This window comes from Micromesistius poutassou (genome assembly GCF_964030765.1).
Source record: "Micromesistius poutassou genome assembly, chromosome: 10".
NCBI lineage: Eukaryota > Metazoa > Chordata > Actinopteri > Gadiformes > Gadidae > Micromesistius > Micromesistius poutassou.
Window position 1 is genome coordinate 6783810 of NC_140280.1, and position 144179 is coordinate 6927988.

At 46.1% G+C, this 144179-nt stretch overlaps 8 protein-coding genes across 11 annotated transcripts in view; 5 read left to right on the forward strand and 3 right to left on the reverse strand.

Moving 5' to 3' along the window:
• Positions 1–461: 461 nt before the first annotated feature.
• On the forward strand, positions 462–9391 carry dnajc18 (DnaJ (Hsp40) homolog, subfamily C, member 18). Its single transcript, XM_084473896.1, has 8 exons — positions 462–996; positions 1470–1665; positions 1991–2136; positions 2539–2748; positions 3275–3387; positions 3829–3938; positions 4331–4503; positions 5021–9391. The coding sequence occupies exons 1-8, from the start codon at positions 864–866 to the stop codon at positions 5143–5145; spliced, it is 1206 nt and encodes a 401-aa protein (XP_084330022.1). The 5' UTR covers positions 462–863; the 3' UTR covers positions 5146–9391.
• Positions 9392–10854: 1463 nt separating this feature from the next.
• LOC311353905 (bromodomain-containing protein 8-like) lies at positions 10855–20649 on the reverse strand (the record flags this gene model as incomplete). Its single annotated transcript, XM_084473703.1, has 20 exons — positions 10855–10914; positions 11349–11393; positions 12004–12244; positions 12826–12894; positions 12998–13090; positions 13839–14008; positions 14586–14773; positions 14916–15093; positions 15731–15817; positions 16146–16326; positions 16742–16842; positions 16941–17138; positions 17559–17713; positions 18236–18300; positions 18419–18499; positions 19226–19348; positions 19585–19634; positions 19765–19834; positions 20037–20133; positions 20631–20649. The coding sequence occupies 20 exons, from the start codon at positions 20647–20649 to the stop codon at positions 10855–10857; spliced, it is 2271 nt and encodes a 756-aa protein (XP_084329829.1).
• A 4275-nt stretch (positions 20650–24924) lies between these two features.
• gng8 (guanine nucleotide binding protein (G protein), gamma 8) lies at positions 24925–25628 on the forward strand (the record flags this gene model as incomplete). The annotated part of the gene is made up of 2 exons (XM_084474038.1): positions 24925–25008; positions 25500–25628. The coding sequence occupies 2 exons, from the start codon at positions 24925–24927 to the stop codon at positions 25626–25628; spliced, it is 213 nt and encodes a 70-aa protein (XP_084330164.1).
• Positions 25629–28218: 2590 nt separating this feature from the next.
• tmem45b (transmembrane protein 45B) lies at positions 28219–31524 on the forward strand (the record flags this gene model as incomplete). Its single annotated transcript, XM_084474154.1, has 5 exons — positions 28219–28408; positions 29391–29603; positions 29978–30162; positions 30858–31000; positions 31419–31524. 5 exons carry the CDS (start codon positions 28219–28221, stop codon positions 31522–31524), a joined length of 837 nt encoding a protein of 278 aa, XP_084330280.1.
• A 465-nt stretch (positions 31525–31989) lies between these two features.
• Positions 31990–46292, reverse strand: nfrkb (nuclear factor related to kappaB binding protein). Its single transcript, XM_084473729.1, has 27 exons — positions 46078–46292; positions 45721–45858; positions 45430–45631; positions 45162–45289; positions 44690–44864; positions 44362–44460; positions 44189–44262; positions 43998–44082; positions 43548–43746; positions 42877–42988; positions 42654–42780; positions 42386–42463; positions 41365–41441; positions 41203–41249; positions 41042–41105; positions 40401–40575; positions 39906–40012; positions 39440–39563; positions 39032–39111; positions 38558–38742; positions 37874–38177; positions 37424–37603; positions 35311–35659; positions 34450–34859; positions 33824–33930; positions 33042–33177; positions 31990–32374 (listed from the first exon to the last, which is right to left on the reverse strand). The coding sequence occupies exons 2-27, from the start codon at positions 45844–45846 to the stop codon at positions 32234–32236; spliced, it is 3891 nt and encodes a 1296-aa protein (XP_084329855.1). The 5' UTR covers positions 45847–45858; positions 46078–46292; the 3' UTR covers positions 31990–32233.
• A 1451-nt stretch (positions 46293–47743) lies between these two features.
• Positions 47744–111635, forward strand: LOC311354803 (ryanodine receptor 1-like; the record flags this gene model as incomplete). 4 transcript variants are annotated; one of them, XM_084474660.1, is made up of 106 exons in its annotated part: positions 47744–47788; positions 51489–51608; positions 51699–51797; positions 52376–52396; positions 53219–53293; positions 53759–53837; positions 54451–54563; positions 54770–54869; positions 55774–55870; positions 55965–56039; positions 56305–56461; positions 56842–57006; positions 57982–58103; positions 58514–58700; positions 59417–59552; positions 59778–59873; positions 60020–60138; positions 60232–60365; positions 60612–60853; positions 61393–61585; positions 61948–62164; positions 62427–62531; positions 62635–62738; positions 63032–63115; positions 63216–63375; positions 63757–63904; positions 64263–64468; positions 64572–64746; positions 65471–65679; positions 66019–66377; positions 66863–66992; positions 68111–68271; positions 68740–68902; positions 68993–69079; positions 69372–69598; positions 70322–70766; positions 71256–71849; positions 72080–72280; positions 72725–72836; positions 73078–73221; positions 73652–73925; positions 74228–74342; positions 74557–74689; positions 74798–74892; positions 75204–75339; positions 75742–75928; positions 76144–76255; positions 76760–76880; positions 77173–77342; positions 77811–78031; positions 78143–78233; positions 78397–78537; positions 78637–78800; positions 78935–79013; positions 79270–79359; positions 79472–79612; positions 79705–79782; positions 79887–79962; positions 80248–80371; positions 80458–80573; positions 80951–81018; positions 81128–81249; positions 81648–81697; positions 81808–81868; positions 81991–82117; positions 82357–82468; positions 82558–82639; positions 82908–83038; positions 83191–83511; positions 84211–84451; positions 84957–85044; positions 85540–85632; positions 86574–86588; positions 89823–89993; positions 90169–90228; positions 91069–91203; positions 91532–91644; positions 92642–92738; positions 92819–92928; positions 93308–93359; positions 93742–93831; positions 96081–96180; positions 96821–96900; positions 97014–97090; positions 97265–97342; positions 98874–98968; positions 99060–99148; positions 99301–99429; positions 99800–99910; positions 103059–103140; positions 103229–104574; positions 104900–104979; positions 105104–105257; positions 105362–105448; positions 105951–106229; positions 106485–106615; positions 107269–107311; positions 107454–107587; positions 107790–107850; positions 108024–108170; positions 108886–109020; positions 109523–109679; positions 110082–110146; positions 110290–110390; positions 110502–110553; positions 110708–111635. In XM_084474660.1, 106 exons carry the CDS (start codon positions 47744–47746, stop codon positions 110801–110803), a joined length of 15318 nt encoding a protein of 5105 aa, XP_084330786.1. In that variant the 3' UTR covers positions 110804–111635. The 4 variants fall into 4 exon arrangements, with proteins under 4 accessions (XP_084330786.1, XP_084330788.1, XP_084330787.1 ...); XM_084474662.1 differs by having other exon boundaries at positions 97265–97338; positions 98888–98968; positions 99800–99904; XM_084474661.1 differs by lacking the exon at positions 86574–86588 and having other exon boundaries at positions 99800–99904.
• Positions 111636–117116: 5481 nt separating this feature from the next.
• On the reverse strand, positions 117117–124015 carry tmem47 (transmembrane protein 47). Its single transcript, XM_084474679.1, has 3 exons — positions 123747–124015; positions 121415–121555; positions 117117–117973 (listed from the first exon to the last, which is right to left on the reverse strand). Exons 1-3 carry the CDS (start codon positions 123964–123966, stop codon positions 117792–117794), a joined length of 543 nt encoding a protein of 180 aa, XP_084330805.1. The 5' UTR covers positions 123967–124015; the 3' UTR covers positions 117117–117791.
• Positions 124016–133522: 9507 nt separating this feature from the next.
• Positions 133523–144179, forward strand: part of LOC311354812 (neuronal migration protein doublecortin-like) — a gene marked incomplete at both ends in the record, with an annotated part of 17800 nt that continues 7143 nt past the window's right edge. Inside the window, 2 exons of the mRNA XM_084474673.1 lie at positions 133523–133898; positions 135723–136057. Coding sequence (XP_084330799.1) covers positions 133523–133898; positions 135723–136057 — 711 coding nt within the window. The remainder of the gene's footprint in view (positions 133899–135722; positions 136058–144179) is intronic.

The following is a 144179-nucleotide window of genomic DNA, read 5'->3' on the forward strand; positions in this document are numbered from 1 at the left end:
CACATAAAGAGCTTAGTTCTGATTGGATCGCTTCCCAAATCGTCCCGCTTACATTTTCGTCTCGTTTTTATTCGTTAACGAAAGTGTCAAAATATGTCGTCGTAGTTTTTATTTATTTATTTAGTTTCGTCTCGTTTTCGTCAGACTGTAGACCCCCCCCCAACCCCAATGTTTTCTCAATGGATCTCCACGAATCACACAAGTGGCCAATTTCGATTACATAATCATTTACAATATAAATAAATAACAATAATCCCAATCATAATAATAATAGAGGGATAGCAACTATGTAATAACTTACTATTCAATTTTAAGTGGGTAACAAATGCTGTAATTCACATGAAACCTCCAAGTCTTTAATAGTGGAGGAAAACATGTACATGATGGAGGATGATGGAGAAAATGCAAATATAGTTGTCCTCCGGATGTGACGTCGGCAGCGTCTGGCCGCTCTTCCAGCTTCTAGCTCGGGTGCTCACCATGGTAGCCCACCTCAAGATACCATAACACAGTGGAAAAACCCATAGCGAATATCGCATTCATAGCTTACCTTTATTTGTTTTTGTGTGTTGCGGCTGAACATGACACGTCTCTCCCCGAGTAAAGCGGACGTCACTACAGGCTGACCCGATACAGCGAGACGTTTTTGGTGAGGAACTGCTGGGCTATATAACATATTGGCAGGCTCTATAGCAAAGCCATTGCTGTCTTTCTGCCGTTCACTTACCTTCAGATGAAGCTAACTGGCTAGCCTGCTACGGAGCGCCGTCTTGACATATGATACGGACGCCCTTTGCGGAGGCCCCCCCGTTACTCGCACGGCGAGACATTGGTATCAGCAGAAATAACCCTCCGATAAAACAATGATCATCGACAAAGAAGAGGCCGACCGGCTGATCGAGAAGGCGAAGCTGTGCCTGCGGTCCGGACGCAAAGAGAAGGCTCTCCAGCTACTCTACGAAGCCCAGAAGGTCTACCCCAGTACCAGGGCCAGAGGTAAAATTAGCTTTCGGCCATACACACTCTCAGATTTACACCTGTTTATTTCCCCCCCAACTCAGCAATTAATGTCGAGGCAGTCATGCTCTATGTTGGAGAATAACATGTGATTATTTAACGTTATTACAAAATAATTATTGTGCATTTTCTGTACTATTTCATGTAGATTGTTGCACATCCTTTCTGTATTGAAAGGAAATTACGTAACGTTATCGTCTATTTAAAGGAGTTGCTTTGACGCAGATCACCGTTAGATGTTCAGTTTTCAGTTGACATATTAACAGCAGGTTTGTTTCCCTCCATGTCAAGCAGTTTCCATCCCTAAATAGATGTTAATAACTCACACATTCTCTTAATAAGTAGCTTGCCCTGCCCCGTGTCTCTAACTAAGGTATGCAATACTTTAGTACAAGGCCAGTTGGAAACAAAGGACAATAACCCTGGTCCCTGTGCTCTGTGTGTTCCTCCAGTGCTAATTGATGCCATCTTGAGGAACGGATTCACTGGATCTCCTCAAGAAGACCAGGTTCCTCCTCCCTCTGGCTGGCGGGACGAGGACTTTGGGAGTAGGGGTGGAGGGGGAGGAGGAGGAGGAGGAGGTGGAGGAGGAGTAAGCGGGGATGAGAAGAAGAGTTACACTGAGGAGCAGCGCCAAGGAGTTCACAGGTTGGCACGTCAACCACACATGCACACAAATACAATCACGCACACACACACACACACACACACACACACACACACACACACACACACACACACACACACACACACACACACACACACACACACACACATACATACAATCACACACAGGATTTACATTACTCTCAGTCAGACCAGAAGCTCTACACTGGAGAGACCTGTCAATCTAGGCAACCACTCCCCCCGAAACTGCCAAACAAAAATGATCCTACAAACAATCATCTGAAATAGTGTTTGCATTAAAGCAAGTGAATGTATTTATTTAGAACCTATGAACGTGAACTTGCAGGATAAAGAATTGTAGGGACTTCTATGAGATCCTGGGCATCGCCAAGACTGCCAGCGATGAAGATCTGAAGAAGGCCTATAGGAAGCTGGCACTGAAGTTTCACCCGGACAAGAACTGTGCCCCTGGAGCCACAGATGCATTCAAAGGTACCACATCATGCTCACTCACAGAAAGTGTTTCCCCTGGTAAATATACATGCCTGTCATTTTTATCTGTGGGACATTTTTCTAATATATAATAAAAATCAAGGTGATCAAGAAAGTGATCAAGAAAGTGTATACGGTTCACAAAACGTTACAGATCAGATCTTTTTTCATGATTGGTATTTAGTTACAGCCAAGCATGTTGACTGTGACTTATATCTGTAATACATATCTGTAATATATCTGTAATAAAAAAAAAATCCTAAAATCCCTACAAGTTCACCTCTAGTATTTCAATAACTTTGCTTTTCTATCTTCAAACTATGTTTACAAAGCACCCATCCAACATGACCCAAACATCTCTCTGTCTCTCTCTTACTTTCTCTCTCCTCCCCCCCCCCCCAGCGATCGGGAACGCGTACGCCGTGCTGAGTAACCCGGAGAAGCGGCAGCAGTACAACCAGTATGGCGAGCAGCCGCACCCGGGTGCCAGCCCCGCGCCGCAGGCGGCCCACGCCCGCAACGCCCGCTACCGCAGCTTCAACCGGGACTTCGAGGCCGACATCAGCCCCGAGGAGCTCTTCAACATCTTCTTCGGCGGGAGGTTCCCTACTGGTAGGTGGGGTTTGGGACGGGAGTGTGGTGTGGTACGGTCGTGATTGTTGTATAATATGTATGGAGGGAGGATAGTGTAGTGGCTCTTACCTCTGGACTGACGGTGGGAGGTTCCCTACAGGTAGGTGGGGCTGGGGGTGGAGGTGGGGGGGTGTGTGGTGTGGTACACTTGTGATTGTTGCATAATATGTATGGAGGAGGGATAGTGTAGTGGCTCTTATCTCTGGACTGTCTGTCTCCACTGAAAGGGCTGGTCTGGACTGTGCCTGAGTGTGCCGGTCATCCTTGAGTAAGACGCCCTTCTTGCTCCTAAAAAAATAAAATCACTGTCACTTTGGATGAAGGTGTCTATGACGACTGCCGACGTCTGTTACATTTCAAGAAATGTGAGATCTGTATTATGTAAAAAAAAATTAGGTTTTCTCTGTTTATGTTGCCTGAATATTTCTGTTGGTACACGCACATGTGTTTTTATACATGCATTTTGTGTGTGTGTGTGTGTGTGTGTGTGTGTGTGTGCTCTCAGGAAACATCCATGTCTACACCAATCAGGGTGCTTCCTACTCCCAGTTCTACCAGCCGCGCCGCCGGCGGGCCTTCGAAAGACGGGAAGAGGAGCCAGAGGCGAACGCCAGCCAGGTGAGGCGGTCGTGACGACCATCAACCCGGGTGCAAGGCTTTCTCAATCACTGAAGCTTTTATTTATATGGAGCTTTTCATGCAGAATTGTGGTAAAAAGTGACTTAAAAGGGAAACGACACAATAACGGGGTTCTCATAGAGATACACCTCAGAGGTTGGTTCATACAAAATAAAGTGACACACCACTGGGTTAGAAGAAAGCTGAACTTGAAAGGGTATGTTTTAAGATTTAGTTGTAAACATTTTAACTGATTGTGATGAATTACTGATTAAATCCTGCCTCTCTCTCTCTCTCTCTCTCTCTCTCTCTCTCTCTCTCTCTCTCTCTCTCTCTGTCTCTTTCTTGTGCTACATCTTCTGTATCTCTCTCTCTCTCTCTCTCTCTTTTGTTCACACTCTTAACCTCTATCTCTCGTTCTCTCCCTCTGTCTCCGGTCAGAACACATTCACAGCGTTCCTGCAGCTGCTCCCAGTGTTGGTGTTGATCCTCATCTCCGTGTTCACCCAGATGATGGCCACCAACCCGCCCTACAGCCTCTTCTACAAGCCGTCAGTCCCACACGCTGCTCTCCCACCACATGCCAGCCCTAACACACACCCTGGCCTCCTGGCCTCCAGTCTAGTCTACAGAAAACCAAACCAAATCTGATCAAATTTAGATGGATCAATTTGTGTGTCATTTGTGTGTGTGTGTGTGTGTGTGAGTGTGATTATTATATTTTTGGTTTGTGTTCATTTTATTGTGTGTGTGTGTGTGTTTATTTGTTTCTGTGTGTGTTTATTTGATTGTGTATGTGTGTTTATTTCATTTGTCTGGATGTGTTTATTTGATTATGTGTGTTTTGTATGTGGTGTCTCTGTGTTTATTAAATTGTGTCCATGTTGATTGGATTGTGTGTGTGTGTGTGGGTGTGTGTGTGTGTGTGTGTGTGTGTTCCCAGGGCGATGGGCCTGGTGGTGTCCAGGGAGACTCAGCACATGGGCGTGCCGTACTACGTGGACAAGAGCTTTGAGAAGGAGTACCGGGGAGAGTCCCTGGACGAGCTGGAGAAGACCATCGAAAACGACTACATAGACCACCTGCAGACCAGCTGCTGGAAGGAGAAGCAGCAGAGTACGTCTGGAGCCACGTGGGCACTGTTCATGCACCATTCTAAAGCCCACGCACTCACTACTCATGCATCATCTCTCCGCTCTAGCATACTCATATACTGGTCATGCAAGAGTATGCATTCATCGTGCAAAGCACATGCAAAGCTCAAGCAAAGCTCCAGCAATACTTGTGCACTAGTGCAAAAGTGGTGCACTACAACAGGGTTTCCAGTTGTTCTTCTAAAACAGGAAACAGAACATCTGATTGAGCGGGTGAGGGTGGACTCGGTGGATGACAGATAACAGTAACAAGCTCCTAAATGTATCTGTGTGGATGTATGTGAATTCGCTGTCAGTCGCTTTGTATAGAATATAGAATATAACTGATTTACTATCCATTTATAAAAATAAATCTAACTCTTCAGCGGTCAGAGACCCCTCTGGTCTCCTCATTGAATTAATTAACTCTAATTGACACCATCTTCTTTCTCTCTCTCTCTCTCTCTCTCTCTCTCTCTCTCTCTCTCTCTCTCTCTCAGAGTCGGACCTGGCCAACCTGGGCCAGCTGTACCGAGACGACCGGCTCAAGCAGAAAGCCGAGTCCATGCGCCTGGACAACTGTGAGAAGCTGAACCGCTTTATCGGACGGCAGCGAGGCGATTAAAGTTGGTTCAAAAAAGGAGAAAAACAGGCAGGCTTCACTTCATGTCAGGTTCGTCTTGGAAGTAGGAAAGTCTTTTTTTAGTTTTATTTAAAGAATCAAATCGGACTGGAGAAGGAAGTTGGATCTATGAGAAATGATACGGAACGAATGATGGATTTTTGGTTAGGCCGACAGCTGGTGTTTTCCTTTTTCCAGTTTGGGGGAAGGAAAGTGTCTGGCAGCCTTGGGGGGGATTTGGAGGGGAGGGGGGGAGGAAAAAGGGGGGAAAAACTCGCTGGTGGCGACAGCGGTACACTGTAGGCTTTGTACTTTCTTATATTAAGGATCTCTTAGGGGCTGAAATGTCCGGAATGTTCTGGGCCTTTTTTTCCACACGTTCATGTTCGTGTCCCTAACGGTAGTTCTTCTAACCAACTGACATAATTTATCCAGATTTTATTTATTTATTTATCTTATTTTATTGTAGTCCTGTGATTCAGTTAATTTAAAAGAGAGAGGTTCATATACAGTCAGGTCCATAACTATTGGGACATCGACACAATTCTAATCTTTTTGGCTCTATACACCACCACAATGGATTTGAAATGAAATGAACAAGATGTGCTTTAACTGCAGACTTTCAGCTTTGATTTGAGGGTATTTACATCCAAATCAGGTGAACGGTGTAGGAATTACAACAGTTTGTATATGTGCCTCCCACTTTTTAAGGGAACAAAAGTAATGGGACAATTGGTTACTCAGATGTTCCATGGCCAGGTGTGTGTTATTCCCTCATTATCCCATTAACAAAGAGCAGAGAAAAGGTCTAGTTAATTTAAAGAGTTAATTTCAGGTGTGCTATTTGCATTTGGAATCTGTTGCTGTTAACTCTCAATATGAGATCCAAAGAGCTGTCACTATCAGTGAAGCAAGCCATCATTAAGCTGAAAAATCAAAACAAACCCATCAGAGAGATAGCAAAAACATTAGGTGTGGCCAAATCAACTGTTTGGAACATTCTTAAAAAGAAAGAACGCACCGGTGAGCTCAGCAACACCAAAAGACCCGGAAGACCACGGAAAACAACTGTGGTGGATGACCGAAGAATTCTTTCCCTGGTGAAGAAAACACCCTTCACAACAGTTGGCCAGATCAAGAACACTCTCCAGGAGGTCGGTGTATATGTGTCAAAGTCAACAATCAAGAGAAGACTTCACCAGAGTGACTACAGAGGGTTCACCACAAGATGTAAACCATTGGTGAGCCTCAAAAACAGGAAGGCCAGATTAGAGTTTGCCAAACAACATCTAAAAAAGCCTTCACAGTTCTGGAACAAGATCCTATGGACAGATGAGACAAAGATCAACTTGTACCAGAATGATGGGAAGAGAAGAGTATGGAGAAGGAAAGGAACTGCTCATGATCCAAAGCATACCACCTCATCAGTGAAGCATGGTGGTGGTAGTGTCATGGCGTGGGCATGTATGGCTGCCAATGGAACAGGTTCCCTTGTATTTATTGATGATGTGACTGCTGACAAAAGCAGCAGGATGAATTCTGAAGTGTTTCGGGCAATATTATCTGCTCATATTCAGCCAAATGCTTCAGAACTCATTGGACGGCACTTCACAGTGCAGATGGACAATGACCCGAAGCATACTGCGAAAGCAACCAAAGAGTTTTTTAAGGCAAAGAAGTGGAATGTTATGCAATGGCCAAGTCAATCACCTGACCTGAATCCGATTGAGCATGCATTTCACTTGCTGAAGACAAAACTGAAGGGAAAATGCCCCAAGAACAAGCAGGAACTGAAGACAGTTGCAGTAGAGGCCTGGCAGAGCATCACTAGGGATGAAACCCAGTGTCTGGTGATGTCTATGCGTTCCAGACTTCAGGCTGTAATTGACTGCAAAGGATTTGCAACCAAGTATTAAAAAGTGAAAGTTTGATTTATGATTGTTAATTTGTCCCATTACTTTTGGTCCCTTAAAAAGTGGGAGGCACATATACAAACTGTTGTAATTCCTACACCGTTCACCTGATTTGGATGTAAATACCCTCAAATCAAAGCTGAAAGTCTGCAGTTAAAGCACATCTTGTTCATTTCATTTCAAATCCATTGTGGTGGTGTATAGAGCCAAAAAGATTAGAATTGTGTCGATGTCCCAATAGTTATGGACCTGACTGTATATTGTGTATGAAGTAACATAAAATTGCCACTACTGTGACTGTTCATTCTGTACTATAACAAAACAGAACTGTTAACTTGTTAACATGAAATTAGCTTGACAAGTAGAAATACCTTCCCCTGGTTTATTTCATGTATTAGGACTGTGTAGTTGGAAAAGTAGCGAACATAGCGTAATTTAAACAAACATTATATCATATGTTTGTTTATGTTTACGCTATAATATTAATATATTGTGCTTGGTTAAAAGGCTTGCACCTTCCAAAAAAAAAGACAAATGTATAAGCTGTTGTTTTGTCATCCCTATTATACATTATATGTCATCTTTAATATGTTCACTTTTTGTTAAGATGTAACCATTCAACGTTCTACTATAAAGGGTTAGCCAAATTATACGTTTTCTAATGTTTTGCTAATGGTAAAATCGTAAAGATTCTTAAAAGATGTCTACTGTAGCTTGGTTGTCACAAGCAAGAAGGATCACATTTTTGTCCAAACTCTTCACGGTTACATTTGGGACTTCTGACTTCTGGAAACTCCTGACGGTCATGCATGTTCACAGTTCTACAAGGATACAAAAATTCTTTCTCTGAAAAAATTACTGGAATGCGACACCAAGTTCAACAACAACACAGGAGCATTCCACGTTCAATTTGCGTTTCGACATGCAAGAAAGATCATTTCCTTTGCGTAGGACTCCTCAAAGACAGTGGTTTTTTTTAAACCCTCTCCACTAGCCTCTTCACCTGGACAATCTGAACAGCGGCGTGAACTCCACGTGACCTCCACGTGACCCGGACTGTTCCCTGCGCTTCCACCCCATCCTGACCTTCAGCATACATGTCTTAATTTAAAAACTTGAACTCATATTCAACTCGACTCTCTGACCTTCTGTTGCACATCTGCTGCTCTGTCTTTATGATGCAGTCAGTCAGGATGTTTGTGGGTCAGGTTTAGCCCAATGCATCCGAATCTCCTTTCACCCTACATTTGCTCTACCCTAGTGAACTCCCCCGTCACACACACACACACACACACACACACACACACACAGACACACACACACACTCACACTCACACGCGCACACACACACACACACACACACACACATCCTGTAACTCAGTGAGTGGCTGACTGACCTTTCACGCCCTCTCCTTCCTTAGGGTTTCACCCCCTCTGCTGCATGCCCCCCCGTAGGAAGGCCTTAGCGATGTCATTCATTAATATACTATTTATCTGAACAACCTGTTCCCTTCGTCTCCTCGCTGTGTCACACATTCAAATAACCTGGACAGTATTTTGTGTGAAATATACACATTGCTTTAAGGCAGAATGATCAGCAACCAAAACTAAACATTTCATTTTTTACATGCAAAAGTAAATTATTATTATTAGTGCACTTTTTAGAAAGATAACTACTGAAGAATTCATTTTTTTAAACCAAGTAAATCAAACAATATTTCAAATGAAAATGATATTTCAATTGATTTCGGCCTGTCTATCAAATAGATTTAATGAATGGAATTTTAGATTTTTGGCTGCTTATTATTGATCCAGCCAGTGGTTTGAAAGGAAACAGCTGTATACAGGTATGTATACAGCTACAGGTGTGTGTACAGGTGTATACAGGTACAGGTGTGTATACAGGGATGTATACTGGTGTGTATAGGTACAGGTGTATATTCAGGTACAGGTGTGTATCAGTGGCGGTTCTAGGGGGGGGCCAGTGCCCCCGTAACTCTGAGTCCGGCCCCCCCTGTGGCCCCCCCGAACGAGCCAACCCCACCCCCCGTCAACAATCACGCTCGTCCGCGATCCAACCCCCCCCCCCCCCCCCCAACAATTTGGTTTGTGCCCCTCTAACAGAAAAGCCGGCCCCCCCATTAAAACCGGTCTAGAATCGCCACTGGTGTGTATACAGGTGTATATACAGGTATAGGTGTGTATACAGGTAAAGGTGTGTATACAGGTGTATACAGGTATAGATCTATGTACAGATGTATACAGGTAAAGGTGTGTGTACAGTTGGATCGTGCTGACACCTGTTGGTATGTGTTCTGTTTGTATGAAGCACAATTTCAGGCTGGTTTATTAAATTCTTCTTTGACAGTTATTCTTCCAATTTATTTTTCTTCAAGAAAACAAAACAACTGCTTGGGTCCAATGAGAATGAGTTTATTACATTATAAAACATTACACAACAGTCACACATGTAGCAAAACTATTCACAGTCAAAAATACACGCAAACACAGGGGATCTAGATGTTATTGTCGATGTTGCTGTATTTGTATCTTATTTGTAATTGCACACACACTTTATGGACATGGTTTAACCTTGATTAAAGTTGGCACATTGTTTGTGCATGTGAGGAATCGAACACAATTTTAGTCACACTGGGAAGGTAACACAATAATACCATGTTACAGCTGGCAATCACACAGTTGCTCAAGGAAAATTTTAATTGACCTGCAATGGAAATAGTTATTTTCAATATATTATGTACGGTCACAGTAACTATACGATCAAATGAAGACCATAAATGCAATAGTCAAAGTGAAACGTACAAGTTAATAAACGGAAATGGAATAAGCATAGAACAAAGTATGGTTAGAAACTGGCGATATCTCATCTTTTTCTCTGCTTCTAAGAGTGAATGTGGCGTCTGGGTTGTCTGATGGAAACAACACGGCAGCACTGCCACTAGGGCGCTAATGTAAAGAATCCAGTTATCTGTTGATACTATTGGTCTACTGGCTGCACACACACACACACACACACACACACACACACACACACAAAAGCAGAGTTTCAGCCTGTAAATCTATCAAGGTAGAACATGAAAACATGGTCTTGTATAACACTAGTATTAGTCAGTTGTAGTAGTAGTAGTAGTAGTAGTAGTAGAAGTAGTAGTAGTAGATGTAGTGTAAGTGGTATCACAGATGCAAGGGAGTTAGGCAGTCTTGGGTAAGAATTGATGTTCTTAATCATCTTTTCACATCCCATAATACTCGCTCAGTCTACATCTCAGACCTCAGTGCTTTGATACGCCTTTCTTATGAAATGTATCCGGGCCGACTTGTCAATCAGGAAAATATTGTGTGCATTAGTGATTAAATCAAACAATCTCAGACCTGCATACGCACAACACACATCGATAAAAACATTGACTTATTCTTTCCCAAACTAGAAGTGTAAAAGTGTTCTCAGACAATTAACTGAAATGACACTCTTTGGCATTCGAGCATTAGTAATTCATTTTTTTTTCTTTGTTAGTCAGGTCAGCGCAGCAGAATATTACTGTAAGACTACGTAAAGGTGAAGGTGAGCTGTGGTTAGTGTTTTCTTAAGTAGGTTGGGACCTTTTGTATGAACAAACTGTTCAAATAGAAATGCTCTTCATGAGCTCAATTAGCTTTTCAAAACTCACATGTCATTTTCATCAAACCCTGTTTTGTGCTGATATGGAAAACCGATGCATCTAAATGGATAAAATGAACATGTAATTCAGTCCAGGGACTAACGAATGCTTAGTCGTAGTCATTTCTTCATCTTGAGGTCAGCTTCAATGGCACAGCGGCGCCCCCTAGTGCCCCCATCCTGTACATTCACACACACACACACACACACACACACACACACACACACACACATACACATACACATACACATACACATACACACACACACACACACACACAGACTGGCTTACATCAAGCTAAAACTAACATTTGTATAGTGAGTTACTTGACAAATGTTTAATTAAGTAATAACTTAAATAACTAGCAAATTTTAAGGGAAAATAAAATCACCCAGTTTTTCACTGGTACTCGTCACTAACTACTTACATCAACTGTGTAGGAATAAAATATTACTCTTTGACCTTTCACTAAGCCTAGTTTACAATACAATAGCTGATGAACAAGCATGTGCAAAGAGTAGGCATGTGTTTGTGCCTACATGTGCAGGCTGCATTAGTGAGTAGAAGATAGATGTATGACGCAGGTGTAAGGATGTACTGAGGGGGCACTCACAAAGAGAGATAGCAGGAAGGCAGGGGAGGCCATAGTCACACAATCCTGGAGAGAAAGAGAGAGAGAGAGAGCAAGGGATTGAGAGAGAGAAAGATGGAGAGAGGGGGAAAGAAAGAAAGAGAGACAATGGCAGGCAAATACATACTGTCTGGTCTAGGCCTGGGCGATATGGCTGAAAGACATATCACTATATAACTTGATCATATTGATCGATATCGATAACTATTGATCATTTTAATGACCTAAAAAGACTAGGAATTACCATGCTGGATTTAAACACTTCTGTTTAACACTTAATATGACCTTCCACTTTTCTTCATTGGTAAATACTCCAATGTCGATACAACAATGAAAATGTTTGTGTAACAAACTCAGCTGCTAGATTCGGTGGTCCAGTCTCTTATCGATATAAATTGAACATTGAACAGTTTTATATTGATATTGATCAAAAGTCTATCACGATACAATCATTTATTGTTTTATTGCCCAGGCCTAGTCTGGTCTACAATATCAACCACCCCTTAAGTAGGAGCAGCACGCCTACTCTCTCCCGCTCTCTCCCCCCCCTCACCTTATCCGCGGCGTGGTCCTGCCTCCTCGCCTGCGTTCCCTCTTGGCTCCTCCCCCCGCCGGCCCCGCCCCCTCCCCTCTTGGCCCCTCCCCCAGCAGCGGCGGCCTCCGCGGCGGTCTGCATGATGAGCTGCGTGGCGAGGAACTGCTGGACGTGCTCCAGCACGTCGCGCTGCATGTCCAGCGCCATGAGGAACACGTCGTGGTCCAGGCTGTTGTACATGACGGCGTTGTGGAACATCAGCATCATGTCCCGCTGGAACTCGGCCGTGCTGCGCACCGCGCCCGCCTCGATGTTCCTCTTGATGGTGGACAGGTCCATCGGCCTGGCCCCGGGGGAGGTCCCGCACACACACACACACACACACACACACACACACACGATCAACATATCTAATGCATCACTTGAGTTTGCATATAAGGTAGTCATGAGGAAAACTCACGCGTAATATAACTACGGTACAATAGACACTGTTGCCACTTACACACTGACAGATTTTCCGATTAGTACAGCAAGTCAATGGATTTCAGTTTTTTAAGGGACTTAATGTACACATTCGCACACCAACGGTGGAGTCAACCACGCAAGGCTTCAGCCAGCTCGTCAGAAGCAGTTAGGTTTAGGTGTCTTGCTCAGGGACACCTCGACACTCGGCTAGGAGGAGCCGGGGATCGAACTAGCAACCTTCCAGTCACAAGTAAACCCGCTCTACTTCCTGAGCTAAGCCAACCCTATAGAAGACTTTTTTTCTTTTTGATAAACATTTGGTCGGGATGTTTATGAGATTAACCATAGAATGAGATATCAGTCCATTAGAGTCCATACAGATCAGAGTGAGTGGTTCTTAAGCAATCGCTAACACTGACTCTATAGCTAGGGCTAATCCCACTGAAGGAGAATGCGTACCTGTGCACAATACCATGGTATCCAGGTGCAATGTCATCCGTGACTGGCTGTAGGAACACATTGGCAAACCTACAACAGGGGAAAGAATAATGTAAACGACTGGAAAGGAAACTGATGAGCTGGATGGGACCGTTGCCGTTACCGAATGCCCGTAAGATGGAGGAACACTGACCTGTGATTGGCTGCTGCGCGCCACACTAACATGATGGCTTTCTTCCAGATCTTCTGAGCTTGTATTGCTTCCTGGTCCTCGCTGCACATAGAGCTGTAGAAGGGTTTGCGAAGATATACACAGTGAGTCAGAGGATGTGTGTGTTTCTATGAGAAGGAGTGTGTTTCCATGAGAAAGAGTGTGTTTCTATGATAAAGACTGGGTGTTTCTATGAGACAGAGTGGGTGTTTCTATGAGAAAGCGTGTTTGATGGAGAACCCAACCCAAAAAGTGAGAATACGATTCGGGGGGGGGACCCTAGCTTAAGGGTGACACAAAGCCATACTAGTGGTTAAAACATATTAAAGTCACAGAAAATGTAGATAACCTGAATTCAACTTTGTCTATCTACCTAGGGAATGCGTGTATTAGAATGTGTGAGTGCATGTATTTGAGCCTACAGAGAATTTAGTTGAATAGTCAAGGTCCTCACAAGTCCATGTGTGTGTGTGTATGTGTGTGTGTGTATGCCTGCCTGAGTGTGTGTGTATCTGAGCCTACGGAGATGTCAGTGTAAGAGTCAAGGCCCTCACAAGTATAGTCCTCACACAGTTTCTCTGACTCACATTACATCACACGGTTTCTCCTATCAATACTACACTGACGACACTCAACTATTCCACTCATCATTGCCCATCATCACCTGAAGCTTAACCTCGATAAGACTGAGCTCCTCCTTGTATCAGGGAAAGACTGACCTCACATGGACCTCACAGTGATCCATGTGAACTTGTGTGCGTGCGTGCGCGCGCGTGTGTGTGTGTGTGTGTGTGCGTGCGTGCGTGTGTGTGATCAGACTCACAACTGGGACGAGGCGGGGCTGCTGGGCGTGGAGGAGGCAGTGGCGTGGAGCTGCAGGGAGGAGGAGGCGGTGTGCATGCTGGAGCCGTCCTCGCTGCCACTGGCCGGGGGCTCCATCTCCTCCTCCCCCTCCCCCTCTGACAGGAAGCCGCCGCCCCCCTCCCCCTCCCCCTCCCCCTCCTCCTCCCGCCCCTCCCCCCTGCACGCCTCGTACCCCTGCTGGGTGGCGGTGATGATGCGCTCCGACGCACCCTGCTCTTCACCGCCCTTCGTCGTCCCTTCTTCCTCCCTCCTCTCCTCCTCCTCCTCCTCCTTCCTCTTCTCCTGGGGGGGGGGGGGGGGAGGGGGAGAGAGAGAGAGAGACAATCCCTATTGGAGTTAAGATCGCATTGCTGCAGATAGTTTGGTAATAAACTCACCACTATCATCATCATCATCTCCTCCACCATCATCTCCACCATCATCATCTCCACCATCATCATCATCATCCTCATCACCATCATCCTCATCCTCATCCTCATCCTCATCCTCATCACCATCATCCTCATCATCACCACAGCTCTGGCCTCAGGGGGAGGTGGGTGTACCTTGCGGTGTCTTTCTGTCAGTGGGCTATCTTCTAATAGTAGTGAGTCTGCCGGGACAGTAGATGAATCATAAGAAGGGAGATGGTTATGCATAGCGCCCAGGAGGCATGCCACACTAGACACCACATGTTATGCAAAGCAGAGACAATTCATCAGACTACTGGAGACGCCAGCAGCGCCAACGCCGGCAGCCGGCAGCCGCCGGCAGCCGCCCGCGGCCCTCGTACCTCCGTGTGGATCGTCGCAGCCTCCCCGCTCGGCGACGACAGAGAAGTACGACGCCGCTGAGGTGGGCTCCGGTCGCCGCGGCGTTCGGGTCGTCGGGAGGGGTTCGGGACAGGAGGAGGAGCTGGAGGGAGGAGGAGGAGGAGGAGGAGGAGGAGGAGGAGGAGGAGCAGGAGGAGCGAGACCTCCTCCTTGGTACATGGGGAGGAATTGGTGGTGGTGTTGTGCCCCCAGCGCGTCTGTCCTCCCCCCTGCCCCCGTCGGACCTCCGTGGCGGGACGAGGGGGCGTCGGTGGCTCCGCTCCCGGAGCCGGGCGGGGCGTCCTGGGGTTTGAAAGGCCCGGCCCCCCAGCAGCCCCCCGCCAGGGGGTGGCCCCCCTCCTCGCACAGCGACAGGGCGGCCTCCACCGCCGCCGCGTCCAGCCCCTCCGGGTTCTCCACCGTCTGGGGGGAGGAGCCACCGTCAGGGGCTATAGGATGCTTCCTATAACCTCGCTCCCTAGCTAGGGGCCTTGGTAACATTCCGAAGGTTGTTGGCTATATCTAGGACTCTATAAGTCCTGTATAGGAACCTTGGTTATATCTAGGACTCTATAAGTCCTGTCTAGCAACCTTGGTTATATCTAGGACTCTATAAGTCCTGTTTAGGAACCATGGCTATATCTAGGACTCCCTCTATCTAGCAGCCTTGGCATAAGGTATATACTTTCTTTATTTCTTATCTAGGTCAAATAAAGTCTGTTTTATTTGACCTCAATCACAGTTGCAGTCTTAAAGGGCTTCCCGGGCTCACATTTGACCACCCTGAGCCCTGAGCCAACTCTAAAGGGCAGGACCGTTCCTAAGTCCTGCTCTCTGAAAGGTTGGCATGAATAAATGCTTAAGCCGGTTACCAGGAAGTACGCAGGGTCTGTTGAAAATTGACGACACCAGCTTTGGCACGACAGGTTGCCCTGGTTACGGTAAACATAAGCATCATCGTTGCTAGCGAGGCTGTCCTGACGTGACAAATGAACCAAATGAGTCTCCGTGGTGCTCCTCTATACACTGGTCCCTCCTCTAGTGCCGGCGAAGGCATCACCTTTTCCTCGATGATGGCGATGATGTCGCCCACCGTCTTCAGGTCCAGCTCGTCCCCCATGTAGGACCCGCCCACCTCCTCCTCCTCCTCCTCCTCCTGCAGCTCCAGCTCCTGACACACCACCGGGCCCCCGAACACATGCTGGTACCCGTAGGACCCCGCCAAAGCACCTGCCGGACGCATGGCAGGTTAAACGGTTAAACACTGTTTCGTTTATGAACCCCGTTCAGCCCCTGTAGGCGTTATTGTCAGCGTTCCCGATATAGTTGTTTTTAATCTAAGGCAGTGGGGCGCAGTGGCTTGGGTGACTGACCACTAGCCCTACACCGATGGCCACAGACCTGACCTGTAGTCATCTAACAGCAAGAGGCCCTCGCCCGTCACCTGCTCCTTAATGACGAGCAACATGACTCACTGTCGGATGAAAGCATCGGCTTAAGTGACTCATCACACGGTAGGAGGTCGTTAGGTGGACGGGAAGCAGACCTGCGTTGGTCAGAACAGCGGGGTCCACGGGAAGTGGGTTGCCGGCATGGTGGGTTGCCATGGAGACAGAGTCAGGAGCAGGCATGAAGCTCGGCGGAGCAGAGGCTTGGCTGGGAGCACATTCCAGGAGACGAGAGAGGGTGGGAGCGCCTGGGCGGAAGGCACGCACGCACACACGCACACGCACGCACACAGGCACGCGGACACATATTTAGCCACATCACACACATGACACATAACACAGTGTGGGCCAAGTACTTATTCAGGAATCCCTTTCTCCTACCACTTACCTCCTTATGTAATACTACCTTAACACAGCCTGTATAGACCAGAACTACTAGCTAGTTATTATATATGTATTTATCATTATATTGCCTCATTATTATATATATTATCTTATTTGCATTACTATAAACTCAACAGAATGAACATTACTATTTGAAACAGACATGGAGCTCGTAGTGCCTGGTGCCTCGTGTCGTGAGTGGATATGTCTGTGCAAGCACGGCCCTGCGTCACGCATACTGCAGACATCTACCTGTTGCCTGGGAGCCAGGTGCAGGGGCCGGAGCCAGCTGCAGGTCATGTGACCCCATGACATGACCAGGCGCCTCTCCCTCCCCAATCTTAGACAGGAACACATCACATTCAAATGTTGTTGTTTTTTTCCAAATAGGGTCTCTTTTGCTCCGTTTGTCTTCCAACTATGCAAACGTGGGCCTACCGGTCTGGGGTTTCCGGGCAGAGCACTGCCCTTCTTCAGCAGCTCAGAGAGCAGAGGGGAGGGTGGCGGGGTCGTCCTCTGGCCCAGGGGTTTCCTCAGTAGGGAATCTTCCAGGAGCACCGCCTGGCAGACATCTCCGTTGCTGGGCAGAGAAGACTCATAGGTCATGGTGGGTGTGAACCCGGTGGACACTAGGACCTACGGGAGGACAGGCAGGGGGCGGGTTGGTACGCGGGTCAGGTAGTACACAGTGAATATTATTTTATCTGATGATACTCCAATCATTAACATAGCCATTATATTTCACTGACCACAGTTAAGCCTAACCCTTATATTACTTTATATTTAGTAATTTGGCAGACACTCTTAAACAAGGCTGACTATTAATTGACAGGCAATTCAGATACAAGTCAGTAAGTACCTACGCCTTTTTAGCAGAGTTGTCAAAATAGGGAGGCTAGGGTGACTTCCCCAACTCCCGCATTCTATCTGTAGCCGTCCTTCAACAACAACACTAAAGCCATATAACTGCTCCTGAATGACATGTACCTGACTTCACAAGATCCCTTTGGATGAAAGTGTCAAAAGATAATATCCTCTTTGAACTGACAGACTCACACTCCTGATGGGGTTTGGCTGGCCCTCAATGGTCAGGGGCCCATGGGAGGGCCCGTCGCTGGCGGGGGGCTCCTGGCTAGGGGAGGGGCCCTCTTGAGGACAGAGGCCCGCAGTGCTGGCCGCTCTCCTCACTGCAGTCTTGGCCGTCTGGCGAGCTGTCCACAGGGAGACGTTACTTCAAGTATCAGCAGTAGTGTGTGTGTGTGTGTGTGTCAAATAAGACTGCATAATGGTCACACAGACAGAGTTTACGTTGGGGTTTGGTATAAGGCCACATGTCTTCAATACTAAATGTTGGTGTTCCACACACTGACAGCTCACATGGAGCAGTCACAAGTTAGGTGTCCCTGTGCTGAGTTGTCCCTGAGCAAGATGCCTCACCCCGACAGCTCCTGAGGAGCTGGCTGTCGCCCTGCGTGGTTGACGGTGTGTGAATGAATTGTTGTAAGTCGCTTTGGATAAAAGCGTCAGCAAAATCCCCTAAATGTAAATGTCAAGGTTTAGTTTGCATTCTGTATTGTACTGCTCACCCATTCTAGTCCGTTGGCTGTAGATTGTCTTATCTAAAGCAACAGTCAAATGTTTCATGGTTGCACCATGACCACGTCTCATGCCTACGTCTGTATGTCTTCTCGTATGCACGCTAGTGGTGAAACCAGTGAAGAACGGCCACGTACCCTGATAGGCAGCATCGGTGCTCTTCCTCTTCTCCTCTGCTTCCTCCTCCGTCTGTTTCCTCTTCCTGTAATGAGACACCATCTTTCTATTTGTAATGCCTGACTGTGATGTGCGCTGAGCTAAAAGAAACACGGAGGACTGTGTTTCTCTGTGTATGAGATGGACAACGCGTTGTTTCTTACTCAACGATCTCTCCCCACACCTCATCCATTCTGCAGTCAAGGTGTCCGGCCTGGATTAGCTGTGCCTCTTGTTTAAGCTTTCTGCAGATCGGAAAAAAACACATCTCCTGTTACTGTGGCTCCACTGACCTTGATTGTGTGGTTGAAAGGCTGGTCATGGAGTCCTGACCTCCTCCACAAAACATTGCCCTGTTTACTAGTAGGATTTTGTGAAGCAAACTGTGTGGTGTATGTACCTGAGACTCTACTGTACCTGAGACTCTACTGTACCTGAGACTCTACTGTACCTGAGCCTCTACTGTACCTAAGACTCTACTGTACCAGAGACTCTACTGTACCTGAGACTCTACTGTACCTGAGCCTCTACTGACCTGATACTCTACTGTGCATGAAACTCTACTGTACCTGAGAATCTACTGTAACTGAGACTCTACTGTACCTGATACTCTGCTGTGTGTGCATGAAACTCTACTGTACCTGATACTCTACTGTACCTGACCCTTCTGTACCTGAGACTACTGTACCTGAGACTCTACTGTACCAGAGACTCTACTGACCTGAGACTCTACTGTACCAGAGACTCTACTGTACCAGAGACTCTACTGACCTGAGACTCTACTGTACCTGAGACTCTACTGTACCTGAGACTCTACTGTACCAGAGACTCTACTGACCTGAGACTCTACTGTACCTGAGACTCTACTGACCTGAGACTCTACTGTACCAGAGACTCTACTGTACCTGAGACTCTACTGACCTGAGACTCTACTGTACCTGAGACTCTACTGACCTGAGACTCTACTGTACCTGTGCTTCTCCTGTGTCTCCCTGATCAGCTTCTTCAGCTCGTCGATGCGCTCTGCGGTGAGTCGGCGCACGATGACGTCCTCCACCGTCTCCACCACTTCTCCTCGCTCCCCGCGTTTCCGTCTGAGAAAGCAACAGACCAATTATGGAAACTATCAGAACCTCCCTCGCTGTACCTCTTTACCTCTTTGGACTAGTTCAAGATCAGATGAACGTTGTCGAGAAAACAGACATCGTTATAGTTGGATAGTTTGATGTTGCATGGCAACCAAGTACAGTGGGGTTGTTTTAGCCCAGCCAGGGTCTGCTTGCTTTTTTCTTTAATTGAAAACTTCAAAATAAAAGTGGGCTATACTTACTTTGGGGCTTCTGTTGATTCTAAGAGCTCTGAGTACTGGGAGGCACAGTGCTGTGGAAATAAAGGAGATATAGTCTATTGCTATTTATTATTACATATAATATCAAGGATAAGGTACAGGTTGACATGCTGTTTAAGAACAGTGTTGTTGGTTCTGACAAATCCAATCCAGTAGGCCTACCTTTTGAGAGAACCAGTCAGGAGGTCTCCCCGGTTCTGCAAACGGTTTTATGGCCCGGCTCACAGACACCCTATGCAGGTATGAATCCATTGAACAAAATGTCAGGTGAATTCAAACCTATTTATGATAATATATGCCTCAGTTACTGCAACTCAGCGTTTGCTGATCGGTGTATGACATTGAATGTACTTCTAATATTGTGGTATATTTGTTCTTGCATTGATACTGGAGTATCACTAGGATGCATAGCAATGTTTCAGTGGGACATGTACCAGTTTTGGTCTCCGCTTTTCATGACAGAGGTGGCCAGACACAGCTTCTCCCTGAGGGACCAGGGCTCCGTGGGCGCCGCGGTCAGCATCTTGTGTTCTGCTCATCAGAAACAAAACATGCACACAAATCAATGAGCGGTTTATTTCTGCGATCTGCGGTTTTCGGCTTATGACATGAATCAAAATGTGCCATGTTATAAGGTTGACTTACTGTGATCTAGTGTTGCTAAACTGTTAGCTAAGTCTCAACTATTGGGTAATAACGAAGATGATCGAATAAAGCCCGTTTTAGTAGCATTAGCTTTAGCACCAAGTACAAAGCGTTTGATTCATGTCGCTAAGTAAAGGGCGATTACTACTCTGCTATTTACGTCGTATGATAGACACACACACACACACACACACACACACACACACACACACACACACACACCACACATAGCCTGTCGTTCAGAACACGGCTCATGATGACAGCAACACAGATGCATGGTCTCTTTTTGGCGAGAACTTGGCAAAGCTTGACACACCGGGTATTCAACCATCAACCATCCGGATTGTAATCGTTGAGTATGTCTGTATGTTAATCTTACTTACTTCCAAGCCCGCTCGCCATCTTCGTATCATCATCATCACTCCGACCTCCCACCACTCATCCTCTCAGAGAGATATATATTCACCCCCAAAAGTAGATTCACGCTTGCATATTTATTAGTAAGCGATGCATCACATTGAATAAGGTAACATGCAACAGTGGCTACATGATGTCAGATGGGAGTCGGAACACCGTTGCAAGTGATACGTCCTTGTTGTTTTTTGTCTTCCCACATGGAAATCCCGGCTCATCTGCACACACACACACACACACACACACACACACACACACACACACACACACACACACACACACACACACACACACACACACACACACACACAGACACACACACACACACACACACACACACACACACACACACACACACACACACACACACACACACACACACACACACAAACACACACACACACACACACACACACACACACACGCACAGCTTGTTGGGGTGTGGAAGTGTGAATTTGCTCAAACGGTAGAATATTCTCAAAAAAATGAAGGTGAATTAATTCGAAACAGTAAAAAAAAAAAAAAATAGTTAATATATATAAAAATCCAATATTTTCTTATATTGACCTGACTAGGGGTGTATTTTGACTAGCATATAAATTAAAAAAAAAAAAAAATAAATTAACGATTTACTTTTGTTTTTTACTTTGAGCCAAGCCCCCAGAGGACACGCCCACGTCTGGTCACTGTCCATGGAGGTCTGTTATGGTCTGACACGATGTCAATGTAGTCCTACACAACTAGGGCCTATACTAATATGATGATAACAAAACTAAATAAATAACAGGTTAACACTTAACACTTACAATAAGGGTACATCCCTAACCCTTAACATAACCCTTATGAATGCACTCTTACCATTACTAAACATGAACTCCATTAGTAAATGATCATTCGACCATTATTTAACTGTTTCATTGACTGTTAGTCAATGCTTATAACTGAAAGAACTAGTGATAATATATGGTTATGCACCCTTAATTAAACACTGCAATAACAATAATTGCAATAACAATTACCCTCACCATCATCATCCACATTATCATCACCATCATAACTTAATCCTCGACTTCAATAAATAAATACATATAATTACATGTGAGTCATTTTGTTGTGAAAGACAATCTATTCTAGTGCATAAACCTGTTGGTTTAACTCTGAGTGTTGGAAGTATAAAAACGGTGTCAAACTGAAGTCAAAAAGCTCTTCAACATAGAGTTACGTTCAACTTGAGTAAATAAAGCTTATTCAAGTAGTATATTCCACCAAAATAATGTGAATCCAATATTTTTTACGTTACTTCAAAAATTACTTTTGCTCAAATAATAGTGCCCACATTCTTGCAAGCGCTTCTACTAACTGGTAACGTCATTAAGCAAGCAATGTTAGCTCCCCTTTTATCTTCCCCCTTATAAATAAGCCAGGGCTACGGGGGAGGAATGCTAATGAGGAAACTGACATTAAGCTTCACAACGCGGCCACTTGCCTCCCTGCTGGCATCTGGAAACACACCCGCCGCACTGAAGTAACCACCTGCACCGCGAGGCACGCTCACTTCATCGCACACAATAAAAACACAAAGACACACACAATATGATGGATGGACAGACGGACAGAGAGGTGGGTAAGTTGGTAGGTAGAGGATGGATGGACGGACAGACAGACGGACAGATGGAAGGATCGACAGAGAGATATGCTTGTAGGCAGGTATGTAGGTCAGTGGGTAGATAGACAGACAGACAGACAGACAGACAGATAAATAGATAGATGAAAGATAGACAGACAGATAGATAGACAGACAGACAGACAGATAGATCGATAGAGATAGAGAGACAGACATTAATGTACTTAAGACAATAGAGATACAATCAACTGAAAAGCAGATAAGCATTCAAATCCCTTGGTAAGACTCCACACGATACGACACTTAACTCTATATATTGCGTTAACTGTTGTATCACTCTGTGTGCGTTTGAAACAACACAAAAAGGAGAAGTGATAAACAGTTTGTGGTTCAGTCCCATGAGAGAGGATGGTGCCACCGCTGGTTGAAACAGTATCACAGTGCAGTCAGGTGCTTGTGGAGACAAACACCTAAACCACAAGCTTACACTGCAGCATGCTATACACGCTTTAATACCTCGTACAACCCATGTTGATTTATCTTTCATCAGTCATTAGGCCTTATTGCCCACTGTCCCACTGTGATTCTCATTTAGAAAATGGAATAAATGGAAGGGATGGTTAAACATTTTAAGAAATAGCCACATAGACACCTAATAATCAATAATAAAAAATAAGCAGCTTTTCTTCCAATAAATGAATGAGTTATAAGTCGCTGAATGGTATATAAAACGCCATCCATGTTCGAAAAATGACAACACAAACAGATAGAGGGATGGAGCCCGAAACTCACACATACACACACACGCACGAACACACACACACACACACACTCGCACACACACACACACACACACGCACACACACACACGTACGTTGACATCACACACACAGCCTGTCGCCCCGGTGTTCATCCTGTGGTGCAGGAGGTCACACACACGTACACACACGCACACACACACACACACACACACACACACGCACACACACCGAGCCCTCCTCCTCTCCATTGGTGGCTCATCTGGCTTCACCTGGAGCTGGGGATGGGTCGAGGGACCCAGCCACACGACGGACGCATGTGTGTGTGAGGAGCCGTGTGCGTTTGCTGTCAGTCTAGTGGTAAGTGATGACAATGATGATTTCACTCATCCTTTTTAGATTTGTTATTTCGATTGGTAGACAATGTTCCCGTCGTTTGGGTGTTTCATATGAAGTCGTATGGATGCTTGTTGTTATCCCTCGGGTGTAAGATTGGCAGCTTAATTGAAAACTGAATGTGTTAAATATAGTTTTTATGGACAAAATGCATGAATAAAATAATCAATTCAAAAATTTATATTTGAATTGAGATGTATTATCAATTCTGGTTGATTGACAGGCTTTGTACAGGTTTGTAAAGTATCTATCACAGAAGCATAGCTATCTGTGTGTTCATATCTCACGGACAGCTATGCACAGTTATTATGTTCACAGTTCATATTTTATTTAAATATAGTTTAGTTTAAAGTTTTAAATTATAGTCCAGCTTATGCAAAACTGCCCAGGGACATCCCAGCCCTCTCTGTTTCTCATCCTCGGTCATGGTGGAGTCATTCAACAAACTATGAACGCACATACTGAGGCAGTGGTTATCAGGTTTATCAGAGAAAAGTGTGACAGAGCAAAATGTAACAGAGGATAATTGCTACGTTTATTTACCTTCTAGTGATCTCCCCCACCCCCCTCCCCCGGGGAAATCTGCTGCAGCCAGCCCCTCCCTCCCCCCCCCCTCCCTCCCTCCCTTCCCTCTCCTCAGAGACACCGTGCACCACTTCCAGCTGAGACCTAAAGAGCAGAAATAACAAGCAAACTGAAACATGCTCCCAGCGCTGCGACATCACCCCCGTAAACACTTGTTGGCACTCTCTGTGCTCTGTATAGTATGGCACAGTATAGTTTAGTAGAGGAGAGTATGGAAGTGTTTAGTATAGTATAGTATAGTATGGCACAGTATAGTTTAGTAGAGGAGAGTATGGAAGTGTTTAGTATAGTATAGTATAGTATGGCACAGTATAGTTTAGTAGAGGAGAGTATGGAAGTGTTTAGTATAATATAGTATGGCACAGTATAGCTTAGTAGAGGAGGATATCGTTTGGTATAGTATAGTATGGTACAGTATATTTTAGTAGAGGAGAGTATTGTATAGTATAGTATGGTACAGTATATTTTAGTAGAGGAGAGTATTGTATAGTAGGTCTAAGTATGTGCACAGGGAGATTCAAACCACTCATCTAATGAGTGCAGCCAACGTTTGGTTGTTCAGCCTGTGGTCATGACGTGTGGTGCTCATTTTCCTCTGTTTAAGGTCACCTCAACTCTGTGAGTGCAACTAAAGACGTGTGTGGGATATCTCCACATGTTGTGTAAAGTATACTGTAGTGTACTGGAGTATAGTGTAGTGTAGTATAGTAGACTAGATTGAAGTGTGGTGTATAGTAGAGTACAATACTATAGTATAGTACAGATGTGCTTTAAAAAGGTATATACAAATATATAGTGTATGTATATATCTAAAGGTATATAGATCTGAACCTAGATATTGCATGTGTACATCAATCCCCATTCATCCTTTGTGTGTGCTGTAGGTGGAGCCCTCTCAGCATGTCCAATAACATGGCTAAGATCGCAGACGCCCGGAAGACAGTTGAACAACTGAAACTGGAGGTCAATATTGAGAGAATGATGGTTAGTATCAGCGTCATGCCATTCAAAATGCTCTCAAAAACCAAAGTCAATATTTATGTATGAATCATATTACGGGACAATCCTTAGGTAAAAGGAGGGAATGACTAACACCCACTCATACCCACACTCACACACACACACCCCCGTGCCACACGTCCACACACCCCACACACACATACTCACCCCTCCACACACACTCACCACCTCTCACACACACACACACACACACACACACACACACACACACACACACACACACACACACACATTCTCACCCCTCCACACACAATCACCACCTCACACACACACACACACACACACTCCCACTCACCCCTCCACACACACATACTCACCCCTCCACACTCACCCCTCTACACACACTCACCACCTCACACACACACACACACACATACACACGCACACACACACACACACACACAAACACACACACACACTCACCACCTCATACACACTCACCCCCTCCCCACCAGATATCCAAAGCGGCGGCGGAGCTGATGGCGTACTGCGAGGGCAACGCTAAGGACGACCCCCTCGTCAACCCCATGGCCTCGGCCGAGAACCCCTTCAGAGAGAAGAAGCTCTTCTGTGCCATCCTCTAGCCTTCCTCCCCCCCCCCCCCCCCCCCCAGTCTTCATCGCCCTAGGCTCCACGCGCACCTTCGTCTTCATCATCATCATCATCATCATCACCTATCTGGGTCCCCACGCCCACCGACAGTTCTAGTATCTAGATCTAGCAATAAAACCTTTGTGGGTGAATTTTTTTTTTTTTTTGTTGATACATGTACAAGGTTTTTGTCAGGTTGTATTCCTCTCCAGTAGATCCATGATTATTGTTTGCATATGGGGTTTGTCCGCCGAGGAAAGGCATGGTGTTCATAGTTGTTGAAAATTGCTGCAATAAAAAAGGTCTGTTAAATGGGTGTAAAGTTCATTGAAAACCCGGTCTCTCTCTCTCTCTCTCTCTCTCTGTCTCTCTCTCTCTCTCTGTCTCTGTCTCTCTCTCTCTCTCTCTCTATCTCTCTCTCTCTGTCCTCTGTCTCTGTCTCTCTCTCTCTCTCTCTCTCTCTCGCTCTCTCTGTGTCTCTTTGTCTCTCTCTCTCTCTGTCTCTTTGTCTCTCTCTCTCTCTCTCTCTCTCTCTCTCTCTCTCTCTCTTACTGCCCATTTCAAGGTTATACATTAACTCCTATCCACTAAAGATCTCACGGTTGTGAAATAAACATTACATCACTGGCTCTTTCCCTCACCGAGAACCTGTATTTTAGTATCAGATAGGTCTCCATATGTAAATGAATGTATTCATATTTAAATGTGTTACTCTAAATGTGCACAGGTAGAGCCGCCCTTGATTTGCTTGACTGTTAGTAAGTTTCTCGCAAGACCTCACGTGTGGCAGAACAGCAATGTAAATGATGGGGGCGGGGCTATGTACTGTCAACAAGTGTGCTCTCTGGTAAAACCGACCAGTCCTGACACACGCGTTCACCTGCCAGGACTGTAAGAGACATTCATACCAATCAGGATACAACAGCAGCAAAAAGAAAAGGTAGTGCATGTATTTGTTTTGTGCCATGATGGAAATTGTCAAGATGTAAATAGGTCTTTGTGTTTTATGGATGAGATGGGATGTCAGTGATATGATTTTATGACTGTAATATACATATAGATATAAGGAGAAAATATCACAGAACAGAGAGTTTTTTCATTTTGCAAATGTTTTTCTGCATATGATTTCATAATTTATTTCTTAAAAAATAACTTAACCAAAACTCAAACCAACACAACAAAAGCTGGTTTATTTAGAAATGTGAGAACATTTCCAAATAAAGCTGACAACTAATCACACAATGAGTACTATGTAACAAGGGGTTAACCCAGAAAAACTTGTCTGACAACCTATTCCAGTTAGTACGGACACCACAGAGACACCACAGAGAAGCAAACCATTAAAAACATCAAATGATGAAATATGCAATCTTATTTCATTTAATCTTTAATTATTATTATTTATTATTTATTAATATTATTTTATTATGTTGAAAAGGTATCAAAAAATCAACTTATACATACATACATGCATTCTAGGTGTCTATCAGAAACAGAAAATAAATCTTTCTATACTCATTGAGTCAAGAAAATCCTATCCCATTCCATTTTAATAAATTGTGTGTTTCCAACACAAACAAGGAAGTAGCAGCTTGTCTGTGTGTACAGATCGACACAGCACCGTCTGAAAGACAGCTCATGACTCAAGAGTAAACATTGTAAAGGTCTACCACCCACCAATCATGAATTGAGGGCTGGGAAATGAATGAATGCAGCTTTTGTTTGGGAGTCTATGGTGGCTCATCTGCAGGCTTTAAACATGTGCTTTAGTTAATATACGTACACCTTAGGCAATGTATTGCTTGTGGAGATCATGCTTAAAGATGATCTGGCTCCTTGCATCCCACCCCCGTTCTCATTCACATATTCACCTCTCTGTTGCCTCATCTATTTCATATATGGCAGCGACTTAACCTTAGGCAGTTCAAACTCCAAGTCCCTGTCCCCGTCCAAGGAAGCAACAGCCTTATCAGCCTTCCTGAACCAGGCTGGGTGTGCTGACCCTGGGTGGTTTATTCCTCCATGTGAAAAGTCATTCCCATTTTAGAATAGATGCTTTACAGGACTCTCCTCTGTGGAAATCATTAAAACTGTATTTTAACGTAACTCGTAACTTAAAGGTCCCATGACATACCACCAGGTGTCAGTGTGATTAGCCTTACAAGCCGTTTTGAAAATCGGTCTCTTATGAAATCACAAGTGGGCGTGTCCACCTAGATGTGTGCTGGATAGATCAGTCTACCAGCCTACCCAGTGGACTGTAGCAAACGTTGTTCATCTATCCGTCACACATCAAGGTGGACACGCCCACTTGATGTCATAAGAGACAGAATTTCAAAAACGGCTTGTTGGTCTAATCACAGTCACACCTGGTGCCATGTCATGGGACCTTTAAAGAGTTTATTGTAATAACCTGAAAACTGAAATTCTCTTCACTCTCGAGAGGCAAGGTTTTTTTTTTGAGATGAAGCTGTCTAATACATTGAAGTATCTTGTGTGAATTATCATATTAACCATGGATTCTCCTTCCATCCCAGGGTATCGGGGGGGTTGGTGTGACGTCTCTACACGTTTATGTAAAAGATGGCCAACTTTGGAGGCCATGCCATTCCGGGCACCTTCTTCCTGCTGTACGGCCTCTGGCTGGCCGTCAAACACACGCTCTGCCACCACTGGAGGAAGGGCAAGACCAGCGGGCGGCAGAAGGCGCCCACCTTCCTCAGAAAGATGGAATACGTGGAGGGGGGATTCACAATGTTTGCTGCATTTGTCGGTTAGTGATCCTCTTAACTTAAAGTGTTTCCAGACCTGTGGGTCAGGACCCCACTTGTGGTCACCTAATTTATGTATGGGATCACCGTAAACATATGAGCTATAGATATCTGATAACCTGATTTATAAAGGTCTTGTTTAAACAACCACAAGACCGAAATGATTTTTATCCACGATTGAATTAACGTGGTGCGAATCCACATACACTCGCTGGGATATTGATATTATGGGCATATGTTAATGTAATTATACAACTTATAGAATTGTTAAGACCTATAAATGGGCCAAAAAGGATTGGAACTGTCCTAACCGCTTGTCCAACATGTCACGCCTTGACATGTCATGCCTTGACACGCCGGGACAGGGACTCAGAAGCAAAACTCAGAAGACGGCAGTATGTTTTAACCAAAAACGCTTTACTAGAAAAAGGTAACAAAAGACGCTCTCATGGAGGATACAAAACTATAACAAAAGGTGCTCACTAAGGAGGTTACAAAACACGATTAAATGCAGTAAGTATCTGGGCACAAAAAACAGGCAAATACTGACACTTGACAAATCGCATGGGACGCAAGACAAACTGACATTAGACAAAGGGAAACAAGGGCTATTTATACATGAGAGAGGGGAACACAGGTGAGACGAATCAGGGACCGGGGAGGCAATCACAGTGGAGGGAATTCAAGTGCCTGAAACGAGAGGGAAAAGGAAACTACAAAATAAAACAGGAAGTGAACGACAAGACTAGACATGAGTGATTTTAACTTGACATGAAAGTGCTCAACAGAATTAACAAACTTTGCGTGACATGACACAACAGTGTTCCAGCGATTCAGCAATCTCACGAGACCCCATAATAATCTCAGTTCGACCTCACGTATACGGAACCCCTGTCAAAACCCAGTCATGTACAACTCAGTCGCCCTCCTCACACTCTCTCCCCCCTTGACTCCCATCTCCCGGTGTGTCCCCCTGGGCTGCAGGCATCATGGTGGAGCAGTTTGTGGTGGACGGGCCCCACGCGCGGCTGTACGACCACAGCAGCGGGGCCTGGGTGAAGCTGATGAACTGGCAGCACAGCACCATGTACCTGTTCTTTGGCATCGCCGGCTTCGCCAACGTCATCGCCACCTTGATTAAGTCCACGCCCCTCGGCATAAATCGGATGTCCCTCTCTCTGGCGCTGTTTGTCGAAGGTACGTTATAGGGTAGTATAGTATACTTTATCATCATAGTGGTGTATCATTACACTACCGTGGGGTTGTACAGCATAGTACGGTTGTACCGTACAATATATTATAGTACAGTATATTATGGTTTAATATCTTCAACTACAGTGTAGTATAGTAGAATATATATGTCTAGTAAACCATGCAATATTATAGGGCATTGCTGTATAATACAGTATAGCAGTATACAGTACATACTGTACTGCAATGTACAGTATAGTACAGTACAGTATTATAAATGGCAAAAAAAAACGAATTTGCTTTTCACACAGTGGGTCCATAGTTGAGTCAAAGCTCTCAGGGTAATCCTGATGTTCCTGTTCCCCCCCATGTCCGGTCAGGGTTCCTGTTCTACTATCACCTGCACAGCCGGCCCCCCCTGGACGCCCACGTGCACACGCTGCTGCTGGTGCCCGTGTTTGCGGGCTCGGCCACCGCCGCGCTGCTGGTGTTCCTCAGGGACCACATCGTCCTGGAGCTGTTCCTGGCTTGCCTCTTCTTCCTGCAGGGCACCTGGTTTTACCAGGTACCGGAAGCACACGTAGACACACACACCCCTTGTGATGAGGACACTCCCCCTTAGGATAAGGACACTCCCCCTTGTGATGTCACCATAGGGTTGATTTGTCTGATTGAGTCCCTTTAGGGTAGATTCAGACCTAGAGCCACTTCCTAGCCTATAGTGTTGCTACAGGGTAAATGTACCGTATCCCTGTAGTGACATCACAAGTCCCACTTGTGATGTCACAAAAGGGTGGATTTAGCGTGTATGGTCACTTAGCCTATAATGTCACTATAGGGTAAATGTGCTACCATAACCCATGTAGTGACATTACAAGTCCAACTTGTGCTGTCACAAAAGTTCAGCATCACACAGCGTGGACCAATAGTAGCCCTTTAAATACAACTCAACATCTTTTAATTCTCATTCACTTGCAATCAACTTGCAAAATAAGTGTTTTTTTTGTGTACTTTCTGTACTACTTTTTGTGTAGACAGCCTCAACAGTAGATGTATTGTGGTAACTGTAATAATGAGCACTGACATGCTGGTCTGGTAAGGCCGGTTATTCAGGATTCATTTCGTTTATGCATTCCAGTTTCAAAATCAACATCCAGTCACACAAAAAGAATTTGCATCAATGCTGCACGTACTGTCTGATGCCAAATCCTACTTGTCCCTGGTCATTCATTCATCACTATTTGTTTACCTTGTTCTCAGATTGGATGTGTGCTGTACCCCTTAAGTGGACCACAGTGGGATTTAACGTTGCACAACAATGTCATGTTCACCACCATGTGCTTCTGCTGGCACTTAGCCATGGCCCTGCTCCTCACCAGCATCGTATCGCTCCTGGTTTGTTCGTAAGTAGCACCAAATTAAAATGACAGTGGGTCAAAAATAACAGAAATCTTCACAAAACTCTTGAGGTTGCCGACGGAAATAAGTGATTTTGGGGTTTACTACCTACCTTACTATAACAATTTTTTACCAGATACTGTACAGACTTGAACTATTGGCAAATATAAACGTTGAGTTCTGCACCTTTACAAAGGGTATTGTTTGGTCTGTCAGAATATATATAATATATACTGTATATATTTATATATGAATGACTGTTGAAAATCCTTGTTAAATATTATGTTAAATATTAACTGTATTGAAATATCTCAAAGTCTTGGTTATTAAGTTAAGTTATTTCAAAAGTGTCCCATTTGTGTAATAGCTAATTATTAATACCTTTCATTATGCTGAAGAACAATTGTTGGTTTGTTTCAACAGAATAGTGAAAAGAGTGTCTGGAGACAGCAGGAACGTGGAGCTGGGCATGAGGAACACGACCAACTCTTCCCAGAAGGCACTGCTTGACGACACGGACGAAGAGTAATTTACACAGGCCCATACATTGTGAAGTGATACAATATATTTCGATCCATCATGTATTTAAAACAGGTAATATATATTTTCAATGCGATTATTAGTTACTGTATGTACAATGAAATTGTACATAATTGTACATAAACTTACAATGTAAGAATGATCAACTGAATATCTTACTGAATGAAGGACTGGAACAAATTACCATGCACTGTATACAAACTATAACCCACTGTAACATGGTAATTTACAAAAGCGTTTGGATAGATAACAAAGCTAGCCAATATGATGATATAAAAATATCTAAACATTTTTGTTCATGTTTTTATGGTTTGATTACTATGTCAAAAGTTGCCATGTCTTATGAAATCCTGAAAATATGTCATACTGCACATCTGCCAATAAACTACTTGAAGGAGTTCATGTTGGAGATAAATGATCCTATTCCAGATAAGCACATACAGCAAGTCACAAAGCAAAGCCATTTATTAGCATTGTACAGACACAACAACAAATATAACAATTATATTAACAGCGTCTATTGTCCTCATTGTACGATTTCCTCCAAAACCGAGACTAAGTGTATTAAATGTTGTTGAACATAAATTATCCAAGGACCGGTCTTTGAAGAAAAAAAAAACACAGAACATGTACACAGAAGAACCAGTAGACTGGGTTGTTGAAGTGTTCATGGAGATCTCCCTGGGGGGGGGGGGTCCTCATGGCTGAGGGGCGGCCGAGGGGTCCGGGGGACACTTGAGCGAGGGTGCGGTGGTGACCACCACGGTGGACACAGACTTAGGAGATCCCGTCGCTATGTGCTGTTGGATCTGCTGGGTCTGAACCGTCTGGATCCGGACCTGGACGAGGTTTTTACACATTTAGACACCGGGCACAAACTGTATCATGGAGGTCTCCCACAACAGAGAGGCGAGAGTGGGCTTTTAACCTAGCTGGTAAGCGTAAGCATAGTTGGTTTTATACACTTGCTACAATAGTGACCTTTGATATAGCTTGTGTGTATAAGTTACTCCTAAGTATGAGCTAATACTGCTATAAAGGAGTTTATAAGCACAAGCTTTTTTTTGTCAAACAAACAATCTTATAAGCATGATATCGTACAAACCTACGTTATGAGGTTGCGTCTGTGTTATTATAAGCATTAGCTAAATAAAGTTTTATAGGTACAAACTTTTAGCTAATGCTACAAAAGGTCTGTTGTAGCATTATCTATAGACTCGCTTATAGCCTATAATCAGCAGACATTTATTGTGAGCACAAAAGATCACCTTAAGTATAAAAATCCTGCAATCTAGTCACATGATGCAAATCCATGTAAATGTCGTGTATGCAAGTTAAATACATTTATACAGCACCTTTCAAGAACAGAAGTCCCATAGTTCAGAGTCCCAAATGCTCAAACCAGTCCATAGAATATAACCCAGCCACATTTTATAAAGACGGTCACATGACATGAGTCCAGTCAAATGACCTGGTGAGCCGAGGTCACATGACGGGCGCCCTCACCTGCGTGGCCTGGCCCTGCTGCTGCAGCTGCTGCAGCTGCTGGGCAGTGACGAAGCTGACCGGCTTGTTCCCGGCCATGAGCTTGGTGCCCGCCGGCATGGTGGTCAGGATGATGTTCCTCCCCAGGCTGCTGAGGCTACACACAGGATCACACACACACACCACACACACAACACAACACAACCAGGCCTGAGTCTATGGGGCCGCATTCACCGGTCATCTAGCGGTCATCTTGGATCTAAATATGTGCAGGGTGATGGGGGGGGGGACTTCAGTTGGCCTTGAGTTCAGCACACAATGTGAGTTAAAGGCCATGGTTATTTAAAGCCGTATACTTTTCCAAATTGTGTGTTTACTTTAATCTTATGCCTATTAGGGTATAAACAACTTTTTCATCTTGACTATCTTGATTCTAAACGGAAGCCAAGTGGCAGAGCGAGGTTTTTTGGCCAGGGATAGTATAAGCCTTTTTTTCACTGGGTTTCTGCCTCCCATTCATAAAAAAACAACACTTAAGGTCACGGAGAACAGAGATTGGAGATTATTTTAACTCTTTCGTTCCTCATTTGGGTGGTCAGGTGAAACTTTTGGAAAATGGCTGTCCTCTTTGCCACAATGTGCTCATGGCCACTGTTGTTGAATATGCACTGAGTGTGTGGACTGAGCCTGGGGGACAGGGACGGGCTAAGCCTGAGCCTGGGGGACAGGGACGGGCTAAGCCTGAGCCTGGGGGACAGGGACGGGCTAAGCCAGAGTGGGCTCAGTGTCTCCCCTGAGCTCACCTGGTGTTGAGGCTTCCCTTCACCATGGGCGAGGTCACCACACTCTTGGTCTTCAGCGGCTGGTTGAGGACGGACAGAGGCACCGTGATCCTGGTGGGCAGCTTACCCTGCGGTTGGGGCGGAGGTGGACAGGTCTTATGTTATCAACAACTTTTATTATTAGACTCAAGGTCCATTTTAAAAGACCTACAATACAAAAAAATAGACAACACACATATACATTAGAGTAAAAACATTCCTCGCCTCTTATAAAAGGCACTTACTGTATACCAATGTCTCCAAAGGTATGACTGGTAGCGTACTGCACTATAACTTGGGTTCGACCGCGGCGTTATAATTATCCGATTATTAGACACAGAAGATACACCCGGCGTCTTCTAAAGGCACCGCTACACCCCAGCCGTGAGAGAGTGCGTTTACATCGGGGGCGTGCATTTAAGAACGGCGACTGCTAGGCTCGGAAGGGAACAGCTTCACAGGTCACCCGTTACGTGACATTGGAAGCGTCAACCCTTTGCATGTGCAAGTGACCCAACATCGCAGACACAGTTGAGCCGTATGCAATTAAACATCATCGCATCCTCCAATAGCGTTGCTGAAGCTCTTCCCCACCGCGTCCAACTCACCGCCTGCGTGGTCACCACCGTGGCCGTGACGGGCACGTGCCGCACCGCGGCGGCCGCCGTGCCGATGGTGAGCGGCGAGGCCGACGCCGCGATGCCCTTGGCGCCGAGGGCGCCGGCCGCCGCCATGGTGACCGCGCCGGGGCCGGCCGACACCGTCAGCGGCTTGCTGCCGGCCACGGTCGTCATGGTGATGGTCTGGCCCTGCTTGTGCGGGATGACCCCCAGGCCGGGCATGATGCGGATGGTGGCGGCGCCGCCCTTCGCGTCGCCCGGCGCCGACGACACGTGCGTGGAGAAGGTCCGGGTCTTCTGGTCGCCCACGGTGACGGCCAGCGTGGGCATCAGGCGGATGGCCGTGTCGCCCACGCCCGCCTTCAGCAGCGAGGAGGAGGCGTGGCCCGCCTTCAGACCTGCGACGGCATCGTTTCCACAGTTACCGTTGGTCATCGTCCCTCGAGTGTTGGCGGCCCTCCTCTCTTTTGAGGGCCTGGATGGGTCGGGTCTGGTAGCTTACATGAACGTGACCCGAGCTTTATTTCTATTTATTAGCAGATGCTTCCATGAAAATGTCCTTAATGATCGGAATTCAGATATAGATTACTATGGGGCAGTTACAGCTGAGGGCCATTTTGCTTCAGGTGTGAGGCTACAGGGGGTTGAATGAATGAATGAATGAATGAATGAATGAATGAATGAATGAATGAAAGATCTTCATTGTCAATGTACAGGTACATGTACAAGTACACCGAAATTTGGGAGAGCTCCCCCTCCTGGTTGCGGACATCGGGGATTGGACCCAGTACCTTTCGGCTGGGTGTAAACACTATCTACACTATCCTGCCCCTGGATATGTTTTCCTACCTGCTTTCCCGGCCTCCGTCACCAGGCTTGAGAGGGTGGAGGAGGAGGACGAGGAGGAGGAGTGGGGCGGGGTCACGTGGAGCGTGGCCGAGATGCTCTTCCCCCCGCCGTGGCCGGCCGAGCCCAGGAAGTCCGGGGAGAGCTTGACGGTCGCCACGGGAGACTTGGCGAGGGTGGCCATCATGTCGGGCGTGATGCGCAGCACCGTCTGGCCCTTGGAGTCCGTGGTGATGGAGGAGGGCGGCAGGCGCAGCACGTCCTTGCCCTGGATCCGCAGGTTGGTGGCCGTGATGGGGATCCCGCCGCCGCCTCCGGACGTCTTCACGCCCAGCTGGCCGGTGATGGACACCTGCGGAAAACAAACCACAAAACAACGACATGCATGAGAACGGTGGCACAAACGGTGAGGCCCCGTGTGGAATATTGATGGGCAAAAATAACCTAACGGACACATTACATTACGAATATAGTCAACTCTGGGTCCAAACCTAACGAACACAACACACTACACATTCAAGAGGGTCAAGATGACCCTCGAGCCCCCCTATCAGTCTGCGGAGAACACTCTGCCACAGCTAGATGGCGAGGACACACATATCACACAGAAAGACAACACAACCCGGAGGCTCAGGGACAAGAGAACCCTCGATAACCCACACAAAGTCTAGCACACACACCTGGCTAGGAAAGAACTATAAGTTTCACATGCACCGGATCACGGGTGCTCTTCTGAAGCAGAACCGCCACGGAGGCGAAGCTACAGACGACCTCAGCGCTGTTAGGGGACGTAGAATATTCGATCTCTCAGGCTTTATGAATCAGTATTACCTTTGCTACTTTACTCAATAAATCCGAGGCCCTCGTGCTGACAGACTTTATTACCTCTCTGTCTCATTTTATCTGGTCAAGTAACTAGACAGACTGTTTTTCCCAACAATATCTTCAGAGGTTTTGGCTTGCCTTGGTTTGGCACTAGCTGAACCAAGGCTAGGTTTGTGTTTGCTTTGAGCCAATGACGCCACCAGATTCCTGCCTCCAGCAGCATGATAGGACCATTTCAACACACTCTCCCGTCAGTCTATACAGTCCTGTCCATAAAGGCATTAATATCCATACAAATATATAAGAGAATCGAACAAGATCGATGGAGAATCCTGTTTGGCAGCATGTGGATCTACACATTGGTGTGCTAACCACTTAGCTACACCTCGTAGTGACCCAGGTTTGATTCCGACCTTCGGCCACTACACTACATACCATTCCCTCTCTGTCTTCCCAGTCCTGTCTATTAAAGCAAAAACCTCCATCCAATTATCTAGAGAGAATTGACCTCTCTCGGGGACGCTCATGGCTCGACCCACTAATGGACTTATTCAAAGAATCAGGCAAAATCAAAGAAGAAAGAAATGTACGGGCAGGATAGAGTCAGAGAGCCGTGGGCTCTCCGCATAATCAAATGGCAACGTGGCCAAATAGTTTCACTTGCAAATGTGGCGGCTTACGGGTGGCTCAGGGAACAGACTGAACACCGCTTTAGACCGTCTCTCAAAGCATAAGGTAATAGACACACCTTCAGAAACAACACACAGTACAGCGTTGAGGAGAGACGCTGAGTGGATTTGCATCCGAATGCAAAAAGACAATCAAAACAGAAGAGGAAAGTTCCCTTGGGGCTTATTCTCTCACAACCTAAAAAAAAGGGAATCTAACCATAATGGAAACACAATATCCAGGCACAGGACTGATGAGCGCGTCAATGAGAAGCAGAGGCCCACGTGCACCAGTGTGTTTGTGCTTATGGGAAAGTTAAAAACGGAGCACGGCACAGCACTCTATCAGCTGGATAGCAGTGTAGCAGTAGGACTTTGTTATTGTACTATGGGTCACAATGTTATCAGTAAGAATTATATGAACAATCAAACACTATGATGTTCTTCATTGTAACACTAATGGGTGATAATGAAACAATCATTTGTTATAGGCTCCACAAGGAGAGGGTATTCAAATGGCGTATTTTTATAGTGATTTCAGGTTGCTCAGTACAAGGACCTCTATCTTTAACTGCATCCTCCTTAACCTCAGTGTATCACGAACACATGGAGCACGTGAGCACCTGCTTGATGCTCTGGCCGGTCATGCCCTGCAGGAGGGCCGGGGAGACCAGGGTCTTGGCGGGGCTCCCGGGGGACCCGGGCCGGGGCTTGGCCACAGCCAGGGCCGACACAGACAGTGCGGTGGGAACCTGCACGGGACTGCTCCCCGCCTGGCTCCTTAGCGGCAGGGACACCACCGTCTGCAAGACACATGTTGTTTAGCATTAGCATCCGTGCTATTGAGGAACGAGGAGATGCACCTAGTCGGTAGATACAGAGACAGAGAGGGTAGGACGGGTGAATACAGAGACATTCATTCACTCATTAAGGAGAAGAGAGGGGCTGGACATCTCGCTCAAGGACACCGTCAGGCTGGAGAGACCTTTCTGCTCAGCATCGAACACCCTTTCCACTGGAGACTACACTCCCCGCCAAAATAGATATCCTCGTCTTGAGGCTTTGTTGCGTACCTGCGAGAGGCCCTTGGTTCCCATGGAGACGGGCACCCTGATCTGGTGGGCGGTCTGGTGCAGCAGGGTGGCTTGCGGGCCCCCGACGGAGGCCCCCAGGCCGGGCTGGGCCGACACCATGCGGACCTGGGGCAGGGCCCCGGCCGCCAGGTGGCTGACCAGCCGGGCGGTGTGCTGGTGGGTGGAGGCGGTGGAGGAGGAGGAGGAGGAGGAGGAGGAGGGCTGGGCGGCCGCAGAGACCACCTGGCTGCTGGGCAGCAGGGAGCCCAGCTGGGGCATGGAGGGAGGGGCCACCAGCAGCACCCTGGAGGGGGAGCAGAGCAGCAGGGGGTGAGGGGAGGAGCACTGCCACCTGCCACTCGGGTGTACCGTGGCAAAGCTGTAGTATAACTGTGGCATAGCTGATTACAGCTCGCCACCGCCGACTCTAGCACAATGCACCAGAGCTGAAGTAAAACTGTAGCATAGCTGTAATATAGATAGCTATGGCGACTGTATACCAATGTAGCATAGCTGTAGCAGACTGTAGCCTACCTGCAACACAAATGTAGCACAACTAGAGCAGACAAAAGCACAGCTGTAGTTTGTTAGCACTTAATGAGAAAACGAGAAACATTTGACAAACCAAATCATAATATCTGTTATTCATCTATTATATCAAGAGTGTTTTATCGTTCCACCGACCCTGGGCTGCTCTTCACCATGTCCGGGACCCCCGTCTTGGTGGGGGTGCTCACTGTGGAGGGCAGGGGAGATTTGGGGGTGCCGGGCGTGCTGGGGGTGGTGGGGATGGGGGACATGGGATTGGACTCCAGTCCGCCCTCCACGGAGCCTTGGCTCTTACCGCCTGGCTCTTTGCTCCCAGACTTCTGCAACATCATCATTACTTTGTTAATCATATGTGACTAGAACATGAGTCCATGAGTTCATGCCTCAGTATGGGAGAAAACACACCACCACCAGGGCTACAGATCGCACACTGCGATAAACAATAAAAGATAAAGCAAAGTGGTACGACCAGAATTTCCACCGCAAAAAACAACAACAAAACTAACTAAGCAAATGCAATGAAATACAACCGCGTTGCACAATCTAGCGTGGGAATCACAGAGCAGGCAGATTAAACTGCAGCATCATGGTGGCGGCTCTGGTGCTCACCGGTTTAGAGGCAGGTTTGGGTTTCTGCTGAAGAGCTTTCCTGGCTTTGGCTGCAGCAGCTTGGGCCTGGTGAATACGCTCTGGAGGACACAAGAGAGAGGTTTTGGATGACTAAGTGGCGTTTGCCTGGCCTGCCTATGTCAACTTCCATAGTCAAATAGTTTTGCCTAAAACCATTTTGAAGGGGAATATTTAATGATGACCCAAACAATCCAAGTCAATAATGATGTCAGTGGATAACCACTACTATTGTTTACATTATGCATGAACCTTTGTCTTACTCCTATTGTGTATACAAACATACGTTTTCAACTCGTATTACGATCGGTACACTCGCTGCAACCGCGTAACTTCCCACCGTGGATTAATAAAGCCCATCTTATCTGATCCTATTCTGACGCGTCTCACCAAACTCCTCCTGGCTGCGGTCGCGGTGCAGGTAGATCCACAACTTGCGTCCGATGTCGTACTTCACACACGGGTCTTTCTCGTAGTGCAGCCGGTCCAGCGCCCCGCTCACCACCGTGTTCACCTACAGAATGTCAGAGAAAACACATTTGAATATTATAGATTTTAATAATATTTTATAATATTATATAACAATTAATTATAATCGATGCATTTGCATTTATATAGTGCTTTCAAGACACCCAAGGCGCTCTACATAGTGAGTATGTGTGTGTATGTGTGTATGTGATGTTAAAGTAATTACTATTCAGTCATTAGGCTAAAACTTTTATCCAAAGCAACTTATTAGATAGTTAGACTTCCTGTAAAACTATTTCCGTGATTGCCTTACTTTTACTTGTCTTTTACGGTCTCGGTCATCAGCTAAAACAAACACAAATCCATCAAAGAGCAGAGAGGTCCTGACCTGGGCGCTGGTGACATCAGGGGCCAGGAACTGGGAGTCCTTCAGGAGCTCACAGATCTCCGCCCGTGTCCCCTCTCCGTTAGGAAGCCGGGCCGCCGCGTCTCGCACTGGGGACCACAGGAGAGGAACATATACATGAATGCATGAATACATAAAGACTGGAGTCTGGTCATTTTTCATAGATGGCACTGGAAGCACTTGATGCCTAAATATGAAAACCAAAAACAAAAGAGAATCTAGTTAAAATTGTGAGTTTCTTCATGTCATGGCAATTGTCCTAACCCAATAAGGATGCTTTGACCAAAAGATAAGTAACGACATGATTGTTAAATGAATGAAATTCCAGTTTTCCAGGGGCATACCAAATCACATGACAGAATTGATGAGATTCAACATAATAGACATAACAAAAAAATTATATTATAACATGGGTAGGGATTGGTAGTCACAGTAGAAAGACAGCCCTACCCTATCCACTCCAGTGTCCTATCTTACCCAGGGAGAGGATGGTGACGTAGGCCGGCCGGTCGGACCGCAGCAGGGTGTGCTCCCGGGCCTTGTTCAGGGACATCTCCTTGTCGAAGACCCCCTTGACGGGCCCCACCACCGACTCGAAGCCATGCATCCGGAAGGTGAAGGCCTTGTGTGGCTGGTCGTAGCGCTGTTGTTCCTGCAGGGACCAGAGTTGTTGTCGTGATCATCCATTTGTGTCAATTTAATGAAAAAGCAAACGCATCCGACCAAGTTCCACACGGATGGTCCTGTCCAAAAGAGGCGTTCATGTTTGGTTGAAGCCAGGAAGAAAGAGAACAAAAGCCAAGGAGGTAAACTGGTCAGGACTCCATTCATCCAATGACGCGATCGTGACGCTGTTCTTCAGAGAACATTTCCTCAACCGTCTGGGCCACTTTGTTTGAGCACTGGTGTTGAATTTCCAATGTGTATCATTATTCACATTTTCTGTTAGCAGAAGTCTCTGTTGTTACTCTGCCCAACTGTTCTTTTTTTTAGAAACTCCCTTTGCAATTTGGTAGTCACTCTAACTGCTTTGGTTGTTCAGCCTCACTTGTGAGTCGCTTTGGATAAAGGAGTATGCTAAACGCCTTAATGTAAAATGTAAATCCAACATTCCCAACCTGGATCTGGAAGACGTGTCTCTCGTCTCCCGTGCTGGGTCGCACCACGTAGTCGGTCCAGCTGCTGGGATACGGGAAGACAAGACGCACATCACTTCTCATGCTCTTTGAAACATAGGACTGTATTGAATGTGCGTGTTGCTGTAACCTATGACACGTACACCCTAGGCATGGGGGAGGTTATCTCCGATAGGTCTTCATGCTCCATCTGTGAAAGAAACAAGAGACCCTCTTATTGAATAATACTTATGGGGAAAGCCATAGTCATTCATATCATTTGAATTCAGGTATTTCCCATAGATGGTCAAATGTTGAGATGGTACCTTGACTACCAGGTCCTTGGAATCTATCCACAGTTGACACAACGCACTGAGGTCCTTCTCTGCATCTAGACTGGGCCCTAAAAACACAAGATCGTAAGATAAGATTAGAAAGATTTATTTTCCGTCAACGGATCAAACATTTCACAAGGATGAAATAACAACAACCACTTACTACCACCAGCTAGGAACAAAAGTGCAGCTAGAGAAAGCATAATAGCAATGTCTTTGAGAACAGTGTTTTTCAACCTGTGGTACAAGTACCACTGGTAGTACGTGAAGGTACTGCGGGTGGTATGTCGGATTGCATTCTAGAAATAGATACAATTACCATAATAGAAAAGATTATATGGATAATATGTTTCTAAATAAATAAAAAAATATATGATAAATATTGTTCAGTTAATATAGTATTAGGACTTATTATTAGGGTGGTGAATCTTTCGGTTCTCACTGATCAAACGTTTATTCTAATCAACTGATTGCAATAATGTAAACACACATGCATTTATTTATTCATTTTTAAATAGATTTTTGGAAGTTGTGAGTGAAAAAGTTTCGGCTCACGATAAGACTCACGATTCTTATATGAATACATTTTTCCCCCTACCTTTACTTAATAATGGTAGGGGATATTATTTAAAAAAATTGGTTTGCTTTGTGCATTCAATCCTGTTTTCTATTGATGTTATGCGTTATGTATGTGTTAATTTTGTTTGCTAAATAAACACACTGGGAGCCTAAGCAGCGTTGCTGACTATTTCTTTATATGGCCATAGCCTTAAATAATAATTGCATAAAAAGGGGGCACTGGCACTCTGTGCTCAGCCACTGCATGTGTATTGTTTATTGTCTGAGGTGGTGAGGTTCTCAAAAGGTCCTGATGACCATTGAGTTTTACTGATGGCCAAAACCACTGTTTTAGGACGTCTTTGTTTTCTCTGAGGGTCAAAGTCCTCTCCCAACACTCACTGTACACAACTGTTACAAAGCAGTGCTACAGACAAACAAACAAACAGCCTACCGATCCACCTCCACTGCTGGGACTGGTCCCCGAACTCCACGTAGGGAGTGAAGCCGGTGGGCAGCGTCATCATGCCATCTGGGATACAACCAGCAGGAGGAAATACAATCAAACACATGGAGCCTACAGCAGCGGCGTAGCCGGTAACATTAAGATGCTCAAGCTACCAGTAGCCACCGCCACCAGTGGTAAAGCGGTTGTATGCAGAGGGTGAAATGTATTGCGGTTCTACAGGGGGGTAGGAGAGTGAAGGAGGGAACAGGCTGACCTTTGGCCTCTCCAGCGAGAAACTGCAGGGCAGGAAGTACTAACTCCGACCAACAGGAAGCAAAGGAAAACCAGGGGTTGAGGGAGGTGGCAGGAGACGACTGCCATGTTTGAACTTTCTCCTCCAGCTGGAAATAAAATCCGAAAAAAAAATTATGTAGAAAAACACCAGGCAAGCATTCACATTACAGGTGCATGTCTGGGTGTCTGGCCCAGCGTCCTACCAGAGAGGTGCTGGAGAGGTTCTCTGTCTTCATGATGGTCTCCAGCAGGTTGAAGAAGCTGACGGAGATCTCCTCCACCACCGCCGGGCTGCTCTGGCACTCCTCTATGACCCTGGAACACAACAACTTCTTACTTCCTACATTTGCTGTATTATTCCCTTCTTCAATAATGAAATGGCAGTGACTTTAGTAACCACTATATATATATATATATATATATGGGTGAAAAGTGACTTTAGTAACCACTATATATATATATATATATATATATAGTGGTTACTAAAGTCACTTGTGTGAAAAGTCACTTTTCACCCTCTGCATACAACCGCTTTGTGATATATATATATATATATATATATATATATATTCCTATAATTGTGATTTATTTAATGAATTCTGCATTTATTAAGCAGGCCAATGTTCTCAAGAAGAATTTCGATGCCACAGTAAATTATTATTGTCAATATAATGCTGCATATATTATTGAATATATAACTATTGCTGTATGTATGTATGTATGTATGTATGTATGTATGTATAATTAGAGTCTATGTAACACTGTATTTACTTCTAACTATACAGCACTGTGTATACAACTGATAATGCTCGTTAATAGCTGTACGTAAAGTACAATACTGTATATAACATCAGAGTAAAAGCAGGCAGCTCACTCCTCCTTGACGTTGGCCAGGGGTGGTGGGGTGGGCGTGTCGGGGAGAGAGGGGACGTGATTGGCTGATAGAGCCGCGGGGTCGGAAGGCATGAGGGCCTCACATGGGTCCTCAGCCTCCAGCTTCACTGTTGTCCTCAACCTCTTCTTCCTCCTCTCCTCTTTGATCTTCTTCTTAGGCAAAGCCAGGTCAAACAGAGCTGGTGGGGGGAGAGCAACACGACGAGGTCAAAACCTCGTCTTCCAACGTCAAAGGTACTATGTGTGATGTTGTAACTACTGTACCATGCTTCCACTACTAATAACTTTGTGCTCCGATGTATGCTATAACTTTTCTTTTTGTGTCTGCCAAATGTAAACGTAACTTAGTCGCCTCACCGCCAAGTTTGCTTTATATAAACAGTATGCCGAATCCCTAAATCTAATTATAGAGTTGTTGTTGTTTACTTACCCATAGTGGAGCCCTTCCGACCTATGTTGACCCTGGAGAGCATGTTCCCCAGGTGGATGTCAGAGGTGACGAGGTCCGGGTGGTCCTGGGGGAACGAGGTCGTAGAACAGAGGAATAAGGGGGTCTGCATATTACAGATGAACATACGTCGGCCAACATGTTACCATGTCACCATGTCTAGCGCTACTTACTGGATGCCTCTTCCTCTTCTCTCTGTGGTTCTGGAGCATGCTCTTCAAATCCCGCTCGCCTAGCTCGTGTTTTTCTAGGGAACAAGGAAACGCTCTATAAATACATGTGTTTACAGAAAGAAAGACACATGGTCAAAGTTTTGATTACAACGTGAAGGTGATGCATCACTGACCGGTGGTCTTCATGTCCTGGGTGGAGAGGCTGGGTAGGACGCGGAGGGGGAGGGTGGTTGTGGGGGAGGAGGGGGACTGGGGAGCTGGAGGCCATGACTCTGAAAAAACACCATAGCACTTCTTCAGATTCGACCACTGAGTCATTTTGTAGACGTTCCTATAAAAAGTAACTTAATGATGTATTGCCATTTAAAGAGCGGCAGGAGAGTTAAATGCTGTCAAAATAACAATCTGAAAACCTTTATTTAAAGGTTCCCTTTGTCAACCTTTTTCATGAAACAGGCACTTTACCATGATCTCTCTCTCTCTCTCTCTCTCTCTACTCACCTCCGTCCTCGTCAGACGAGGCGTTGCTGTCCCCACACTCTGCCTTCACCTCCCTCAGGATGCGGCCCACTCTCCTGCGGATCCGGGGCTCCTGCGGCTCTAGCTGGCTCCTGGGGTTCAGAGGTCTCTTCTGTGGCACGTCCAACCCGCTGTGTACGGCCAGCTCCAGGAGATCCTGCCGCGCAACGGAAAAAAACACAAAAACGGAGGATGCTGTTCAGCCTTCACACATCTTACAACCCAACACCACAACAACAACAACAAAAAAAAACATATATATATATAAATACTTTATTGATCCCAAAGGCAATTGCATTTCTCCAGCAGCATAACAATTCATATGGGTATGGACAGAAGGGATACAACATAAACTGCCAAAAACAAGGTCATGGATAGGTAGTACTTAGTAGTAGCATACCATTTTGTAGCATATAGCGCTTGTTACTTTTAACAAGTGTTGGCGGGTGTTTACCTTCCTGGAAACAAGGATCTGCTTCAGTAGTCTGTGGTAGTACTGCTGTAGAGAGTACAGCCGCCTCTTCCTCTGAGACTTGGCACACAGCTGCCTGTACTTCACCACCTCAGGATTAAAGTAGCCATCTGGATTCAATGATCCAAAAAAAAACACAACACAATTAATAAACACCAACCAAAAAAAAAAGTCTAATTTAAAACTATGTTCATGTTTATGTGTGAGACTGGGTGAGTGGGATCATATCATTATATTAAATAGGCTGCACCTCTGAATAATCTTTGAGCCAGATGAAGGGGGTTTCCAAAGCTAAAGCTTTGATTGTTGAAAAGATCACTGACGGCACTGTCCTGCACAGCGACGTTATTCCCTGGGAACTGCGGCAGAAACTGACGCAGGTGGTGCCTCTGGGAATCTGACAGCACGTCAGTCCATGTGCTCTCACTCATCACGGAGAAGAATATGTCAGGCTGCAGGGAACACAGTGTACATCAGATAACGTTAGAATATATCAACATTTGAGTGGCTCACAAGCTCTACAAAGCTATGAGTAACTCACGTCCTCAAGCAGATCCTCAGGTAGGCTCACCCGACAGTTTCCAAGCATACACTCCTCTGTGATTTGCCCGTTACTTTCTTCCCTTGTACCAAGAGGGTCTGTCAGTATGTGTGCAAGGTCGTCCATGCTCCCCTTTCGCTGGGTGACGGAAGGCAGAAAGTTGCTCAGGCATTAAATAGGGACAAATGACTAAGTCACTACGTTAGGTCAACCAGATCTGATCCAAGTGCTCTCCAATCTACCGATCATCTACGTTTCACCCGGTCAACTTAATAACCCCAAAAGCTGTAGAAGTAAACAGTAACCTTACTAAATACAGAGCTAAGAGTACACTAATGTTTAGCTTGGCATACTTACATGATCCGTGCAGAGGAACCTTCCACAGTAAAAAGGCTAGAAGAAGCTCAGAGTCGCGGCGTTTTCTTATTCAACCTCAACGACATATTAAGCTGAACGTGTACATAAATGTGCATTCACAGTCAAACGCGGAATAAACGACTGCTTAAAACATTTTTCTTCCAATGATCTTAGTACAGCACACAGAACATTTCGATGAACGATTTCTCCGCCGTACCGCGGTCTTCTTCTCCCATGATAAACACCGTGAGGTGAGGCTCTACCGCCCCTACGGGTCAGCCCAGGCAGTGCACTGCATTCAGTGCTGTGGTCGTACTGTGTTGGCGGGTTGGCTGGTAACTGAAAGGTTGCTGGTTCGATCCCCGGCTCCTCCTACGAGTGCCGAGGTGTCCCTGAGCAGGACGCCTCACCCTAACTGACAACTTGAATGTGTGTAATGAATGGGTGAATGTGAGGCAATATTGGAAAGCGCTTTGATTTGCCACTGGTTAGAAAAGCGCTGCATAAATGCAGTTCATTGACCAATTACCAGTTACCAGGCTGGAGGTACCGACCAAAAAATGGTCAGTATGTTCGTCCAAATATTGTTGGCCATAGTTTTCGTGTATGACCGTAAACCTTGGCTTGACTTTGACAGGGAAGCTGGAAACTGAAATCAATGCAGTTGACAGACACGTGTGAATTCAGCTGAAGGATGATGACTACTCGAGTAAATGATGATTACTCTAGCACGTAAGGTAGGCTAACTGTAGCACTGGTCTCTCTACATCACTCTCCTCTTTTCATTAATTGACGAATAATAATATATTTAATATCTTAGTTTTCTTTAGCTATGTAGGTCAATAAATGCGCACATATTCTTATTCTAACTATCTTTAGGTTTTACCAACCTAAACCTTATACGTTTAATGTATTTTTTTTGTTGTAAATTATGTATTTATTAGTTAATAAGCGTATGCTTATTCAACTGCTAACATTGCAATGTTGAATGCTCATTCTCCAAATATGAAATAATGTCAGTTGAATATATTATACTTTCACACAATGAAACTGTAATACATGAGTCTGTAAAAATGGACAATAAATCACATTGTCGCACAACCATTTGAAATGTGTCGTCTCACAAGCGCTCCAGAGGCCCTCAGCCCTCAACGTTTATGACTGTGACTTGACACCACCCCTTATTTGATGCTACAATGAACATGAGTTACCTGTCAATCTCTCTCTCTCTCTCTCTCTCTCTCTCTCTCTCTCTCTCTCTCTCTCTCTCGCTCTCCCTCTCTCTCTCTCTCGCTCTCCCTCTCTCTCTCTCTCTCTCTGTGTCTCGGTCTCTCTCTGTCGCTCTCTCACCCTGGATCAACTGACCTTCATGAGTTCCATGCCAATATTGTCCCTCCATTCCTCACCCCCCCTACCCCCTTCACACACACACACACACACACACACACACACACACACACTCACACTCACACTCACACACACACACACACTCACTCTCTCACACACACACACACACACACACACACACACACACACACACACACACACACACACACACACACACACACACCAGCACAGGGACAAGGCAGAGGGTGGCTGGCTGAGTATCAACTGGTGACTTTATTTTCTATTTCTCTGTAGGTCAGCTCTCCTATGTCTTGAAGGGATGGCTGAAGCGGCTGAAGAGGAAGAAATTCAGTTTCTGCGGACGGTAAGTCCCACAATGTTAATGGAATCTATTTTGAAAGGTTGTCTGCTCATGAACTTGCAATGTATTTAATGTTGATGGTAAAATGGTTAAGCCTTTCCGTAGTGGACCCCCAAACTTTTTGGAAGGAGCGAGAGGGTGGGCTGCCACAGTCTTACACATTAATGGGAAACCCTGCTGCCAATTTGACATTGTTGTCTATTTTCCACCCATGCTACTCCATATTTCATTGTGTTGTCCCTGTAGCATTAAAGCTGTTGCACTAAGCCCAGCATTGATGGATCTTGATGGTTTGAGGGTTCTGGTTCTCTAAAAAGCTTTTGCACTTTTTCTTAACATCCGTTTTTGCTGAACCAAATTCCGTTGGGTGTAGGGTTAAAGCCCCCCCCCCCCACCGCCAGGTGAGGTGCCCATGAGCAAGGCTGTTTTTTAATCCATAGCAGAAATTGGAGTGTCATTATGATGTTGGCAAAGTTTGTGTAAACCTAAACACCCCCTTCTGATACCAAGACTGTGATTGGAGATATGATTGGGATGTGAGGTATGGCATCACTGTTTCAAAGCAACAGATTTTTAATTAGGCCTCACAGAAGTAGTGACAGAACACAGAAACAAATCCTTAATTGTACCATACATTATTTCGTGGAAATTAGGCTAAATAAATTGCTTTTCATAACCTTAACAATTAACTATGATCAAATATGAGTTTCCCACATTTAAAACACAGCCGATCTTCAAGTCTAATAGTACAAACGCCAACTCCTAGCTAGTTGGGTCAGGTTTTATTTTAAGTGGTGTGAAATTTTAGCTAATAATAGCTAGTTTTAGCTGCATCAGGCTAGCACCTGTTTAATAGCGCTGTTGTAAACAAACAGGGGCAGGGAGAAGGCTTTGACTCTAGTAATAGTTTGCTCTGTCACCTCTTAACTAGTAAAGACAAACGGTTAACAGCCATTAAGAGCCATATATGTCAAAAATAAAATGAATGTAACAATGATCATTATCAAAATAGCAATAATTTAATTAAATGGAACTGGTTGCAACTTTTCAAAGTACTCGAAGCACTGATATAGAAAATACTATCAGATAATCACAATGTTAATGGTCTGAAAGGCATGACGTCAGCTTGATAGACCATACTGTACATCCTTCGCTCAGCTTAGAGTTTCTATATTTACAGCATGAGGATTATCGACTTCATAGTCTTGTTTCTTTCTCCACCTGCTTCAGTCCATATGGGCAGCCCTATTCTGCCCTGTTAGGGGTGAGTGAGACAACATTTATCATCTAGCCCACAGAGCAGTAAGCCTCTTGGTCTTGGATAGTGCTTTCATTGGTTTTATATTACATGTAACACGTTGATGTAGGGCTAGTTCACCACAGATCATCACACTTCAGGGTTTCAGAAAGCATAACAATAGCATAACAATACACTATCACATTGTATCACAAGGAATCACAGAGTACCCAAAAGTACATTAATCAAAGTAATAACCTGAATCAAGTAATGTGAATATTCAGCTTTGAGAGAAGCCTAGTAAAAAATGTAATGATGAAGTCATGCAAAACATATATAGACTACTGGTTGATATCATTGGCGTGGGATTTCCTAATTAAACTCAATGCATCAAAAGTAGATGCTGGCCAAGTGGAAATCTGTCTGCTGCACTAGAAGAGCTAATCATTAAAGAATAGTACTAATACCTAACTATGTAGGATAGTCTATTTCTGGTGTGTTCGAGCTGAAAGATTGTGGGTTTTACACCCATCTGAACCTGTCTGTTAGCATTATTTATTAAGCAAGACGTCTTAAGCTGGTTCTGCTTACAACATGTCTGTGAAGATACACAGGTCTATGTCATGTTAACGTGTACACACGGGGTGACCTATTGCATTTATGACCCTAAATGTACAAGAACAGACAAGCAAATTCAGATACGGAATCACAAGACGGAGGAGTATATCCTTGTAGAAAAGCGGAAGAATACATTGCTTTGATTTTGCAGGGTACTTTCATTTTATTCTAGTATGGCTGTCGGAAACAATAAACAAAAACGATGCCCGTTCCCTGCTTTACCGATCAGCCATTAGTTGACGCAAACCTCAGCAAAGATGAGGTCCGGGACTGGCAAAAGCGGCATGTACGGGTCTCTGCTTAGTGACATGGATCTTCCCGGATCTTTCCACTGAAAGGTTTGCACACAGTGCAGAAGATGGGCTTAACCCTTCTCTTTGTTGCCAATGATCTGTATCAAAGGCCCAACCCCTACATGCTCCTTTGAGCTAGGGGGCAACTTGGAGAACCCAGCCAGTGTGAGATAGATTTTGAAAGTATCCAACTGAAAAAAGTCCCACCCTAGGCCTCCCTTCTTAGCTACTCTCAAAACACATAACTAGCTTGTTAGCTTTAGCTGGCTAGCATCTGGGAAGACTCTGGTCATGCACAATGAGTGCACAGGTAGCCTCATAGGTGAGTAGACAGACAGGCAGGCCATCGTTGGGCCACATGACATGATTGGACGGGCCTGTTACAGGCTTGGGACAGCCACAGGTTACATCTTTTTTTCTTTCTTTTGTCTGAGCATGTGATTCATTGATTGCTGTAGGGGTGTGGAATTACAAATATGACAAATATGACCAAAAAAATGCTTCTAGAAGAAATTGCCTACCCTAGCTTTAATGACCTCTGTTTTCACTGTCTAACCAATACATCTCTGTATTTACTGTCTATAGCCTACCTGCTCCTTAACATCACATCTCTGTATTCACTGTCTCAACCCTACCTGTTCATTAATGCCCTGTACAGCAACTCTTGAAGGACAAAATAAAAGTACACATAATAATAATATTAAGTAAACCTGGTTGTCAAACCACCTGACGTATTCCACCACGTTAAAACAACAGTGAACATAGTGATAACAAAACCAGTTGAATTACGAGGTTGACTAATGGAGGCGGCACCCTGCGATGTTGTGAGAGCTGTTCTGTGGACGCCAGGGCCGAGCAGTCTGATCTCACATGTCCACTGCTTTCCGGGGGAGAATGTGTCAGTGGCAGGTGCTGGGCCTGAAATAGAGGGCGAGAGACGAGTGGCAGGCGAGCTAGAGCCAGACTGGCAGGGAGAGAGAGAGAGAGAGAAAGAGAGAGAGAGAGAGAGCCTAGTGAGTGGTGGAGGGTACCCGGACGTCCACAAAGGAGAAAATACAAGTGAAGGTTAAGAATGGGACGTGGTAAAAAGTAGGGAGAACAGCTGTTTCTTCTGGGCTATTTATAGGATGTGCCTATTTGCCGGCTTTTCTAATGGCTTTGACTTTTCTCAAGTCAGGGCCGAACTGTCTAGGAGTTGATGTTACCAAGATTTGATGACTAGATTTGTCAGACCATCCTCACCCGTCCCTCTATGAGCCTGAACTTTTGATATGATCAAATAAAGTATATGACAAAATTAAATATTTGACTAAATTAATTAAATCAAACAAATGAAAAATAAATTAAAAGCTCAAGCTGAGTAAATTTGTTTTTATTGTATTCTATTGTAATTATTTGTGCGTGCAGGATTGATGTACCTTGTGACTAATAGCTGCAAGGGAATCAATTCTAACTGCAGTGCTTTTGTCCGTCACATTGAAAATGCATTAAATATTCAGCATACTGTCTATATGTCATTCATCTCACTCAGACTCCCTTGTGTCTCTCTGTGCAGGACGACCACGTTGTGTTGCAGTGCACCGCGTCCATCCTAAAGGAGCAGATCAAGTTGTGTTTGTCATGCGAAGGCTTCGGAAACCGTCTCTGTTTCCTGGAGACCACCTCCAACGCCCAGGTGAACCATGTCGCTTCCTGTCATGTGACCGCGTCCCCTTGTGTCCTCAAAAGGTGTGTTGTTTGATAACAGGGATAATTCTTCTTCTAGAATGTTCCCCCAGACTTGGCCATCTGCTGCTTCATATTGGAGCAGTCGCTGTCTGTGCGGGCGCTACAGGAGATGCTGTCCAACACTTCTCTGGACGAGGTAATCCACCGATAATCAACCCAAAAACCAATGAAGTCAAACTGCTCTTTACATCTGAAGATGTACAATGTTTTTATGAATTTAACTCTGAGGTTACCGTGGTTTGAAATGTATGGTACCAGTATAGGTGTGTGTTGTACATCTAAACATGTAAGCTGTTTCTATGAATGTAACGCTAAACCACCAGTGGTTTAACCCGTGATACAGTGTCATTACTATACACTGCTTTGTACTTCTGTATAGTACTTTATGAGGCTATACGGTGCTTTGTAGTTCTTTATAGTACTGTATAGTATACAGTGCTTTGTAGTTATTTATAGTACTGTATAGTATACAGTGCTTTGTAGTTATTTATAGTACTTTATAGTACTATACAGTGCTATGTAGTTCTTTATAGTACTGTATAGTACTATACAGCGCTTTGTTGTTCTTTATAGTACTGTAGAGTACTATACAGTGCTTTGTAGTTCTGAGAGTACTTTATAGTACTCTAGGTATTGCTTTTACGCGTATGTGTAGCATGTAGCAACTGAAGTTCACTTTGTTCTCTTCTGACCCCACACCCCGTCCTCCCATAGGCAGTTGATTTGGACAAATGGGTATGTCTGACCATTCTTTCCTCAAAAAGTCCAGACTCAAACTCACATCCAACCGACCTCCGAGTCATCGTCGTCGACCACCTTAACCTCTCTCTTCCAACTGTTAATGCATTTACTTGTCCTCAGATATATTTTCCATGAAAATATATATTCATATATATTTGTATGTGTATATATATGCTCTTTGGTGATAACTGGGATTATAGGAATTTCTGTCGTTTTTGAGAATACTGTTTTGGAGTCTTCCGGCTCCTCTAACCATCCCCTCTAACACGTGTGCTCAATGGTCTCTATGTACTAAAGCCTGTCTGTGGTTATATTCACAGTATATAACATGTTATTTGTCAGCCTGGACCCGCCGAGACCCTGCATTTGGTCACGTCCGTCTTGTTGTGCTCGAGCTCATTCTAAAATGATTCCAAATGTGAATGTTTCCCACTAATGTGTTTCTTTCTGAAATCAAAACAATGTATTTTGTAGGTTCAAAGTTAAACAGGGAGTCATTGCTCATGTCTATGTGGTGATTTTATAACCGGACAATTTCAGAGATCCCCTGATCATTGTTCCGATGATTTTATGGGACTATCATCCTGGCATTTAATGTGTTTTTGCTGTTTCAGTGATGTTGCGTTCTGTTTTAAAAGGTCTTAGTTTGCCTGGACTTTAATGCTCAGTCTGTACTCTGACCTCTCCTGCAATAAATAATCTAAAATAACGAAATTATATAATGCAATCTCTCCCATAATAACAAAGAAGTGAGCCATGCACGTGGTGTTTAGTTCACCGTGGGTAACCGACCCCTAACCCTCCTCCTCTTGTTAGTCATCCCAGGGAGGGGGTCACCGCACCCTGCTGTATGGACACGCCATCCTGCTCAAACACACCCACTCAAGCATGGTAAGGACAGGCTACACACACGACAACAAAACGGTGTACGGAGGAGGGAGAGAACCATGCATGCTGGCGTTGTGTTCAATTCAGGAGAGTCTCTGAATAGAAGGGCACCACTCTCTCCCTACAATAACAAGTAGTTCAGTATATTTACACAGCACCTTGACTTAGGTCAATGTTTTGTGAGATTGAACTTCTAATACATAGAGAAGTAGATTTTCTGGGGACTTCTTTTTTCTAGCAATGTATTTATTCATTCATTTTCAATTTTGCAAATCACATTCAGTTTTGTAGAGAATTGTGTGAAGGGCTTTCCAGGGTCAATAACGTGCACAGTTAACATTTTAATGTAGTTTCAGTGATATGACATAAGTGGTATCTATGAGGCCAAACAAACATGGATACAAACTAGTGTAGCATGGCTCAGGAGCAACGGTGTGATAGTAACGGACGTCCTCTTGTGTAACCCAGTACCTGTGCTGTTTGACCACCTCGCGTTCCCTGACCGACAAGCTGGCCTTCGATGTGGGCCTACAAGAGGACTCTACAGGTAGCTCTTGGTGTCCATATTTAACATGACAACCACTGCATCAACATTCTGTTCTACTCCATTCTATTCCTCTTAACTCTGCTGTACTATACTCGACTCTACTCTATTCTTCTATACCTAACTGCTCTCTATTCCAGTGGTTTCCAACCTTTGACATTAGAGGTATCACTAAATAGGCCTTTCATCAAGGCCTTTCGTGGACCACCTCGTAGGCAAAAGATAATCTTTTTTAAAATACAAATGCAGTGGCACATAGGGCCAGCACCCCATTTATACACAACTATATCTGCAAGAACACTGCTTATGCTCCCAGTGGGTTAATTTAGCAAACACAAATGAACACAAAACATCAATGGAAAACATTACAATGAAATACATACGATGAAATGTGTCTATCTCAAGAATAAAATCCCGACGTACCACCTGCAGTACACTCGGATAGTGGTACTCACCAGTGGTACCACAGGTTGAAAAACACTGCTCTACTCTACCCTACACCACTCTGGCCGTTGATCCTCATTGATCATGATTACTTAGCAATACATTTATCTATACCCCTGACACACCATGCTGTCCTATTGGCCTCGCCCTCTGACGTGGTGTGTGTCCCCAGGGGAGGCGTGCTGGTGGACCATCCACCCGGCCTCCAAGCAGAGGTCCGAGGGGGAGAAGGTCAGGGTGGGAGATGACCTCATCCTGGTCAGTGTGTCCTCAGAGAGATACCTGGTAGGTGTTGATCTGTTATTCACTGAACCTCAACATGCAAAATGGATATTAGTTCTGCTTGGTCACTGTTTTGTTGATCAGACTCACCAGGTGTGTCTCCTCTTGTGGTTGTGTGTGTGTGTGTGTTTGTCTGTGTGTGTGTCTGTGCGTTTGCATGCACGTGTGTGTGTGTGTGTGTGTGTGTGCGCGCGTGTGTGTGTTCCCAGCACCTCTCCTACGCCAGTGGGGACCTGATGGTGGACGCCTCCTTCATGCAGACCCTGTGGACCATGACCCCCGTCATGTCCGGCTGTGAGCTGGCTGAAGGTACGCCCTGCTGCCAACTCCCATCTCCAGCCTTCGTCTTCTGCCTCCTGGTTCTCCTCCTTTATTCCCCCTCCCCTGAAAACCCCCTCGGCTTACACTCTGAACAACTGTAATTGAATGATCAATGCAGGATCATTGCCTCACAAGCGATTTGACCTTTTTTAAAACGGAACTCATAGACGGAACTCAGTGTGATCTGTCGCTGACGGCCGGCGCTCCATGCAGCGCTGTGTCAATCGGCTCCGTCCACCGCGCCAACTCCGGCCCTCCTTTCAACCCGGGCTCCGGTTACTGCAGAGTTATCACAGAGAGAGGAGACGTGATTAGTAACCAGACACCACCTGTCACCAACTCACCTGTCGCCCCGTCTTCACGCCTGCTGCCAAGAACCACGGCTCCTCCCCTCTCTCTCTCTCTCCCCAGACAGTGCTAAACCACACAACCCCCCCTTCACCACAACCTCTCATTTTGCCTTCCACGCGATCCTCCTCTGTACTCAAATGGCATGTTGATGATTGATGAGTTTCATGCCCTCGACAAATTAGCGAATGTGTCCTTTAGTACAGTTGTAGAATAGGATAATGGTGGTAGTAAATTCATAGTATACATAGCATAGCACAGTGCAGGAAAGCATAGCTTGGTGTAGCATAGCAGAGCATGGAATAAGATTTGAATCCTCTTAAATATAAAAAATCCTGAATGAAGCTCATTATAGCGTTGTGCTGCCCTCTGTGTTCCTCTCGTCACAATAATATCCCAGTATAGTGAAGTATTATAGTGTGGACATGACATGCAAGAGGCTCTGTGCGCCTCTCGTCACAATAATACCACGGTATAGTGTAGTATTGTAGTGTGGCCTGCAAGAAGCTGGTCGCAGCGTTGTCCTTAACTCTGTGTTCTCCAGGGTTCCTGACCGGAGGCTATGTCCTGCGTCTGTTCCACGGTCACATGGATGAGTGTCTGGCCATTCCTACTGCCGACCAGGGAGACGACCAGCGCAGGTGCCTGTTCATCACATATAGCATGACGTATAGCACATCACATTTGGTCTAAGTTTACTGACTGACACATGATGGTGCTTGTTGGTGTGTGCAGAGTGGCTCATTATGAGGGCGGAGCCGTCTGCAGCCACGCCCGCTCGCTGTGGAGACTGGAGCCGCTTCGCATCGGGTGAGTTCCACATTTAGATTTTTTAGATTTTGCCATTCACAGTTACTGTTTGTGTTACAGTTCAGTTAGTTTACTTTAGAAGTACAAGACATCATGCCACTCTTCTTCTGTAGTTTCTCTTTGTTAGAATTAATCTGTAACGAAAAAAGGAAACAAGGCGTAACTCTGCCCCTTGCCGTAGTTGGTTTCCGGTCCAGGCTCTGTGCCATCCCCCCAGAAGTTCTGCTGGATCCAAAACTATGCCTTTGGTCACTGTTGGTTGCAGGTGGAGCGGGGGTCACATCAAATGGGGCCAGTCTTTCCGTATCCGCCACATCACCACGGGGCGCTACCTCTGTCTGGACGAGGAGAAGGGGCTGGTGGTGGTCGACCCCGAGAAGGCCAACTCCAAGATGTCCGCCTTCTGCTTCCGCATCTCAAAGGCAAGTGATGTCACTGGAGGAGATAGATGGTAATCGCCAAATGTGAGTGTGTGTCACAAAACAAATAATAGAAGAAGAATGCTGACCCCTGCCCAAAGAGGACTCCCTTGTACCTTTGTACTATGGAAAATTTCTATTTAGATTTAGATTTAGATTCTTTGTAATTGTGAAATAACATGACTAGTCTTACACGTTAAAAACACAATCAAAAAAGCTTATTGTTTTCAGTTTATTTCCAGACACGACGGCCAATCAAAGCTCTTTACAATAATGCCACAAATATACAAATATTATCGGGATCCAACCGTACATCGTACAGCGTCTTCACACAATCTTCTCCTCCTCGCGTGACGGTGCTTCTCATGCGTTCCCCCGTGCAGGAGAAGATCGAGGTGGCTAAGAAGAGGGACGTGGAGGGCATGGGCATCCCAGAGATCAAGTACGGGGAGTCCATGTGCTTCGTCCAGCACCTCACCAGCGGACTGTGGCTCACGTACGCTGCCGTGGACGCCAAGTCAGCCCGCCTCGGACCCCTGAAGAGAAAGGTAGAGAGAGATAGCTGATGGATGGAGGGAGAGAGAGAGAGAAAAATAGAGAGAGAGAGAGATAGTGGCTAGATAGAGGGAGAGTGAGAGATAGGGAGGGAGAGAGGGAGAAAAAGGTAGAGAGACATCGAGCCAAAGATTAAGTGAGATAGGTGCTAAATGAAAAGAGCGAGGGGGAGAGGGTGGGTAGATAGAGAGTGAGAGAAAGATAGAGAGAGATAGGTGGTAGATGGAGAGCGAGAGAGAGAGCGAGACGAAGGGCAAGAGAAAGATGTTGAGAGGTAGGTGCTGATGGAGTGAGAAACGGGGAAACACGTGTTGAGCACATGGCCCAGGATCTGCCAAGCAAAGATACACACACAAACATAGAAACATTTGTATTTGTTTGTGTGTGTGTGTTTGTTTGTATTTGTGTGTGTATTTGTATGTTAGTGTATTTGTTTGTGTGTATTTGTGTGTATTGCGGCAACTCGCCTTGGGGAGTGAACCACCTTACTCCAATCAGCACACAATTCTCTTGGTTGTTAAGCCACAAAGGCACTTTTAATCAAACATAAAGTATCTTTCTTAAAAGAACAAAAAGCTAATAGGGTGGAATCCACGGGGCGGAACCACAACGGCTGGACTCTCCTTGCACCCAAGCCAAGAGAGCCCTGAATGCACCTTGGAGCAGATTTTTTAAGGTCTGCTCTCCCCTGGGCCTCAGGTGCTCTGCATCACGTTGATTGTCACGGGCCGGGTTGCCACAGTATTTGTTTGTTTGTGTAGTTGTTTGTGTGTGTATTTGTTTGTGTGTGTATTTGTTTGTTTGTGTATTTGTGTGTGTATTTTTTGTTTGTGTATTTTTTGTTTGTGATTCCACAACAAAGTGGTGGCCTGTGTTTTCAAGTAATCAAAACCCAACTAAAAAAGAAACATGATAGTTCTTTAAGTTGTGGATAGATAGACTGATGTGTTGCTGTGTCCCCCCACCAGGCCATCCTCCACAAAGAGGGCCACATGGACGACGCTCTCACCGTGGCACGCTCCCAGACGGAGGAGTCACAGGCCGCCAGGATGATCTACAGCACCAACGGCCTCTTCAACCAGTTCATCAAGTAAGACCCAGTTCTGAAAGCCAGACTTTTAGTTATGTTATTAAACTATTTGAGCAGCAATACAAAAATACAAAACTTTTTTTTTCCCATGGGCCCCCCTCTGCCTTGGGCCCCCCCCCAAGTCTGTCCCATTTACACCCACAGTCCATCGGCCCTGAGAACCACAATACTGTTTCTTTCAATCATTTAAAAATACTATGATTGATCATAATGTGTGTTGGTTTTTTAATACGTTATACTAGAGTTTGGGACAAGCCCCCAAGCCCGGACGGCTTTACATTTGCATTTACATTTAGGGCTTTACCTCCAATCATAATACTAACAGAACCATCCTTTTGAGTCCATTGGTCTCCAGTAGCTCCACTCGTTGCTGATCCGTATAATTGAGGTTCTGCTGTGTGTACTTCCAGGGGTCTGGACGCTCTGAACGGGAAGAACAAGTCGGGCGGCGCGGGCTCGCTGCCCATGGACATGGTGGTGCTCGCCCTGCAGGACCTCATCTTCTACTTCCGCCCACCCGAGGAGGAGTTGGAGCACGAGGAGAAGCAATCCAAGCTGCGCTCCCTGAAGAACAGACAGAACCTCTTCCAGGAGGAGGTTGGCTTCAGCATAGGCCCGGAAGGGTTTCTACATCACCTTATATTTACATTTACATTTACAGACTCTTTTATCCAAAGCGATTTACAACCATTCATTCACCCATTCACACACAGATGGCGGAGTCAACCACACAGGGCGACAGCCAGCTCGTCAGGAGCAGTTAGGGCGAGGCGTCTTGCTCAGGGACACCTCGACACTCGAGGAGGAGTGTCGAGGGATCAAACTAGCAACCTTCCGGTTATCAGTCAACCCGCTCTATCTCCTGAGCTACTGTCACCTTCACATGTAAAATTGTCACTGTCGTCACTAGCATAGCTTGGGCACAAAGTTATCTTAAACTTAAATCAATTTGTTCCAGGGCTTTATGAGCAAGATGTCCACAGATTGTGAACTTGTCTTGAACGATATCTCATACTATGTCAGGCGGCCGTCACATTCACTTTCAGCCGGCAATCAGCAGTCTAGGGAAAGGTATTGCCACGACTGAGACCTTCTTTTGAGGATAGCCAATTGTAGTCAAAATCACACATTATGTGTTGCCTTTAGCCTAGACCTTTACCTCCCGTCGCTGTTTTCAACTGTCTTGTTTTAATTCATTTCCATGCAGATATTATCATGGAATGCATTTGCCTTTCCAGAGGACATTGACTGCACACGGTGAAACAACAGAACTAGTGCACAGTGTCTTTATTCCTTTATCTGTGTACCCACAGGGGATGATCACTCTGGTTCTGGACTGTGTGGACCGCCTCAACGTCTACAACACGGCCGCACACTTCTCTGAGTTCGCTGGAGAGGAGGCTGCTGAGTCCTGGAAGGAGATCGTTAATCTACTGTATGAACTGCTGGGTAGGTTCCCTCTGACGGAGCTGTTAGAGTGATAATAGATATATAGATTGATAGATAGACTGAAGGAGTAGACTGACTGACAGATTGAATCATTCATTGATCCAATAATCAATTTACCTATTATGGTGTAAATTTATTTGATTTACATATGTGTTCAGTCAGAGGTAGTCATGAAGACTTTCATTGTTACGTCTCTCTCTCTCTCTCTCTCCTCTTTGTGTGCAGCATCATTGATCAGAGGAAACCGCTCCAACTGTGCTCTGTTCTGTGACAACCTGGACTGGCTGGTCAGCAAGCTGGACCGCCTGGAGGCCTCTTCAGGTAGGGTCCGGCCTCCCCTGCTCCTCCTGTCTCCTCTTAGTCCCCCCTGGGGGGGAGGCACGGTGGCTCCTGTCTGGTGGAGGCAGGTGGATCCCAGACGTGTGCTTTGCAGCTCATTTGACTCCCACTGGTTTCCCCTACTACAGGAATCCTGGAGGTGCTGTACTGCGTTCTGATCGAGAGTCCAGAGGTTCTCAACATCATCCAAGAGAACCACATCAAGTCAATCATCTCTCTGTTGGACAAACATGGACGCAATCACAAGGTCAGGAGGTCGTCTGGTCTGATGTGGTATTTTACATCATCATATGATCACATATTAAAGTAAATGTTTGTGTTGTTGTGTGTGTCTGTGTAGGTGCTGGATGTGCTGTGCTCCCTCTGTGTGTGTAACGGTGTGGCTGTGAGGTCCAATCAGAATCTCATCACTGAGAATCTGCTTCCTGGTCGCGACCTCCTCCTACAAACCAACATCATCAACTATGCCACAAGGTGGGGTTATTATTACTAACAGGAAAATTACATCTGACCCAGCCGAAAGGTTCTTGGTTCGAACCCCGGGGTCCCGCATTTGAATCTGCAGTGCGCATTTTTGTCCATGACCCCTGTCTAAAGCCCTGTCTAGACCGCTGTCTATAGTCGGTGTCCAGTATTTAACAGCTTCCTGTCTGCTGTCTGTCCTACAGCATACTGTCTCATAGTATGGACTTGAGTTTGTCATGCCTTTTCTCTCCCCAGCATGCGGCCCAACATCTTCCTGGGGACATGTGAGGGCTCCACCCAGTACAAGAAGTGGTACTTCGAGGTGATGGTGGACCACGTGGAGCCCTTCCTGACCGCCCAGCCGGTGCACCTGAGGGTGGGCTGGGCCCTGACAGAGGGCTACAGCCCCTACCCCGGGGGGGGAGAGGGCTGGGGAAGCAACGGCGTCGGGGACGACCTCTACTCCTACGGCTTCGACGGCCTCCACCTCTGGTCAGGTAGCGTAGAAACTGCAGTTCACATTCTGGGGGTGGCTAGTTCCATTCTAAGCGTCGTGATGTCCTTGAGCCAGAAACCTAACCCCTCACACCATCACCAGCCAAATGGCTTTTGCCTTGTCTTTTTGACACAAGTGTTAGTGTGGGAGTGGCTGAATGTGAGGCATGCGACCGTCACAAGTGCTTTGAGTCCTAAAGAAATGCAGTCTATATTTATCCAGCACTTTACCAGCTAACTTTACCTGGAATCTAAAACAACAATCACAAATTGTTCATGTATTTTTCGCATGACCACGCCATGGGAGAGACTGAAAGCTTCAAAAAAGATGAGATGGGATTATCTAATTAATACACAAATTGTATATGAAATATGAAATAATGTAATATAACAAAATAAGGGAAATTCTGGCATTACAGCAGCCAAAAGTGAACAGAACACTGAAAATCAAATACAAGAAGATAAAAATATGAAAAATCGTGACATTAGCAGTGTATAGATCCAGAGCACCAGAGAGCCTGTTGTGTGTTGACGTCCACAGGCCGCGTCCCGCGGAACGTGGCCACACCCGACCAGCACATTCTGACCGCCGACGATGTGGTCAGCTGCTGTCTGGATCTGAGCGTGCCCAGTATCTCCTTCCGCATCAACGGACACCCGGTGCAGGGAATGTTCGAGAACTTCAACCTGGACGGCCTCTTCTTCCCCGTGGTCAGCTTCTCGGCGGGTGTCAAGTACGGACAGTTGTTCTCCAAACCATGACCATCCCAATGCAGGCAATGCAAAGCTATACACGCAGAGTGGCAGAAAACACAAGACAGGAAGAGCCGTAGAACAGAGAACCGCGTAGGGAGGAAGAGGATAAGACAGTATATTGACATTTTTGGTGTTGTTAACCTTAAGGTGGGACTGCAGAAAAAAGTATGATAAAATATCAACAGGGGGTGCAGCCTTTCTTAGGCTAGGAAGGGAACATTAACATACTGCTCAGTTTCAAAGGAAGCATACTGGGAAAATGGTGATTGTATACTGTTCATATAGTCACAATATTATCACAATATTAGTACTAATTACCGTCCATTTTTTTAACCGCCAGGGTCCGCTTCCTGCTGGGCGGTCGCCACGGCGACTTCAAGTTCCTCCCGCCCCCGGGCTACGCCCCGTGCTACGAGGCGGTGTTGCCTAGAGACCGCCTGCGCATCGAGCCCATCAAAGAGTACAAGCATGACTTCAACGGCGTGCGCAACCTCCTGGGGCCCACCCAGTCGCTGTCCCACACCGCCTTCACCCCCTGTCCCGTGGACACGGTGCAGGTACTGCACCCGACCCATCGGAGCACGCAATCAATATCAGAGTGACGCCATAAAGGGTCACTACGTCAACAGAACTGAAAAGATTCTGAACCTTTAGTAGTCAAAAGAAAAAATAGTACCCACAAAAAGTTAGTTGTTAGTTCTTAGTTTTTTTTAAATGATCAGTGTTAGTGCATGATAGAGGGCTGTGCATTCGCGCAACAAACAAAGAAATTGTACAACACTACTGACATGTTTGATGACTTCATTCTCCTCTCCGCAGATTGTGTTGCCAGCTCACCTGGAGCGCATCCGAGAGAAGCTGGCAGAGAACAGCCACGAGCTGTGGGCGGTGACCCGCATCGAGCAGGGCTGGACCTTCGCTCCGGTCAGTGGTCTCCGATGTTAACCTCAAATGACGATGCATGTTGTGGCTGGCCATTCAAAATGATTAAATAAGAACGCTTCTAAGACGACTGTGGTGTCTGCAGGTCCGCGATGACAACAAGAAGCTGCACCCCTGCCTGGTGGACTTCCAGGGTCTCCCCGACCCCGAGAAGAACTACAACCTGGCCATGTCTGGGGAGACACTCAAGTGAGTGATTCAGGCCTCCAGGTCCTTTCCTCCAAAGGATTTCCTGTCTGTATTTCCAGGCCGTATTTCCTGTCTGTATTTCCAGGCTGTATTTCCAGACTGTATTTCCCGTGTGTTTTTCCAGGCTGCATCTCCAGAATGTATTTCCAGGCTGTATCTCCAGATTGTATCTCCAGGCTGTATTTCCAGACTGTATTTCCTGTGTGTTTTCCCAGGCTGTATCTCAGGACTGGTTTTTCTGTGTGGACTTCCTGTGTGTGTGTGACTCCTTCCTGTGTGCTTTTATTCTGAAGGACTCTGCTGGCGCTGGGCTGTCACGTGGGCATGGGCGACGAGAAGGCCGAGGAGAACCTGAAGAGGATCAAACTACCCAAGACGTACGTGTGTCCATGGACACCGTTTACACGGACAGAGTCTATGCAGAGTCAATACTCTGATCACATGTGATCAATAACACTCTGGTGTTTTCCCTCGCAGGTATATTCAGAGTAATGGGTACAAGCCCATTCCTCTGGACCTGAACCACGTCAAGCTGACCCCCAACCAGAACACGCTGGTGGAGAGGCTGGCTGAGAACGGGCACAACGTGTGGGCCCGGGACCGCGTGCGGCAGGGCTGGACCTACAGCATCGTACAGGTAGCCACAAGCAGAGACATAAGTGAGACATGGACGTGGACCCGGTGTTTGTGGCTCAAAACGGTCCGATTCAACATGAAAGAAATACAAGAGGAAATGTCTGATTTGGATCTGAGACATATCTCAAGTATGAGTTTAATATGGTCCAATAATATGAGGAAGAAAGAAAAAAGAATGAAATGAAGAATGGAACAAATAGGAGGTTTAACTCAAACGGTTTAACTTTAAGTCAAATAAATAAGTAATACAAACACAGGTTTACTTAAAACATGTTTCACATACAGTAAATAAAACATTTTCAGCTATGGAATCATCCTTTCGTCATTAATCGTTATTTCCATGCGTCACGTGATTCTAAACGGTGCGATCGTCGTCACGCAGGACATATACAACAAGCGCAATCCACGCCTGGTTCCTTACAACCTGCTGGACGAGAAGACCAAGAAGACCAACCGGGACACCGTGTGTGCGGCCGTGCGCACGCTGATCGGCTATGGCTACAACATAGAGCCCCCCGACCAGGAGTGCAGTGAGTACCCCGCCCTCCGTCTCCACTCCACGCACACACACCCAGCCTTCCTCCTGACATGGCCCTTCAAGACAACTGCTTTTGTATCTCCTTTAATCCGCTGAAATTAAAATATTCTTCTGCGGCGCTTTAAGCGTGTCACTTTTGCATTATCAAGAAAACTCAGAACGCATGCATTTCTGTTTGACTGTTGCTAAAACTCTTAAAAGGCAAAGGTAACCCTGTTATTGAAAATATTGCACACCATCGAAATGTTATCGACCAATCAGATTCAGGTATTCAACAATACGGTGATAATGTAATCAACCCTATAAATGAAGTCTGCATCGCCTCAAAGAGTCTTCCTGTTGTACCTAAGGTGGGCCCGGGTCGGGCGGTAACCGCGGCGACAAGGTGAGGGTCTTCCGGGCGGAGAAGTCCTACGGGGTGACCCAGGGGAAGTGGTACTTTGAGTTTGAGGCGGTGACGGTGGGGGAGATGAGGGTGGGCTGGGCCCGGCCCAGCGTCCGAGCCGACACCGAGCTGGGTGCCGACGAGCTGGCCTACGTCTTCAACGGCTTCAAGGTACGACGGAAGACCATTAAGCTCCTCCCACCTACACTCGCTTATGGGTTCCCCTGCTAGAGCCTTGGAGAAACAACAACCCCGCCTTTGTCTCCGTGTACAGGCCCAGCGCTGGCACGTGGGCACCGAGCCGTTTGGGCGCCAGTGGCTGTCTGGTGACGTGGTGGGCTGCATGATCGACCTGACGGAGATGAACATCATGTTCACCCTGAACGGGGAGATGCTGATCAGCGACTCTGGGTCCGAGATGGCCTTCAAGGACATCGAGATAGGAGAGGGTGAGTGGTCCTAGCTCCTCCATGTGATGTCATGTGATGCTGTAGAACTCTAGGTTCTCTCCCCAATAATAACAATAATCATTAAGTTATTTATTGGCACCTTTCATGGCACTCAAGGTCCCCTAACATCATATAAGATCAGTAATTAAACATACAATAAACAACAGAGCACCAGTCATTAAACTACAGTACAATCAACAGTTGGACATGCAATAAGAGCATACATATTACAGAGCATAGCTCGCCAATGAGTTAAAAATCCATATTGATTCAAATAAGCTGCAGTTCTAGTGAGTAAGCTAGTTTAAAGATGGGTTTTAAGAACAGTACTGGATTCTGTCATGGAGTCCAGTATGTGTGGATGGGAGTGGGAAGGGAGGTTCCAGAGTTGAGGTGCAGCATAGGAGAAGGCCCTGGCAGCCATTGTGCAGAGGTTGAGGGCCGGTCACACCATTAGACCCGCTGATGAAGAATGCAGGAAGCCAGAAGGATTGGAAGTCTGAAGGAGGTCTGTGAGGTAAACTGGGGATAGATTATAAAGAGCTTTATATCTTAATACATGTATGTTAAGGTTTATTCTTTGGGACACAGGGAGCCAGTGGCACTGAATCAATCAAGGGGAGTGGTTCCCTGCTGACTCCTCCTCCTCCTCCTCCTCCTCCTCCTCCTCCTCCTGCTCCTCCTCCTCCTCCTCCTGCTCCTCCCCCCTCCCCTCCACTCCCAGGCTTCATCCCGGTGTGCAGCCTGGGTCTGTCCCAGGTGGGCCGCATCAACCTGGGTCAGGACGTCAGCAGCCTGCGCTACTTCACCATCTGCGGCCTGCAGGAGGGCTTCGAGCCCTTCGCCATCAACATGAAGCGGGACATCACCATGTGGTTCAGCAAGAGCCTGCCACAGTTCATCCCCGTGCCCACCGACCACCCCCACCTCGAGGTGCCCCTCCCTCTAGCTCGGCTTTTTTTTACCGAAATAAGAGGGTCTTGTTTCATAACCCATGTCCTAACCTTAGCTTCATCCCTTGTATGTCCTGACAACATGGTAGTTGATGAGGGGGAGTCATCCCCCCCCCCCACACACACACAAACACACACACACGCACACACATACACACACACACACACACACACACACACACACATACACGCATCTACATCAATTGTATGAACTGACAGCAGTTACATCCCCTGTATGTCCTGAGAGCAGCTGCATCCCTTCTACAGTATGTACTGACCATATCCTTGTGGTCCCCCACCCCCCCCCCCCCCCCCGCAGCTGTCCCGTGTGGACGGCACAGTGGAGAGCGCCCCCTGCCTGAAGCTGACCCACAAGACGTTCGGCTCCCAGAACGCGGCCACGGACCTGCTGTTCCTGCGGCTCAGCATGCCGGTGGAGTTCCACGAGACCTACAAGGTGCGGGCCGGGACCACGCCCCTGACCCGCACCCTCACCATCCCCGAGGACGAGGTGCTGGAGATGGACCCCGACTCGGAGTACGAGCTGCTGAAGAAGTCGGCCTCGCGGCGCGAGCAGGAGGAGGACAAGAAGGAGGCGTCGGTGCCCAAGGAGACGCCGGCGCTGAAGAATGGCGAGAACGAGAAGGACGCGTCCACGGAGAAGAGCCGCAAGAAAGGGTCGGTGGCGGGGTCGTGGTGGATTCATGGTGGAGTCATGTCGGATTCATGATGAATTCATAATGGATTCGTGTTTCATTAATGATTGATTCATGTTTGATTCATGATGGATTCATGTTGGATTAAAGATGGATTCATGTTGGATTCATGTTGGATACATATTGGGTTCATGTTGACTTTATGTTGACTTGGATTCTTTTGGATTCATGTATGATTCATAGTTTGATTCATAGTTTGTTATATGTTGATGATTAATGTAGACAATTGGCATTGTCTCTTTTTTTAACCCTATTTTAATAAGAGGGGACACACCTGCACTGCAATCTTTAAGTTAGTGAAGAAACATTGAATGCCTCCTTGTGCCTACATAATAAATAGCATTCAACAGATACCTTCATATATTGCCATCCATCAAAGCTTGCATATCTGTCACTTTAAGTATCCTAAACGCAGGTCCTCATGCTGTGTGATCCTGTGATCGTCAGGTTTCTGTTCAAGGCCAAGAAGGCGGCGCTCATCAACCCCCCTCCGGTGGTGCCTACCATGCCCCGTCTGATGGAGGACGTGGTGCCCGACGACCGGGACGACGTGGACATCATCCTCAACACCACCACGGTACCGTCACTTTCTCTTATTCTCATATGACCTTATTCATGCACCCAACATGGCTCAACATTTGGCCTTTAAAAATGTAAAGATAATGCTTGATTGATGAATCACAGCCGTTAATAATAGAAGAATAATCATACCTAGTTATTGTAGTTCATATTATGTTATAGTATATTATTGTATATGATATGTCGTGCTATATGTATATGCATTATTATGAGCGATGTTGTGTATGAAATGCGCCACACAACGTGGTGTTGTACCGTGAGCTTCCTTGAAGCTTAACCCTTTCTCGGACGTGGACATCAAAATCCACCGCTGGTTCAGACAGACCTCCAAACTTCCACACACACACACCATGGACTTATATAGAAGTGTCCAAGAAGCTTGAATCTCTCTAGGCAGCGGAAATCAAAATGAACAGCCGGTTCAGACAGAGCTCCACACCTCCACACATCCACACAATCTGTGTCCAAGAAGCTAAAGCCTCTCTCGGAAGCACCTCATATAGCCAGTGAGGACGAGCTTAGGCTCCTTCCTTTCACCAAAATATCCTGTGTATTTAGAGGATTAATTTAGAACGAAGTCTCACTTTTTAATCCAAGCGTAAAATAGTGTAGCAAATGGCAGAACGCAGATGAGGCGAAAGTGGTTGTGCATTCTTTATTACATCCGTGTTTTGGAGACGTAAATTTTTTAGGTTGATTCCTTGTTTGATAACTTAAGGTAGGATATCACTCTGTCAGAGAAAGCTGGTACCGAAAACTGTTGCGATACACATGCACACCTTCATGTTACCAAAAGCAAGATATATTATTATTATATTATATTAGCGTCAACTGCTCGATATTAATGATCAATACATGTAGCGAGAGCAACAACTCTAGGTCTATGGATGTAAATAGGCTTTTACCGCCACTATATCGAAAAATAAAATAGCTACAGGTACATGGTGACTATCGGAAATACCTTTTTCAGTTGGTTGCAATCTGCAACTTCCAGTCAAGTATTGACTGGAAGGAAATTCAAGTAGACGATGATGATAATGCTGAAGATGAAGCTAAAGACGATGATGATGATGGTGCTGATGATGTCAATGATCTCATTACCTCCTCTTCCCGTAGTACTATTACTCGGTGCGCGTATTTGCGGGCCAGGAGGTAAGCGGTGTGTGGGTGGGCTGGATCACCCCCGACTACCACCAACACGACGCCCACTTTGACCTCACCAAGGTCCGCAACGTGACCTTGACGGTCGGGGACGACAAGGGAAATATCCATGACAGGTATTCATGATCATGTTTGGGAAATATCTAATATCCCCACACTTGCTGTGTGTCATGCAGTATCAATACAGTCTGCTCCCTGTGTGTACTGCAGTATCAATACAGTCTTCTCCCTGTGTGTCCTGCAGTATCAATACAGTCTTCTCCCTGTGTGTCCTGCAGTATCAGTACAGTCTGCTCCCTGTGTGTCCTGCAGTATCAATACAGTCTTCTCCCTGTGTGTCCTGCAGTATCAATACAGTCTTCTCCCTGTGTGTCCTGCAGTATCAATACAGTCTTCTCCCTGTGTGTCCTGCAGTATCAATACAGTCTTCTCCCTATGTGTCCTGCAGTATCAATACAGTCTTCTCCCTGTGTGTCCTGCAGTATCAATACAGTCTTCTCCCTGTGTGTCCTGCAGTATCAATACAGTCTTCTCCCTGTGTGTACTGCAGTATCAATACAGTCTTCTCCCTGTGTGTCCTGCAGTATAAAGCGCAGTAACTGCTACATGGTGTGGGGAGGAGAGTTCAGCGGCTCCCAGCAGACACGTGTCAGCCAGGAGGACTTTATTATCGGCTGCCTGATCGACCTGGACACCGGCCTCATGAACTTCACCGCAAACGGGAAAGAGATCAATACCTTCTACCAGGTCAGGGGAGAAGAGGAGGCTTGATGATAGAATGATTGATTTTTTATGTAATTTGCTTACTTTAACTGTTGATAACAAATTGTTCCCCAGGTGGAGCCAAACACCAAACTCTTCCCAGCGGTCTTTGTTCTGCCATCCAATCAGAACGTGATTCAAGTGGAGCTGGGCAAACTCAAGGTCAGTTCTGTTAAAAAACGGTACCGCTTCTAATTCACTTCTAATTAGTTCATCATTCAGTTCACTCATTATTGTGGGACCAGGATAGTGTTGTGGTTCATGAATGACATACATAAAGAAATCTCTCTATCTCTCTAAATCACCTCGGAGGTGCAAAAGCATCTGCTAACTTAAAACTACAAATCAGTGTCTGCTCATCTACGTGCTAATCTGGAATTGAACAAATATCATATCAATAAATGTCATATTCAGTGTGTTCCTCTAATGTTATTTCCTCCTCGGCTCTCTTCAGAACATCATGCCTATCTCGGCGGCCATGTTCCGCAGCGAGCGCAAGAACCCCGTGCCCCAGTGCCCGCCCCGCCTGGACGTCCAGATGCTGACCCCCGTCATCTGGAGCCGCATGCCCAACCACTTCCTGTCCCCGGAGACGGGCCGCGTCAGCGAGAGGCTGGGCTGGAAGGTGGACTGCTCAGAGCCCCTCACCATGATGGCCCTGCACATCCCTGAGGAGAACCGGTAGGACTTCCTCCTTCTGGTCCTCCTTCTGTAACTCCTTCTGGTCCTCCTTCTGGTCCTCCTTCTAGTCCTCATTCTGATCCTCATTCTGGAACTCCTTATGGTCCTCCTTCTAGTCCTCCTTCTTTTCCTCATTCTGGTCCTCCTTCTGGTCCTCAGTCTGATCCTCGTTCTGGTCCTCATTCTAGTCCTCCTTCTGGTCCTCATTCTAGTCCTCCTTCTGGTCCTCATTCTAGTCCTCCTTCTGGTCCTCATTCTAGTCCTCCTTTTGGTCCTCATTCTAGTCCTCATTCTGGTCCTCATGGGCGAGACAGAGCAATGCATCTGCTAGGTACGGCCACGGCCATAACAGACTGTTTGTAAATTCTTTACACTTAACTATCAGATATGTTTTTCTCATATTTAAACTCAATCATTTCTAATGAATGTTTTCCAGTGGAAAAGTACCTAATCTAAACCAAGACATTCTTTGTAGATTTTGTGAGCTTAGTCTATGTTTTAGACTACAGGACTACAATATAATACAATTCTACAATTATAATCTTCACCATTTTGAACATTACACCAACATTCACCACAATCTCTCTATCCACCACAATCTACACGGTCACCTCACAAATCGCTTCTTAATCCCCACGCATCACTTTGTGACTGCGCCCCATCACACTCTCCCCACCACTCACCACCTCCTCCTCCTCACCCCCCCTCCTCCTCCTCCCCCAGCTGCATCGACATCCTGGAGCTGTCGGAGCGCATGGACCTCCTCAAGTTCCACTACCACACGCTGAAGCTGTACGACTCGGTGTGTGCGCTGGGCAACAACCGCGTGGCCCACGCGCTCTGCAGCCACGTGGACGAGTCGCAGCTCTTCTACGCCATCGAGAACACCTACCTGCCGGGGCCCATGAGGAGCGGCTTCTACGACCTGCTCATCAGCATGCACCTGGAGTCGGCCAAGAGGAACCGCCTGGGCACCAACAAGGAGTTCATCGTGCCCATGACGGACGAAACGCGCACCATCACGCTGTACTCGCACCAGGACAAGTCGCACGCCCTGCCCGGGGTGGGCCTCACCACCTGCCTGCGGCCCAAGCTGCACTTCTCGCCCACGGGCTTCGTGGGGACCAACCAGGACATCTACACCCTGAGCCCCTTCATCCCGCTGGAGGTGAGGGAGAGCGCTAAGACGATGGTGAAGCCATTTAGCCATTTAGTTAAGAGTCCAGTTTCATCATTGTTTATTTTTGGTCACTTTGTAGGATAGTAGGTAGTCCATAACTATTTTAGTCTATTTTACCATGAATTTACATTCTCAATATATATTCATATGTTTATTTCACTTTTACTGCTATATGTATGCCATATCCTCTAGCAATGTTCAGGGTTGGTATTGCATGACGATTCATAAAGGATGGTGACTTTTAATCAATCATCAGATGCATTGACTACCGCAATCAATCAAGTTGCAGTCCTAAAGTGAATGTTTCTTATTTTGGGGGATTAAGATCCTCAGTCACGCTGATGATTGTTCAGTTGTGGTTGGCTTTACCGTCACCTACTTCCAATAATCAATAATCCACTTGAGCTAACCGTGGTGCCCCATGGATCACCATGACCTGATAATCACCTCCTTCACCACGGGGTCCCGTCCCCTCAGGTGCTGAAGACCAAAGCGCTGAACATGGTGACGGAGGCGGTGCAGGACGGGGGCCAGGCCATGCGGGACCCCGTGGGGGGCAGCGTGGAGTTCCACTTTGTGCCCATCCTCAAGCTCGTCAGCACCCTGCTGATCATGGGCGTGTTCGACGACAACGACGTCAAGCACATCCTCAAGATGATCGAGCCCACCGTGTTCAGCAGCGAGGAGCCACCGCCAACGCCGCCCGCCGCAGCCGCCGAGGCCAAAGGGCCCAAGGCGGAGAACCCGCCCAGGCTGGCCCTCAAAGCCCCGGCAAAGAAGAGAGAGGAGGAGGAGGAGGAGCAGGAATACGAGGAGGAGGAATACGCCACGGACGAGGAGGAGTACGAAGAGGAGGACGACGAGGGAGTGGGGGAGGAGGACGAGTACGAAGGGGAGGACGAGATGGACGAGGTGACAGAGCAAGCTGCTAAGGTGAAGCAAGTGAACGGAGAGAAGGGGGCGGAGGAGACGGAGAAGGAGGCGAAGAGCGGAGAGGCGGCCGGCGAGACCAAGGAAGTGATGGAACAGGGACTGTTCCAGATGAAGCTCCCAGAGTCTGTTAAACTGCAGGTACAGTCCATCTCACGATTAAACTGAAACCACACCAGGTTCAGTCTGACCTTTTTTACTGTCAATTATAATCCTCTTATTATCTCATTTCTGCTAAACGTAAAAACTGCTAAAAGTATGGATATCCGTTTCTTAATGAGATAACTGCTTTCCAGACTCTCCATATAGTGTTGGTTTCTGGGTTTCCCGTAGCGTAACACCTAGTAACTCACTGTCTCCCTGTCCTCCAGATGTGCACTCTGCTGCAGTACTTCTGTGACTGCGAGCTGCGCCACAGGGTGGAGGCCATCATAGCCTTCTCGGACCAGTTCGTCTGCGACATACAGACCAATCAGAGACAGCGCTACAACGAGCTCATGTTGGCTTTCACCATGTCGGCCGCAGAGACCGCCCGCAAGACGCGGGAGTTCAGGTCCCCACCACAGGAGCAGGTACAGCAACATGTTTCCTTCAAATACATTTTCTGGGAAATATTGCCAGTGTAGTATGAAGCATGTATTGACTCCTTGAGTCAAAACAATAAAAAAAATATATATATAATAATATAAAATAATATAAATGAAAATATATATTTTTTATTATCATTGTATTTTTTTTAATAAATCAAAATAATAAAGATTTGGATGTTTATATCAATTAAAAGTATGTGAATATGAAGCAAGTATTTAGGACATGATGGAGATGGCCTTCGTACCCTGTTATTGTAATTGTCGTGTGTCGTGTGTGAGCCACAGTCACCAATATATTACACCGTAAAATGAATACATGCGGATTACGGATAGACTCGGCACCATTTCAGCACTGCTGGTTCTTTTGCCCTGATTTCTCATCTGAGATGAATGAAGTAAATCTCATTGCATCTATACGATTCGTAGGTCAACATGCTCATGAACTTCAAGAACTTCACTGAGGACCAGGATTCCCCTGTGCCCGAGGAAGTCAGAGACTCTCTGCTGGTGTTTCACATGGACCTGCTGGCACACTGTGGTCAGTCTTTTATTCACCTTGCACCACTATTCACTTTTTAACATCTCGATTGACATTGAGTCGTTTAGTGGATGCTCTTATCCAACGCGATCGAGGCTGACAACAATCAAAACATACAGTCGAGGTGTTTCAAAAAGTTAGAGTTAGTGTTGGGGATATGTTGCCATAGCAATACAATCACACCATAGCAGGTTGCTATATATAGGTCGACACACACTCTGACCTCTCACCTCCACACTAGGCGTCCACATCGATGAGGAGGAGCAGGAGGAGGAGGTGGACTCCTCCGTCCGCGGTCGGCTGCTCCGCCTGCTGGAGAGGGTGAGGAAGTTCCGTGAGAAGAAGGTGGAGGTGGAGCCTGAAGCCGAGGAAGAGAAGAAACCTGGTGAGCATCGCCCATCGGTCTCTCTCATAGAATCGTTTTTTTTTCACGGCCACATCGATTTTGTACGTGGCTGAAACAGAAACAGCCACTGTAGGGGAAATCGATTTTCCTGGGCATGGTCATTTTTATATACAATAAATGTCATGAAATCTTTTCTAGGACCGTAATATACATTGTCCAAATATTGGCTGTTCATTAGCCAATCAAGTTCTTTAATCCTTACAAATTCCATCCACCATCCATTTGGTTTTGACCAATCAGAGACAAAACCGAGCGGGATGAACCCCAGTATGTTCTCTGTCCATTTGAATCCCTGTTCTGTCTGGCGTTGCCCTCAGAACCCATGCTATGACTCATGCATGCTATGACCCATGACTACAGAGCAGAACCATAACAGAAACCTTTCTCCTCCCCTCTCCTGCTCCACCAGGCACCCTGCAGGAGCTGGTGTCCCACACCATGATCCACTGGGCCCAGGAGTCCTTCATCCAGAACCCCGAGCTGGTGCGCATGATGTTCAGCCTGCTCCACCGCCAGTATGACGGCCTGGGAGAACTGATCCGGGCCCTGCCCAAGGCCTACACCATCAACATGGTGTCCATCCAGGACATCATGGACCTGCTGGAGTGTCTGAGTCAGATCCGGTCGCTGCTCATTGTCCAGATGGGGCCCGAGGAGGAGAGGCTCATGATCCAGAGCATCGGGTGAGCGCCGCTGCCTTTTGTTTACCGCCTGATTTACCGCCGGGTGTGGTGTTGATCAGTCATGACAAGCCATTAAAAAATCTGATGCCACATCACACGTTGGGAGTGTCCACCCAGTCGCATCGTATTTGATCAGCCTACCAGTTGGTATGGTCCACGGGCGGTCAAGTGGTCGGGTTGGCGGCTCATCTATCCAGTATACATCTGGGTTTAAAAGGGGCCCTTGATATAGATTTGACCGGGAAGTGTAGGGGCGCCTACACAAGATCTAATAGTGTTGTTCACCTTTTATCCTGTGTTAGGAACATCATGAGCAATAAGGTGTTCTACCAGCACCCTAACCTGATGCGAGCCCTGGGCATGCATGAGACCGTCATGGAGGTCATGGTCAACGTGCTGGGGGGCGGCGACTCAAAGGTACCCCCGGACCCCTGATTATGATGTCACGCAATCATACTGTAATCACAATCACTGTTTACTTCCTAGCAGACATTTTCATTCAAAGCAACTAACAGGGAAATGTTTTATTTAGATGTCTTTCATGAATTAGCATCATGCAGTATCACGGACCCTAAGATAATTGGAATACAGCCCTTTTTTAAAAAAAAATTTTGCCCTATGATTTCCCCAGGAGATCAGGTTTCCTCGGATGGTGACGAGCTGCTGCCGGTTCCTCTGCTACTTCTGTCGCATCAGTCGGCAGAACCAGCGCTCCATGTTCGACCACCTCAACTACCTTCTGCAGAACAGCGGCATTGGCCTCGGTCAGTGTTGACAAGCCTCAACTCCCCTTCTGTTGGAAAGAGAAATAATGAGCTAAGCATTGCGCTAAGTCCTCCATGTTGATGTCATCTCCATTTATTTTCCTCCAGGAATGCGCGGTTCCACCCCCCTGGACGTGGCGGCCGCCTCCTGTATTGACAACAATGAGTTGGCGCTGGCCCTGCAAGAGCAGGACCTTGAGATGGTAAACCCTGTCCCTCCACTCACTAGCCTTACATCTCCAACACGCCTCTTTATCCATCACACATTACCTACATTTCTCTATGTGGTCAAGTATCTGTCAGGATGTGGACTTCTGAGCTGCCGAAGTCTGATTGGTTTTAACATATCTAGGTGGTCAGGGATTAAGTAGGATGTTGACCTCACAGATGTCCATGGATTTAATGTGTATCCCTGTGAGCTTCAGAATGGTCTGATTCTGCTTGATATCCCTCTTGGTCATCAAGTCGTTGGAAGGATGTAGACCAAGCCTGATTGTTATTGATACCTCTCTAGGTGGTCAAGTATTTGGCAGGATGTGGACTCCAGAGCTGCCCGATGCTGCTGTCCAAAGGCTACCCGGACATCGGCTGGAACCCCTGTGGTGGGGAGAAGTACCTGGACTTCCTCCGCTTCGCCGTGTTTGTCAACGGTACTCAATCTCACCATGCTCTATATGATAGTATATGGACCTCATCAGGGGATACGCATGTAAGGTTTGCTGCACATCTTCCAGCAAAGAAGCAGGTGGGACTCAGTGACCCCTCATTAGTCTAATTCAGAATCTGACCGTTAGACATTTAGGTTGTATCAGACACTACAAACCAAGATACCATTAGAAAAAAGGCAAATACACAAGTCTATTTTAAGAAGCCTGGGATAAACATTGTCACACATATGAAGAGGTAAAACCCTCATACATTTTTCCCATGGCAACATCACTCACAAAATCCATTCTCGGAGTTCTCAGACCGAATGTTATGCTGGTGGGTTGGTTGTCCTCCACTATGTGAAGAAGAATGCTAACCCCGGTTTGCTTGTTTGTGGCTCACAGGGGAGAGCGTGGAGGAGAATGCCAACGTGGTTGTACGGCTGCTCATCCGTCGTCCTGAGTGCTTTGGGCCGGCCCTGAGAGGTGAGGGCGGCAACGGCCTGCTGGCCGCTATAGAGGAGGCCATCAAGATATCTGAAGACCCGGCCAGAGATGGACCTACCGTCAAGAAGGACCGACGCTTCCCCATGTAAGACCTGCAGCTTACAGACCTGGAATCTGTAATGTTATGTAGGCTCATCCAGTTGGCATTCACTTGGAATCATTCACATTGAATTGAATAAGGTCAATCACAAAGAAATGTGAAATGTTACGTACAATATAAAATGGAAAATGAGCTAACAAAGGGGAGTCTTATCGGAGCCATCTGTCGCGTGCTATCTGACTGTGATATCTGCTGGCTAGGTTTGGAGGAGAGGAGCAGCACGAGGAGAACAAGGTCCACCTGGGGAACGCCATCATGTCCTTCTACTCTGCCCTCATTGATCTGCTGGGGCGCTGTGCTCCAGAGATGCACGTAAGATCCACTCTTTAACCTGTACCGGCACTTTACACAAACCTACAGTATACCTTGAATACAATAACCTATACGTTTAACACCCCAATAACCTACAACTGTAAGGCTCTCTTCTACTGCTGCTGCTGTAAAATGTAACATTCAAGCCTCAATCTGTTCAATATGTCTAATGTTGATTGGCTGTGGGATTCCACTTGAAAATGGGGCTGTGGGTTGGGAATAAACCATTAGGGCTGGGGAACGGCCAGAGTGTAACTGTGTTTAGTAATTTATCAGTCTTGTTTATCCAATGGCGACTTACAGTGAATTGATTTGATGTGAATTGACATACAAGGGAAAGGTAAGGGTAATGCATCTCGCTCAAGGACACTTACAGTTAGACTTCAGACATTGCTGATCGAACCCAGAACCTTTCGGCTGCGAGTCAAAAAACCCTAACCGCTACGCTATCCTGCCCGTGGATAATGCAGAACCTTCCGGTGTTGTTTGTCTGTGTTCCTGCAGTTGATCCAGGCGGGGAAGGGAGAGGCCCTGAGGATCAGGGCCATCCTGAGGTCTCTGGTGCCCATCGAGGACCTGGTGGGGGTCATCAGCCTGTCTCTACAGATCCCCTCGTTTGGCAAAGGTAGCTGCAAGGAAGAACCATGCAGACATATTAATCATGTACATAATCTAGCGCATGTAAAATACATATATTTCTGACACAAGACAGAAATATATAAATTCAGGATGCCTGATTATGGCTTCAAAAAGTACAATTAATTGTTGGAAGCTACTGAAAGTTTTGTAAATGAGCTACCAGGAACTCAGGACAAGTGACAGATCTACTCAACATTCACCCTTGAACACATCTTAACCAGGCCCCCCTGTGTGTAAAGACAATAACAGTACCTTAATGCAGTGCCTGAATCTCCTAGACAACACCATCATCGAGCCCAAAATGTCGGCCAGCTTCGTGCCGGACCACAAGGCCCCCATGGTGCTGTTCCTGGACAGAGTGTACGGCATCGACAACCAGGACTTCCTGCTCCACGTGCTGGAGGTGGGCTTCCTGCCGGATATGAGGGCTGCTGCCTCCCTGGACACGGTAAGCGGTGAACCATCTCACTAGCGTTAGAGAGCTAGAGAAGAGCATCTTGCCACCAGCGTCAATGATACTGTACCTATAGCTTATATTTTCGATGGGAATTTTCATAATCAAAATGGATCCTGCTTGATCCAGTTTTTTCTGATGAAATGATGATTTCATCAGCCAAACTACCTGTATCAAACTCCCAAAACTGAACTGGATGTTAGCTAATTGCATGGGATGGGCCTCTAGCCTTCATAGATTTACCCAGATAGCACGATGATCTCCAGTGAGAGAGCTCAGGTTCCACCACCATGACTATGATCTCCAGTTGAGAGCTTTAGTTCCACCAACATCACTATGATCTCCAGTTGAGAGCTCAGGTTCCACCACCATGACTATGGTCTCCAGTTGACGGCTTTAGTTCCCCAAGTATCCCCATGATCTCCAATTGGGATCTTCGGTGTTCCTCTCCACCTCCTCCAGGCGGCGTTCTGCACCACCGAGATGTCCCTGGCTATGAACCGCTACCTGTGCTCCGCCGTGCTGCCCCTCATCACCAAGTGTGCCCCTCTGTTCGCCGGCAGCGACCACCGAGCCATCATGATCGACTCCATGCTCCACACCATCTACCGGCTGTCCCGCGGCCGTGCCTTCACCAAGGCCCAGAGAGACATCATTGAGGAGTGCCTCATGGCCCTCTGCAAGTAAGGGCACCTGCTCAGAGCAGTAGGAGGAATAACTTGTTGGGACCCCATGGCAGCGATGGGTAGTTTTAATGGTATAAGATTAATGTATTATTGTTATTTGTTCCCCAGACATCTTCGTCCCTCTATGCTCCAACATCTGCTCAGACGGCTGGTATTCGATGTTCCAATACTCAACGAGTACGCCAAAATGCCACTGAAGGTACGAAACATACACCACTGCTGTGTTTCCTCACATTAACTTCAATCATATGATCTTGCTGTTGACCACATGATAAGTCTTAACGCCATATGCGATAACGTGATTTGCAAGGGAAAAAACTTGAGAGACTCAAATCTGGTCTTTAATTTCCTGCTTCCTGCAGCTCTTGACCAATCACTACGAGCGTTGCTGGAAGTACTACTGCCTACCAAATGGCTGGGGAAACTTTGGCGTCTCTTCAGAGGAGGAACTGCATCTGACCCGGAAGCTGTTCTGGGGGATCTTTGAGTCACTCGCACACAAAGTAATATGTCTCTTCAAATTGTTTCTGTTTATTCGTCGTGTATATTTATAATTTCTGGAGATTTGTGTAACTGTTTGTTTATTTATTATTTAAATGTAGAAGTTTGATGCTGAGATCTTCAAGATCTCCATGCCGTGTATCTGCGCCATCGCCGGTGCCATCCCCCCAGACTACGTGGACGCCACCTACTCCTCCAAGACGGAGAAGAAGGCCTCCGTGGACGCAGAGGGGAACTTTGACCCCAAACCAGTGGAGACCACCAAGTGAGGGCCTGGTTTGAGGAGGGTTTCCAGTAGAATATAAATGTGGAGGGGAGGGGCCTATTCTTTCATGTAACCGCTTTCTTTCAAGAGGCACAGAGGGTGTGTTTTCTAACTCTTTCTTTCAATTTATGCAGCACTATCATTCCCGAGAGATTGGATTTTTTCATTAACAAATACGCTGAACACACCCATGATAAATGGGCATTTGAGAAGGTATGTTTTTTTTTTATAATAAACCCTAACTTTCTTTATGTTTGGCTGTACATTGACACATAATGTAGCGGGGGTGTTTTGGTCTTTGTGTATTTCAAAATTGACCCTCATATCCCAACATGCTCCAATTTTTACATTATATTGTTGTACGGTATTGCATATCCAAGCTTTGATGGCCAAAAAAGTAGAATAACGATAAAATCGCAGCTAACCCTTATATAAACAGGATCATCCGTCTAACGTATGAATGTTTCAGATCCAGAACAACTGGTCGTACGGGGAGGTACTGGATGAGAATGCAAAGACACATCCCATGCTGAGACCCTACAAGACCTTCTCAGAGAAGGTAGGACCACAGTCAGGGTCTTCTTCAACAAAAGTCCCCTAAAGTTCCCCTCGCTCTCTCTTTCTCTCTCTCTCTCTGCTCGTGGTCTCAGTGCCTTCTCTCCTCCTGATAGGACAAAGAGATCTACCGCTGGCCAATCAAAGAGTCCATCAAAGCCATGCTGGCATGGGAGTGGACCATCGACAAGGCCCGGGAAGAGGAGGAGACGGAGAAGAAGAAGACGGCCTCTAGGAAGATCTCCCAGACCGCCCAGGTAGAGTGGCAAGCAACGAATGGTTGTCGTCATGGAAACCACTGAACAGTGTCACGTCGGGATGACTTTCACGGTTGTGTTGTGTGTTCCAGGCGACGTACGACCCGAGCCACGGCTACAGCCCTCAGCCAATCGAGATCTCACACATGGGTCTGTCCAGGGATCTGCAGGTATGTCGGTTCGTGTGGGCCCTTGCATAGGCCTTAATGTATTGCACATACAAATACAAATACATTGTCTTTTATCTGAGTTCATGGTGTATCTCTGTCTCCAGTCGATGGCAGAACAACTGGCAGAGAACTACCACAACACGTGGGGACGCAAGAAAAAGATGGAGCTAACGTCCAAAGGTGATGGACTTCACCACCCAGGACACCCTAGCAACGCCATAGCAACACCTGAGAATACCATGCAGAATACCATAGCAATGGCAAAGAAACACCCACAACACCACATAACGTGCAAAGTTGTTGTTTTCATCAGTAACTGCTGAGGGAACAGCCACACATCACAAGGCCATGCTTTGGTCAGAGAGGGCACCTTCTAGTTTAACATCTGACACAATAATGGTCGTTGAGTGCACACTTGAGCCAAAATTAATGAATAAGATGGTAATTCCTACTTTGTGTGTGTAGGGGGCGGGACTCATCCTCTGCTGGTGCCCTACGACACACTGACAGCCAAGGAGAAGGCCAGAGACAGAGAGAAGGCCCATGAGCTGCTCAAGTTCCTCCAGCTCAACGGCTACGCAGTCACCAGGTCACACACCCTCTACACACATATTATATCCCTAAAATATGTCAGACTGTCTGGGTTTGACTGACGGGCTGCTCTCCTCCCTCCAGGGGTCTGAAGGACATGGAGTCGGACATCTCGTCCATAGAGAAGAGGTTTGCGTATGGCTTCCTGCAGAAGCTGCTCAAGTGGATGGAGATCGCCCAGGAGTTCATCGCTCATCTGGGTATAGTGGGGACAGATGTCTGTTGTGAAGAGGAGTGCATTAAGGGTTATTTCATCTGGTAATATGTGAAAAAAAATCCAGTGGAATAAGAGATTTATTTGATCAATTTAGTAAACAGAAATCTGAATTGTATAAATCAACAGAAATGGTATAAATGATAATTGATTTTTGTTTAATTAGTTACAATTTTAAATACCAAATATTTTATTTTTTATAAACAATAAGTAATGTTTATTACTTCAGAAATGCAAAAATGTGGTTGCTTTTCTCTGCTCAAGTGACTCAATTAATCTCAAGTTAGGTAGTTGTTAGTTAGCCATGGTTAGTGTCAGCCCCGTTGTAGCGCTTGACTTTTTCATCCCCACACGTGTTTACAGAGGCTGTGGTGAGCAGTGGGCGAGTTGAGAAGTCCCCACATGAACAGGAAATCAAGTTCTTTGCCAAGGTCAGCCTCATCACTTCTGAGGTGTAGCAGTTGATTATGTTGACAAAGACAGACTGTTTCTAACTGAGTTTGTGTGTCTGTGTGTGTCTCTACGTTTCCTCTCTCTCAGATCCTGTTGCCTCTGATCAACCAGTACTTCAAAAACCACTGTCTCTACTTCCTGTCTACACCTGCCAAAGTTCTGGGCAGCGGTGGACACTCCTCCAATAAGGAGAAGGAGATGATAGCCAGGTAATGGGCCTTATTTACCCAGCGGCCATCTGGTTCCAAACGCGAGCTGGGTGGTGGAACTAAATGTGGAATTCTGCATGGCCGCTTGATGAATAATGTCCGTACTCTCATATCAGCAGCTGCTCTGCTGACTCGGTCTTACACACCTAAATACATCACACACAAATAAAAACAATACACACAATAATTAGTTGAGATGTGTTCATGATTGCCAGTTCTGACCCGTTCATCTGTTGACTGTTTTCCATGCGTTCCATTTTCTTTGTATTCAAGTTGTCCTCTAACTTATTTTTCCCTCCTCTTCTCTCCACGGAACTTCTTTCCAATCCCTTTTCCTTCCATTGCTTTCCTTCTTTTTCATGTCTTCTTCTTCTTTTTCTTCTCCTTCTCTTCTTCAGTATATTCTGTAAAATGTCTGCTCTGGTGAGACACAGAGTGTCTCTCTTTGGTAAGGCATCTTCACTATTTTCCAAATGTTCCATTGTTTTCTGCTTTCTTATATTCTTTTCCATCCTGGCACTGAAACAGTACCAACCAAATAACAAAACCGTTTTGTAGGAACCGACGCGCCGGCCATTGTGAACTGTCTCCACATCCTGGCACGTTCACTGGACGCAAGGTACGGACATTTTTATTGTCAGATCTCATTTCAATATCTCCATTTTGGCTGTTGTGGTTGTGTACTCTGCATCATGTCATGTCTCTCCAAACTTCATCCGTCTGTCTTCTGTACATCATCAGGACTGTGATGAAGTCGGGGCCTGAGATTGTAAAGGCGGGGTTGCGTTCCTTCTTCGAGAGCGCTGCGGATGATATTGAAAAAATGGTGGAAAACTTAAAACTAGGAAAAGTATCAAAAGGCAACCAGGTAGGGTCTAATTCATGTTTAACAACAGCTCACATGTATCCGTAAACACAGTGTAAATGGTTCTTATTCACCTGGCAGTCATCTTGGTTCTGAACGCAAGTTAGGTGGTGGAACTGAATGTCGAATCCCGCGTTCAGTTCCTCCTCGCCCAGCTGGCATTTAGAACCAATGTGGAAGCAAGATGGCTGTTCTGCGAATCAGGCCCCTGACCTCTGGTCTCTCCCCTGACCTCTGTGCAGCAAGTGAAGGGCGTGTCCCAGAACATCAACTACACCACCATCGCCCTGCTCCCCGTCCTGACCTCCCTGTTCGACCACATCGCCCAGCACCAGTTCGGAGACGACGTCATGTGTGAGTCAACGACATACAATCAGTGCTCTTAGCAAGGTGATTGGTTTGTTTACATCGTTAAATCGCTTTGGTCGTGTCCCGTCACACAGTGGACGATCTGCAGATGTCCTGCTACCGCATCATGTGCAGTATCTATTCCCTGGGCACCGTCAAGAACCCACACGTCGAGAGGTGAGGATCAAGCACACAGTGTCTTATCAGGATACCTGACAGATAGTGGCTGCTGAGAAGGCTAGTGTTCTTGTCATATAAGGTATTGAGGATGTTTGGGAAATAAGCATGCTACATAGCATACTATGGAGCTGACCCTTTTAAAGCGAGAAGTATGCAGCAATACTGAACTGTGTTTGGTTACTTAGCATATTGGGTTACTTAGATTGTGACTCAAGGTTCGATTAGAGCAGAGGAGCTGAACTGAGACTCTCTATTTCCTCTACAGGCAGAGGCCGGCTCTGGGGGAGTGTCTGGCCCACCTGGCGGCCGCCATGCCCGTGGCCTACATGGAGCCCAACCTCAACGAGTACAACGCCTTCTCCGTCTACACCACCAAGACACCCCGGGAGAGGGCCAGTACGTCCGTCTGTCTGTTGGTCTCTCTGACCTGATCCCCTGTCCACCCATCCGTCCACCCGTCCGTCTCTGTTTCTGTCTGCCTATATCATATGTCTTCTCTCCCTCTCCCCCTCACTGCCCTGTCTCCCTCCTTCCCTCCCTCCCTCAAGTCCTGGGTCTCCCCAGTGAGGTCCATGAGCTGTGTCCGGACATCCCCCAGCTGGACTTCCTGCTGAAGGACATCGGGGATCTGGCGGAGTCGGGGGCCCGCTACACGGAGATGCCCCACGTGATCGAGATCACCCTGCCCATGCTGTGCAACTACCTGCCCCGGTGGTGGGAGAGGGGGCTGGAGAACTTCCCCGAGCTGGACAACAAGCTGTGCACGGAGGTCACCTCGGAGCACCTCAACCAGCTGCTGGGCAGCATCATGAAGATCGTGGTGAACAACCTGGGCATCGACGAGGCCTCCTGGATGAAGAGGCTGGCGGGTGGGACGCACATTTAGAGCGCTTTACTCAGAGTGCTTTATATAGAGTACTTTATTCAGAGTACTTTATTTAGAGTACTTTATTCAGAGTATATTTACTTTAGTACTTTATTGATCCCAGGTGAAATTGTAACTGCCACAAGTGTATCTGTCAGAGATAGAAACATAAAGGTCAAATTACAACAACAAAACAAATTTGTACAACTACAAAACAAAATATAATGGGTAACATAGAAATATACTGTATGTATATTGCAGACAAAAATGTACATGGTTTAATGGAGCTGTAGTGTGGATAGATTCATTCGTAACCAAACCTTAATCAAACCAATGGCAGAAACCATAGTTGCCTCCAATGAATGAGAAGAAGGATCAAGTGGTCACTACCCATTAGTCAACCGTTGTTACGTTAACATCAACACCTCTTATAGTCAGGATAGGCAGGATAGTGTAGTGGTTAGGGTGTAGTCGAGCTAAAAGGTACTGGGTTTGATCCCCACTGTCCACCACTATACCATGGGCATACCCATGGTATGCAAGATGCCTGCTCCTCAATGACACGTATCTGAATACACCGTCAGTCACTTTGAATATGAATTTGAATTTGAATAAAAGCATCTCCTAAGCGTCTCATCGACCGACGCCACACTGCAGCAACGAATGGACACTCACCCCTGTCACCTGCGCTCCTCCTCCCCAGTGTTCTCCCAGCCCATCGTGAGCCGGGCCAAGCCCGAGATGCTCAAGTCCCACTTCATCCCCACCATGGAGAAGCTGAAGAAGCGCACGGGCAAGGTGGTGGCGGAGGAGGAGCACCTGCGCATGGAGGGCAAGTCGGAGGGCGACGAGGAGGACGGGACCATCCGGGACGAGTTTGCCGTGCTCTGCAGGGACCTGTACGCCCTCTACCCCCTGCTCATCCGCTACGTGGACAACAACAGGTAGGACGGCGGTGGAGCGCGGTCTTAGTAACTTAATGGACCTAGTGGGGCGTTGTTGAGGCTCATCTGGAAAAACTCAAAACAGTTCACAGGGCGGCATGTGGCTCAGGAGGTAGAGCGGGTTGGCTGGTAACTGAAAGGTTGCTAGTTTGATCACCAGCTCCTCCAAGTGAAGTGTTGAGGTGTCCCTGAGCCAGACACCTAACCCTGACTGCTCCCGACAAGCTGGCCTTGCATGGTGGACACCGCCGTCAGTGTGTGAATGTGTGCATCAATCTATAAATGTTAGGCAAAATTGCAAAGAGCTTTCAGTGGCCACTGGTTAGAAAAGCGCTGTATAAAAGCAGTCCATCTACCATTTACCATTGTGGTTAACATTAAGATCTTAAAACCCATTTCTCCTCCGCGTGAACCCTGAAGCTTAACGTTAGATCACATCCATTTACTAGTGTCTGATTTAATACGCAGCATTGACTGAGAGTTTGTGTTGAATGTGTGCGCTCAGGGCCCGGTGGTTGACCTGTCCTGACCCCGATGCAGAGGAGCTGTTCAGGATGGTTGGAGAGGTCTTCATATTCTGGTCCAAATCTCACGTGAGTTGGCCTCTTCAGGCGAAGGTCAACCGTTATTATGTTCCAGCGGGTGATTGTTTCGTAACAATCCAACAATACAAATGTTAAGAACTGTAGGTTCACAAGTCGAGTCGGGTCACATTTATTTTCATTTATTTATATATACCCTGAGCCCTAAAGGAAAGGGCTAGGAGAATTTATGTGGAGGAAGAACCCATGAGAAGAAACACAACCGTACCAGTGGAGGGCTAGCAGTGGAGGACCAGACACATGAAGTGTTTGGGAAATAAAAATCTGTTGAACATAAATATACTAAGGCCGAATCACAGATGAAACAAAGTTCTAAAATGAGATCAATTCAATGAAATTTACAATCGTACAATATTCATAAAATAGCCAAAGATACAAGTGGCGGTCGCCCTTGTGTTGTCAGCAACACAACTTTCTCTGGGCCCTCGGGGACTCTCTGTGCCGCGATGTCTTCCAGTGTGTCTTTGTCTTGTGAAACACATGCAGAACTTCAAGCGAGAGGAGCAGAACTTTGTGGTGATGAATGAGATCAACAACATGTCGTTCCTCACCGCCGACAGCAAGAGCAAGATGAGCAAGGTAAGTCCCAGCCAGTTCCAAGAGGGCGGAGCCACTGCTTGCCCTATTGAATTCTGGGTATTGTCATAGACAACACATACATCATTATTATATCCTCTGCAGTGCCCTGCTTAAAACCAGCCATGTCAGGCCTTAGGATTAGTGCATTACCCATTTGTTGCTGTTATCGCTCTGATACTCTTATCTTTTTCTTTGATCGTGTTTATTGAGACAGACATTGTATAGCTAACCTTGAACATAGTGACAGACAGCGCGACAATACAGGTGTATTATCTTTATGGTGTATTCTTAACCTATTCTCCACCCAAGATGTCAATCATAAACTGATTAACTTCATTTGTTACTTCCTTTTAGACCAAGTTTTGTTATACTGTTTGTCTTGGTTGCTTACCATTTAAACGCAACTCCATAGTGATTTAGTGGAGGAGGTATGTGTGTGTGTGTGTGTGTGTGTGTGTGTCAATGTACGTACAATATGTATGTGTGTATGTACCTTTATGTTCGTATGTATGCATATATGTATGTACATATAGTATGTATGTATGTATGTATGTATGTTTGTCTGTATGTACATACAGTATGTACATACAGTCTGTCTGTCTGTATATCTGTATGTGTGTACAGTATGTACGTACAGTCTGTGTATATCTGTATGTGTGTACAGTATGTACGTACAGTCTGTCTGTATATCTGTATGTGCGTACAGTATGTACGTACAGTCTGTCTGTATATCTGTATGTGTGTACAGTATGTACATACAGTCTGTCTGCGCGGTACGTGTGTGTGTACATGCGTTGTGTGTTTGTGTCAGCACCGTGAACGAAGCTCCTCCTGGTGCTCCATGCTAATAGTGTCCCATGGTATTCTCTCTGGTTCCGTGCCCCACCCCCCCCCCCCCCCTGTGCCCTCTCCGTCTGTGTGGGTTGCCGCTGGTTGCGCAGGGCGGAGACTCAGAGGTTAGACGTTGTTTCTGCACGCCTGCTGCTGCTGTGCGCATCGCATGGCACCACACCTCAGGGGAGCTTTTCATCAACCTCTCCCGCACACTGGCACACTCGACCCGCGCTGCGCCACACACACACACACACACACACACGTACACAGTGAAACACACACCGATTTAAACACACACACACGCGCGCTGAACCGCAGGGATTGGAATGTGTATTGCGATTCGGTAAATATTGCGCTTCTGTGAAAATGAACCCAAGAGAGCATTCAGCGGTAGGCGGATGCGCTTTGGCGCCCTCTGTAGGACCGCTTACGATCCCGCTGAGATCACGTTGATGTTTCTGGTTCAGAATCTTTTATCAAGATTTTTTTGGTGGAAGAAAAATTATCCCGATCCTATCTCAATCTTATTTCCCCCCCCCTCTCGAACTTAACTGTCCCCACTAGCACCTCCATTAGCACCTCCACCAGTGACCCCAACCCCCCCCCACCAGAGCAGGCCACATTTCCCACCGTGAGCTCATTCCAAACAGATCCTCGGCCCACGAATACGACCCTTCCGGCTGTTCAGCGATTGTATTATCACTATTATCGCCACCACCTTGTAATCTGTTCCCCATTAAAACATACCGGAGTAGATGCGTTTCATGGCTATGAATAAACCGTCCTATCAACCGCTAGGAATAGACGCCCGGGTAGGTTCGGAGCAACTGTTGCCCTGGATCTACTTTCTCTGGCGCGATGGCGTTGTTGCATTACACACGTTGAACCACCAGGCTCATACACACATAGCTGGCATGTTTGGATCACACAACAGGGCAGTACCCTTGGTCCTAATCATCTCTGCGCTCTATCGATACAGTTTATATATACAGTATTTTATCTGATAGAGCTGATGAAAACCATTGGTGTTGATAATCCAATCACGCTATCAATACAGTATATATATACAGTATATAACTGACAGACTTGACATGTTTCTGTCACACATCAGGCATTCACTATTGGCGTAAATCTATTCACACTATCAATACAGTATCCAAAAAAAGTGTCAATACAGTGTATATATATACAGTAGTTATCTGATAGACCTGATATACACCGTTGGTGTTAATAATCGTATTCACACTATCAGTACTGTATATATATATATACATCTGATGATGGATCAGTGGACCGCAGGTCAGACTACCACCCTGTCTGTGTGCGGGTCATAAGGCCCGGTCCGGAGCTATCCGGTGTGGTCCGGTCGGGGTCTGGGTGCTGCCAGTGTGTGAAGAAGTGGAGTGGAGGGGCGCTTGATGAAAAAACTCTGCTGTAGAGGGCGGGCCCATGGCGCCTTGCTCTCTCTGCCCAACCGCCCCCACCCCCGACAGGAGCCAGGCCAGGGGGCGGGGCGCCATCTTCCTGTCGGTTTGCTCTTAGTCCATCCCAGCTGGGTTAGAGTCTTGAGTTCCAACGGCTTTCCTTTGACCTTCTTTTTCATTGACTTCTTAATTTGGTTTTCTTTGGAGTTGGGTTATTTGATGGTTTGTGGTTCTGTAGCATTGGTATTTGTAATGCGTTTGCAACGAATGCAAGTAGGGGACCAACTCCGCCCATCCTTCCCTCAACTTTAGCTTTTTGTTTTTCTTAATTCCATCTTCACGGCCATCTTCTGTAGTCATCACATTCCTTGGTACCTGCCCGCTAACACAGGGCCACTGGTCTAACCCGGGCCACAGCTCCCGGTTCACGTCATTCTTTAATAAAACCCTCCATAGCACGTGTGTCCCTGCCCTTAACCAATCAGAGAAGCGGCTCAACTTACCTCGGCTTTTTTGCTCTCATCACAGTGACATCATCGTTATTTTTTTTCGAAACTGTCAGAGGCTGCCAGAAAATGTATGTAGTCACACCCATTCAAATGAGCTGTCGTATTAAGTTAGAATCACATCTGGAAAGGTAACATGAACATTAAGTAATTATTTAATTGTAGATATATGTACAACTATGTCATGTACATCTTTTTTTTACCTCAAATTCTTTTAGATTTTCTTTTCTCTCTCTTTTTTCAATCTTTAACAGGGCAAATGCGATAGCTAATCTACATCTAAATTCATCTGAATAACAAATCATTTTGATGCATTGGCTCCAAGCTTCCACATCTAATCCCTAAGGCCAAGGAGGGTGTACAAAAAGCGAGTTTCCTTTCGCAGCTTTCTGAAGTTTTGCTTATTCTCAAGTAGCTTTCCATTTGTGTGGTTCTAAACTCTAACACCTGTGTGTGTGGCGTCCATCTGCATCTCGCTCTACTACAGAACGGCACGTAACCCTCCTAATCGTTCCATGTAACGCGTCTTTCCCCTCCCGCCTGCAGACCCCGTAATGTGTTCAGGTGTCTCCTCCGTTGTGTAGAGAATGCCGAGTGGATTGTCTGTTGGATGGATTGCTGCCTAGCATGCGGTATCACTGAAATGTAATTGTTTCCTCCCCTACAGCTGTCAATCATATGTCCACAACATCACTCCCGCTCACCCCACCCATAGCCAGACATTTCACACCCCATATCTCCCTCACATGTCCACAGTACCAGTCTCACCATGTAGAACTCAGGATCAAATATGTGTATGATATGTGGGGTTGACGGTGACAGCTAGCTCCAGCGACATTTTCATTCAAATGCAGCGAGAGTTACAAGAGAAAACAAGATATTCCTGAGCCAGGTGTTTATGTTGCGTATAAGGAACACATCAGACATATTTAAAGAATCCATGATCTTTGCGTATCCATGATCCATGATCTTTGTGTAGCATGTTGACACACTTTGTCAACATGTTGTTTCATCCACCTCCATTTCTTTTGCCCCCTCTATTTCTTATACAGCAGTCAGACGGACAGGTATTTTTCATGGATTCCCTTATCCAATGATACTTTGTGTGACTCTAGACTCTTGTAGATGTTGCTTGATGTCGCCTTGTTGGACAGGTAGTACTGTACTCGAATGAGGGTGTGGGGGGGACTATCAACCTATCTATCTATCTATCAAAGCGACTGTGCATTGGCATTGAATCAGGGCTGCTGCGGGTTCAATGCAAAAACATGTGTTCACCACGGCACCAACATCCACCAAAATATCTCCATTTCTGTCATTTTGTTCCTTCTGCATTCCCCCCCCCCCCCCCCCCCCCCCATTTCCACATTTACGCCAAACCGTAAACACCCTGTCGGTTCCTACCCATGATTTCCCCCCTGCTCAGGGAGGCGGATCGGACGCGGAGCGTACCAAGAAGAAGAAGCGCGGGGACCGCTACTCGGTGCAGACGTCTCTGATCGTGGCGGCGCTGAAGAAGATGCTGCCCATCGGCCTGAACATGTGCTCCCCGGCCGACCAGGAGCTCATCAATATGGCCAAGATACGATACTCTCTGGTAGGGTTCTCTGAGTCTTCTTAACTGGTAAAGCCGGTGTCTCTCGCCCGATTACCGTACGCTTCGGACACATTGTGTGCCACGAGATCGTGGTGTCTGTTGGTTTGAAGGTATGATCGTGTCATGTGACTTGGGTCGGCGGGCCATGGCTAACTGGAATATGTTTCTCCCACAGAGAGACACGGATGAGGAGGTCCGAGAGTTTCTGCACAACAACCTGCACTTCCAGGGGAAGGTGAGAGTGGTTGGATCAAGGTCTTTTGTGGTCAGAAAGCCATGAGATAAAGCATTGGTTTTCAAACTGTGCGCTGTACTCGTGCGCTATTTAATGGTATGCAGAAAAAATAATAATTGTTCTATATATTTATTTAAAAAAATATTTCTCACTGACCAAGTGAACAACTGGATGAGAAACCCGTTCAGCATCCAAACCTCTGAATATTGTTGTCTGTGTGTGTGTGTGTGTGTGTGTGTGTGTGTGTGTGTGTGTGTGTGTGTGTGTGTGTGTGTCAGTTCTAGTGCTACCCCTTTGTACAGCTGACAACAGTTCCTCCTGCGTGAACTGTGATTAGCTGACTAGGGCAGGCCTACGCTACTGTATTTTGTTATACTTTATAACAGCGGTCATAATGGTAGTACGTGGGGACAAATATTTTCTGAGGGGCTATGCGGTGGATAAAGGATAGGTACTACTTTCTTCAGCAGATGCTTTCATCCAAAGTGATTTAAAGGGAATTCCGATACATGTCGTTCATCAGAAGGTAGGTGTAAGGCATGGCTACAGGCTAGGGAGTGGACATGAACCCAGAACCTTTTGGTTGGCAGTCAAACACCTGAACCGTCATCTTGCCCCTAGTTGGCAATGCTAGTGCCAATACTATTGTACTTTTGATTCGATGACTGATTATATTATATTATATTATATTATATTATATTATATTAAAGCCATCTATAAATCCCAATCCTTCAGTGAAATTGTTGGGTCATAAGTGACTGGTTAGCATTACTTTAAAGCATGCCTTTGTTTATTGTCTAGTCTATACAGTGTGTTCACGGCTTGTGTTTGTACGGCCAGGTGGACAACCCGTCCATGCGCTGGCAGATGACGCTGTACAAGGAGATGGCCGGGAAGGCGGAGGACGCTGACGCCCCCGACAAGGTGGTGAAGAGGGTGCAGGAGGTCTCAGCTGTCCTCTACCATCTGGAGCTGGTGAGCAGCACACTCACACACACACACAGACACAGACACAGACACACTCACACATGCACACACACACACGCACGCACGCGCACACACACGCAAAGAACGCAAAGAAAACACATCTGAACATTCAGAAAAACAAGTCTCTCTTTCCCACTTTCCTGTCTGTCTTCACTATCCTGTCCATCAAGGCACACAAAGCGCTGTTAAACAGTTTACGTTCAAAGTGCTATCACAACATCCGCTGTCTAAGACTCAACATTCATGATTTCAAACATTTTTATAAAATAGGTCTTTATCCTCATATCATCGGCTCATAACGCCTTCTCCTCCGCAGACGGAGCACCCGCTAAAGTCCAAGAACATGGTGTGGCACAAGCTGCTGTCCAAGCAGCGGCGCCGGGCCGTGGTGGCCTGCTTCAGGATGACCCCCCTGTACAACCTCCCCAGGTGGGCCCTAGCCCAGTCACTACCAGCAGTACTCAGACACTAACACCCTGTGCCTCCCAAGCTGGGCCCTAGCACAGTCACTACCAAGACTAGACTCTATGGGGCTCTATGGTGCACTTGTAAAGATTTTGATTTTGATTGGTTATACCTGCAAAACACACATGTTTTGTATGTGTTTTTAGATCAGATTCAACAATGTTATCTTTTGTTGAATTTGGCAAATATTCAATATGTTGATTGTTGCTCATCCACTAGGTTGAAACCAGAAGAAGGTTAAAACAGAAGTAGCCCTCAGTTTCTCTCCAATTGATATGGTTGGCCTCTACAATATTGATACTGACGCTAAATTGTAATAGTAATTAATTAGTTTAAAGGAAGACATTTCAGGTTTAATGGTTAAGCCGCACTGAAGCCGCACTGACTTTGAACCAAGAGTCAAGTCAGACATATGGATCATTGAGGAGCAGGCAGAGGTTAGGCATCTAACTCCAGATGTCCACAGTAAGGCTGTGGAGATCAGGGATCGAACCCAGTAACTTTTTTGCCTAGGAGTCGGCCACCTTAGCCCCTACTACACAACCCGGCCCCTATCCCGCACTATCCTGTTCCATTGTAATTGTTTATATTATACACACAAGCATCAACTGTCGTTACATATGCACCAAGCATTGCCATATATGGCTCAGGAGGTAGAGCGGGTTGGCTGGAAACTGGAAGGTTGCCAGTTCAATCCCCGGCTCCTCCGAGTGTCAAGGTGTCACTGAGCAAGACGCCTCACCCAAACTTCTCCCGACCAGCTTGGCTGTCGCCTGGCATGGTTGCCAGACGACAGCTTGGCAACCGCCGTCGGTCGGTGTCTGAAAGTACGCATGAATGGATGATTGTTAGGCAATATTGTAAAGCACTTAGAGTGGCCCACTGGTTAGAAAAGTGCTGTATAAATGCAGTCCATTTACCATTTTTACCATGACTATGAATGCCCCCTATGCGACCCCAGGCACAGAGCTTCCAACATGTTCCTGGAAGGCTACAAGAGGAACTGGATCCATACGGAGGGCTACTCCTTTGAAGACCGCATGATTGACGATCTTTCCGTGAGTGGAACCTGGAAGTGTCCTCTCTTCGTCTTATGTCCTCTGCTGTCCCTCACACTCCTCCTCGGTTTGTCCCCCAGAAAGCCATGGAGCAGGAGGAAGGAGAAGAGGAAGAGGAGAAAGAGGCGAAGCCGGATCCGCTTCATCAGCTCATTCTGCATTTCAGTCGAACCGCTCTGACAGAAAAGAGGTTAGGTTGCTCCTGATTGCCACTTACAACCAGTGAGCTCAATGAACTGTACTTGGACTTTGAGGTCATTCATTTATCCAATGAGTCCAATCAAGTGACGATACACTTTATTCATCTCTAAGGGAAATTCGGTCGGTCACCCGTGATCACAACCTCACAGAGACATGTAAACATTACATTATGTTCCGATAAGGCATCATCCTTACTTGGTACACAACATACAAAGGATAAAAAACACTGTTTGTTGTATTTGGATCACGTGTTTTTGTGTCAGAATTGAACGCAACAACAGTCTCAAGACCCCACTGGCCCGTGTTAGACAACACGCCCCTACCGTTAACCCTCATCATATGTGTCTGTTCTCTTCTCTTCATTACAGTAAACTTGATACAGATCACCTCTATATGGCATATGCCGATATCATGGCAAAGGTAAGCCCTACATGTTTTTTTTGCTGCGGAATTATACTCGCATTAGTTTAACCGCCAGATTCTCACAGTGTAGACAGTGTCCGTGGTTCCTGTGCAGCGTTTTCTTGCCCTGTGTATTTGTATGCTGCTGGACTTGCCAAACTGTTAATGTTTGGTAGGACCAAAGCAGGAGACAATCAGCGTTGCCAGATTGGGCATGATTTCCCGCCCAATCTGGCAACGCTGGCACCAGCATGCTGCAGCCAGTGTTGCCAGATTGGGTGGGCTATCTGGCCCAATCTGGCAACACTGTAGACAATCCTACTCATACTTGGATCCCGCCCTCAGCCAGCCTAGCCTGCAGTTCACCCTGACCCCCGCTGCCCTGTGTGTGTTTCCTCAGAGCTGCCACCTAGAGGAGGAGGACGAGGAGGTGGAGGAGGAGGAAGTTGGGCAGGATGAGATGTCCTTTGAGGTGCGACAGTCAGAGCTGGTAATGGGCGGCCAGGGGCTTGGGATCGGGAACACAAAGGAGCGGTAGCTCTCGACGCATCGAGTGACCTCATCACGGAACATTACCCCACATCCACCCCTTCTCTCTTTCTCTCGCTCCATCCCTGCGTCCGTTTCCGTCTCTTGTCCGTCCCCTCTGTGTCTCTCTCTGCGTGCGCACGTGTGCGTGTGTGTGTGTGTATGTGTGTGTGTGTGTGCGTGATGTTTGCTGTGCCACTGGCCTGTGTGTCGCCTGTGTCCTAATCCAAGGAGGAGTTTCTGGCTTATTTTTTGAAGTGAAAAAAAATGTAATCCTGGAACTAATATATTTGCCGCACGATTGATTATTTACAGAGAAGATAAAAAAGTAAAACGCAAGACTTAAGTAAGCGCATTAGCAAACGTTCTCCAAACGAACACTTTCATAATGAGTCATTGTTATGAAGTGATTCAATAGTGTGAACTTCACGTGCGTTTGCAGCTAAAGTAAGTTTGAACGCGCAGCGTAAGAACTTCCACTGCAACACTTTTGCAGTGGAACTGTCTTCCCGTGTGCATTTCCATGGCTGAAGATTTGAAGCAATCCCTTGACCGTGATTCATTCTCTCTGACGATACTCGAGTAAAGCAAATATTGTTCAAACAAATGAAAATGTGAACAAGAATCAGGCTGCACAAATTATATATGATTTAAAAAAAATAAATCTTTGCTCTAAATCTCTGACAAATTGACCCACTGTGTGACCACTCACACCACTGACCCACTGACTCATCCACAGCTCTCCTCTCTGTGTCACTCTGTTCCATCCTTTCCCCGTCTCTCTCCGTGTCTCTGTCTCACTGTGACATGTGACCACCTCATAACCCTTGGTTTGCCATTAAGGGAATGCTACTAATCAATGGTTCTTTCCTGACTCACTTAGATTACTGACAGACTACAGTGAAAGCCAATGTCCGACACACAACACGCACACCGCATTGAAATGCACCCAAACAATTCTACACACACTTTAAATTCAGCATTGGAAATTGATGATCAATTCGACACTCACATTTGGCACACTCTTGTACGATCAAGGCGTAGTAAAGAACCAGTCAGGTACAGTGCTTTTTAATGAATGAGCTGTACTCCCAGAATGAGGTCCTCTGACACCACACATAGCGGGTAGAGAACGGCTAGGCATACGTGGGTGGGGGGAGGGGCTATGTGGGTGGTGGGAGGGGCTATGTGGGTGGGGGGAGGGGCTATGTGGGTGGTGGGAGGGGCTATGTGGGTGGGAGGAAGGTGCTTGGGGTGGTATGGGGAGGGGGGGGGATATATATTGGCCTGAATTGTTTTTGGTTAAAAAATGGGATATCCATTCTCTCTGGATATTCATTGCTTTTTATGTCGTCTTTAAAAAAGACAACATGTGTATATGTATTTACAATATGTTGGAATATACTGTTTGCTGGTATATTATAATACCAGTGAGACCTTATTGGAATTATAATAAAAAAGTGTCAATGCAATGTATACAGGAGACAGCATGAAAAGAGAAGGTGTGAGTTGAAGACATGTTGGTGAGCCAGTACGATACTGCAAGACCTTCAGGCTGTTGGCTGTAGTCTTACTCTTGCTCTAACTGGCAAGCGTGAAAACAGTAGAAAAATTCCATCATGTAACGCATCAACTGGTGTGAGAGAATGTATGTATGAGATATATATAAATATAACTAATATGTAATGGATCTAATGTATAGATTACATTAAACGCGGCTCACAGAGGCTGAGCTCTGAGCGATTAGAATGTGGTGTGGAAAGGAGTGGGAACAGGTAAGTGAGTCTAGCAAAACCCAGATTGAGGGTGAGAGTGAATGAAGTGTGAGTGCAGGGTGGGTCTCACAGAATTGGAATGGATAGGAAAGACCTCAAAGTTTAATTAACCTTATTAAATATTAAAAGCTAAAACGTAAAGAATATTCTATGTGATCCCTCCCCTCCCAAATCTCGGACCCTTTCTTACCCAAAAAACAATTGTCCAAAAGTGACAGCCCTAAAAATCTATAAACTAGTTGGACCCTTTTTGGTTTTAACTCTTGTAGTAAAATCCAAAAATACAATGTAGGGTCTGTCATCCACAGTGAACACAATGACCAAGTCTATTTCTATAGTCAAACAGAAAGGCTCCATTCCATCCATTCTGATTCTACGGGTACGACAAGCCATTCAAAAAACAAGGAGTGGCTCACGGCGTCTGCGTCCCCCACAGGAAAAGGAAATGGAGAAGCAGAGACTGCTGTACCAACAGTCTCGCCTCCACAACCGCGGCGCTGCCGAGATGGTCCTGCAGATGATCAGCGCCTGCAAAGGTAGCTCCTCCTCCCTGCTTCACACCGGAGAGCAGAGGGTTGCTGGTTCAAGCCCCAGCTCCTTGAGCAAGACACTCACCTCTTACCTCTACACCACGACTAAACTTTGCTACTCTTGCTCTTGTCTTTATCGTCCCGGCTGATGTCTTTCTGTTCTACGTAGATGACCCTCGCTTGTCATAAGAATTTCCCTGTACTGAATGTGTGGTGGTGTCAACCCGCCATTGGAGTGTGCGGTTATGTCCGGCTTGTGGAGGGGGTTGTCAGTTAGGTTTTAGTTGAAATTCCCTTTGGCAAGGCACTTGACGTCTGACTGATTATATAGTATATATTGTCAACCCGAGTATGATTGTTAGCTGTATATCACCTAGTAGAGTTCTTGATTATCCATAGATGCTAGTGAAGTGCTACTTCATTAGCCATAGTGGCTATTAAAGGGCTGTTTGAGTAGCACTATTGGCAAATAGAGTGCTACTTCATTAGCCATAGTGGATATTAAAGTGCTGTTTGATCAGCACTATTGGCAAATAGAGTGCTACTTGATTAGCCATGATTAGACAGTGGCTAGTCAACTACCAAATGCAATGCGGTTCATCTAACAATGTGTAACGACATCACTTCCTGTGGCCCTGTCCTACAGGTGAAACGAGCCCCATGGTGTCCTCCACCCTCAAGCTGGGCATCTCAATCCTCAACGGAGGCAACTGTGAGGTCCAGCAGGTACATGACGTCATCCGGACGAACCGTATGAGGACCTCACATTCACATTCAAGTCATTCAAGACCGTGTGACACACTTCATGACCATGTCTGTTGTTGTTTTCCTGTTGGCAGAAAATGCTGGAGTATTTGAGGGATAAAAAGGATGTTGGATTCTTCCTAAGCGTCCAGGCACTGATGCAAACGTGCAGGTCAGTTTGAAGTTTTCACCAGTCTATATAGTCTACAGACAAACACAACAAAAGATAGTGTTGGTTGGTGTGTATTTTGTTTTGTGCAAGGTGTGGTCTGTTCAAACCAGGCGTTGTGTGCTGGGTGGGGAACATGTCTATACTGTATTGTGTACACGGTGCGATGTGTTTCAGTGTCCTGGATCTGAACGCCTTTGAGAGGCAGAACAAGGCAGAGGGGCTGGGCATGGTCTCAGAGGAAGGAACAAGTAAGTATTCAAACACACACAATGCACATGAATAATGGATGCACTGAATGCCCACACCCCTTACAAGATAACCTACCCACGAACAAAATATGAATGTTTTGGTGTATTTTGTTGTTGTTTTGTTGTGTTGTATGTCAAGAAAACTAGGTAAACACACAATCGAAGGAGATTCAAATAAAGTGCTACTATATTAAGGGAATGCTACTAATCGATGGTTCTTTCCTGACTCACTTAGTTTACTGACAGACTACAGTGAAAGCCAACACTTTAATTCACACACTTTAATTCAGCATTGGAAATTGATGATCAATTTGACACATTTGGCACACTCTTGTACGATCAAGGCGTAGTAAAGAACCAGTCAGGTACAGTGCTTTTTAATGAGTGAGCTGTACTCCCAGAATGAGGTCCTCTGACACCACACATAGCGGGTAGAGAACGGCTAGGCATACGTGGGTGGGGGGAGGGGCTATGTGGGTGGGGGGAGGGGCTATGCAGCACCTCATAGGGCAGCATTGAGTACAGAACATCATATACTTATTCACATCATACCGCACACAAGATCATAGGCAGAATAGGCTTTTTGAGTGTAATTCATTAACTCATTTTTTTATTTTTTTATTTTTGATTAACTCGAGTGAATCGAAAAAACTTTCATTGATTTTTCCATTGATCAAACTTTTATGTTCCAATCATGTTTTTCATGTTAAACATTGTACGGGTGAACAAGTGAATGAATTCATGGATCAATAATTGAAATCATGAGTGAGTAAATTAATGAATGAACGATCCTTGGCCTTCACATCTCCCAGTCCTCTTCTCAAGTCACCACACTCATCCTCTCTCTCCCCCCCTCCCTTCCTCTCATGGCCCCAGAGAAGAGAGAACAGGGTAAACCATCTCTCTCTTCAGCTGTCTCTCTCTCTCGCTCTCTCTCTCTCTCTCTATCTCTCTCTCTCTCTCTCTCTCTCTCTCTCTCTCTCTCTCTCTCTCTCTCTCTCTCTCTCTCTCCATCTGTCACTCTCCATCTCCATCTCTCTGTCTCTATCTCTCTCTCGCTCTGTCTCTGGCACTTCTTGGCTCTCTGTCTTGGCCCCACTGTAGCTCCGCTCTGCCACAGCTGCTTCTTATTCTTCCATCTATACCCTAAGCCTAACCCTATTGCTCTTGATAAGGCACATGGAGTATCCGCTCCTAATCATCTTATGAATGTGCAGTAGAACAGTCTTCATGTCCAATGTCCGCCTGTCTGCTATACTGTATTTGTGTTTTACAATATATGTTTTAAAAATTGGTTTTACCGCTTTTTTGGGCTGTTTTCTGTTGCATCTTGTGCATGTGAGTCAACGCGGTCTTCGAAGAAACAGTCACTAATCATGGCAACAGTCGGTAGTCATGGCAACAAACAATAGAGATTGCGAGCTCAGTTCAGACTTTAGGAACTCGGGAATATTCTGTATTCTGTACACATCCTTACACTAAAAAAGTATGAATGTTTAGCAGTACTTTTATTTCATCATTTGAATTAAAACAAGATTTATTTATTTAGGTGAGAAAGTCATGGCGGACGATGAGTTTACATGTGACCTCTTCCGCTTCCTGCAACTGCTCTGTGAAGGTCACAATAATGGTGAGAGGGAAAAGACAAGACAATTACTAACTGAAATATGAAAGAGTAAAACACACTGTAGATGCTGGACTGAATCTCTACTCGGGTGCAGATTTCCAGAACTACTTGCGTACGCAGACAGGAAGCACCACCACCATCAACATCATCATCTGCACCGTGGATTACCTGCTGCGCTTACAGGTGGGTCAGGGGGCTCTTATTTTGAAACTTCCCTCGTCCTTTTTTCCTTATTTTCCATGTTCTCTACCAATTTTCTCCAATGAGACGGGTAAAATGAGTATGTTGACAATGCTCATGGATGTGTCACTGTCATTTTTCTGTTCTCGGTGAAGGAGTCCATCAGCGACTTCTACTGGTACTACTCTGGCAAGGAGATCATCGATGAGCCAGGCAAGAAGAACTTCTCCAAAGCCATGCTAGTGGCCAAGCAGATCTTCAACAGTCTCACTGAGTACATCCAGGTACCGGAGAACGTAGCATACGTTGGGTTCATCCAAATGTAGGTATCAAAGCAGCAGAATAACAGGACACTCAAAAATACTTGACAATAGATAGAACTTACATTTCTTGGTAAATATAAGGCTAGAAAATTCAAAACATATGTGGAAAAAAATGTCTGTACATAATACATAAGCAGTAGAAAGTATACGTCAATTCAGAATGTGAACGTTATTATCATAGCAGAAGCAGAAGTAAACATTATTATATGCTACATTATTGCCATTGTCCTAAGTGTGGTCCTGTGAGCCGTCCTTTTTCAAATTAAAAGCCTTTTCTCTGGCACTCAATGCTCTCTGCGGTGCTAACTGAGTGTTGTGGATGGTCCGGTAGGGTCCGTGCACGGGGAACCAGCAATCCCTGGCACACAGCAGACTGTGGGACGCCGTGGTGGGCTTCCTCCACGTCTTCGCCCACATGATGATGAAGTTGGCGCAGGTACCTGTCCTCCACCCCCTCAACATGGCTTTGATTAAGATCCAGGATATGATAGGGATACACACAAACACTTTGCTGCTCTACGTTGTACCACATTCATTATGAGCAAATAGCTAAATAGACACAGGTATGCAAATGCTTATTCTATGTTCACACAAGTAATTGCGCTTCCTTCCTGCAGTTAATGCACTGGGGAACAATAGTTAATCTAAGGCATGGTGTATGCATACTTTGGATGGATATTTTTGTCATAGGGCCAATTGGGGTACTATTCCGGTGGTTATGATCATATGCAATGTTGAGCCAGTAATTCTTGCGCATGTCCCCAATATTATTTATTTTAAGAGCGCTCAATTAAGCACATTTGGGAAAAAATGATATGCACGTTTTTATTGTACAGTTCACCATGAAGGCTAAACTCCTGAATGTAACTTAAATGTGTGTAACTTAAATTCCAAAGCCGCTTCTAAACGGTTCCTTGCATACGACATAGAGATTCATAGAGCATACAAAACCACAGCCACGAAAGAGGTCGTGGTGTGTTCAAATAAAGTCGCCAGTGTTAATGGCGTCTTATGGCTAAACACTCTCAACACCACTGGTGGCCGTACACAAAATATGCAAAAAAATATTCTGCTGCTTGCAATTTAAGTTAATACTGCATATAGAACAAGATGCACACTTTTCTTCTGAAATATTTTGACTTTATTATTCTGGCCTGGCCAATTTTGATCTTGATGAATAACTGTTCAATCCATCATTCGTGTTCTTCTGGCTGAAATTGAATAAAGAGTCAAAGTACTTCCCAGGGAAATGGCGTGACCTTTTTGCTCTATGGAATATTTTGTGCATCCATTAGAGAACATTGTAATACTTGGTAATACGTGGCTTGTGCTACCAGCTTGGTATGTTTAGTGGCATGGTGGCATAGAGACTTGTAGGCCAATAAGATAATAATAATAAAATAATAATAAAACTGCTTGAATAGGACTTTTCTAAACATTCCTTTTGAAGTGGTAACATCTCGCTGTGATGAGGACTGTCTTTATCCGCATTGAACATCTTCACAGAACATAGTATATCTGCAAGAAAACTATGATAAGGACAAATATATATATATATATGCAAACGCATATTTATATACCAACAGTGTGGTGGTTAGTAGCATTTGTATCCATCAGTATAGAGTCTAAGAAAAAATGTTAAGCTCACCAAATATCTTGTTGTATTATTATAGATAACATTGAATACCTCGTACTTGCATACTTGTATATGAGTATTTGATTGTGTACTGTAAAAGGCTAAAGTAGAGATACCTGATTTAGACTGAACTGCTTTGCAATGTAATCTTTTAATTTTGTATTACTTGTCGTCAATTCCATGGTATATTGATTATTCAAACTGTTTTTCACATGGTCAATGCAGGGTAAAGTATGTATTCATTTTATTCATTTATCTATTGACGTGGTATTGTGATTACTGGTTTGTACTTTATTCAACCCTTGCCTTCCTTTAACAGTGAGTCTTTACAATTACCTGCCTTAGCACTATGATTAAATTCCCTTAATTTATTGGGAGTTTATTGCAGATACAGATACATATTTTACCCAAAAGAATATGGGGAGAGATCGGGTAGAAAAACCTCCCTGTTCCTAGTACTTCAAAACATGGTCAAATTTAATTGTTATTATTAAATACATACAAATAAAGCAATAATAGTGATATTATTTATGAAGCACTGCTAAATACATGCTTCACAATAAAAATGTCTTGGCTACCAATAAGCCATTGTCTTCTAGAATTGTGATCAAACCCTTACTGTATTCTATGTTTGCTGTAACGCAGGTCATTTTAAAGGCTCTCTGAGGAAACGAACATCCTATTAACTTCTGCTGTTTGACACTAACCTGCCACCCTTGTCCCACGTTGAAATACACACCAACGCCACCTTGCACGCACACATTTAACATTTAACAATCTGGAGTTTGCCGTCTTGCGATTAGAGTTGGCCTGCGGACTGATGCTTTTCATGTGTACTGTGTTGCTTTCCCGCTAACTCTATGGTTAGGTAGTAAAGGAGCTAAGAGGCTCAAAGAGTCACCTCGTAGTAGACAACACATTCCTGTTTTGTGTGTTTAACTAAGTTTAACTAAGGCTTAACCTTAGTCTCGTGATCTAACCATGAAATCTTTAATATAGGGTTACAAGTAAGTTGTTTTGTGTGGTTTATACACATTTTAAAATAACATATAGCAGCCTATATATAGCAGCATTCATTCGTCAGTGCCCTGTTTGAGAAGGGTCGATTTGACTAGACTAGACTAAATAGACTAGAAATGATATATAGTATACTACAAAAACATGGGAAGTCTTCATACCACCATGACTATTAGTAATTCCTGAGGGTTAGGTAGGCTCCTAGGTGTCTGTCTGTCTGCCTGTCTGTCTGCCCGTCCATCCGCCTGTGTTAGTCTATGATAGATTGGTGTGTGGCATCTTGCGCATGCATTCAGCTGGGCTTGGCTTCACCTCCACCTCCACCTCCGACCCTGACCAGCAATACGCACACAACAAACAAACAAACAAACATGAGTTGCTGGGTAGAGCAGTTGACATGAAGGGACCGCTTCCAAACAAATCCAGCCTCATGTGCATAAATGCTTGTTTCTGGCTTGTTGAGGTGGGATTTAAAAGGCTGTGAACGATGATCGTGTAGTTCCCCAATAGTTTACATGAAGCTTGTGCTCAGGTATAGTAAGTGTACAGCACAGTTTACTTGAAGAGTTATACATGTGTTTACTTTTGGTCCTTTTGTTAACTATTCAACTTGATGTTCTCAAACTCACCGGGGTCAGCCACTCTGGGCACCAAAGTATTAATAATTAGTCTAGGTCCCTCACAGAAATACAACATTTACCCATAGAAAGACCTTGGTGAGATTTTTAACTAGAAGGTATGTTTATTTAGTGCAGTTCATCATTTCATGAATGATGGCAATGAAATGAAAACGGTGGAATGATGCTCTTGTATCACGTTATCTTTCTATTGTGTTTAACATCACATGAGTTATCCATGCATCACTAATCCATAACGTCTAAGAGATTGTACCGTTCCTATTATAGTGGTATAGAGGTGTGTTTCTCTACCGTAATAGGACTCCAGTCAGATCGGCTTACTGAAGGAGCTCCTGGATCTTCAGAAAGATATGGTCGTCATGCTACTTTCGCTGTTAGAAGGTACGGCACCATTCCAGGTCTACAGAATTTGAATTTGGTTCAAACATCCTCCCAGTTGTGCTAATGAGCTTTTCCGATGTGTGCCAAGGAAACATCGTGAACGGCATGATCGCCCGCCAGATGGTGGACATGCTGGTGGAGTCCTCCAGCAACGTGGAGATCATCCTCAAGTTCTTCGACATGTTCCTCAAGCTGAAGGACATCGTGGCGTCGGATGCCTTCCGTGACTACGTCACCGACCCGCGCGGCCTCATCTCCAAGAAGGACTTCCAGAAGTCCATGGACAGCCAGAAGCAGTACTCGCCCGCCGAGATCCAGTTCCTGCTGTCCTGCTCGGAGGCCGACGAGAACGACATGATCAACTACGACGAGTTCGCCAACCGCTTCCAGGAGCCCGCCAAGGACATCGGCTTCAACATCGCCGTGCTGCTCACCAACCTGTCGGAGCACGTGCCGCACGACGCGCGGCTCAAGAACTTCCTGGCGCAGGCCGAGAGCGTCCTCAACTACTTCCGGCCCTTCCTGGGCCGCATCGAGATCATGGGCGCCAGCCGCAAGATCGAGCGCATCTACTTTGAGATCAGCGAGGTGAACCGCAAGCAGTGGGAGATGCCGCAGGTCCGCGAGTCCAAGAGGCAGTTCATCTTCGACGTGGTGAACGAGGGCGGCGAGTCGGAGAAGATGGAGATGTTTGTGAACTTCTGCGAGGACACCATCTTCGAGATGAACATCGCCTCGCAGATCTCGGAGCAGGAGGAGGAGGAGAAGGGGGAGGACGACGACGACGAGGTCCCGGAGGGGGGCGGGGAGGGGGCGGCGGCGGCGGCGGGGGCCGGGGGAGGGGAAGGAGGCGGCGGAGGGGGCGACGAGGAGCCGGCCGTGGAGGAGGCGCCGCCCGAGTCGAGCTCGGCCTTCGGCGACTTCATCAACAGCGTGCTGGGCTTCCTGGCCATCTTCACCTTCCGCAACCTGCGGCGGCAGTACCGCCGCGTGCGCCGGATGACGGTGAAGGAGATCGTGGTGGCGCTGACCGTGTTCTTCTGGACCATCCTGGTCAGCATCCTGCACTTCATCTACAGCGTGTGCAAGGGCTTCTTCGTGCTCATCTGGCACGCGCTGTTCGGCGGGGGCCTGGTGGAGGGCGCCAAGAACATCACGGTGACGGAGATCCTGGCCAGCATGCCGGACCCCACCCAGGACGACGTGCACGCCGACCTGCCCGGCGAGCCGGGCGGCGGGGAGGTGCAGGACGCCGGCGGGCTGACGGACACGGGAGACGCGGGCACCGGGGACGAGGAGGAGGACGACTCGGGGGACATGGAGGGAGGCCGGGTGGCGGGCGTGGACGCCCCGGGCGGGCTGGGGGACATGGGGGTGGAGGCGGCCGTGGATCCGCCCACACCGGAGGGGACCCCCATCACCAGGAGAAAGAAGGTGAGGGGGGGGGAGACCGCTGGGGGAGACTTCTGTTTGACTAAGAAGCTTATTGGTCAATTGTTCCGTTCTGTTTAGATATACTCAAGATGGTTAATTGAATGTTGTCTATCTAGAAACATAACTACTTTTCCAATGTTAAAATTGAAAAGATAACCAAAATGTTTTATTTAAAAAGGACAGGACGTAGGAGAGACGACGCACAAAAAAAACCCAAGCTTGGATTGAACCCTGCAATGTGTAAAGAAAGATTCAACCCGGGGCTTTCCCACCGAGTTCTATGAATCCATCCACTCATGTTCTCCATGTCCTCTGGTGTCTTCAGGCCCCGGCGGAGGCTGACGCCGAGCCCGTTCCCCCCGTTCCCCCCCCTGCACAACCCGTCCCGGAGCCCGAGAAAGCAGAGTACGACTTTCATTCACGATATTCCTCCTCAGAACTTTGACCATGTCGTCCATGGTGCCATGGTTGTCTTTGTAAATCATGTGGAGGTTTGATCTTCTTCTTCTTATTTTTGTTCACTTGTTAGTGTTGAAAATGGAGAGAAGGCGGGGACAGAAGCCAAGGAGGAGGAGAAACACCCGCGACCGAGGAAGGTGGTGGCCAAGAAAGAGAAGAAGCCCAGGAGAGAGGGCGGCTTCCAGATCTGGACGGAACTGGACAATCAGAGGAACAAGTTCATGGTGATGCGTCTGGGCGCTCTCTGGTGCCGTACACACTTAGTTCCACCGCACACGTGTCACATTCGTCTGAACTCGTTTCTGTTGTGTTGTGATTCTGTGTGTAGAATTACCTCTCCAGGAACTTCTACAACCTCCGCTTCCTGGCGCTGTTCCTGGCCTTCGCCCTGAACTTCATTCTTCTGTTCTACAAAGTGAGGGAAACACGTTTTAATGATGTCACTGTGCATAGTGTTGAACAGTGTTCACGCTGGTTCTCATGTTGCAATGGCTTCACGCTTGATTCAACATTCATTCATATTTAATACTTTAATATCTTAATACTTGAAGCCCCAAACTGTTACCTAGATCTGATTTGAAATGAATTGAACTTGATTTGAAAATGAAAATGATGTTGTGGTTGGTCAACTAAATTTTTTTTTCTAGAGACTATTCCCATGATGCATTGCTTTTCGCTAGATCCTTACCCTGCCCTAAAACACACCAAACTCTCACATATTCTCTGTGAATTCCGTATTTTCCCGCCATTTACATGTAATTAATGGTTATCAAAGTGTGCGTTAAGCATCTGAACATATTCTATGAAATTCATTGCAATCTCACAAACTTTCAGTTGATCCATTTCAGCCCCAGAGACCAACGGTCACACATTACCAACACTTTCCAAGACTGTAACCGCGTCGAAACCACCCACAGGTGTCCGACACCCCCCTGGGCGCCGAGGACGAGACGGAAGCTTCCGGAATGTTCGAGGGCAGCGGAATGTTCGAGGGCTCCGGGCTGTTTGAAGGTTCTGGGGAGGAGGCGGAGGGCTCCGGGATGGGCGAGGGAGCGGAGGACGAGGAGGACGAGGAGGGGCCGGTGTACTTCTTCCTGGAGGAGAGCACCGGGTACATGCAGCCCACCATGTCCTTCCTGTCCGTGCTGCACACCGTCATCTCCTTCATCTGCATCATCGGCTACAACTGCCTCAAGGTACTGAGAGGGACGTCATCATCATGTAGAAATACATCTTATATCAGCCTGATACAACTGCCTCAAGGTACTGAGAGTGACGTCATCATCATGTAGAAATACATCTAATGTTAAGACCCTGATATAACACAAGGTACGGCTGATAACAATATAATGCTATAATTAACTGATGTTGAGCTGATGAGGACTATTATTCAAGGTAGCTGAGCGCGGGGCTCTGTGGATAACCTCCTGGTGGGCGCGTCTCCTCCTCAGATCCCCCTGGTGATCTTCAAGAGGGAGAAGGAGCTGGCCCGGAAGCTGGAGTTTGACGGCATGTACATCACAGAGCAGCCTGAGGACGACGACATCAAGGGCCAGTGGGACCGCCTGGTCCTCAACACGCCGTGAGTACTGAGGAGGAGGGCCCTCAGCCAGCAGGAGTACTCTGTACCCGCCGAGTGCTGGGAAGTAGAACCAGGAGAAATACTCTGAAAAGTACTGAAGAGGAGGGCCTTTAGCGAGTAGGAGTACTGTGAAGTAGAGCAAGGAGAAATACTCCAGAAGTACTGGGTAGCATGACATCAGAACTCTGTACCAACCGAGTACTGGGAAGTAGAACCAGGAGAAATACTCCAAAAGTACTGAGGAAGAGGGCCTTCACCCAGCAGGAGTACTCTGTACCACAGGGTACTGGGAAGTAGAACCAGGAGAAATATATGTTAGTTCTTTGAAATATAACATAAATACCCCATACTGAGACAACTAAGAACTATGAAGTATAACAAGTTTTCATAATTGTTATTCTGAGATATCACAAGTATGAATACTCCATATGTACTAAGTTAATACTAGTAATTACTAGAAAATTGAAGTACTATGGAAATACTATGACCCTTGGAATGTTTACTTTGAAATACATAATATGCTAATATAATTAATTAATTAGTGTGTGAGCAACTGAATGTCATCAACCTCCGAGTTGACACAAAAAAAGCTACAAACAAAACAAAAAACATTGTTCTTCCATAACTATACTGTACCATTCTTTTTTCTGCAGCTCTTTTCCAAACAACTACTGGGACAAGTTTGTCAAGAGAAAGGTGAGCTGGTTCAGCGGCTCCTGCTCCTTCATGGTTCATGGTGTGTGTGTGTGTGTGTGTGTGTGTGTTGAGGCGTGCGTGCGTGTGTGTCCTGACCTGTGGTTGTGTTCCCCCCCCCCCCCCCCCCCCCGGCCCCGTGCAGGTCCTGGATAAGTACGGAGACATCTACGGCCGGGAGCGCATCGCCGAGCTGCTGGGCGTGGACCTGGCCTCGCTGGACGTCAGCCAGCAGCACGAGAAGAAGACGGAGGAGCCCGACAACTCTGTGTTCACCTGGTGACCACGCACGCGCACACGCACGCAAGCACATACACACAGTGACAGCTCTGTGTTCACCCGGTGACCACGCACACACGCGCACACACCGTGCACACGCACACGCACACACACACACACACACACACACAGTGAAGCACTCTGCTTCAACTCATGCTCATATTCCCAAAAACATGATGATTGTGTTTTGTTTTCTTCTCAGGGCTACCCAGGCCGACCTCAAGTACCAGATCTGGAAGTTCGGGGTTATTTTTACCGATGGTGTAAGCACAGAAATACCCTCATAATGAATCATACAATGTATAATACGAGGCAATATACCCTTATCATTTAACGACTTCATCATTTAATAAGTGTAACAAAACAAGGTACAGAAATTCCTTGTCGGTGTGAGACTCTCTGCTTTGTGTCTGACGTCCGCCCCTCTGGTGAGCAGACCTTCCTGTACCTGTGCTGGTACCTCATCATGTCCCTGCTGGGTCACTACAACAACTTCTTCTTCGCCTGCCACCTGCTGGACATCGCCATGGGCGTCAAGACCCTGCGCACCATCCTCTCCTCCGTCACCCACAACGGCACACAGGTGGGGGGGGGGCTTGGACCCGGCGGTGCAAGTCGGTCATCAGGCAGAGACACCTTGGGTCTTCATCCGCTCGCAGCGGAGGCTGTGCACAATCCCGAGCATTCCTCATACGATGCGATGAGGGTCAAAGCCGCCACATTCTAATTCTAACCACCTAAGCTTAAACAGCCGAGAAGAGAAGCCCATAGGAATCACAGCGCAAGCTTAGAAGTTTAACATTGTTTTTTAGAACTAAGTGTGTAGCAATGTGCACATAGCCTGCACATTGCCCAATGTGCAGGCTACCCGCCACCTGGGTGACTAAACCGGGCTCCTCCAGACAAGGACCCGGGGGGGGGTGGTGGTGGAAACCCGGTTAAGTTAGTGGACAATGATCCATGCCCTGAATTGCCATGTTGCCATGCAGGCGATCTCCCCCTGAGTGTGTGTGGACACGGCTGGTTTAACCTGTCGCGCATTGATTACTCAACGCGCAACAGGTGCGCAGCCTCACCCAGCCCCAGAGTCCAATCCGACTGACTCTGGGCCAGGTGAGGCTGCTTAAACCAGCCGCCGTCCACACACACTCCCACATAGTGGTGGTGCAAAATAGGGTCGCAGTGCATTCCTAGTTCAGCACTTCAGAAGAAGTGAGCGCCACGTTACAGTAGTCGTTGTGTGTGATTGGGTGGCTGATCGTGTGTGTGTGTGTGTGTGTGTGTGTGTGTGTTGACAGCTGATGATGACGGTGGGCCTGCTGGCCGTGGTGGTCTACCTCTACACCGTGGTGGCCTTCAACTTCTTCAGGAAGTTCTACAACAAGGGGGAGGACGGCGAGGAGCCCGACATGAAGTGCGACGACATGATGACCGTGAGTCTGGGAACGTAGGGTTGTGTGACGTCACATGACGACGTCACATGATGCGGTGCTGTTAGTGCGGAGCGAGAGGACTTCACTCATCTGAAAGGAAACGGCAGCAGACTGCAGCTCGGTCTGCATCCGCCCTGCCGCGTGCTGAAGGGGACAGACTAGTGTGGTGGCTAGGGTCTACCTGTAGGCATCCTTGAGCAAGATGTATAACCCTCTCTCTTTCTCTCTCTCTCTCTCTCTCTCTCTCTCTCTCTCTCTCTCTCTGTTTCTCTGTCTCTCTCTGTCTCTCTCTCTGTCTCTCTCTCTGTTTCTCTGTCTCTCTCTCTCTCTGTTTCTCTCTCTCTCTGTTTCTCTCTCGGTCTCTGTCTCTGTTTGTCTGTCTGTCTCTCTCTCTCTCTCTCGCTCTCTCTCTGTTTCTCTGTCTGTTGCTCTCTCTCTCTCTCTGTCTCTCTCTCTCTCTCTCTCTCTCTCTCTCTGTCTGTCTCTCTCTCTCTCTCTCCAGTGCTACCTGTTCCACATGTACGTGGGCGTGCGAGCGGGCGGCGGTATCGGGGATGAGATCGAGGACCCCGCGGGGGACGACTACGAGATCTACCGGGTGGTCTTCGACATCACCTTCTTCTTCTTCGTCATCGTCATCCTGCTCGCCATCATTCAAGGTCCGTCGCCGTGACCCCCTCCCTGAGCGGGCTCCACCTCCCTCCAGCGGGTGGGCGATAGGCCTGGTGATCGGCCATGCTCCCCTCTGACCTGTGGTCCCCTCTCCCCTTTCAACCCACGTCCCTGTTCCGGCTCCGCTTTAATGTCCGTGAAGGCACCCAAGCCCATAAACCATTAGAGGTCCCATGACATGCCACCAGGTGTGATGTGGTTAGCCGTTACAAGCCTTTTTGAACACCTGCATGTCACGGGACCTTTAAAAAGAAAGCGATTACAAGTTGAAGTTGAATCTTTTGAGTCACTTCACACCAGTAAGGCCAGCCCCCTGCCAGTGACCGCTGTGATGGTCACTGCACAAACGAATGCAAGTTGATGTTTTTCTCTTGATTCTCTGTGTTCAGGTCTGATCATCGACGCGTTTGGAGAGCTCAGGGATCAACAAGAGCAGGTTAAGGAAGACATGGAGGTACGTCTTAGTGTGGTCCGTTCTATGGATCGGAGGGCCAATCGTGGCCAAACGTGCCCACTGCCTACTGCATATTGTGCCTGGGCGTACCGCGAGTAAAGAGACGAGGTGATAATGTCGTTCCATGTGTCGTGTCCTCGCAGACCAAGTGCTTCATCTGCGGCATCGGCAGCGACTACTTCGACACGACACCGCACGGCTTCGAGACGCACACCTTCGACGAGCACAACCTGGCCAACTACATGTCTGTGTATTTCTTGCTGTTACTATGGCAACTAGAACAAACGTGCAACGAGACGTGTGTAGTGAAATAAACGGCCTGTTTTTTTTTTTTTTTTTTTTTTTTCCCACGCAGGTTCTTCCTCATGTACCTCATCAACAAGGACGAGACGGAGCACACGGGTCAGGTGGGTCCTCGCTTTTCACATTTGCTGTTCCGATCGCGTTTTAGCTTCAGCTAGCATTGGCTAACCCTAGCCCGTGGCTTTTTTGTGTCGTTGACCCCCGCTGTGCTCCTCCCCCTTGTCCACGCCCCCCCCCCCCCCCCCCCCGGACCGCCAGGAGTCGTACGTGTGGAAGATGTATCAGGAGCGAAGCTGGGACTTCTACCCGGCTGGAGACTGCTTCAGGAAGCAGTATGAGGACCTGCTCTCCTAGTGACCCCCGAAAAACCACCACGTCTCTCTCACCAACCGACCAACCGCTTCCTCCGCAGGAAGTCACCGCTGCTGAGCGGGGGAAAGATTGGATCCAGATTCATACGCAGCTACTTGTAGTTATTACAGAACAGTCTGTAGTTATACACAGCTACCTGTTGTGACGTATATATGATGTGTTGACGTACTGGCTGGAAAAACACTGCTTTTCCTCCAAGCATCTCCACAGATCTAACAGCCAACTGTTTCCATGCTTTGCGTCGTAATGCACAGTTCAAAACACACGCACGTCATTTTAGCGTTAATGTTGGCCAACTCTTGATATCGTGTCATCTCCAGTGAGTGTCATTGGGAAAGTTTCGGAAGTTCTGCCATATTTTTAGGCGAATGGAATACTGCTACAGTTTGCATACAATCTCTGCTGTCCAGCGGGTAAATGAAGTCTTTACAATCACTGGACTTGCGCGACCTCTCCATACAAACGCCGCTAGTTCTGGGTGTCATGATACTCAGTCGTCCCCCCAAGTGGGAAGCTGCGTTGTTCAAGTCTGTTTTATAAGAATACTATGTCATGGCTGTGTTCTAAACGTTATCATCTTCATACAATCTTTAGAGGGTGAAATCTTACCGACAAACCCCTAAATGAGTAGCCACATGATGTTACATCGCAGCTCAGTACCATGGTGTCTTCTTGTTCTACAATATGACAAACATTTCTGTCGTCAATCCAAAACACATGCAGTGATTATGTTGATTTGTAATGTCCCATCTACCAAGTGATGCTGTTCTATCCAGCTCTTGGAGTCTTTGATTTTAATTTATTTTATTTTATTTAGTCTGTGTTCAATTGCTATTTATTTTGAAGGCATAAAATATATTTGTCCTTTGTCCTAAAAGTGAAATAAATCAAAATTGGATCAAGGAGCTTTTATCCCTTTAATGGTCATGCACGCTGTGTTTCGGTTTATTTCATTATTTCATTTCATTTTATTTCAAAACATTTATTTGCCTGAAAAATTCCAAGAAAGCATTGAATCGTTCTGTCGAAACGTGTGCGTGCGTGCATGCATGTGTGTGTGCACATGTGTGTGTTTCTGTGTGCGTGTGATGACGAGTAAGAAATTACAACTTAAGAGTCCTTCAAAATAGTTTCTTTGTAAACCACATAATGCAAACCGTTGTAAGCCGGGTGAAGCCAGATTTCAAGGATAACCTTTTGTGTTTTGATGCTTTCAACTTGAGAGTTGTTTTGCATAACCAAGACCACCAAGAAATATGATATCTTTGGGGAGTAGATAATATTATGATTTATTAAGGTGCTTATAAACATTAGTATTGCACTGGTTGTAAAAAAAAGTAATGGCATGTCATATGTAGGCCTACAGTAAATATTGTGCTCAAGTATGTTAACTGTAAATACAGTTGCAGAGGAATCGAAATAACAATATGACACATTACTGTTATGATACTTTTATTTATGGTTACTATGTGTGTTTCTAAGTTTAGACTGAAATTTAAGAAGTTGCTGTATAATTGTGTTATTTTATCCTTTTCATTATGAACAACATTCTGTATCATTGGCCACTAGGTGGCAGTCAAATACAGTTATTTTCAAATATAAAAACTCGGGAAGGCAATTTGGAGAAGCCAGCCAGAGTAAGCTCGATTTTTGTTTTTAAAGTGTTCTACCGTAAAAATCCCACTTTCCCTTCAGGCCTCCTTCCAAGCCGCTCCCCCAAAACAGGTGAATAGCTCTCGAGCTTGAGCAATAGGCATGCATAGCCTGTTGGGTATAGAGAGAGAGGTAAGCCATCCAGTCATTTTATTCGGGCCGAATGAAATGAATGGAGGGGCATATTATAGGCCTGCGACAGCAAGAGTCACATAGCATTTGATTTATTGATTGCTTTCGGATGTATAGAAAATTTCATCAGCTTCGCAGAAATATTAATCTATGCATTTTCTTTTTCCAACCATTAAAACTTGACCAATGCAATAATTATATTCCTGACTGCTATAAGTGTTGAAGTAGGCTATATCGACATAGGTCTATAAATATATGCAGGGGGTGCAGGTGTCCATATCGTCATGTGGAGCGCAGGTGAAAGGTTACGGGAGCTCAACCGATTTTACCTCATGTCAAAAATAAATGGCAGTAGCCATACTTTGTTTTACAAGTTTAAAAAAAACGCACAAACCTGCAAGTAACTGTTAAGGGTCAGTTTGTTTAGGTTGTGAAAGCAGCCATCTGTTGGTGCGGTTGTGTTTGAGATTCACCGCTGGCAGATACAAGGTCAGCCGCCAGCTGAATGTTTCCCACCACCAGTTGATTCTGTTGACATCATTCATGAGCTGTATATTGCGAATGCTGCCTATGGTTATGGCCTTTCCTCAACAGCATTGTCTTCTGCTGATCAGTTCTATAATTAGAACAGCTATAGGTACTGGGTCAAGGGAGTGAAGGGTCGTCTACAAGTAGACCGTCTACAAGTAGGTCGTCTACAAGTAGACATCTACAAGTAGGCCTAGGTCATCTACAAGTAGGTCATATACAAGTATATGACCCTTCACTTCAGGGGAAGGTTCAGAGGAAGAAAAGCAGCCATTTCAGGGCTAATTCGCTGCATAGTTAAATTATGTGTGCGTAGTTGAATTATGTGCATAACAGATGCAGACTGTTTTTTTATGCAGATTTTAAATAGTTGACGTGAGTCTGATCCCCAGTGGTTTTGGTGGAGAGGGCCAATGGCTTAATTACCTTAAAACTTAAAACCTCAAAAACCTCCATGTTTCGCCTTCTGGAGGCTAGAAAATTGCCACAGCATTAGATTTCAAACTGAAGATAAAGGTAAATAATCATGTTAACATGACGTGTGAAACACACACACACACACACAGACACACATACATGCATATGTATACATTAAAAACCCCACAGACACATACATATGTGTGTGGGATCATTTGACGGTCATGTTTAATGTAGACGGTTACTTTAATGTGTGTGGGAAAATGTGAACCTTTATTCAAAGAGTAAACCCATTCATGGACTCCACTAGAAGTTGCCATTCCCTCCATAGAGATACAGCGCGTAGAACGACTAACCAGAGAGCTGCCAGAGATGGCAGATCAGCAACCAGGGGTTAGGGGGGCGCTAAGGTTAATGTGTAATTTTGGTGGGGCCTCGGGTGACAGTGGATTGGAGGAAGGGATATCTCCATAATATATCCCCACAGCCTGAGCTTCGGTCCATTGAGCTGCTCTGCTCTCATTCAGTGGGACGGACATTGACCTGCTGAAGACCCTCTCAGCCTCGGCTGCAGGTGACAAGAAGCTAAAAAGGCAACCGAAGGTGAACTTATTTAGTATAGCAGCGAAGTCTTGCTGTTCCTCCTTCATGCGTGCATGTAATTAGCTAGTTTGTGTTTTTCCTCTGCATTATGTAATGTATTCTGGTTATCATTGTGTTGAATTTGATGAGGTTATAATTAATATTGATCGGTTTGATTGATGAATAATGATGTCCGTCTTGGTGTTGTTAGTACTAAGAGGTGTTTTGATTGTTTGATTGTCCTGATTCTTTCTTTTTGTGAGGCTGAGATCCTTGCAGCTGCACAGTGTTTTTAGCACGGTGAGGACAGCACAGTTCACATGAAGGACACCGGCCAGTTGCCCTTCATTAGTTTGTGTAAACTATGGTGTGCAGTGCAGTACCCCCCCCCTCGAGGAGGATGAGGATCTGGCGGTGGAGCTGGTGGTGGTGGTATTGGTGGAGGTGGTGGTGGTGGAGGTGGTGGAGGAGGTGGTGGAGGTGGAGGAGGAGGTGGTGGTGGTGGAGGTGGTGGAGGAGGTGGAGGAGGTGGTGGAGGTGGTGGTGCTGCTGCTGCTGGTTGTGTTGTGTCCCCCGGGATCAGTAACTGGAATCTGTCCCTGCTGTGTGTCTCAGATCGCAGGGCCGGGCTGGTTACTGCACCCTGGGGGGCGCCCTCTCTCCCAATGCAATTCAAAAGAGCTTTTTTAACATGGGAAATATGACATTAATATTGACATTACCAAAGCAGGGAACATAACTAGGAACATAAAGGAGACATAAAGGAGACACATAAAGGAGACAGAAACACACATGATTAGAGGTACTTTAAAAAAAGTGAAATACAAAGTAGCAGGAATGTAGATAAGATCTCTCTCGCTCTCTCTCTCTCTCTCTCGCTCACCGCATGCTGATGTCTCCACAAACCCAGCGTTTCTTAGATGGGGGGGGGGGGGGGGGGGGGGTTGGATGATGTGTTTCCCAGAACCCTGTGTTGGTTCTGGGGTTGCAGGAGGGCCAGCAGAGGGGAAGGCCTGGGAGACGGCGCTGTGGTCGTCCATGGAGGAACCACAGCGAACCCTCCACTCATTATGCACACGGTGCTGGAGTTCAAATGGTCAATTTGGGTTAGTTTAGTTAAGAGAAGCTTGGGTTTGTTTAGCATAAAGAACTTTGGGTTAGAGTTAGAAGTTTAGGTAGGAAGTTTGAATGGGTTCAGTTTAAATTTGATCTTGGATATACTGTTTGAAATGGGTAAGTTTAACAGTCCTGCTAACCAGACTGCAGTGAACTAACTGTTTTACCAAACTAAACTCTGCGATTACTCATTACTCACATAATTGGTGAACAACCCTGTTATATTGATCATTTATAATTATCAATCTAAATCAATTCTAATCCCAATTGAAATAGTCATACCTCTGTAGGATACAGCTCATAATGATGGTAAACAGAATCAAGCAAACTACAACAAACAAACTAGACTATATAACTTTAGTGTCTCGTTGTATAATCACAACTGGGAGTTTTCTTTTCTACAAATGTTATTTTCTGTATTGACCTAATGTGGCCAATAGGGGGCATGTGGAACTTTGAATGCATTGGGTGTGGTTGTACAGCAAACTCTATTTTGCATTGTCTATTTACATGAATCACTGGTAAGGAAACACTTTTGTGTCTGTTGTTTCTTAGCAACAAGTAGCCTACATTGAGTAACGAATTAATTCGTTTGAAAGTTTTGAGGAGAACCACAATAAATATGGTTAGCCTATGAAACAGTTTTGAAATACAGACAACGGGGGCAAAGCCGAAACATAAAATTGTTTAACTGTTTTGCTTTGTCAGGCCTAATGAATACAAAACATTTCAAGAAAAGAGACAAATCTAAAATATCCAGAGGGTGTTCAGTGTTATATGGTTATATCGTTGACTCTGACCGACCTTGGCAAACAGACAGATTGAGCTTTTATTAACAGAAATGCTTAACTGAGAGACAACAGCGTTTATCTCACCTACTGAGCGTGGTGACACCAGCTCGGTGTGGAAAGGGGGAGGTTGTGTGTGTAAACACACACACACACACACACACACACACACACACACACACACACACACACACACACACACACACACACACACACACACACACACACACACACACACACACACACACACACACACACACGTTTCGGGTTCTGGCCCTTCTGCTGCATATCCTCTGTGCTATGTGCCCACCCACCCCCTCTCCTGTCACCTATAACCACCACTATACGGGTCACACATTCCCCAGAGGTCACTCCTATTCTATTATAGGACCATCGCAGACCTGCCGCACCCATGCACACACATACCACACCGTAATATTCATGGGAAAGCGTTCATTTATTATTATTATTATTATCGCGACTCCGGTGAGCGTTCCCTGGCTGCTTGAAGGTTGCTGCTTCGATCCCCGGCTCCTCCATGCTAAGTGTCGAGGTGTCCCTGAGAAAAAAATATTAGCCTAACTGCTGCAGACAAGCTGGCTGCTGCCTTACATGGTTGACAATGCGGTGGCTGTATGAATGATTATGGGTGCATTAAGGCGCTATTGTAAAGCGCTTGGAGTGCCCACAGGTTAGAAAGGCGCTGTATGAATGCAGTCCATTGACCATGTGTCGGGTCCACGCGCCGTTCTGTCTCATTGAAACGGTTATTGTGGACTATAGACCACTAGGATGTATAATAATTAGAATGTGGAACAAAGGTTTGTGTTAGTCGCTTTCTGCTAATTAAAGGGTTCGTTTTTACTTTACCGTTGAAGTGGAAAGCGTGCGTGCTAATTGGCGCCTGTGTTTCTGAGATTTTCTTACTCCATTTTGACACACCAGAGCAGTATTATCAAATATAAAACTAAAATGTGCCACATCTTTAAATAAGAGTATTTTTTTTTTTTACTGAAAAGTAGACTCTGAAAAGCAGCCACGTATAAAACACATTTCTGTAAACAGTAACCTTTATTGAAACCAAGTTTTGGAGTATGTTTACAAAAATACCTTTATACTAAACATATCTTGTTGATCGATGAGAAATACACTAAAGACATATTTACAGCTACACCAAACATTAAACGCTATTATTTACTACAGACATTTCATTATGACGATTGACACAATGTTTATGCTTTTATTTTGAAACAGATAAATAACGCCATTTTCGACAACAGTTACTAAAAACATCACGGAAATAAATTTTAAAAAATCGAATATATTACACGAGAGAAAGTAAAGAACAAAAAAAAGAAAAACAATCCTGTACAGTCCATCAATAAATATCATCTTCAACGCATCCAAGAAGCGTTCCACGGCAGCAGCAGCCAATCTCTGTCCAGAAACCTTTTTCACCCAAGCATGGGCCGTTGCCAGGGCAACCTCGAGTGGAGTGGAGTGTGTGTGTGTGTGTGTGTATGTGTGTGTGTGTGTGTGTGTGTGTGTGTGTGTGTGTGTTGAAGGGGGGTGTCGTACAGAATTCAATCTAAATAGTAGTATCCATCTTAATACCCTCTATCTAGAATGAACAAAGGACGCAGCTCACCTTCAGCGGAGCACAACGCGCGTGTGTGTCTGCTGCATTACTGTGTGTGTGTGCATGTGTGTGTGCACGTGTGAGTGTGCGTGTGCGTGTATGCAACCGCGTTGGCTCAGTACATCCCGTCCTCGTATATGTCCGTGCGCATGCAGAACAGGATGCCGCCGCCCAGCATGAAGATGGTGGCGCCCCAGCCCAGGCCGTAGCCCCAGTTGAACTCGTGGTACGTCTGCAGGACGGTCCCGTCGATGAACTTGATGGGGTAGAGGACCAGGGCGCAGGCCTGGAGGACCGCTGCAGACCCAACACACAGCCCACAACACTGACATTAGTCTGGGAGAAAAGGGAACTGCTCCATGCGGTCAGAAAGCGAAAATGAAGCCTGGTTTGGACTCGCAAGTGTGCTGAGCACTGTGTGGGAGATACCCGTGACCCGTTTGTGCTGCCTATGCCAACCCCCTTCCTGTCTGACTTTACCCTCTCATGTCTGTGAAAGGCATAACAAAAAGACGTTCAAATGTACACAGAAATATAGATGTAAATGTGCTGTATATCATCTCCGGTCTGTCTTCACTGTCGTGTTCATAAAGCCACAGAAGCCCTCTTCAAAGTAAGAGTAGCGTACATTTACTGGCTTTATGAAATGCATAAAAAAGTGTGTGACCTGGATGCTGTGCCAACAACTACTGTGTCATTATGGGACATAATCTGTGCAGCTGTTTCATTGTTACGAGCATTGGAAAACATCTGTCCGGTAAGCCAACGGGTTGGACTGAAAGTCGGGATTACGCGGAACTGAAAAGATGACTCAGAGAACGGTAGCTCTGTTAGGGCCCTGTTCTCCCTGTGTGTGTATGTTGAAATCGACCACTGTGCTCGCCTAGTGTGTGTTTATGTATAACTCGGCCATGTTTACCCTGCGTGTGTGTGTGTCACTGGGTTTCCGTTCCACTGTTCTCCCTGTGATTGTGTTCGTGTAGCTCTGCCATTGTTCTTCCTATGTGTGTATGAGTAACTCGGTATCCATTCCACTGTTCTTCCTATGTGTGTATGAGTAACTCAGTGTCCATGCCACTGTTCTTCCTATGTGTGTATGAATAACTCGGCATCCATTCCACTGTTCTTCCTATGTGTGTATGAGTAACTCAGTGTCCATGCCACTGTTCTTCCTATGTGTGTGTGTCTAACTTGGTGTCCCTTCCACTGCAAATCAAAGGTTGTCATCAGACCTTGTGTCGTACAAGACTGATCCATCTTCAAAGAGTACCATCAGATAATGTTTCCGAAAATATGCTGCCCACATCTTGCTGGCCATTATAGTCTCTCAGGGCCAGTGCAGCACTATATATCACGTTACACTAGCGACACTATTCTTCTTCTTTCTACAGTGGAACGTGTGCAGGGTAATGTGCAGTGTTCCATTTGGCTCACTTGTTCCCTCCTTCCCTAGTCCATATACAGAGAACACTATACAGTACACTTTCTGGGGAACAAGTATAGGGGAAATCTCTATTGGATGAATCTGATGATAAGGAAGACTGCAATGCATCTTTGGATATAGTGCATATCAGTTCACAGTATAGCAGCCTACTTTATTATAGTGGTATTCATGGTCCACAACATAGGGAACCAGAATGGTTGAATGCGAAGCCTTTAGTCAAATAAATGTACCCTCTACTCGACTTTTCAGAATTTATTGTGTCTCTGTCCATTGACAAACATTATAGTCTCTCAGGGCCAAATCGAACGTCATGCCACAGACATTTGTATCCTACTTTGGAAACAGCATTTCCTCAGTAACAGAATGTGAGAATGTTGGCTTAACAGTAACATTGTGTAAGCATGTGGGCATGTGAGTAAATGTGTGGGTGGGTGGGTGTAGGTGTAAGAGAGAGAGGAAATATGCGTGTGTGTGTGTGTGTGTGGGGGGGGGGGGGGGTAAGTATGTGTGAGTAAGTGTGTGTGTGATCAAAGTAACACTGTGGTCCATTCATACAAACACACACACACACACACACACACACACACACACACAGTGTCTGAATGATTGTGTTGACTTAGGTTCCAATTTGGTGGTTGGAGGTGCACTCCCATACTGGAGCCCTTGTGACACATACGGGCCCCACCTTTCCTCCTTCCTCCAGGGGACCAGGCGACAGGGGAAGGGGGGTGGTGGTCCGGAGGTGGTGGGGTGGGGGGGGGGGGGGAGGGGGGGTGCTGTGCTGCTGGTGTGTGGAAGGGTTAAACAACAACACGGTCTTGTGTCCAGGCAGCTCAGAGGAACACAGTGTGCTAGAGCTTACTGCTGAGGTCCTATTCTCGGTCAGCTAATAAGACCGACACTCTGTAGCCACACAAACCGCAGGGAACCGGGACCCTGGGGAGACCCCACCACCCCCCCCCCCCCACACACACACACACACACACACCTCCTTCCTTCCCATCTGGCTCCACTGTGGAACCTATAGGAAGGCTCGGTCCAGGAAAAGCCCCTGGAAGGCCTCTTAAAGCTGCTCCCGCCGCCGCCAACCAACGAAACCGCCACATTTTTCACATTTCTGAGTCAGTGACCCGCAGCCAAGCCGGGGGAGTACAGTCCCCTTATGGACGGGACTCTGGCGTTCTCTTCTCCGCTTTATGAAACCAGGACCAAAGCTATAATGATCCCACTGGGGTTCTCGAAATAAATGTGGTTGTTTGCTTTATGCTAGTCATGAAAATGAGCCTCATGAAAAAGGAAGCATAAGGTCATCGATTGCTTGCAAGCTCATTTCCACGGATATGGAAGTCAGTGTTATGAGGAAGGGGGAGAGGGAGAGAGGGCTATTCATTAGCAATTAACCACCAAACCGGATGTCTGCACATTATAATGTCATTACACTTTGGGAACCTGGCGGAGATGGAGGTTTAGTGAGGTTTTTGGTAATGTATTACCATCTGTGTTTCCTCGGTAATGACCTCATCAGACCCAAACAGAGCCTGCCTCTGTCCCGCATCCAGAAACCAAACCGTTGCAATAACAATATGTCTCTGGGAGCGCATAGCACAGTCAGGTTCAGTCCCTCTCCTCACAAGGCCTGCTCGGGAAGCCAAGGGGGAGGAGGGGTGAGGAAGAAGGGGTGAAAAAGAGGTGGTGAGTTTAGAAGGGTGTTTTTAGTGAGTGTGTGAGAAGCTGTTTTGATGGATCCTTCCCCTGTAGGGAAGCAGCTGCTGGGTCTGGGCCAGCTGTGTAACGCCAGACACCATGAGACTAGAGAGTCAGAGCCAGCTACACTTTCTAACTATTGTACTGGTTAGTAAGTGAATCATCATTATTGAATGCGTCATATTTGTTAACTTTCGTGTGTGTGTGTGTGTGTGTGTGTGTCGGGGGGGGGGGGGGGGGGTTGTTAGTGTGTGTGTGTGTGTGTGTGTGTGTGTGTGTGTGTGTGTGTGTGTGTGTGTGTGTGTGTGTGCGTGTGTGTGTTTACTTTATTTATTTATGTGTCAGAGTTAATTGGTCACAACAAGAAGAGAGTGTGTGCCTGTGTGTGTGTGTGTGTGTGTGTGTGTGTGTGTTTGAGCAAGAAAGATTGTGTGTGTGTGGGTGTGAGAGAGAGACAGAGGGGAGAGAGACAGAGAAAAAAATAGAGAGAGAGAGAGCGAGAGAGAGAGGGCAACAGAGAGAAAGACAGAGAGAGAGAGGGAGAAAAAGAGAGAGAGAGAGAGAGAGAGACATCAGACTCCATGACTGACCTGAGGTGAAGAGCAGCACGGACACGGTGCGGTACAGCCTCCTCTGGGTGCCCAGGCACAGAGAGATCAACGCCACCAGGAAGCTCACCAGGGTGCCCACCGCCCCGCTCAGCAGCAGCACCAGGGTGGCTATCTGCCAGTCTGTCTCACACACACACACACACACACACAGAGACACACACACAGAGACACACACACTGTTTACAAATGAATAGGCAGCAGAAGCAGGGCTCCAAATAAATGATTATGATGTTGATGTTTATTTTCGTGTCATGCCACACAAGTGGCCCATCCCACACAGGATTACAAGACACCGATATAACTACACAAAGAGTGTACACAATCACAATACACTATACAATACAATACAATACACCCGGCACTGGATAAACACACTAAATATACATTTACATATTCCCATAAGCCCACGCCTTTTCAATAAAGTCAGCAATCACAAATGTTCTATATTTGGATAGCAAAGCTAACATATCTGTGTCACGCATATAATGAACTTCTTTTACATCAACTTTCTTGAATAACCTTAGTCGCAAATCATGATAAAACGGACAATACAAAATCAAATGAATTTCATTTTCAATTTCATTGCGCTCACAAAAGTTACACAGTCTATTCTCCTCGCTGGTGCACACCCTATAAGTTTCTATGGAGCAGTACTAGTATTTTTTAGATGGGGTAACTTGTCATGGGTAAATATACACTCTGATATTAAGATGAATTCAACATTGCCGTAGATTGGGATGTGTGAAAAGTGAAAACGGGATGCAATGCACACCTAGTGAACATGTATTGACCTATACAATCAAGTGTTCACTAATGATGTGATTGGTCATCTGTAACAGTCGAGAAAATAAAAGCCCTTGTTTCTTTGTTTTGTATATATATAATTACATTATGTCAGTCAAATCCAAGCCTTATTTTCAAGAAGAAGGCAAATGAGTTTCCTATACGACAATAATGAGATAAATGATTCACATCATCATCAGTAGCCTGATAGTAAAGTTGCTATAATGCACCTGGTTTGGGATGTTATGTCAATGGTTGGGATGTTATCTCGATGGGATCGGTGATGTCAATGTATAATGTATATTACCCCTCTAGAGGTGTTCTTTCTCTCTGCGTCCCTTGTAAAGTATAGCGATACCTTTTTACGCTTTTTACGCTGACCCCCAGAGTCAGATCACTTCGCTTCAGAGGACCTCAACAATATATGTGCACAACAGGCTCTTTGACGAACGCGAGTGGGCGGAGACGCATCATGGCCATGTTTTTGTTCTTGAACTAAAGTGTACCCCGCCCCTCCGTCGGGGTGTAAAGAGGTGACACACTCTTTCACTGACACCCATCCGCCCCCGTTCATTTGGCACATTCCTCAGTAGACAGCCATCAATCACACCCGATGACACTTTTTACTCCCGTCGGTATATATAGGAGAAGGTGTGTGTGTGACGACCGCGCGCAAAAAAAACCTCAGTGTGTGTGTGTGTGTGTGTGTGTGTGTGTGTGTGTGTGTGTGTGTGTGTGTGTGTGTGTGTGTGTGTGTGTGTGTGTGTGTGTGTGTTTTCGCGCTTTAGTTATGAATTTAGCAAGGGGAATAGTGAATGACGAAAGACAGACCAATTTGATTATTCAAACGTCTCATTTTAATATAAGGCGTGAGCCGGAGTATTAACACGCATTTTCTTTTTCAAACATCCTGGGTATCATCAACTCATGGCGCATGTTAAAGCTGTTTGATCCAGTCCCCAGAATGTGTGGTGTTGTGGTTCTTAATACAACAGTTTATAATGGGTCTTCACGGGCCCCTGACTAAAGGGTTAGCTGAACGGAAAAGCTGTGTGACTAAAATCAAAGACTGCTTTGGAATTGATTGCCATATGAATCAGGGAGTCCACTGTTCAAAGATATTTTTAGGCACAACGAAGCACATACATAAGTTAGGTCCGCTCACTACGAGCATCAAGGACTCGGATAGAGCATCGATTTGAGAAGCACGCACGGTGGCATGCACTGACCGCAGTGCCACGAGAGGACATGCTGTGATTTACCAAAACAGTCTCCATCCATAATAACACATTTGCAGGACTAGTTATATAGATAATAACACATTTGAATAGTTGATACAGTATTGCATATCAACATCACGTAAATTGGAGTCGATGTACAACTTTGGGCTGCTAGTGCATGTGTCGGAATGTCGTCTACTTTGAAAATCCACTTCGTTTTTCCCTATAGCCTAAATTAAGGGAATTTAGGTTTCCAAAAAAAATCCTGATTAAAGCTTCGGCTACAAATAAGAAAACAGGGTTCTCACCAGAGGACAGGGTGGAAAAACAACTCCACTCGGACTCCGTCTCGGTCAGACTTCGAGCAGCAGACTTGGTGCAGGACTCCCATAGGGACAAAGAGAAGTGGTCCGCGGTGACCCAGGATGGGCTCACCAGAGCGACCACGTCCAGACACAGAGCCAGGAAGATGCACAGCAGGGCGATCAGCTTGAACGGTCGACACACATACACTTCGTTGACAGACATCTTCTCATACCACGCGATGAGCCCGTGCTGCTATTTAAACCACCGTCCACTTGGGTCTGCCGCGTCTACGCGCTCTAGAGCAGCAGCACCCCTCTGTCAACCTTTGTTAAGTTGCGGTGCTTATAGACAGGTTCCGGTTACTTTTTACAAGTAAAAGTCCCCCTGGTAAGAGAGGGTGTGGGCTTCTACTTGCTCATCAAGCTATTTGAGATTAATAGAAAGATAACGGAAACAATCTATTTATTCGGGTGGATTACAGCAAAACAATATAACAATTTGAATACAACTTTACAATAAAATACAACTTTTTTTGTAGGTGAATTAGTTATACACATTATAATACATTATTCAATATAATTAAATAATCGTAACATTTTAAATACAATCCAGTTGTTTTAGCTATTTATTAATTCATTTGGGGAGGCTCTTAATTTTGAGGCCGTTTCACAGGAACCAGTGTAAGTGCTTACGCCGAGTAGCTTGGTTCTGCGGCTTCTATTCAGAGAGTGGCCAGAAGTTCAGCAAGCGAAATAGTTTTCAAGAATGTTAAACCAAACCACTGATGTCATCCATTTTCCGCTACCGCAGAGCCCGGGGATTGGTAAAATTCCCCGATAGAAAGAACATTAGGCTACGGTTGATGCAGCAACCCAAAAGTAGGCATATGCTGAAATAAACTCTAATTTTACTTCCAGTATGTTGTTGTAAGCCTATGTGAAGTATAAAAGAGTTACACTGTGATATACCATGTGGCAGTGAATGTAAAACGATGTAGAGCAATAGTTGGATTGTAGGATAAGAATGATTACCGTAATGATTTAGGCCTACATAGATTTAAATACGGTAATCGTCCTTTTTTACACAGTGTAATAATTTGGATAACCTGCAGATGGCGCCAACGCAACACGTTTAGGGTCAGAATCGCGACTATATTTTGTACCGTTTAAACAAATATTGTATTGTATTACTATAGTAGCATAATAACTCCCAGAAGCACATAAACTACTTTTATGCTGGGTATATATATATATTATACTTCTTAAAGACACGAATCAAAATATATAAAGAGTAGGCCAATGTTATACGATTTTATAATGATACTCTTTCATTCAATATCCATTAAAGTGCACACATGAGTCATTTGCACATCGCCTCGGGGATGCAATGAGATTTTGGTTAAATCCTCCGCGAGCATTAAGTACCACCTGCTGTCCCCTTCCTGCGTCTCACACCCGCAGATAGGATCAGTAGTGACAGATCCCGCGAGGCTGCGCGTGGACCGCCACAACCACGTGGATGGGATTGAAGAAAAACATTCAAAGATGCTTAAGGCTCTTTGTGGCCCCCTAAAAGGCCCACTTCTGGGCGTATATTTCAATGACATTAGGATTAAAGGATTACATTGACGAAATAGCATATAAAAACAAAAGGGTGTAGGCCTACCATAACAAAGTGACTTTAATAAATCGGGTTTAATAAATCAGTCCTTTGCTGTTATACATTGTTATAATTATGCAGCAAAGGACTGAATTTAAAATGAATCATTTGATCTCTCTTAATTGTACAAGGTAGGCCCCTATATGCGGTCCTAAAAGATCACATTAATGATCTCCACATTCATCGCTCTTCATAACATAACACATACGTGCAGTCTCTATCTCTCTTTAGGTTTATCCGGCCAGGAAAATAAACCAACAAATAACTTTGTTGGTTTACCAAATAACACTTTCTGCCAGTATGACTCTTTGCTTTGCCTCTGTAGGATTCATGGCGGGCTTAATTCTAGCCCCGATCAGTTCCAGCGTCGCTAAGATTAGAGGTTTTCACCGTGTTCCGCATAATGAGCGTGTCAGACTCCACCGCCACCCGTTCCTTCGCTGTCTAAATGCTACTGCCACGCTACTGCAGGCTCCCCGTGGAGAGAGGATGCTCTGGTATTAGCTTCACCGTGGACGTCTTAATGGCCTTCTCCTTAAAAAAAAAAAAGGGCTCCCTCCCACCCCGGGCGAGCAGCCGTCACCCCCTCCCCACCCCCAGTGTCCCCCAAAAAGCACCTCATTAGAGAACCGTAGACAAAGCTACTTGAGTCTCGGTGCGGTTCATAGGACTACACAACCCATCACTTCATCCTAAAACCAGCTGTTTGGCTTCAGCTGTTTTATTTAAGGGGTTTATAAGGGGGGATGAAACGTGAGGCTGCATGCCAGAAATATATCCACCATGTCTGAAAGTTTTCTTCATAATCAAATCAAACTGTACAGTGAAACATGTTGCTTGAGTAATGTCATTCATCTGCAATGTTTAACACATTTCCCCTTCATACATTGTCCTCATTCATCATTCACTGAGAGGGGAAAGAGCGGGAAGTGAGGAAACAGATAAAGAGGGAACGGGTGAAAGGTGAAAAATATCTGGAAATGAATCACACAGCTCCATTGTCCTCTCCATTGTGTGGTTCTTGTATGTGTGTGTGTGTGTGTGTGTGTGTGTGTGTGCGTGTGTGTGTGCGTGTGCGTGTGCGTGTGCGTGTGTGTGTGTGTGTGTGTGTGTGTGTGTGTGCGTGTGCGTGTGCGTGTGCGTGTGTGTGTGTGTGTGTGTGCAAGTGTGTTTGTGTGTGTTTTTTGCAACCTGCATTTGTGCGAGTATGTGTGTGTGTGTGTGTGTGTGTACACGTGTGTGTGCAACCTATGTGTGTGTGTGAGTGTGTGCGTGACTCAGAGAACACCACTGCTACATTCCTAAGATTTCTACAGCTCTGGATCAAGCTCTCGCTGTGTGGGACCTGACCAATGATGACTCGGCTGTGATGTCATCACTGCAGATATTCACTGGCTATTCCAGGAAACACTCTCTTCGCCGCATAGCATGAGCAACATACATTCAGACAGGAAGTCAACTTCATGGAGTGTGGATGCAACTGTTGATGTTTTAAACACAAACCACCTAATGGGAAAGAGATAGAGAGAGGGAGGGAGAGGGGAAGAGAGAGGCATAGGGAGAGGGAAAGAGAGGGAGAGAGAGAGGTAGGTAGAGGGAGAGAGAGAGATAGGGAGAGTGAGAGGGAAAGAGAGAGGTAGGGAGAGGGAGAGAGAGGTAGGGAGAGGGAAAGAGAGAGGGAGAGAGATAGATAGGGAGAGAGAGAGAGGAAAAGCGATTCCAATGGTTTGGAGAGAGAGGGAAGGAGAGAGAGACTTTGTGTTCCTGGGGAAAGCAAAATGCCTGCATGTCTCATGAGTATCAGCTCCACCACGTCCAGATGAGTCAGAGTGAGACACTCACCTCCATACAGAAGGTCTTAGGACAGCCTCCTGGGCTTGTGGAGAACAACAGAGGGCTTGACTTGTGGACAAAAACTTGAAGCATTGGAGAGATGTGGATTAGTTCAGATTGATATGTAATATCTGATCATATGTTTACAGATTAGAAGTTTTCACAAAATCACAGTCTTCCCCTCATCACTTATTTATCACTTTCATCACTTTATTATCTTTAAAATTATAATAAAATTATTATAATTATTATTATAATTCTTTTGAATTGTTTATATTGCTTATAAGTTAGCTCACTCATTCCAGACTGTCATCACTGATAGTATTTTGGTGTCTCCCTAAATATTGACCACTCAATCACTCTCTCTCTCTCTCTCTCTCTCTCTCTCTCTCTCTCTCTCTCTCTCTCTCTCTCTCTCTCTCTCTCTCTCTCTCTCTCTCTCTCTCTCTCTCTAACCCTCTCTCTCTTGGTCTGACTGCCAGCTTGTAGACATCTGTTTACTACCTCTTGTATCAGTCACCATGGCAGCAGCCCCCTGGCATCCCCTTCTCACACACACACACACACACACACACACACACACACACACACACACTGACACACAAACACACAGTCCCTCTCCAGTCTGTGATCGAGTTTCATTTTCAGACCAGCTGCCAGCCATACACACTACTTGAATGTAATCAATCACAGAGAAACCAAAACTAAACATATTGGTCAGGAGGAGTCAACATATAATACTTAGAATGTGTATGGCTGTGATTTTTGTGAGTGCCAGCTCTTGATAATCAGGATCATTTTTTGGGTTGTGTTAAAATATGACTTGAAGTGAGGGAGTGAAGTGAGTGAGAACACTGTTTGACTCGTTGCCGTGGAAACGGAGAGTGGAGCCTGAACCTAGGTGAACTCTGGTGTTTTAAATCCATCTCACCCCCGCAAGGCAAGGCATCTAGCTTTCTCTCTCACTCTCTCTCACTCTATTTCAGAGACACACACACAACCCAGCACGCAGCATGCATTCGCAGATCAATCTAGACGGGTAAATGTAGGGCAGGATAGTCTAGTGTTTAGGGTGTTAAACTACGGTCAGCAGGGTGCTAAACTACGTATCCTTGAGCAAGATGACCAACCGGTTCCTTCATTATACATATCTCTACTTCACTGTAAGTATAGAGCTAAAAAACGAAATCTTTTTTTTTTTAAATAATAATTACATTTTCGTAGGATAGACCCGATTTTTGTCACACTAAATATTTGCTAATTTTAGTATTCAACCATTAACTGGGTTGTTGGATCGACCAATACATGTATTAAAAGCGAAATAAAAAGATAAACATAAATAACCCTTAGACGTGTGTGGCAAAGCCCATTCAGTGAGGAGGAGGGGACCATAATCAGTGGTGGCTGGCTGTCATCCTGGGCCGGAGGAACACAACGCAGCGGATCTTAAGATGATGTCAGCGTGGGCTGGGGTTGGCACGGTGACCGTGTGGGACAAGCGGCCTCCCTGCTGAGGAAGCAGGAATCAAATCTGTCTCTCTTTGTCTCCCCCCCCCCCCCCCCCTCCCCTCCCCCTGACCCACTCCAGTCAAATCAAGTCTATTCATCCACACCCAATTTGTCACCGTTACATCTCTGACAGTCAGACAGCACCTTCTAACCCTTCAACTCGGAGAAGCACATTAAACAACTCCCTTAAAATACAGTAGGTTGTGGTGGGGGCGGTAGTGGTGATGATGGTGGGGGTAATGGGGGTGGAGGTGGGGGGGAGTTGGTAATGGTATTATGGTGGTGGTGGAGGTGGCAGGATGGGTGATGATGTTGTGGTGATGGTTGAGTTAGTGGTAAGGGTGGGGTTGGTGGTAGAAAAGGCAGTGGTAAGGGTGGTGGTGCTACTGCTGAGGTGGTGGTGGTGGTGATGGTGGTGGTGGTGGTGGTGGTGGTGGCGGGGGTGGTGGTGGAGGTACTCGTGTTAATGGGATTTGGGTTTGGTGTGGGGTTATTACTGGTGGAGGGGGCTGGGATTAGGACTGGTGAGGGTGGTGGGGTTTGGGTGGTGGTTTGTTGGGTCTGAGTTATGTATGACATGCTAAGGAGAGGCTCCAGCTCGTAGGAACAGCTGAGGACTGAAGAGAGGACTTCACGCCTGAGTGGAGAGTAACAGTGCAGGGATGGAGGGAGAGGGAACGGTCCGGAATGATAAGAGATAATCCCAGTGTTTTGGACGTCAGCATATTCATGCTCATATATAAACGGAAATATGCAGAGCAAGCGGTGGAATTATCTTATTCATATTATTATCATGATAAAGGAAAATAAATATGTTAATGATTTTGTTTAACATAATGAAGAAAAATGTCTCACTCAAATCCAGACATTGGAATATTTGATAAATCAGGCGATTCAATGTATAAATAAACACCCAAGTACTGTATATGTAACACCCGTACACGAGGACATCAGAGACATTATATTAACAATACGTTATATATCATATAATACATGGTGTATTTTTTAGTATCAAGCTCTGTAATATCACGCTGGGAGCAAGCTTTGGAGAAGTTATACAGTTTCAAAGTCTGTTGCAAAGTACAAAGAACAACATGATCCCTTCCTCATGGGCTATGAACCCATGTCATCTGATTATTTTGGGGAAACGGGATACCCGTTCTGACCTCGTTGTTTTTGACAGGTCCATATCCTGTATCTCCTGTAAGATGGATGCATTTCTCCTTTCAACTGTCAACATAAGGTTGTTCAGCTCGGTCCAGGTGGGTCTGTCACTTTCCAGTGTTATCTGTAGTATTAAAAAGCCCAACATTCACTTGTAAATCTTCACCTTTAAATACACTAAATAACAAAATAATGAAATTATCAATTACAAATAGGACCCAGACTTTATCCAATTATCCAATTATCCAATTGATCTTTGTTTCCTTTTTTGTTGCTCTGTGAAGAATGTCATTTTGAAATCTGCACTGAATGTGCATATTCAGCTGACAAATTAAATTGAAAATCATTTGAGCCGAACTAACATAATTACAAATCAAACAAGTCAAATATCCCTCTTTAAACATTATGTTGCCAAAGGCAACGATAATAGCCTGACATATGCACCTTTATGTCTGCTCTGCAACCAGATTCAAACTGTATTGGTCTCAACGGGAGGCTTAGGCAGCCCTGTCTGGGTTGACTAAAACACACACACACACACACACACACACACACACACACACACACACACACACACACACACACACACACATACACATACACATACACACACACACACACATCCGCACACATACAAATGTAACTATTTAAACCATTAAATAATAGCCATTTGGAGCCAGGAAAGGTTTACATTTGCGTTTATCCCTCAAGTGAAACCACTTCTTCCACCCCCTGACCATGTCGTCAGGCCTATTTGCCGTGATGGGGAGGGATCGTTTGTATCCGACGCCTTTAGGACCCAGCAGCGCCGCCGCCGAGAGGTAGCGGCACTCCTCTCAGACAAAGGCAAAGGCAGAGACCGCGTGCCGCTACCTTGCTGCATCGACACCCATTGCCACCACTCCGCGAGCAGCACCGCAGGTGAGTTCAATTACTTTGATGGAAATACGTGTAGTTTGGTTCATGGGCAAAACACATGTGCATGTTTATTTGTAAAAAGCCAGACCTTCTCAGAGGTGTCATCGCTGTGAAGGTAGTGTTAGTGAGTATTAAACGTTTCTTCTTCTTCCATGGCACTGGTCTATAGGTTTTGAAGGCAGGTGGCCAGCTAGACCCGCACACACCCATCTCCAGTCATTCAACTTGAATTAAATCCTCTGCCGGCTTAAGATGTGTCGTATTTGGATGGAAAAAAAATAGAAATGCGGCACAAAAACTTTCCATTTTCTTTGAAAGAACACATTTAAGCGTTCTTCAGATTTCTGGCCGGCTTCTGATTTAAGTTGAATTATAAGATAAGCATAATGAGGGCGTTAAAATGTCCTGGGAGTGTTGAGTTCAGTGGGCGGATCTGTCAGAAGCAGAACCCAGTTCTCCATGAAGCCCCCAGTGTTACTGCAATGCCAGCTTCATGTGCTACTCAGGGGACGGTTTTCTTCGGATGTATGCTCTCAGTTTAAGGTGTGGGCTAATTTATTCATTCATTCGTTAGGTCAAATATTAAAAATAAAAAAATATTTGGATTTGATATAGGGCGAGATGAACTATTGATTTATCAACAATATAAATATGTTATCTTCACAACTCCACATTTGATGGGGATATGGTTGGCTTATACTGTGTACGAATTCCTTACCATGACCATATTAGGCTCTATTAACTCTGCCCCGCTGTATACTGTCATTGTGTGGACTAAAACGGTACTGCTCCCGCTGGAGTCAGCGATGGGTGATGTCACTTTGACGGACCCACTCTGAGACAATGGGCCGTCCTAGTCGATGCTCCGGTGGGGAAGGGTCACTTCCAGGACTGCCCATTAGCGGAGCAGATGGGCTTTAACGCTTGTCTTTGTCAGCTGATGCACTGCCAGGCCACAGCAGGCCCTACTGCGGGGCCTCTGCTGTCATAAAGCCCCACTAACATCCATTTTATGCTGCTCCCAAGGGGAGGCCTCTTTTAAGTGGCAGCTAAAATGTTTTTCTTGCCTATTGTTGTATTTTTGTTGTTGCTGTAAAGGTGTGTCAGTTTTTTGTATTGATCGCCGATTTTTTTGTAGGCTGAATGTGTTATTTGATGTTTTGAGTGGCTTTCCTTTAAGGTTTAATTATTAATATAGATGGGCTTTTAGTTATATACGTTTGTTTAAATGGTCATTATGTTAAGTGTACTTTAAGTTGTATCAAGATACCATGCAATAACTAACTTGTCAGTAAGTTAATAAACCAGTTTAATTGTTCTCAAACGAAATGACCTGGTCACCTAAATGTACACATTCATGTAATACTAGAAGGGTGTGTTTCTTGTTTGGCCTAATATGAACCAAAAAACATGGCTGCACATATGCATGTCTGTTTATTTTGGAACAAGGCAAGAGTATAATTGGCTATTTGGGTCAGTGGAGCAGGCCACTTCTTGAGTTTAGATTTCACTGCTTGATTTGTGTCGTCCTTTTTTGTTTTTCAATGAGGTGGGAGAGTGTCACTGTTTAGGTTAACAGTGTTGGTTCATTTTCTCTTGCATTGAGAACTTAAGTGTGGCCTTTGCTTAATCTGAGGCTCATTGACCAGTGGTTGGTAGCCATTCACAGGAACGATTTGGCTTTTGAAATCTACAAATCTATTCCAATCATTAGCTTGTAGCACCTAACCCAGAGCGTCCAACTAGTACCTTTTACAAGCCATTGATAAGCAACAAGATCATAATCTGCATTCTGCAAGTGACAATCACCTCAAGAGGTTTGCTCGACCTAAAAGCTCAGATGTCACACAGATCAATTTTCACCATTGGTGATTTACGTTTTCCTCTCCTGATGAGCTTTCTTCAGCTTGTGACATTTTGTGATGTGACATTTTGTGATATAGTCTATCAGTTGGCAGTGTGTGAGCAAGTGGAGGGAGCTTTATATAATACAATCACATGCTCTGATCCCACCACTAGGAATCTCATTGAGAGGCTATGTATAGAATAGATGGCTTGGTGGCGGCTTGCGTGTGCTTATACTGTGTGAACCCCATGGCTTAATGGCCTTTTGACACCCAAATATAGCTTAGTATGCTATTCCATCTGTCAATATGTGTGCATTATCAGATATATACACATAATAAATATAAAAATAATATTGAAAGTCAAAACCCCTCACTTGACAACCTGTGAATGTCAGCTTGCTGAAAGGTGGTCTTCACTAAGCGGTCAATAATTGGATCGACTAAAGCAATTAACTGCTTGAAATGTCAATCGCTAATGGTAACCATGTTACTTGCTGTGTCTGTCTTCCTCTCTCTAAATCAGTGGTTGTCTTAATGTACCTCCTATCACATTTGGAATCTTATTCGATCGATCGGCGAGGAGTCAACACTTTTATTATTTACAGATAAACATTCACTGTATTGGTCTTCTGGTCAGCTACTACTACTGGTCTCCTACCATGTACTTGCTGTTTCGAGTTTTGACTGTATGACAAAGGGTGCTTGGGTTGTCTCAGGTCCAAATATAAGATAAACCCTTAACGGGCAACATCAACCATGATAACTAATCCTCCTTTCTGTTTCCAGGCAACCCCGGACCTAATCACCAGCATCACACCTCTGCCAGGACCCCCCTCCCCCCCCTCACGATGAGCATCACCAAGGAGCTGGACTTCGGACACTTTGACGAGCGAGACAAGGCCTCGCGCACCCCGCGCAGCGGGCGCCTCAACGGCCTGCCCAGCCCCACCAACAGCGCCCACTGCAGCCTGTACCGCACGCGCACCCTCCAGGCCCTGTCCAACGAGCGGAAGGCCAAGAAGGTGCGCTTCTACCGCAACGGCGACCGCTACTTCCGGGGCATCGTGTACCCCGTGGCCCTGGACCGCTTCCGCACCTTCGACGCCCTCCTGGCGGACCTCACGCGCTCCCTCTCCGACCACACCAACCTGCCGCAGGGCGTCAGGTTCATCTTCAGCATCGACGGCATGCGCAAGATCGCCACCATCGACGACCTCGAGGAAGGTACGTTTTGTCGGTTGGCCCGACCGTTTGGCGGAAGGTTTTGTGTTTTTTTTTGCTTCCGGGGCTTTTGGGGAGGTTTTGAACCGCAGCCGTCTTCTTTACCAGTGTTTTTACTATCTTAATGTCGGGTGGTGTGGTAGGTGAAATTGGTCATGTCATAATTCAAGTTGGGGTTTACCATGTGGAGTTGTTTGTGTCAGTTGACGGTTTGACATGCAGTGTAGTACCCTGTTTGGACACCAGGGCATGTCGCAAACTAGCGGGGGTAGGTGTTCAATCAGGATGAAACGTTAAAGGTCAATGTCATGCTTGGCTATGGGGAGATTCAAACCCTGCAATTTCAGCACCCAGAGATTGGGAGTTATCTTTGCGGTCTAGATTTCTCTAATCTCTCACAATCCCTATGCAATTTTAATCTGATGGAAGACTTCGGAATGGAAAACAGGGAGAGGATTTTGCAATTCATGAGGCAATTCAGCATGTTTAAAATATAGAGTAATGCCAGTTTGCGATCAAAGCCATGAGGTCATTCTTGATAAGAAACACATGTCCAGCCTTTTTCTTTGTAGGCTTTTTCATCAAGAGAAATGCCGACCTTCGTTTCAGTGTTTTCTGAAGGAGAAGGTGATTCAGCATAGCTAGTATACTGGATTTGCAGAGACAGAGACAGAGAGAGAGAGAGAGTTCTGCTTATCTTTACCGTATTTCTGTACAGTGTTTCAGCCATCATCCTCTGTGGACTGGCAGATGTGTAGGGTCCTGTCTCTTGTTCACCCGAGGGGATACAATGACTTAGTCCTGTTTCCGCTGCAACGTATAATTTTATTTAGTCTGTTTTAATTGGGGCCGTAATTTGTCTGTTAAAGCCCAGCTCTCATCTGCGTGTGTGTGTGTGTGTCCCTCCCTCCCTCCCTCCCTCCCTCCCTCCCTGGACAAGTTCAATCAGAATGTGTGTAACCTAATATATTGAGTGCTGGATGGGCGATGTACAACATACAGTTTTAAGGGATGGGGAAAAGTAAGGTTGGACAAGTCTTTGGCATGCCGACTCAAGGTGGCTTTGACCCACCATCAGTGAATCCGATACCGCTTAAGATTATCTTGATCCCTGCAGTCTTAACCAATGGCCTTCATAACTTCTAAATATACTGTTAAGAGAAATCCCTTTTTCGATGTCTGGATTAAATTGTCCGTCTAGACTAGTAGACGGTTCATTGGAGGTTTCTAACCTGTGGATGTGTAGATTTAACTTTAAATGGTATTCTGGGAATACAGTAAATCAGTAAAACACTAAATACTGTTGCTAAAAATGTCAATGGAAATAATCTATAAATGTGCTTATATTATTATGTTCAGAATCAGACCTGTTCGTCTGGTTTGTTGGAAATCTGCTGATACTGAATGCCCTACATTTTTACCTCCACATCAGATGGCTGTATGGAATATGGATAAGATGGAAGTGGTTGTCAACACGGGCGAAGGAATCCAGAGTTCAAAGCGATATTTAATATTCCACACATCATTGAAATCAATATAGGAAATGGCCCTCAAAACACTTAATGAATAAAGCCATTGTTAATCTTGGGTCTCTTCCTCTGCCAGCAACTCTCAAGTACAGTGTATATACCAAATAGTTCCCCATGGCATTGGAGAAGGCCGATAGCCTAGAACCCCAAGTCACTCTACACAGCGTTATGAAATCTTAGAAACAGTCTCTCCCACCGGGGCCTCCGGTCGCTTTCATCGCGTCAGAAGCCACCGGCGCCCGGTCATCCATCCGTCGTCTCACCGCGCTCTCTCTTTGTCTCGTGTGTCCACCCCTAGGGGAGAGCTACGTGTGCGCCTCGGAGAACTCCTACAAGCCGCTGGACTACACCAAGACGGTCAACCCAAACTGGTCGGTAAACGTCAAGGCCTCGGCCAGCCAGAAGAGCTCGATGGCGGCCAAGGCCACGCTGGGCGGCCCGGAGGGCAAGGACTTTGTGCGGCCCAAGCTGGTGACGGTGATGCGCAGTGGCGTGAAGCCGCGCAAGGCGGTGCGCGTGCTGCTGAACAAGAAGACGGCGCACTCCTTCGAGCAGGTGCTCACCGACATCACGGAGGCCATCAAGCTGGAGAGCGGCGCCGTCAAGAGGATCTACACGCTGGGCGGGAAGCAGGTCGGTGAAAACACGGTGTAAAGGTGCTTTTAGGATGGTTGTCTGCGTCCGTCCACCCGTGTGGAGTGTGAGAATCTACCGAGAACTCTATTGTTGTACGCTTTCTGTGCTTGGCCCGGGGTCGGAGATTACAGGTGTAGAGATTCTCACGTCATCGAAGGGATTAACAACATTTGAGAGTTTAAGAGGGAAAACCACAGGGTACTTTGATGCCTTCCTATACCATGGCAGAGTTTCTAAGGGTTTACGATGTTCACAGCTGACTCACAGATCAACTGTGTGAGAACCACGCCTGTAAAAAGTCAGCACACTCCATTGTAGGGATTCTCTGGCACTTCTCTGGTCTTATATGCAACTTATTTATTTTGCTTTCTTCCCCGTTATTACTCTGCTGTCTGTCAGCCTTTTGAGTGTAATGAGGTTTTAGGCCTATAGTGGTACTGTTATTCTACACCCTTTCAAAAGTCCACTGCTCTTCACCTCCTCTATGGCATTGAAAACAGTGCACACACCATTGTGTTGAGCGCCATGCCTCGTGTTTGATCCATGGGATCCTCGTCCGTCAGTGTTCATCAGAGTTGGTCAGTTGTCACAAAGCTCATAAAAGAACTCATTGAGTGTGAGATGCAAATTATTCTGTGCCATTTCCCAGGGCCATGTGGGTTTCTGTGGTCTGTCAATTTATTACTTTTCACCCATTGATGTGCGTTTCAGCTGTCACGCAGGTCAAGCTGTACTGACGGTAGACCGTGGTCAACCGCACCTGCCTTCTGGCCACCATTCAACATAAAAGGGAGTTATGAGTCAAAGCATTCTTCCTGTGAAATTCTGGAACATCTGTCTAGTTGATGGTTCAGATAGTAGTCATGTTTAGTAATTTAGCAAATGCTTTCATTAAAAAATGACCTACAGTGAATTCTGATCACATGTTATTTATCAGCATGAAGAGGGGCGGGCATCTTGCTCAAGGATGCCTACATGCACACTGTGGACACTGGGGATCTAACCCAGTATCCTTTTGGGCTCGTAGCCAGATACCCAAACCACAGGACTATCCTGCCCCACCTTAATGACATGCATCACAATTCACTCCAAGTCGCCTTGGACAAAGGAGACGCTAACTGGATCTCCGCCGCGCTAATGTGTTTCTAAAGTAGGGCAGGCTGCGTTCCCTCCAGCGTAGGCCCGGACACAAACCAGCTAGCATCCCGGTTACCCTTGGCCAGTCCTTCATGCACTATGTTCAGGCGGTTTAACCGCACAGCGAAATATAGGACATCTCTACCCCCATAGGAGCACCCAGCAGGGGCTCGAAAGGCAGACATGCCCCCTCAGCACTCTCTCTTGCACTAGATGGGCAACTCGTCATGAAAATGAAAGCCTTGTGTTTCAAAACGGCCTGTCCCAGAATTGTAAAATTCCAGTTTACAAAAAGGTTTATTGACCAACCGCGACTGTTTAAAACATGTTGGTTTGGGTTTCACCTGGAAGAACATCGGATACAACCGGAATAACAGCCTCTACTCCAGAGAGGGCTATCGGTGTCAGACTGGGAAAACACTCACGCAGGGGTCAGATGGATCGGCAGAAGCCGCCAAGCAGGGGGTACAAGCCAACAAAGTAGTTTGTATAAGGGCCGGCTCCAGGCTTTGCGCTGTACCCAAGAAGACCGTCCCCCAGGGGAACGGCATGGTGTTTTTTTTTTGTTTGCCACACAGTTAAAAGGGCGACGCTAAAGGACGGCATGTTTTATTCATGAAGGTGTCTCTAAAGAGTGGTCTTCTGGGAGACGACCAGGGCTTCCACCTGGAAGGCTGTCCAGGAGGTGGGGTCGGGGGGGGGGGATAACAGATGCAGGAAGAGCCTTATAATTAGGAATGATTTAATGATTATGTAGAACTGCCTGTTCCAAAGAGGGGGAACTATAAATGTGGCGTGTGGAATCATGGTTCAGATTTCCCAGTGGCATCCTGAATGACCTTTTTTCTTCTTTTTTTTTAAATGTGATCTGAAGGTGTCTTCAGACAGAATTTCTATTCTTAGTTTTATACTTTTTCTTAATGATTTGAACCTATTATGAAGTGTGTCACAAAATGATGCCTTTCCCCCGAATACAATTCAACCAAAGAGACAAAGATTTGAGGTCTAGAATGTCAATTCATTCACTTGAGCTCTTTATATATCGGTGGTGGTTGAGCAGCTCTGCGACCATGCGTGGTGGTACGCCACAGTGGAGTGTAGGGAGGAACCAATGGGAGGGCAGGAAGACATCGCAGCCGAGCAAACATGTGGGCGCGGGAGTTCTGCATCTGTTTCCCTGCCTCGCCTCCTCTGATGTGGCTAAATGATCGCTAATCCTCCACGGCTTCCTGAATCATGACAGCCGGCTTGGCGGTCGTACACTGTGTTCACGCAAGGCTGTTAACACTTCCGCCGGTCATAGTTCACGCAATGTTTGAAGTGGAAGATGTGCTTCCTTATGCCACTCATCAGTTATAAGTGATGTGCTTGTGCAATAGAAGGGAATTTAGAAGTGAGTTATAATGTGATGGATGGCTGAACCCACTGTGTGTCTTCATGCTCAGGTGAGTATTCTTTGTGGGTGTGATTGGTTGACTGTGATATGGCTCCCCCTCTGTCATTCCCTCTTGTATATATGTCTGTCACTGGCCCAGTGAGCTGTGCTGCAGTTAGTGGAAATGAATTGCAACATTGTGTTTTTAAATAACCCTTTAATTGAGTTTTCCAATTATTTGTGTGCGATGCGTGGCTTTTGTCAATGTGATTAGTCCTTTTTAGATTGTGTATCATGTGACATTCATCATTTCACCCAGATTTAGTTTAGTGTCCGCTGGATTCAGATTCAGTTGCATCGCCTCTCGATTCAGTTGTATCTTAACTAGCCTATGAGGTAGTATCTTTAGTTATTTGTGTGTGTGTTGGGGCGTGCAGGGGGGCTGCAGACTGCAGCTGCTCTGTGGTGGAGGTAATATTGATGCAGTGGCCCCCGCCCCTCCCTGACTCTGCACCGGTTCTCCTCCTCCTCCTCCTCCTCCTCCTCCTCCTTCCCCATTTCATAGCGATGGCTGCCCAGGCTGGTTGCTAGGTAACCACATCCCAGGCACAAAGAGAGCCCAGCTGGTGTGGACTGGTCTGTCAGTCACCACATCCTGTACTTTAGTCCCTGTGATCGTCTGCAAATCAATTGTATCTGTCTACATGTGCCTCCGTGGGTGTGGTGTGTTTTAGTCTGTGTGTTTCTGGAAAGCTTTTAAGTGTTCGGTTTGTCCAGGTACGGACCGATATTGGGCAACTTGAAGGGTGTTTTGACGAGCGTAAAATGGCTGCTTTGCTCTAGCGTGTTTCTAGGAACATTTAACCCACTAGCTTCAGCAGTGTTCAAACTGGCTGTGCCGTCTGCGGGGGACCCTCCCTCTCCTTTTGTTTGCACGAAACATCTAACGCCCTTTTTTCCCTTTACAACCCTGTGTTTGGGGAGGGCGGAGCGATCCACCAGGCCTTTCCTACTCTCCTGGCAAATTAGAATAATTTTAACGTCTGCTGATGAGGAATAATTATTCTTTCAAATAAATTCCCCTCGCCGGCTCAAAATGGGGCTCCACAGTGTCAGCAGTGTGTGTGTGTGTTTTTGTGTATGTGTCTATTGGCTTCTGTGCATTCTGGCATTTGACTCGTAAGTCAAATGCCACGTCCTCCGACTAATTGAATGCAAATTCATTGCAGGCGTCCTTCTCATTTTGTGCAGAAATCCCACAGTGATGGATGATGTGTGATTGGAGCAGAGTACCGGGCTAAAGACCCTCTCACCCCTTGTACACGACATAATGTAGAATTATAGGCAGCATTTCTGTGTTAATTGTTTCCCAAACCGATACGCTGTTGGCGACACAGAGCAACATGCATCGTGGCAAATAAGACTCTATTCTCTCATTCTATACCTGCTTCAGGCAAGGTCATCGCAATGACGAGAACAAAAGGTTTCTAATGGGAGTGACTGTTCAATAGACTGCCATTCAGTGAGTAGAACAGGGAAACGTGGGTCCGGGGGGCTTCTTCATGTAAGAATGTAATCTGGAGATTGGGGGGTGGTGGTGGTGGGGGAGGGTGGGAGGTGCAACGCCTTCTTCATCTCTCCCTTGCAGTGGGAGGCGGTCGTCATGGCAATAAGCGGAGCCATGATGAATTCAGTCTGTGACAAAGGCTGTGAAACGCTGAGTGTGCTCTTTACCTGGCTGCTCCCTCATCAGCAGCCTTCAAGCATGTGCATTTTTTCCACATGCACGGATCACATGCACACACCCACGCACACACATTCACATATAGGGGACTCATGGTTTGCAATTCTTCTAAATCCAAGCCAACACACACCCACAAGACAACGCGTCAACATGATTCATGTGGACAGGCGTACTACGCACACGCCGTGTGTGTGTGTGTGTGTGTGTGTGTGTGTGTGTGTGTGTGTGTGTGTGTGTGTGTGTGTGTGTGTGTGTGTGTGTGTGTGTGTGTGTGTGTGTGTGTGTGTGTGTGTGTGTGTGTGTGTGTGTGTGTGTGTGTGTGTGTGTGTGTCAGTCATGGGGGGTGGGGCTGGCCAGGCACCAGCTGGTCTCCATGACTGTGCAGATATTAGTGTCGGTCTAGCTGGTGTGGTCCCTGTGCGTTAACACACACACGCCAACGCCATGGTGATCCTCGGGGTGCGGCAACGGGGAGCAGGGGTCATGTTTGTACAGCGAGGGGTCGTAGGTCAACTCTGGTTTAAAAGCAGTGATCTCGAGTGGGCCTCCCCCAGCAAAGAAGGCAACCCCATACTGACCTGTTTGTCGGTTAGCTGGCTGGGGCTCCTCTTTCACTTTACCGTTTAATGTCGTTTACATATTTCGTCACTAAGTAGACGTGTTTATCCACGGCAACTTAGAAGTGAGGATGAGACCCATTAAAGCATGTGATCGAACTTTAACCACCTACAGAAAAATGGGGGAGGGGGAGGTTTTTTTTTCGTGTCCTAGGAAGCCTATTACTACTGGGTTTTGTGTGGGGGCCGAGCGGTCGATCCTGGTTGTGTGTTCGGAGTCGAGAAAGATGGAGTGGGAGTTTGTTCAGGGACAAAGGAGAATTAAAGAGGTTGTGGCTCCCGTGGAAAACCCGCCATTTTCTCTCTCGCTGTGCTAGGACATTGGATAGTGTGAATCAAATGGCTTGAAGAGTGCAATTAAATGAGGGAACTAGCACTTGGACGCGAGTGCTTTGCTTATTTTGTGAATTTTTTCAATGTACTTAAATGATTCTTGTACTTTTTGGGCTGTATCCTCATTGTTGAATGCACTTACTGTAAGTCGCTCTGGGCTAGCGTCAGCTAAATAAATGTAACGTGACTGGGGAGGGATGGTGAGGTGTGGGAAGGGAGGGAGGCTACAGGGCGGGTGGGATTCACAGCTCAGCAGCTCATTTTCAGAATGGTTTTAATATTTTACATGGTGGTTTGTATTTCAGACCCAACATGGCATCCCTACCTTCTCCGTGTCGCCACTCTGAAAATGACGCTATTGTATTGCTACATGCTACTGTATTGTACCGTTGTTCCTTTTTTGAGAGAGACATTTTGTGATCCGTCCCACTCCTCATCATCAAAAGCATGTGCTGCCAAGTTAATGTCTGCTCAGAATAGTGTGTGTAAAAGCTATATGAGGATCTGACAGCACTTTTAACGCTGTAAAGTTGTGTGATCACCTAATGTTGCCTATTGCCTACCAGGGTGTGGGTCTTGAGACTGGGAAGCCAGGAGGGCAGGGGGAACTTTGTGAATAATTCAGCTGGTTGGTTGTGGTCTAAGGTTTGGGTCACTGCCCGGCTAGTGGTGGTGGTGGTGGTGGTGTGGCTGGGGGTCATGTGGTCCTGACAGCTGGCGAGGCAGAGATTAGGGATGGGCTTGGTGGGGGTGGGACTGGTACGCGCACAGGCAGAAATAAGGGGGGTGGGGGGGAAGTGATCCTAAGTGAAGGAGACATGAAAGAAGAGGGAAAACGATGGAGGAAGGCGTTGAGATGGGGACACTGGTGGTTTAATCACGGGAGTGTGGAGATAAAGGCGCTCGTTACAGACCTAGCCGCGAGACATGCGGGCGCCTTACAGATAAACGGCCCTTAGGGGTGTGAGGGAGTGTAACATTTTTGCTTCAATTAGATCCATTCCAGGGGGTCTTGTGAACACGATGGACAGACCCACTGAGACAGAGTGAGAGAGAAGAGGATGTTGTTCTGAATCTTCTTTGTACACTGGCTGCTGCTTCCCTTTGGGCAGCCATCGTGTTATAATAATGATGGGAGAAATGGTGACCTTTCACATTTGACCCCCACTAAAGCGACAGGGATGTGAACGAGGTCGCAGCGTGTCGGCCCGGCTTGGGCGCTTTACCAGAGAAGGTGGCTTGTGTGATTCTGCCCAGTGTGCTAGGATACATTGTGTTTAGACCAAGGACAAACGGCTAGACATTTTTGAAGGACACCCAGGCAAACACCCAGGCTGATGTGGGCAAAAATATTAGCTTTAGGGGGAACAACGTCAAGGTCCCTTGAGGTGCTTAAAGGCTCTCCTCAAACTGTTGGTTAGTAATATTTTAGCCAAAATGGGGACACCCTTTAATCACACATGTAGTATATTAATTTACATTTATTTAGCAGACGCTTTTGTTGATTAGTCAGTACAATCAGCAATGACGATAAACCCCAATAAAAGGCCAAGAATCCTTTTTAAGTAGATACGACTTCAAGGAATAAGCAAAGCAACCTAAGCTTTTCTAGCTAGAGAGAGGGTACCTAGATGAAACATGACATGTCAACAGAGGGTCAGGGTCGTCCCTGTCTCCCCTCCTCTGGCCTTGCAGAGCAGCAGAGAGCTCTGGGCACAGGGAGGGTGCGGGCAGAGTACAGCTGTACATGCCTCGCCAGCCAGTCACCAGAGCACTTTTAGCATGTCCAGACGTCTGCCCCAGAGCCCAACCAGGGCAGCTGCCGGGGTGGGGTAGTTCCAGAATGATCGGCGGCTCATAGTTTGGATGTGTGTCACAAGAGGAAGCTGCTTAATGGCAGGGGTCCCGGCGGTGGGCACTAATTCAAAGTGGCTTATAATACCGTGAGTGTGTACATTGTTAGTAAGGTTGGCCCCAGTGGGACTCGAACCCCTAACCCTAGCAGGGTCAAGGCTATGCCCGCCTGTGTTCTTCCTTTCAACAGTTGTGACTCAGTCGATCTTCATGAGCGTCTCAGCAATATTAAAGGAGACATTGGAGGTGGCAGCCATTGGGAGAGACACGGACCAAGTGTAGAGCAGTTATAACGTATCTAGGCTTAGGTATTCCAACAGGAAGTGGAACTATGCCAACAGGAAGTACAACTACAATGACTGGTTTAAAAACTGGTATGACAGTGTCCGTAGTGCCGAATAAAAGAAGAGCCAACAGGGTGAATCTCTTTGTTTTAAAGGGGTGTAATCGGCCTGTTTAAGCTTGGCAACAGGGCCAGACCATTGGAGCGCTGAGGGGAAGGTGTGGTTAGGGACATCTGTCCACTAAAGAGGCCATATTGTGGGAACAGCTGCTGTGGCGAGGGGGCAGGCCCCGGAGAGAGCCAGAGAGATGGGAGGATCACTGGGGCCTAACTGTGAACGGTGTAACATTATACTGTCTTTGTGTGTATTCGTCATTGTGTTTTTGCGGGGCTTTCTGTAACGAGGTGGGTCGGTTGTGTGTGTGGTTTTGGTGTGCTCAAAGCTATGTAGACACGTGAAGTGTCACACAGAGTTGACCTACTTCCTGCTCGCTGGGCTTTAACCCCGGGTCACGGGGAGAAAGGCAACACTGTTTACCTGTGTTAAGATGCTCCCGAGGGCCAGCACGCCGGACAAGATTAGTGTACATGTTCCACTATTAGGCTAAATCAGCATGCATTACAGCCGCGGTGCTATTGGCTACATCAGGATGTCCAAGCGCTCATGCAGGATGTTGCACAGCTGTTGCGCTATTAAGCAAATTCAGGATGTGTGATAGCTGCTATGCGGTTAGCTACATCAGGATGCCCAAACAATTTCCTGGGAGCATTAACAA

Bases quoted from the DNA above. Each gene is read 5' to 3' on its own strand.
- dnajc18 (XM_084473896.1), top strand. From the start codon at position 864: ATGATCATCGACAAAGAAGAGGCCGACCGGCTGATCGAGAAGGCGAAG. The intron at 997-1,469 runs GTAAAATTAGCT...GTGTTCCTCCAG, and splicing joins CCCCAGTACCAGGGCCAGAG to TGCTAATTGATGCCATCTTG. The intron at 2,137-2,538 runs GTACCACATCAT...CCCCCCCCCCAG, and splicing joins AGCCACAGATGCATTCAAAG to CGATCGGGAACGCGTACGCC.
- nfrkb (XM_084473729.1), bottom strand. From the start codon at position 45,846: ATGGACGACCTTGCACACATACTGACAGACCCTCTTGGTACAAGGGAA. The intron at 41,106-41,202 runs GTACGTGTCATA...CCCGTATCCCAG, and splicing joins ACCTCCCCCATGCCTAGGGT to CAGCTGGACCGACTACGTGG. The intron at 37,604-37,873 runs GTACGCAACAAA...TGTGTCTTGCAG, and splicing joins GAACCAAGGGCCTCTCGCAG to ACGGTGGTGTCCCTGCCGCT.
- tmem47 (XM_084474679.1), bottom strand. From the start codon at position 123,966: ATGTCTGTCAACGAAGTGTATGTGTGTCGACCGTTCAAGCTGATCGCC. The intron at 121,556-123,746 runs GTGAGAACCCTG...TGTGTGAGACAG, and splicing joins TTTTTCCACCCTGTCCTCTG to ACTGGCAGATAGCCACCCTG. The intron at 117,974-121,414 runs GTCAGTCATGGA...TTGGGTCTGCAG, and splicing joins CGTGCTGCTCTTCACCTCAG to CGGTCCTCCAGGCCTGCGCC.